The sequence below is a fragment of the Pteronotus mesoamericanus genome, unplaced genomic scaffold (assembly GCF_021234165.1).
Source record: "Pteronotus mesoamericanus isolate MK-2021 breed Mesoamerican mustached bat unplaced genomic scaffold, CSHL_Meso_final scaffold_99, whole genome shotgun sequence".
In the NCBI taxonomy this organism is placed as follows: Eukaryota; Metazoa; Chordata; class Mammalia; order Chiroptera; family Mormoopidae; genus Pteronotus; species Pteronotus mesoamericanus.
This window is the reverse complement of record NW_026555330.1, coordinates 4,974,705-5,095,181: the sequence shown is the minus strand read 5'-3', so window position 1 is coordinate 5,095,181 and position 120,477 is coordinate 4,974,705. Positions and strand designations below refer to the sequence as shown.

Genomic DNA, 120,477 nt, shown 5'->3' with positions numbered 1-120,477 from the left:
CTGCTTAGCTCTGAGACTGTTCCACTACAACACCTTTTTTTTTTTTTCTTTTTGCTTCCTAGTGAAAAGGTAGAATGACAGACCTCATGCAAGGATTCTGCCTCTCCCCGTGTCCCCAGAGAGCAAAGAGGCCCTGTTAACACCTGTTTCTTCACGTCTCAGATGAACCCCGGCCAAGTTCTGTTAGGCCCGGGTAGAGAGACCGACACTGTTTGGCATTAAGAAGTTTTTTAAAAGGTTTTTTTGTCACTGTGATCCATGGCAAACCTCTGTTCATCAAGAGAAGGTATTTTTATTGAGAATGCTGAGGTCTGCCGTGTAGACCCCAGGCTGTCTTTTGGATGAAGCAAAGTCAGCTGCTTCTGACAAGGCCTGTGCCTCTCTGTGGGCTGGGGAAGTGCCGGCCCCTTTAAGGGAAGTGTGGTGGGTTTCAGGACTCCACGACCCCCCAGTACTTTCTGAGCCTTGCTTGGGCTCTGGATGTGAAGGCTGAGAGAGTATTGGTCTATTTAGGGTCCAGGAGCACAGCAGTCCTTGCCCTCATCCCCACCCCCAAGGGAAACCCCATCAGGAAGTTGGCATACTATCCCCCGTATGTAATGAAGTAAACTATGAAGGAACAGAAAAAGCAAATCAATGACCTTGCTGGCAACAGGTTAACTTTCAGGGCAGGAAGCCTGAAGAGCCATTTCTAGAGAAGACATTTCTACTCTGCAGCTGAGGCCTTAGAAAAAAGGCCATTGTTTCAGGAAGCCACTCTGAGTGTGCGGCATTTTGACCCCACCTGACAGGCAAGCTGTTCTAGAAAAAGCTTCCACATCTCAGCTTGCATAAGTTGTCTCCTCAGTGGGTACAAACCTACCCAGCAGTGTCTCATTCAGTGTGAGAACAATAAAAAATCGCTTATCGTCAGTCTGAGGACAGATTTCAATGAATGCATGCACCAAATCAGTCTGAAATGTTCCTAAAGAAAATTTAAAAATGTGCTATTAGAACTTCCTCTAGTTATTGGCAATCCTCTCTGTTTTGCAACATTAACTCCTTTTAGGAGATCATGATTCTGAACACTAGAAGCTTCATCCATTTTTTTTTGAGCCTCATGACATGAAAGGAAAGGTCACTTAGTGGCATGTTGCTTAGTGGCCATGTGAGGCTAATCAAGAATTCCAATCCCAGTCCACATAATAAATCAAAATGAACGATAATTCTTCAACAATATTTGTTGAGAATAGGATAGTATTTCTCAAATTATCCCCTGGAGCATTAAAAGATAATTTCTTGTTGCTCTAAATAATGCAATGTTTAATTTGGCTATTTTAAAACATAAAATATGGGACAATTTTTAGAAGTTCAAAATTTCAAGTTCACAATAGCTAAAATCATGTAAAACTATGTACATGGGCTTTTTGTTTGTTTGTTTAAGATTTTATTTATTTTCATGACAGGGGAAGGAAGGGAGAAGAGAGGGAGAGAAACATAAATTGGTTGCCTCTCATACGCCCCCTACTGGGGATCTGGCCCGCAACCCAGACATGTGCTCTGACTGCGAATCGAACAGGCGACCCTTAAGTCCGCAGGCCGGCATTCAATCCACTGAGCCACACCAGCCAGGGCAAACTATGTACATGTTTAAATGAAGACTAAAAGATGTCAAAAAGGATCAATAGTGTAAGTGTCGGGATTAAGAATGCTTTTAAAAATTCTTCTTTTAAAAAATTGCTATACCATTTTTTCAATTAGAAAAGAAACACAAAAATGCATTAGTTTATTCAATAAATTTATTGAGTACCCACTAAATGCTGAGCTCTATGTGAGGGGTTGGATATATAACCGTAAACAAGACAGAATATGGTGAAAAACATGATTAACCAGTTTATAAAGCATCTCAGAAACTAAAGATATGGACTTAATTACTGATAAAAAACATCCCAAACTAACTTGCTTATCTGCAGAGCAGTAAGGCTTAATCTGAAAAGGAAAATTATTTTCTGCATTTGGACAAAAAAGAGATATACACAATTTCATCATCTGTCCTCTAAGAATGCTTTCTCTTCCATCAAAACCAGAACTTTACTAATTAATAAACAAGAAGTAACCTAACAAAATGAAATTTAAATCTATTTTCTTCAAGTCCATATTTCAGAACAATCTCATTCTTATTTTCTTGGGGAGAGATAAAATAGAGACAGGTATGTGAAAGAAAAACTTGCTTAGACTTTTACCCAAAATATAAGGACCTGAAAATAATATCTTAGCAGAACTACAGATCTTTTTTTTGAAGCAAACAGCAATTCATAAGGGCCTCTTCAAATCTATAGAAACATCATGAAATTACCAAACCTCAAAAACCCACTTAGCTGAAAGACCATTTCCTGAGCAGACCACTCAAGCAGCAAGGAAAAAAAAAAATACACAAACACAAAAAAATACCCAGAAGGAGAATACAAAGAATGTGTCTTGTTTTAAACAAATATAAGTTATTCCTAATTTTTCACACTTCCTTCTGCAGGTACATGATGCTTTTCCGTGGAGATTCTGTTGACTCACTTGCGTCTTGTGGGGAGATCGAGAACGGGGGAGGGGAAATGAGACCTGCAGCAAAGGCTGTCAGATACCTACAGATTTTTTCAGAATTTACAGTGAAACATTTAAACGGGCCTGGCACAAGCCCTAAGTGAACTCAACAATTCCATGCAGTAAAAGCCTCATCAACACCCCATCAGAACCGTCAAGGGTGAGTTCTCGTGGAAAATAAAATTGGGAACGAGCAGCTGACGGGTGAGGAAGGGACATCCCACTGCTCCCTCGTGTGGCTCTGGTGTTTGTTCAGAGGGGCGATGCCAGCGGAGAGCCCACGACACTGTCACCTGTTCCAACAAGAGGGCAGTGTGCCCATTTGAGCGGAAATAGTGTCACATAGGTCGGGAGTTAGATGACAAAAACCCTTGAACCAAAGAGACTGTCAGGGGAGATTATGAGGACAAGATAAACTCGTCAGTGGGCTCCTCAGAACATTCTTCTCTCTCTGTGAAGAGGCATGTTTACCCCGGGAAGCCACTTGCCCTGCGTCCCAGGGTCACTGGTCTGATAGGGGCTGCGTGCACTGTCTGTGAACACACTCAGTCCTTAGCCTGAGTGTCTCCTCATAGTCACCAAGGCCCGTTGGTCCCTTCCCCTCGATGTCTGATGTCTTTTAGATTCAACCTGCCTTTTCCATTCCCAAATTAACCACCATTCTCCTTTCTCATCCGGGTTCCCCCAGCAATAAGCTCTTAGTTACCTTCGTATCTGTGTATTTTCCACTCTAGTGTAGACTGGTAACCAAGCTGGGGGAAAGTTCTTAAAACTCCACTTTAGTGCCAAAGGACCAAAGTACTTACAATACATAGTCTATGGGAACAAGTCCAGATTGTCACCAAGCCAATTCCTTTCAAGCGTCCCCACCCAGCCCATCCCACCATATCACCCATAGACCTTCATTCTACTGCCCCTTCTTTTGCTGCTTCTCACCTTTCTCCCTATTTTTCGCCAAGATGAAAATAAAGCCATAAATCTGAGTTACTCTTTTCTTTCAAAATCCTGCCCCTAACTCCCTCTCACCACGACCTTCTCTTAGCCTGACCCTTTCAGTATAAATCTTTATATTTGGCTATCGAAGTTTTCTCAGTTCCTTCACATGTTGCTTGTCTCCCACTGGTTTATTTTAGAATTTATTCAACAGAAAACACAACAAATGCCCCATGTGGTTTTAAGTTTATCAATGGCAATGAGTTTCTTCTGTGCATTTGTGTAACTCATAGGGCTTAATGCAGTCTCAAGCGCACGTAAAAGACACCTACCATGACAGGGTGTGCTTAGAATGAGGCCAGGCGTTGGAGAGAGGTCCTCGCTGATTGGCCACTCACCGCATCAGTTATTCCAGGTCTCTTGCCGGGCACTGCCTATGCTTGTCTCTGGCTAGGTGCTTGGGCTATGCCAGGAGCAGATGGGCCTGCCCTGCAGGGAGGTCCAGGAACCTGGCAAAGGGGGTCTCGTGGCTGCTTGAGCAGCAGGGCGAGCCTTACGAAAGGAGTGGAGTTGCTAATGAGACACAAAGTCCAGCCCCAGAGGGCTGCAACGGCCAGAAAAAAAAATGACCTCCATTGTTTCCCCATAGACCTTCCTTTCTTCTTTTATAAATAGACACAGAAGAGGCTTATAAAGCTCCTCTAATGGAGCTTTTTGCTCATGTTTTCACATCATCCATAGCAGGGACATCCCCTACCCACCTTCCAACCTGCTTCTTGTCATTACAGCGTTCTGAGACTCTTCAAGCTCTTCCATTGAGACTCTTCAGGTCACCTGCTGTGAAATTCATAGCTTCCCACACACAGCACAGGGATGCAGGGAATCACACTCTGTCTTTGCTTTCAGAAACACAATCCTCAGGAGGTAAAGGTCAACTAATAACTTGCAATGGAAGCAATTTATCTCTTTTTTTAAATAGACTTTCAGGATTCTTGGTGAGGCTTGGTTGGCATCTAGTTCAAAATATGATCAAACCTGAAGCCTCACGTTTTGCGTAATGTCCATTTAGCATTCATTCATTCACTCATTCATTCATTCCGAGATCCATACACGTGCAAGAATATGAGGAAGAAGGGAGCTGCAGAAGCGTTGCACAAATTATTTTCATTTAAGGATCCTTTAGTCTACCAGGGAAGGTAAGTACACAAATAACTATGACTTAAGGCAGTTTGTGATAAGAAACGTGATTACAGACAAAAGTTACAGTGGTAAAGGTGACTTCTTGTTCAGGTTACTTGGATAGCCATTGTGGAGAAAGTGACATCTGAGCTGGGCCTTAAAAGACGTCTACAGAGCCCAGGGAAAGCAATGTGGGACACAGAGAACAGTAGGAGGAGGAGAGCTTGGTGACTGGCTCCGTTTGCCTGGAGCACTGGTTACGCAGAGGGGTCTTGGTGGATAAGAACAGAAAGGGCAGTTGGGGCCAGACCCCAAGGGAAGTTTGAGTACCAGGCCGAGAAAGCAGACTTTATTTGATAGGCAGTGGACATACCACTTAAAGATTTTTTTTTTTTACAGCTTCATTGACATATTTCTGACATACAATAAACCATACATTTCAAAGTATATGATTTAATAACTTTTGGCATGTGTAGGCACCCATGAAACCATTATCCCAATCAAGGTAGTGAACACATCCGATCACCTTCAAAAGTTCCAGTGAAAGATTTGGAGAGAATGATAATCAAAACAATGTTTTGGGAAAATGTTTCTTGATTTGAAGAACTGCTCCCTTCTGATAAAGTTCTGAAAGCCTCATAGTCTCCTTCATTGGTATGTCCCATTTTTTTGGCCACGCATAATGTGCACCCACGTTTTTGGTCCAAACTTTCAAGGAAAAAAATCTTTCATTTTAATTTTTTAATTCAATTTTTTAAAATTTATATTGAGAAAGAAAACTGATTATTATATTCCAGGGTATTATTTTGCATACAGATATCATTATTACTTTCTAGAGTTACACTCTTAATGTTTTAAAAGAATTAAAAACATTTATATAGACAAAGAATTAGTACTACCCATGTATAATGCACATCCTTATTTTTCCCTCAAAAATTTGAACAGAAAAGGTATGCGTTACACATGGCAAAATACAGAATAGGAGGTCTGTCCAGAAGGTATGCAGCCACATAGTATGAAAAATAGAGACATTCATTGAAGAAGATACAGGATACAAGAAACATTGTACATAGGACAATGACACCTCAGTTCGCTTCAAAGTAGGCACCTTCGGACCTCACACGGCTCTCCCAATTGTCATCAGCTGCCCAGTCATATTTTCCTGAATCTCATCTACAACTGTCTGAAATCTCATTAACAGTCTGAAATCTCTTCCCTTTCAAAGGAGATTTTAGTTTTGGGAACAGCCAGAAGTTGCAGGCTGCCAAATCTGGGCTATAGTGGGGCTGAGTCACCTGAGTGATTTGATGTTTCACCAAAAATCTCGAGATGTGATACACGAGCTGGCATGTTGTCATGATGAAGCTGCTAATCACCAGTTGCCCACAGCTGTGGTCTCCTAAATCATCTGAATAGTTTCTGCAGAGGACTGTTGAAGCTTTAAGCAAAATTTGATACAGATTTGTTGCTCTGTATCAAATCATTTTGTTACTCGCTCAATTTGAATGTGATGGCCACACAGTATACACGCTCACTTAACGGCATCTACCACCCCCACGGACTAGTACAGTGAAGTCATCATTGTTCACACATGTGCATTCTAGTCCTCTCTTTTTGGCTGCCAGGTTACATCGACATTGCGCAAACCATTCTCGTTATATTAACAATGGTTGGACTCTTTCCAGACAGACCTCAATAATTTCAAATGAGTTATACCCTATCTAAAAATGAATAAAACCAAAGACAAAGGAACATAGCCTTGGTCAATCTGGTGGCAGACTGTGTGGAGGACAGGCTGGAAGTGCGCAAGCGTGGAACAGGAAAATCCAGTGAAAGCTTAACTAGGAGGCTTTACCGATGGCTCAGGCAGGTGGTGGGAAACTCTTACAGGGAGAATCAGAACACGAAGGAAGGAATACGTGACAAAGTCTAGTTGGGTGAATAGGACTGGAGAGAGGGAGAAGGGAAAACGACGGAGGTTCTGAGCTAGTTGGATGGCAATCGGGGAAAGTATGGGGATACAAGAGATACATAGAAATAAAGAACTAGAGTTTGTGGATGTGGGTTTGGGAAAAATGGAAGTCAGGCTTAGAATCACCCACATCATGGTGAAAGGTAAAACTATAGATTGTTGGCTTGCCTTTGTGAAAAATTGAGTTCATGGAGGGAAAAAGTGGAGCTAGAACTTTAGGAACTCCAAATCACGAATTGTTTAAGCAGCGCTTAAAATGCTCCAGGCACTGGGCTAAACCTTTTACAAAATGCATTGTCTCATTTATCCCTCACAAGAATCCTATGAATCAGTTACCAAATCATCTCTATTTTAAGATGGAAACTAAGGCACACCAGAATTGGATTACTTAGTCAATGGCACATGATCGGTCTATAGTGAAACTCAACTGTTAAAATCAGACAACCTGAGTGCATTCTTAATCTCTGGGGAACAGTGGCTTCCTCCTGCAGCCCTATCACTTCAATTTTCCTAGGGCGGGGCAGGGGGGTGGGAGCACTGAGCCACAAACACAACAGCCAGGCCAGAGTTGCTGCTTTCCCCACCTGCCCAGCGTAACCCCCAGGGACACCATATTTGCTGTCTCAGGATACTGCAGTGTGCTTGGAGCGAGATTCACATTCGGATGTTTTATGAGCAAGACACGACAGAACAGGGAGCTGGTGTGGCTAAGGGGGAACAGAAAAGAGAAAAAGGAGGCTGCTGAATTCTCACCTGGATTGTTCAATTTAGTTTTTTCAGCTTTATTGAGATATAATTAACATTGTGTCAATCTCAGGTATACAATGTAATGATTTGATATATATTGAGAAATGAGTACCACAATAAGGTTAGTTAACACATCCATCACCTCACATAGTTACACTTTTTCGTGTGTGCAAGAGCTTTAAAATTCTCTTAGCAACTTTCAAATATGTAATATAGTATTGTTACCTGCTGCCCATTAGATCCCCAGAACTGTTTTATCTCATAACTAGGAGTTTGTACCTTTTGACCCCCTTCGCCTATTTCCTCCACTCCCCCACCCCCTATCCATCCCTGGCAACCGCAAATCTGTTCTGTTTCTATTGGGTTGGCCAAAAAGTTCATTTAATTTTTTCCATAGATGGTTCTAGTAGTGTTTAGTTATCTTTAACCTCATTCAAAACAACTTTGTTAGATTGTATTGTAACAGCTGTCATATCAGAGTGCATTTAAAAAGCACTTACAAAAAAAATGGTGAATTTGGGGGCAGCTATTTTAATATTGAAGATGGAAGAAGATATGTAACATTTTCAGTGTATTATGCTTTATTCTTTCAAGAAAGGTTAAAAACGCAACTGAAACATAAAAAAAAAAGATTTGTGCAGCGTAGGGAGAAGGTACTGTGACTGATCAAATGTGTAGAAAGTGGTTTGTGAAGTTTCTTGGTACTATTGGCATTTTGGCCAAATAGTTCTTTGCTGTCGGGCTGTCTTATGCATCGGAAAATTTTTAGCAGCACCCCTGGCCTCTACCCATTAGGAGCCAATAGCAGGAGACAGCAACATACTCAAAATACCCAAATCAATAAAGTTATTGGTGAAAATGAAAAATGTGTTGTTCATTTTACATAAAAAACTAAATGGACTTTTTGGCCAACCCAATATCATTCAATTAGGATTACACTTGCTGAGAACTAGTTCAAATGCATAGACAGAATTTTACTTCATTAACAGAAGAGCATTAATCAAGGTAATAACAGTGACTTCGCCTAAGAGGTCAAATACCACAAAACTAACCATTTTGAGTTTATAGTAATGTATGAAACAAAGGAATACTTTAAGTATCTTCAGTTGGTAGAAAGCCAGTTTCTACTAAAGAGAAACATGAAATCTCATTTCTGGCTTGCTAACCTATTGCAATTTGTCCTGTAATAGAGGAAAGAGCCTAACCTGAAAAAGTCAAAGATTCCAATCAAGATGGCAGCATAGGCAGACAGGGCTTACCTCTTCACACAACCACGTCAAAATTACAACTAAAATATAGAACAACCATTGCTCAGAAGCATCAGCAATCAAGGTGAATGGAAGTCTGAAAACTGAAATCAAGTTGAATGGAAGTCTGACAACTATGGAATTGAAGAAACCACATCCATTGAGACTGGTAGGAGGGGCGAGGATGCAGAACGGGCCAGCCCCACACCCACGGGGATAAAAATTCAGGAGGGATGTCTCGGGAGCAAGGAGTCACAGACCCATACCAGGCCCCCCAGCCCAGGGTTCCAATGCCAGGAAGATAAGTCCCCACAACTTCTGGCTGTGAAAACCAATGGGGATTGAATTGGCAGAGGAGGCTGCTAGAGCCCTAAGCAGTTCCTCTTGGGGAACCCACATACCTACTCAAACTTACTCCTTCTGAGCTCCAGCACCAGGGTGGCAACTTGAAGGGTACCAGTGATATGCAGGGAGAGACTTATGTGTCTGGCATCGGGACAAGCAGAGGCCACTTGTCCCTTTGCTGAGCCCACCCACCCCCCAGAACTGATAGGCTGGTGCCATATGCGAGACTCCATCAACCTGGCTAACACTGTGTAAGGAAAATGGAGTCGGTCAGGCTCCTTCACCTGGATGTCCAGGCAAACATAACTTAGCAGTGTTCACATAACCTTGAGTAGGGACCCGCAGGCATACAATGAAGCTGTTACATAACCTAAGGTCAGTATTGGCCCCAGGCCGGCTTTGTGCACATTTAATATATAAGGGAGTCGGCACTTCGGTGGCACGACTCGCAGCTTGCAGCAGGCGTGTATCACCCCACCCCAGAATAAAGGCATGTGAGACATCCTGAGGGCTCCACAAATTCTCTTCCACCTGCCTGAGTCCCGTGTGACCCTTTCTGGCCTCCAACGCTTGCAGGACACCCTGTGTGACCCACCTTGGAGATCCCCACGGGCTCTGCCCCACCCAACTTACAGGCCCACCCAAGCTGCTTTTCCATAAGAATGGCTGATCTTGGCTCCTAAATCCTATCAAACAAGTAACAGCTGGCTTCAGTGAGCCCTAGTAGCAGCCAGATTAGTCAAAGCTTGGCTTCACCTGAGAATCTTCAAGCCCAGCACAAGTAGCAGCCATCTCAGACTGCATTATAGCTCTGCAATGTGGCCCTGGGAAAAACACAGGTGAGGACTGTACTTGGCCTGCACCACCCGGGAAACCCAAGGACCAATGCACCCAGTGGGCAGCTACAGACCACGTCAGAGCACCACCACCCTGCCCCTGCACAGCTGATCCTCCATAGAGGGAGGAGGTTGGTGGTCAGTGGTCACAGCCAGTCCTTGGCAGCTGACAGGCCTGGGTAAATCCCTCCCATTGATCCCCCAACAGCAACCAAGGCTCAGCTACAAGAGGAGGGTGTACTCAGCCCACACATGGACAGCACACCTTGAGTACTCAGCTTGAGTGAGAGGGGAGGCTATGCCACCAGACCCTACAGGACACCTACTACATTAGGCCACACTACCAAGACACGGAGTCAAAGCAGCTCTACCTAATACAGAGAAACAAACACAGGGAGGCTGCCAAAATGAGGAGACAAAGAAACATGGCCCAAATGAAAGAACAGATCAAAACTCCAGAAAAAGAACTAAAATGGAGATAAGCAGTCCATGAGATGCAGAGTTCAAAACACTGGTTATAAGGATGTTCAAGGAACTTAGTGAGGAGGTCAGCAGCATAAAAAAGACCCTTTCAAAAACAAACTGTACACTAATTGAAATAAAGAACAATTTACAGGGAAACAACAGTAGAGTGGATGAAGCTGGGAATCAAACCAATGATTTGGAACATAAGGAATCAAAAAACCACCACACAGAGCAACAAGAAGAAAAAAGAATCCAAAAAAAGAGGATAGTATAAGCAGCCTCTATGACAACTTTAAGGGGTCCAGCATTTGCATCATAGGGGTGCCAGAAGGAGAAGAGAAAGAGCAAGAAATTGGAAATTTATCTGAAAAAATAGTGAAAGAAAACTTCCCTTATTTGGTGACGGAAATAGACATACAAATCCAGGAAGTGCCGAGAATCCCAATTATGATGAATGCAAAGAGGCCCAATGCAAGACACATTATGAAAAGGTTGAAGGTTAAAGATAGAGACTCTTAAAAGCAAGAGAAAAGAAGTTAGTTAGCAGAAGGTTGCCAGATGGGAGGGGGCAGGGAAAGAAAGGGTGAAGAGGTGAGGGGAGTACGAAGTACAAATAGGTAGTTAAAGAATAGCCATGGGCATGTAAAGTACAGTACAGGAAATGGAGAAACCAAAGAACCTATACACGTGACCCATGGACATGAACAATGATGGGGCAACTGCCTGAGGAAGTAGGGAGCACTGGGTGGAGGTGGGCAAAGGGGGACAAATCAAGACAACTGTAATAGCATAATCAATAAAATATAATTCAAAAAAGAAAAGTCAAAATATTTAGCAGCACTGTCTTTATTTTTACACATTTAGGGGAGCCAGGTAGCTGGCTGGCTGAAGGGAGGGGATGTGGTTAGGTCTGTAAATTTAGCCGAAGATATTAACACCTCTTTAAAAGAGAACAATGTTTTCCTTGCTGGGGGGAGATAGGTAATCTGATTTGGGGGCTTTTGGATGGAGCCTCTACTTGATTGTTGCTTACTAATCTATGAGACTAGTAAAAACTATTATGAGATACACAGGCCATAGAAGCAATATGCTTTGTTTCTAATTACCTCCAATCACTTGTGGTAGAGCCGGGGGAATGTATACCCTCTCTGGACAACTGAGGACAACATAGTCACAGAGTATGTACAAACCCTCTCAGACTAAATTCTGAGAAAAAGTGTTATCTTGTCTAAATTGTGTTTGCCAGGAATGATCAGGATTGCAAGAGTTTAATCAACTCAAGGCAGAATCTTCATTAAGCCTTAGAGGAGGGGTCTGCAAACTTAAATGGCCAGAAGGTAAGTATTTTAAGCTTTAAGGAGCCATAGGGTATCTGCCGTAACTACTCAACTCTGCATAGCAGTCCTAAAACGGTCAGATCACATGTAAACAAGTGAGTATAGCTGCATTCCAATAAAATTTTATTTACAAAAAAAAAAAGGCAGCAGGCTGATTGGCCTGTGGGGCTACAACTTGCCAACCCCTGCCCTAAAGTGATGATCTCAAACGCTATCTGGGCAGCAGAATCACCTGTGGAACTGGTTAAAAAGGTAGGATCCTGGGCCCCAGCCCACCCCTAGAGGATCAGAATCTCTAGGGATGGAACCTGGACATCAGCAGTTTACAAGGTCCACAAGTGACATGCAAGCCACACTTTGAAAATCACTGCGGTATGTGTGACAGCCCTTCTGTCCTAGATGTGGGCCAGCACTTCCTGCATCCTGTGGCAGTGGGAAGGCAGTTGTTTTGTCTTTCTTTGACCTTTCTAATAGAAGAGCACATGAACGAACTGCTATTTTTTACTTCCAACCTTGAAAATGCATATAATGATTCTGCTTAGGTGAAATTCACATGAAATTTAGGTTATGAATTTAAAAGAACATCTTCAACTTAACAAGTAACAAGATTTGCCAACTAAAAATCTCCCTGAAATCTTTTTGACTACAAAATTAGCAGACAAGATTCTTACCAAAGACAGGGCTAAATCCGAAGGAATAGTTTACTGTGTGCTCCCTTTTCCTCAGAAAAACTCCAGCAAAGGCCTGCCCTGTGTTGCCTGGGATTCCACTACTAACAAGTCATTGCTTTGTGTCTGGAGGTCTTTGCTTCAACAGAACCTCATTACAACTCACATGAAAACAGAAAGTATAAAATCTCTGTGGACCTCTGGAAGCTGCTCCCAACTTTATCAACAGAAAAATGAACTACACAGCCAAGTTCAGAAAGTGGTTTTTAATTTGCTTGTTTGCCTGTTTTAATGGCCAGAAATCTATCACCTGATCAAAGAGAAAGAGATGTTCAGGCTGGGAAGCAGTTCCGCCTCTTCTTCAGCAGTCCAGATTTTCCTAGGAAGGACAAGGAATATCCAACAGTCAAAGGGGCGGTCATCAGGAACTTCCTAAGGAAACCAGGGATCATCTGCAGGTACCTGCAGGGAATGCGGCTCTTACTAGGGCTTCCGCTAAACTGGCAATGAAGGGGCGCGCCCTATGAGAGCAGAGGTTCCGGTCATGACTAAGGCATGGGCGTAGAACGCCTGCTGTAGTTATCTCCACAGCAGATGACACTAATTGTTTTTTTTGTTAGATAACAAATACTGAGATGATTCTGAACTGCCTCAATACGCACCCAAAGGCATTAGGCAAAGAAGATCGAGAAATTTACCAGGCAAATTCACCTTTACAAGGTGAAGCCAGGCTGAGACTAGAACTCAACCACAAATACACTTTACAGATGTGTAGGGATTGGAGTTTGCTTTATATAATTAGCAGTCAATATGTTAGGCAGCATGACTCTGGAGTCCAATGTCCACAGGCTGAGCTTCTGAGTGCTCTCTCTTTTTAGCAAGCCATCCTGGCATTTTCAGCAAAAGAGGGAGGCCTGTTTTTCTGCTTGGTTTCCAACTTACATGAAGAATTGTAGGTTGGAGTCCCAGGTATTAGTCCTAGGCATTGGCAGCAAATGCCTAGCCAAGCCAGGGGTCCCAACATACTTACCCAACCTCCCTGGCCCTGGATGAACTCCCGGATGGCACCATTCCCATTGATCATATTTGTTACGGGCATCATCACCTGTCTTGCCATTGTAGGAGCCATGCGGACCACACATTCAAGGAGTTTCACTGACACTGCCAAAAAGGCTCTCTCATAAGCCAAGGTAGAATCCTGAGCACACCAGGCCTTGCTGAGAGAGTTTACTGTGTCCTGAAGGACAGCTCCTACCTGGGGAGAGAGACACAGGACAGAATCAGTGGAATGTCACTAAAGAGTGCAAGAGGCTGCAGGCACAGGAACCCAGGAAAGCAGGTGCTCCCCAGAGAGTGACCAACGTGCCACTGGTTGTAGCTAGGTCATCGTAGGGAGTAAATGGATAGGCTTTTCTCATTTTATATTGTATTTATTGTAATGGCCATTAGAACAACCGGAAGTAGACCCATGATTTCAGGTGGTATTGCTTAAGATGAATCAAATGATTGAAAGAGAAACAAAATGATTTGAAAGAAAATTATGAAGTACATGATGGTACAACTGATCAAACTGTGAAGGTATTGCTTGAATGACTGAAGTCCAGGAAACTCTAAAGTAAAAAAAAAAAAAAAAAAAAAAAAAGGTATGCTTTTTCTTTGTCCTTCCCAAAATATTTGGTCCAAAAGCCATTATGTAGGGCGAAGCAAGATCTTACTGCAGCATAGTGTAGGGGCGCCCACGGCAGTCAAAGCGGGGTGCCAGAGCCCAAACAAGCTGTGAAGGGCATCCACGTGAGGGTACCTAGATCTTGGTACCCAGATATGGTTTCCTATTGAAAGAAACCAGGCCTCCCTGGAGAATGGCTCATTCCCAAATAGGAATTGGAAATTCCTATTTAGACATTGATCCCTTAATAGAAATTAAGGAAGTACTCAGAGAATGACAGGGACATGCCAAAAAGGCACAGTCCATACTGAAAGGATTCCCACTGGCCAAAGCTGGGGCAATGTGAGCATCGAATACATAATGAGAGTAACAAATTATAACCTATTGAATAAAGTAGAAACTCCTGAGTCTGTGATGATAAAATAAATGAATAGATTGAAATTTTGATGAGATATGGGATATTTACAAGGTTTCAAAGTCCCTCCCTACTAAATACTTAATTACAAAGGTGAGAAGAGTAACTTTGGAGTGGAGACGGCTGCCACAGGTAACGGGACAAACCGAAACGGGTGCCGCTTGATGGAACGAGAATGACACAGCAGCACCTCTGATTTTCCTACCAAAGGTACATATCCCAAATCTACTTAAGAGAAAATATCAAACACACCCAAGTGAAGGGCCATTCTACAAAATAACTGAACCATATAATCTTCAAGCATCAAAGGCATGAAAGTCAATGAAAGACTAAAGAATTTTTCCAGATTAAAGGAGACGAAAAGGACAGAACTTACTGCAATATCTGACTCTGGCCTGCATCTTTTTGCTGTAAATGACATCATTGGAAAAATGATGGCAAAATGTGATGGGGTCTTAGGATGAGATGAAAATGTATCCTTGATCATTGATTTCCTGGTTTTGATGTTTAAATGGTGGTTATATAAGTGAACGTCCTTGCTTCAAGGAAATATAAAAATATTAAGGGGATGATGAAATATCACATTTGCTACTTACTATCAAATGATTCGAGTGGGAAAATCTTTGTACAACATATGCAACTTTTCTGTGAGTCTGAGGGTATTTCAAAAAAATATTTTTAATTAAAAAAGTGAAAAGTAGATTCAGCTCTCAGCTATCTATGAAAGTACCTGTGCACGCAATCAGGTGTAATAAAGCTAGTTCTGCCCGAGTATCCAGTAGGCACACCACCCAAGCTGTATTCGGCAGAAAGAATAAAGCATAATTGTTCTGGGATCAGTCTGGGTTCATATCCTAACTTCAATACTTATTATGTAGGGATGTAAAGCAGAGCATAGAAAATACAGTCAATAACATTATAATAACTATGTACAGTGCCAGATGGGTATTGGAAATACCGGGGGGTGGGGAGGTGAGAGGGAACATTTTGGAAAGTATATCATTGTCTAACCACTATGCTGTACACCCAAAACTATTACAAAATAATACTTTATATAAACTGTAACGGAAAAATACGTTTTTTAAAAAATAAAAGAAAAAATACTTACTATGTAACCTAATTACTTATTTCCTGAGTTCTCAGTTTCCTTTTCTGCTTAAATGTATATCAAGTCAGAAAATACTTATTGAGAGCCTATTCTGTATTAGGCACGGTTCTAGACTGTGTAACTACAGCAGTGAGCACAATGGGTTAGATGTTTGTTCTCACAGTGTTATATGTAGATGGGGAGAGGTTGTGCTATGGATAATAGTTTCTATAGTACTTCATAAAGTGGTGTAGGGATTAAATCAGATAGTAACTGTCAAGCATTTAGAGTATCCCCTGGCACATGGTAAGTGAAAAATTCATATTAACTACTTTTATTGATATTAATGAGTAACATCTTCTAGAACATTGTCTGTGGTCCTTATATCCAATACAAGTGCTGTTGCTAGTAACCAACATTCTGTTGAAGGCCCAGATGTGCCCTAGTGGGCTCCTGTACCTGGCTCCTCATTGCATCAAACTTGTCAACTGCCTATCCTTCCTGTATATAATGTCACTGCTGAACTCTGGGGTTGGGGGGGGGGGCGGGAAGATGCCCATGTTCAGAAGAATAAGTATTAAAACAAGTATTAAAAGAATGAAGTACAGTAGATATGCTCTGTGCCACCAAGCACAGTGTGGACAAAAAACAAATAGAAGCAATGTGAACATTGTCCAGCCCACGCCAAAAGCTTTCCACCTCAATACCACTTAGGTCTTGCTTAAATCCTAAAGAACTGGCAATTGGAGAATCCCTACTGTATCTCCTTAAATAAATATAAGTCCCCAAATCTTTCACAGAACATTTCTGGTCACACTCCTATAAGAGTAGTAAGAAAAGGGCATCTGAAATGTTTAGAAATAAAAAGCAGTAAATAGGAAGTAGCAGAAATCTGACCTGTCCCTGAGTGGTTTCTGCAATGATGTTCCTGGCAGAAGCTTCCAGTTCTCCATTGAACTGGTCACCCAACATCCGAAGACGACCAGCAATGATGGCCACATCAAAAGAGCAAGGCTCTCCTAAAACAGTGGGGACACAGTCACATTTGTCACAAAGTTTGAAGGGAAGACAGTCCCAGGAACCTAGGCATCGGAGAAAGTTCTCTAGACGCATAAACAATTTTGGTGCCACTCCCACCCGAGAACACCTTCAATGTTCGATAAACGCCAACAATCAGAAAGTCTCCCTTCACTGGGAATCTCTTTCCCTCCCATAAAGACTCCAGGTGTTGCTGAAAGCTTGGAGTTTTCCTTTCGAAACTTAAATGGAAATAAGAGAACATACTCAGACCCTCCTATCAACCTGCAGTCGCCACCTCGGCCAGGGGCCTTACCTGAGTCCACTTCATCTACACAACATAGGTTCCGGTCAGCAGTCTGCGAAGGCAAGCCTAAGAAGTCTGTGAGAAGAAAGTCCACAATGCATTCTGTTTGCTCCTCAAAAGTCTGGGGAATCTTTGTTTTAGGCATTTGCTGCCAAGCTTTGCTTGTCCACCAAACAAGCAACTTTTTGCTCAGCAGGAAGTCAGAAACACTATAAACCAGGAAATATGTCAATTCTCCTAACGGGACATAAAATCCTAGAGCCTTTCCAAGCACTCTTCTTAAAAAATAGCTGCTCAGATATGCAGGACTGCTCTGAAGAGCATACCAACACAGAAGTGAGAAATTTTCTGAAACCGTTTGGTTCTTTGTCTCAAAAACCACACCCGAGCCAGTATCTAAGATTAATGAATAACTTTTATAGCTAGGTTGTCTATTTAAAACTGAAATAGAGTTGAGGAAGAACCTCTTGGGTAATTTTATTATGAAATACTTCTTGTATGGGTCAACTTGTGGTATAATTTAAAGAAGGAAATGTTTGAGGTCTAATAACAGCATTCAATTCCTGATGATCACAATTATTTGCCATAATCATACAGTCAATATTTACTGAACAGCTATATGTAAGGAACTATACCTGTGTAAATGTGTAAGAAACTGCACCTGGCACTACAAATAACACAGAAAAATAATATAGACACAAGCCCCCATCCCCATAGAGCTAAAATGTACTTTGGCATGAATGACATATTAAATAACTGATCACATAATTGCTGTGCTTATTGAGATGGAGTGTGTGATTAGTGGGTAAAAGGGAAACAAACCTAGGGGCTAGGCAGGCTTCCCTGAAGCAATAACACCCTGAGATGAGCTGTGAAGGCCAAATGAGGATTCATTAGGCAAAGAGAGGGAGTCAGGCCATTCCAGATGGAAAGAATAAGATATATAAAAGCTGAGAAAGTTAAAGAAACAAACAAACAAACAAAATCTTGGGCATTTGAGGAATTGATATGGATAATACAAAGTATTTCCCAGGGATTAAAAAAAGATACTGTTACATGGAATGACCCAGCAGCATCTGATGTACAGTAAATGTTAAATGTCTTTCTTTCAGTCCAAGACCTAATGGCCAGGATGAAAAGGGACCTGGGATTCACTTGTTAACAGGATTGATTAGGACTTCCCTAAAAGGGCTGGGCTCCACCACTGTTTTACAAGGTATCAGGATTGGACACTCAACTACAATGGCTCCCTTCTTAATGTAACCACACCTAGATATTGGGTTTGGGTCCCAGAAGCAGCACACAAACATATCAGCTTTTCCAGAGTATTCTAGCCTGGTGAATTAATAAAAGCTTCAGGCATAAATGCTAAGTCAGTTGCTCAGAATGCAATTTCTGAGAGAAATCAAGATGGTGGAGGAGTGAATGGAAGTCACACTGACCTCCTCCCAGAGCCAATCTGGAATTACAACTAAATTGTGAAGAAATCATGTGGAACCAACAACTGAACAATAACGAGAAAGGAGCCCTATAACCTCAGACAGATAGAAGAATCAGCTTTAACACAACCTAACTGGTAAGGAGTGTGGTAGAGACTCGAGATGGCAGGCGGGGAGCCTATGAGCAGCAGTACCATAAGGATATTGAAACAGCCAGATGGATACCCCTGAGAAGAGTGGGGTCTAAACCATAAGCAGGGATCTCCAGCCTACAGCACCAGAGCCCAAAAAGTACACAGATAACAGCCAGCTGCAAAAAGCAGCAGGATTGCTCTCTGCCAGAGATGGGCCTCTGGAGATGCAAAGAGCCTTTTAAAGGGCCAATACATAAATTTTTATTTGTAGCCTCTTACTCTGGTCTCTGGCAAAGACAGGGGCAGAGTGGACTAGAGACACCTGAGGAGAGACTGGGGAAGGAGGCTTTGGGGAAAAAACTGAGAGAGTGGCTGGTGGGATCCCAGTTCTGACTCATCCCCCACATGACAGCAGACATCTTGCTCAGGCAGATCACTCCCGAGTGGCAACAGCATGAAAGGACACAATAGCCCCGCCCCCAAGAGGGACTCAGCCCTGGCCTGATGGTGCTAAAGCCTGACTGCTGAGTACAGACTGGCAGCCACAGATACTAGATCCCTGGCTAAAAGGGGTACAGAGTAGTCTAGAGACACTTGAGGAGAGACTGGAGACAGAGGCTTTGGGGAGAGAACTGAGAGAGTAGCCGGAGGGATCCCAGTGCTGACTTCTCCTCCATACAGCAGCAGCCATCTGGCTCAGTCAGACCACTCCTCTGAGCGGCAGCAGCGTGAGAGGACCCAATACCCCATCCCCAGGAGGGACTCTGCTCTGCCCTGTGGTGTCTAAACCTGTCTTCTGAGTGCAGAGTGACTAGATTCACAACTGAAGGAGACAGCCACAGACAGTAGATTCCTGGAAGTCTCGAACAGACTGTCTAAGGTCAGAGAGTGTCAACATCTGACATCATCAGAGGCAGATCCAGAAAGAAAAAACAACAGTCTCCTACCATAGAAGTTCACACCACAAAGTCATGAAATCAACCCAGATCAATTTAAGAAGCAGACGCAAAAAAGAAGAGCCTCACAAACAATGGAAAGACAAAGAAACACCCCCCAATTGAAAGGAAAGGAGCCAGCCCCAGAAAGAGAACTAAATGAAATAGAGGCAACTAAACTATCAGATATTGAGTTCAAAACAACGGTTCTAAGGAAGCTCAATGAGCTCAGTGAGCTCAGAGAGAATTACCAAAAACTAGAGGGGAACTACGAGGAACTTACTGCAAACTATATCACCATGAAAAAGAACATCAAAACTATCAATAAGAGGCGAGAGGAAATGAAGAATACAATTTCTGAATTGAAGAACACAGTAGAAGGAATCGAAAGCAGGCTAGATGAAGCAGAGCAGCGAATCAGCGAGCTGGAGGATAAGGTAGAAAAAAGCTCCCAGAAAGAGGAAGAAAATGAAAAAAGACTCAAAAAGAATGAAAAAGCATTGAGGGAAATGCCAGACAACCTGGAACATAATAATATCTGTATAATAGGGATACCAGAAAGAGAAGAAGAGGAGGAAGGGATAGAGAACTTGTTTGAAAAAGTAATGATGGAAAACTTCCCTAATTGGAGGAGAGAAAAAGTCACACAAGTCCAGGTAGCACAGAGGGTCCCATTCAGGAGGAACCCAAAGAGGCCCACTCCAAGACACATCATAATTAAATTGACAAATGTCAAAGACAAACAGAAAATCCTAAAGGCAGCAAGGGAGAAACAGGTAGTAACATATAAGGGAGCCCTGGTACAGCTAGCAGCTGACTTCTCAACAGACAAGCCAGAAGGCAATGGCAAAAAATATTCCAAGTCATTAAAAGCAAAGGCCTGCCACCAAGACTGTGCTACCCAGCAAGATTCTCAATTAAAATGGAAGGCGAAATAAGGAGTTTCCCAGACAAAAAAAAAAAAAGGCTAAAAGAATACACCTCCACCAAACCAGCATTGCAAGATATGCTAACAGGGCTGCTTTAAGAAGATGAAGAAAAAGAGTCTATGAATACCCAGTTCCTTTCACAGTCACCAATACTTGATATTACCAATATTTTTAATACTTACTAATCTGATTGTGACAATGATGTGTGAAGTGTCACTTTATTATTTGTTGAAACTAAACTTGTTTTTGAATATTTCTTGCCCAATCCTATTATTTTCAAAAAGCTTTAAATGACTTTTTGATATTCTTTATCCATTTTTTGACTAAATGTTTGTAGAATTTTTTCCCTAAAACAAACAAACAAAAAAACTATTAACCCTTTTTTAGATGTGTTGCAAATACTTTCCTATTCTATTACTTGTCCTTTAACTTTTTTTATATGTATATTACTGCTTAGTCTTAAATGTTTAAATAGCCATATTGTCAATATTTTCCTTTATAGCTTCTCGGTTTGAATATTTTAGTTCAGGGTAAGAAAAGTATTATTTTGTATTTTCTCCTAAAACTCCTTAGACTTTACATATTGATTTTTAACGCATCTGAATATTTTTTATATGATGTGTGAAATAGGGCTCTATATTTGTTTTATTTCAAGTAATAGTGGTCCATGCACCTTATTTGTTGAATAAGCCTTATTTTCCCCATGGATTTGAAATATCAATTTAATCATATAGTACACTGTTAGACAGATATATACACACACACACACACACACGCACACATTTGTTTCTAGAATGTTCATTTTATTTCATTGATCTACTTGATTATTTCTGTGCTGGTGTCATGTTGTTTTAATTGCTGAGACTTTATAATGGATTTAAATTTTTTAATATTTTATAATGGATTTTGACATTTTAAAAAATAAATAAATAAAATCAATCTGCATTTTAAAAAAAGGAAAGAAAGAAGGAACGCCTACCTTTTGCGACAACATGGATGGAACTGGAGAATATTATGCTAAGTGAAATAAGACAGTTGGTGAAAGACAAATACCATATGATCTCACCTCTAAGTGGAATCTATTCAACAAAATTCACTAATGAACAAAATAAACCACAGGCATGGAAACATAGAGCAGACTGAAAGTGGCCAGAGGGGATGGGGAAGGAAGACAATGGTGAAAAGAAGGAGAAGGGACTAGACAAAGAACATGTATGATTGACCCATGGACATGGACAACAGAGTGGGAATTGACTGTGGGAGCAGGGGGTGGGGTGGGATGGGTGGAGGAGGGCAAAGGGGGAAAAATTGAGACAACTATAATAGAATAAACATGATTTTAAAATAAAAAAAGAAAGAAAGAATGCAATTTCTATCGTGCAAAATAATCAGAGCCAATCTTTTGTTTTCTATTTCATTTTATAAAAACAAATGATTATAAACTGCTTTGGACTAGGAACAGGAATTAATAGCCAAAGAGCCATTTTCATTTGTCATTATCTGTCAGTAGGGTTGAAACATCGGTTACTACTAAGTAGGTTCAGACCTCTCAGGTCAGTAGGCCCCTCAGAGACAATTCTAGTCCAACGTCCTTTCACACTAGAGCTAATCATTGACAATCTAAGGGTTCCAACAAATACACTGACATAGTCCCAAAATAATACACAAAAACAAAAAACATGTATAAGAGACCATCCAACTGCTATAAAATAGCCTGCCCAACCTAAGTGGCAAAACAGAAATTTAAAACTAAGTTTGTCTTACCTCAAACAGTAAAGCTTTTCCCACAATAGTAAACCACTTTCCTCATTTCACCACTGATGTGCTTATGGACAAACGCCATCTGTGGTCTCTAATCTTGAATAATCAATATTGTAAGGCTACAGACGCAGAGTGTACACCCTCCTAGCAATTTTCTTTCTTTGTTTATTTTTTTTCTTTGGGCCTCTGAAACCACCCCCACTAGCCTACATACCCTTCACTCTTGTTTTTTTAATATTGCACTTCTAACTACTGCTGAAAAAATGAGGCCAGACTTTCTTCACTATTACTTGCTTCTTTTGCCACTCGGGCCACAACACTTTCTATCCCTCCCCAAAAGCCTCATCTCATTGTATCATTGGTTCAAAGTCCAGGAGCTTGGTATGTGTACCAGGTCCGCATGTGGATGAGAATCCTCAGGTACAATTCCTCTTAATGTGGGGATCTATAACTAAGAAAATATTGGGTCGGCCAAAAAGTTCGTATGGTTTTTTCCATAAACTAAAAGACACATTTTTCATTTTCACCAATAACTTGACTGATTTGGATGTTGTATGTTGTCTATCTCCCACATGGTATAACATTGATTGTTCTCAGTTGATGTCTTGATTTGCTCGCTATCAACTTCAACTGGTCTACCTGACTGTGGAATATTGTCCAGTAAGAAATATCCAGCATGAAACTTCACAAACCAATTGACACGTCACAGCACCTTCTCTAGACACTGTACAAATCTTTTTTTTGCATTTCAGTTGCATTTTTACCTTTCTTGAAACAATAAAGCATAATACACCAGAAATGTTGCAAATTTTCTTCCATCTCAATATTAAAATGGCTACACAAAAATTCACCCATTTTGATAAGTTTTTTTTTAAATGCACATTGATATGACAGCTGTCACAATACACTCTAACAAAATAGTTTTGATTGAATTAAAGACAGCTAAGCGCTACTAGAGCCATCTTACAGAAAAAAACAAACATTCTTTTTGGCCAACCCAGTAAGTCATTTGGGTGTTTTTCTCCCCAAACACCCAATATATGAGAAAGGGATAGAAGAAGAGTAATAGAACTCCCACTCAAAAGAAGTGGGAGGGGATGGAGGCATGTGGCAATAAAATGACACTCAGAAACTACGCAAATGTTTGCATCTGCTTGCGTCTGCCGTGTTCCAAAACTCCACTGTCACTAGATGTGTTACATTCTGTTTACCAACTAAGATAGATATTCGAAGGCCATTTTTCTCAAAAATACAGTATCACCTACCCTCATAGATTTTAAAAATAAATACCCAACACATCACATCATGAAACCACATGTCTGCAGAGGCTAAAAGGAGCTCCCAGGGGCAAGGAATATGAAATAACCACATGGTATATGTACATGGTTTAGTCATTTTGCTTATAAAGTATCAAAACTAGGCTACAGGTAGGAGAAATCAGTTCTACACTGAGATCATCTTAAAATTACATTTTCAAAAGCAACAATTTCATATTGTGCTATGCCCCTTACATGACAGAAAAGAGACTAAGTAGAGCAACTTAATCTTCTAAAAACTCCAAAAGCTGGAATTCCTTCAAGTAACATTTATTTGATTGCTGAGCCATACCTAATTTTCGTTAGGTCAAACTTTTAATTACAGTCTTTAATTAAAAAGAAAGTCAATCAGTTTACTTAATTTCTATCACCTATATCCTGTTCCCTTGTGATACTTCAAATGGGCAGCACTTTGAGCTTCAATTTTATTTCTTTTAGTACCTAACTAAACATTCCCAGTTTAACTAAACAAGTCGAAATATTGAAAAGCAGCCCTGGCTGGTGTGGCTCAGTGGATTGAGCGCCTGCCTGAGAACCACAGGGTCACTTACTGATTGAGTCCCAGGCAGGGCACATGCTTGGGTTGTGGGCCAGGGTCCCCAGTAGGGGGCGCTCAGAGGCCACCACACATTGATGTTTCCTTCCTTCCCTTCCCCTCTGTCTAAAAATAAATAAATAATATCTTTAAAAAAAAAAAGAAATATGGAAAAACAATTCTGAAGCTGTTCTGATCCCTCTATTTCCAGTCCCTGGGGATCCATGATCTAGAGATCGACTGTTCCCAATTGGGGGTCATTTTACTCCCCAGAGCAAGCACCTCTGGCAACATCTGGCGACATTTTTAGTTGTCACAACTGGGGGTACTATTGGAAACTAGTGGGTAGAGGCCAGAGATGTTGTTAATAGTCATCCAACAATAAAATCCCCCCACAACAAAGAATTATTTTGCCCTAAATATCAATCGTGCAAATTCTGAGAAACCCTAGTCTAGATGAAATTCCATTATTTTCTTCATAGGTGATACAATATAACAAAACATACTTCAAGCACCAATCCCAAAACACCATCAGAATCTGACTACTTAAGCCACTCATTCAATAAATATTAGAGTAATAACTAGGTGGCAGATATTGTGAAAATAGAAGGAAACAAAGACAATCATTGTCCTTTGAACAGTGGAGACAAACAGCTGGCACAACCCAGGCCCTTACCACAAAATTTGATGCTGCCTGTTATCTACTCCTATTAAGAACCTCGTTGAGAGAAGAAGTGGGTGAAAAATTTGTAGGATATGTGGTCCATCAGTCACGTGAAACCAATGACTAATTTGCCATGGGAACCTTGCACACGTCTCTCAGGACAAGGTTCTGAGTATTTGAAACTACCTGTCAATTTCTTTTAGAAGTTAGCATTGGAATGCTCCTTCCTCTCTGATGACAACTGTGTAATTATTTGTCTCCACTCTGACTGCCGAAATCATTTGCAGAGATAAGAAAGGCCACTATCTCCACTATGTCTGCGGCCCTTACCACTGTGTTGCCCTATCTCTAACCCAGCTGGTCTTAACGAGTATTTTTGTTTTCCCTGTTCTGGATTCTCTAGTTATTTATACTTTTCCATCCTTTTATTAAATCTGTTCTTGCCTTAAGTTGTCTCGATTAATGTATAAAACGTGGTCAGGTATGAATAAAATTAAGAGTAAGGGGAAGCCGGGAGATCAGCCAGAGACCCCTCTGGGTGCGCAGAAGCTATGCTGAGATCCCGGCACTGAAAAGCGCAGAGCTGCTGCAGGCAGGCGCGGGAGGGGACGCAGGGGGTGAGACCCCTCTGGGCACAACCACGGTCAGAGCACGAGACCCCAGAACCCCTCCCTGTCATCTTGTTCCCTGCACACCATCTCTTGTGCTATAAATGTGAACTTTTAACTACGCTGTGCCCACTGATATAAAAAAGCACATGCAGGCTTCTAGAACAGTTTTGGGCTAGTGCAACACCCCTGATGCCCTTAACCCCTTGGAAAGGGAGATGACAAACTTTGAACGAAGAAAGCATGGGTGCCTGACTAGCAGCTCTGCAGGGGTCACTGGGCAGGAGCGGGGGTGAGAACCCCCCACCCCCCACTCCCCACCTGTGGTCTGCACAGCTGCATCCCCTGCCCCGTGTCCCCAGGCATGCTGCCCCTGCCACCGCCCCACCTCTGGCCTCTTTACAGCCTCAGGTGACTTCTGCGACCCGCTTGTTGGGCCAGAATAACCTCCCCTTCCATTCCCTCTGCCCTGAAGGCTTCATGGCCTCATTTGCAAGGAGACTGAGAATAGTTCTTTCCCAAATGCTTGCCGCAGTGAGGATGGCCAGGTGATTGACAACTCACACCCTTGGGATGTCTTCACCCAGTGTATCTTCAAGTGTCCTCGAAGCTACACAGGCCTCCACCGTGAGGCCATCTGCACCGCGCCTCTGGGCCTGGAGACAGTGCCATCACGCACTGGCAGACCTCTGCCTCGTCTGTGCACTTGGGCTTCATGAGTATGCAGCGCTGGGCCCCGGGGCTGGCCTGCCTGCGTTGCACAGGCATTGTCAACGCCTGGACAGCCAGCAACTACGATAGGAACCCCTGGATCCATGTGAAACTGATGTGCAAGATGCAGGTGACGGATGTGGTGACAGGGCACCAGCCGTGCAGGCAGTGCTGAGCGGAGACATTCAAGGTGGCTTACATCCTCAATGGGGAAAAGTTCCGGCTCATCCAGGGAGAAGGGGACTCAGGAAATAAGGTATTTATGGGTAATTTTGACCATGGCCTGAAGGCCAACACCTTTGACTTCGCTCTAGAGGTGCAGTAGTATGTAAGGCTGGTGCCCAGCATCTGCCGCCGAGGCTGCACCACCCTGCACTTTGAGCTCCTTGGCTATGAGTTGAATGGATGTGCCGAACCCCTGGGCCCAAAGGGCAATGTCATCACCAACAAGCAGATCACAGCCTCCACAGCTACAGGCCCTGGGGCCTGAGTTCCTTCAGCTGGTATCCCCTCCAAGTGCACAAGTTCAACGCCTGGACTGCTGAGAAAACTGCCTCCAAGTGGCTGCAGTTTGACTTCGGCTCTGAGAAGTGAGTGAGCAGCATTATCATGCAGGAGGCCTGAGACTCGGGCCACATCCAGTATGTGGCAGCCTACAAGGTGGCCCACAGTGACGATGGCATGAACTGGGCACAGTACAGGGAGCCGTAGACAGCAAGGTCTTCCCAGGCAACACGGACAATGAGTCCCACAAGAACATGGTTGAGAAGCCCTTCCTGACTCACTTTGTGTGCATCCTGTCTGTAGCCTGGCACAACCGAATCACCCTGTGTGGGGACTGCTGGGCTGTTAGTAGGCCTGGCTAAAGTGACCGGGATGGCCAAGGAGCACCTGCCCCTTCTCCGGTCGGTCCTCCTGACATTCTGTGGACCTCTTGCCTCCTCCATCTGTCCTTGACTCCTGATGATAGTGACCTGGGCGGGGCTTCTGTCACTTCCACCTCCCTCCATCCTTCTCCGCCTCACCCCCCACATGCCCCCCTCCCACCGGCCCCTGGCGCCTGGCCCTCATGTCGTCCCATTTCCTTAGGTGCTGTGGGAGTTGAGTAAGTCTGAGATGGACAGGGAAGAGCGAAGTCAAGGGTGTGGGTTACCTGCACCTCTCCAGATCCCTAATTCCAGGCTGTGTCCTCCACAGGTGGCCTCCCACACCCCCGCCCCCCATGGCCCTGAGGCCCTGGGCTGGAGATAACAGTCTCCTGCCTCTCAGCCCTGAGGCTGCCGCTCCCAGCTCTGGGACCTAGACTCTGACACTCTCTCTGGTCTCCTCGGAGACCCTGCTTGACCCTGGTGCTGCAGCCTAGAAAGAGAGCAGAGGGGCTAGGCTGGGTCTGTGGAGAGACAGGAGGAGGCCGGTGGGCCCGGGGACGCTGAGTGGGGCTCTTCGCTGGAGGGTACACAGACAGCTTTCAGAATATATCGCTCAACAAAACAGTGACAAGAAAAAAATAACAGTAGTACTGCTAGACATATGTAGCAACTGCTTTCACAGTTTGCAGGAGACCCTTAATGCAGGCAGTGAGGGTCACAGAAAACTTCCTGAAAGGGCTCATGACTGAGCCGAACACTGAAAGGTAGACTAGGTGTTACTTTAAATAAAGATTTGAGGGCGAGGAAATGTTCTAGGCCAGAAATAAAAGCAGGTGACAAGGCACAGAGGTGAGAGAGAGCCTGGTATACACAAGGAACTGCAAGTGGCTTGCTTCTGCCAGAACAGAGGGAGCCTGGGGGACTGGTGAGCCGTGACTCGGAAGACGGAACTCTGGCCGAAGACGCATGGGAACCGTCAGGCGTTTGCAACAGTCTGGGGTAGGAAATGAGACGCCCATGAAGGATTGACTCCATCCGTGTCCGCACACATTGAGCGCCTTTAATTAGTAAAACACCCTTCAAGTGATTAGAAAGGAAAGCACACCCTATCCTGCATCCCGTTCCCCACTCCCGTCCCCTTACCGCCATCAACGTTCGCATCACCTGGGAAAACGGAGTCATTCGCCAGTAGGTCTGAGAGGAGTTAAGTCCATGGTCTTTGGACAAAAACCTCAGAATCCTGATTCCCAGATTTCCCAGCCTCCTTTGCATGTGATATTATCTGGACTTACAAGCAGGTCCAATAAGAAAAACTAAGAAACTCTGACAGCTATTCACCTCACTCCAGACAGGCAGCGTGCCGCGGCGACTATGACTTTATGTCTCCAATGGCTCCCAGCACAGTTTCTAACACGGAGGTAAAACTGCCCAGAGCCTCAGTTCTCGCCTCGCTTTGCTTCACCGAGATCTGCATGGCCGAGGTCTCGGGTTCCCACAGCAGCTCTGTCAGGAACAGACAGCCGGTGTCGTCCTGGGCGCTGAGGTAGGCCTTCCATGGCCGCGCCCCCGCCCTGCTCACCGCGATGGTCTGGATGTTCACGACTTGCAGGGCCATCTGGAGTGTGTCAGGACGGATGGCTCCCTGCCAAGGGAGCGCTTGCTGATGAGCAACCTCGAGGCCAAGCCAAGTTCTCTCAAAACTCTCAGCAGGGAGGTGGTGGTTGGGGACGAGCACGAGGGCTCCGGAATCGGGGAGTTCTTGTGCCTCCTCCTTGTCCTCTTCAGGGATCAGGGGCCCTAAATGAGCCACAGAGTTTGTGTGAGAGAAGTTCTTAATTTACAGAAACCACATTTTTTTATACCTAGGTTTCCAAATGTACATAACATGACTTTTATCTTTGCGTAAATGGCTCAGATGGCCAATGATGAACTTCCTTCTTGCTCACGAGCTCAGGCAGCAGTCTGAGATTTAGCTAGGGTATTCTACTTTCTACCAGTCACTGCAAAAGATAACAATTTTTTGTGACAAGATATAAAGTAAGGACTATGTTACCTGATGCAGCAAAGGATGCAGGGTTGGGGAGCCCGGGGCCACGGCGCTCTGCCCCCTGGCATTTAGAGATGGTGGCCCAGCGGGCTTTGCCATACACTGGCACTAGCGTGTTGAAGTCAGAGGCCCAGCTATTCACAGGTCTTTCTGCCTGATCCTCCAGAAGTCCAAGAGAAGGGTCGGACTTAGGGCTACACAGGATCCGCTTAACTTCATCAATGCCCGCTAAGAGGAGGCGGTAATAGAAGAGACCTCGGTCCCGTACTGCCATATCCTTTTCTTCCTCTGAGGCAAGACAACAGACTGAGGTCATGAAAAACAAAAACAGACTCCTCCTACCCCTGTGCCAACCAAAACAGAAGGAAAAAATGAAGGCTAGAGGAAACCCTAGAAAGCATTAACATTTTTGTCTTGGGTCCCAGCCATGATTTGCAGAACAAGGAAAGCCGTGGGAATTTTTATTACGGGTCACGGCAAGTCCTCTTTCCATTTGGAGGACCTACCTATGCAGTAAGACAACAAACGCCCCAGCATGTCCTGGCACTCAGCAGGCCGCGAGAGGAAAAGGCGCAGCAGCGCCGTGAGCAGCTCCATCTTAACAGCTGGAAACATCTCCGACTTCACGTTCTCTACGAAGTCTTCCAACACGTAAGGAGCATTGGGGATTCTCTCTCCGTGGACACCAAGTAGCCAAATGAGCGCTTGCTTCCCCTGGGGAATGAAGGAATAAAAACAAGTGCTCAACCTTTGGTTGTCTACATCACAGGAGATAGCACACAGTTACAGGTTTTGCTTTCTTCCTAGTGTCACCAAAAAAGTGTCATCTTTTATTTATTTCAACTTGCACTGTGTCGATCCCGCCTCCTGCACTTTCTACATCAAATAGAAATGAAATCCTACTGCACCAAAGGAGACTCAAGACTCTTAGGGTCTATGCTGATGTAGCAGTGAGGCTTCCTCAGCCTTGGGGCCTCTGCCCCAGTCTGGGTTTAGTGTTTCAGTGGAAACTACTGAAAAATTCCTCTAAATTACTTCATGATTATGAAGGAATCATGGCAATTAACCTAGAGTGCAAATCAGAGTCCTCTGTGAGGCTTCTTAAAAATATGTATCGAAGTCCCTCACTCCTGCATATTTAAGTCAGTAGAACTGGGGTGAAGCCTGGACACTTGTAAAAATTTGGCAAATGATTTTGACTTTCATTCCAGCTGCAAACTCCATGATCTACATTTGACTCAAAACTATTCAAGAGAACAATGGTATCCAAGTATTTGTAACAAAAACCATAGATAGATCCTAATGTTTTTATAATTTATATCCCATCTGCACCTAAAAGAGACTCTGAGGTGGCAATCAATTCTAAGAATCTCCACGTCAGGCACTGGGTAGAAAGAGCACATAGATTCCATTTCAGAGGGCCGGGTCCCATGCAGGGTCCCTTGGCCTCCAAGTCAAGGAGAGTTACTACCTCGCTGTCCTGAATGGTATCCTCGCAGCCGGGCAGGGCCTGACACACGGCGTCCGTACACTGAGGACACAGCCACACCAGGTCTCGGAAGGTCTGCACCACCACTACGGCACAGCTCAGGACACAAGAGCACAGGATTAGGGCCTCCACGCAGGAAGAAAGCTCAAGAGAAGTCCTCTGTCCAGACTAGAGTTTAGGTGGATTTCTTTAAATGGAGGTTGGAGGGGTGGTTGATGATTCTCTGAGAAATGTCTGACGTGGGCAATGATTTCTGAAGTGAATGTCACTCTTATCAGAGCGCCAGGGAGATAAATGACCTAACGGATGTGAAAGCCCTTGGTAAGAAGGTAAAGCTGTACTCAAATTGGGGTAGTGTTGTTGAATGACACTCCGGAGACAGCAGAAATGGAGCCACCAGGGCTGGGACTATGGTGAGCCCAGCAAGGAGCCAAGGGTGTATAATTTAGGAAGACACGCAGGGCTAGACTCGCGCGAACCCGAGGAGAGCCTCTCTAAATTTTTGCACCCTCAGCACTTTGCTTGCCTCACCCTAGTCCTAGCCCTGGAAGCCACTGCTTTCATTATGCTGTTATTGCAAAAAGAGATGTAAAGGTGGGAAAATAACAAGCCAGGTCGTCCTAAGTACCCTTCATCATCTACAGCACAGCCTGAGGCCTCCTGGCCTCCTGAAGACTCTCCCCTATTAGATACATAGATACTATGCTTCTTGGAGCACAACAGGTGATGATGCAAAAAAAAAAAAAAAAAAAAAAAAAAAAAGGTTTAAACATCTATGTCATTCAACGATAAGTATTTTTTGAGCAACTCCTTTAGGCCAGGCAAGTGACAAAAAAGTCCTAGAAAGGTAGCCATTACCTGTGGTAATGTGCTCTTGTCGAAGCCCCAGCAGCTCTGTTAGTATCTGCACACACTGATCTGTGTAGGTCCTGGCGATGCCCCCTACAGCGGGGGAAAAGCAGAGAAGATTGTTAAGTCAGATACTTGCCCCTCATTCTAAAATAATCTCCCACCAGCCAAAGACAAAGACAACCGGAGATACCTAAAAACATCACCCCTTGCTTGATGAAATATGAATCTAAGTTTGCTATAAAGAGAAATTTGGTAAAAATGTATCTGCTTTTTGTTTGTTTTTCATAGACCAGTTCAAAACTGAAAGTTCATGGAAAAGGAATTCCCCACAGACCAAGGTTGAAAACTCTCAGTCACAAAGGAATACCTCTGGCAGGCAGCGATGAGGCAGCTATGAGTTGGATGCAATACACCTGCACTGGGCGTTCCTGCTGGGAACCCTCACCTGCAGCCTCCGCACTGCAGGATTTCCACTCTCCTTCTTGTTCCCTTTTCTCTGTCTCCCAAACAGCCTTGCTTTATTCTACACAGGAGGGTTCCTTCTTCCCTTCCACGTGAAGCTCTCCAAAACTTCGCTCCCCAGCTGCTTTCGCTTTGTGGGTTACTCTAGCCTTTCAAACCCCCAAGAGAGTAGCATGAAAAAGCCTGTATGGTTGAGGATGTATTCTGTGTTGGTCCCTACTCAGCACAATACAGAGTCCACAGTAGCTGCTCAATCAACGACTGGTGACTTCACACAGGACTTTGAGTCAGGGAAGCTGGGTTCCAGCCCCAGTTCAGGAACCATATGACCTTTGGCAATTTAATAACCTTTCGATGCCTGAGTTTCTTCATCTTTAAAATGAAGCTAATAACACTTGTCCATTTTTCCTGACCGCCTCACAGGACAGTGGCAAGATGATGAACAGGAAAACACTTTGGATAGTAGACAACAAAAGGCAATATAAATTTTAAGTATTATAATTTGAGTGACCTGTATTCTCTATCCTGAAAGAGATGGCAACACCAGGGTTGACCCAAAAAACCTTCCTTCCCTCGTTCGTCATCACCGCCCCAAGTCTTTGGTGCGTGGTGCTCTGTCTCTGAAGTAAGATTCCTTCCCTATAGCTCTCTATGGTTCCACAGCTTTCTGGCGGGGTGGTATAGGCTGTCAAAAAGGAAAGGCAGCAGACGCCTACCTATGGCAGAGATGGCGGCCTGTGCAAAGTCAGCAGACACGTCGGTGCAGTACCCTCGAAGCTCCTCCAGCACCTGCTGCACGTTCTCATCGTTCACCAGCTCACACAGCACCTCCACCTTCTGTAGCTTGATGTAGTGTGGCTCCGAGTAGGAGCAAAAAAACTTTTTGTAGTGGCTGCTGAAGTGACCTGGCAAACTATGCAAGATCTGGCGCACGTGACAGAGGGCAACAAAACAGAGCTCGCGGCTCTCCGAAGAACAGGCTGCCAGCAGTGGTCCCTTGACTCGCACAAGCACATCCGTTTGTACGTGGGGGAATTTTTTTGCCAAGATCAGAAAGAGCTTGGCGGCTCCCATCACCACACTTGGGCTGCTGCTCTTGAGAAAGCTGTCCAATAGATTAAGAATGTCAAACAGTTCCTCTTCACTGCGGGGCTGGTAGCGTAGCAGGAAGTTCAATACTTCGGCCTGACCCCATTGGTCCAGCTTGGACATTCTAGCCAAAAAAGAAAACAAAAGTGCTATTTTAGCAACAAAATTAGGACCATCTCCATGCTACTGCCATGTCACCAGTCATCTGTTCTCGTAACAAAGGGAGACTTCCTAAAAATAGGCTGTACCGTAAACAAACTACTTTTTTTATGTACTATCTAAGGTTTACACAAAATAGACTTTAAATTCCAAGACGAGTTTACAGTACACTCAAATGCCCAAATGCACACTCACCTACGGCCAAAGACATGATTGTGATCACTTTACCCTAGGTCCCCTACATTTTAAGACAGCAGAAATAGCTTAGGGGTCATAGTGACTGCAGAGGGGGACAGAGCCTATCCCCACAGAATGTTTCTGCCATATCACCAAAAGGACCTAAGGTAAGTGAAAGAAATTCTCTCGGCACAATATGAGGAAGTTCACAGTTATGACTAACTTTCTTTACTACTCTGCGGAAGGTATCCAAGGCCTCGTCTTAACCCAACACACTGATAAGATCCCCCTAGGATGCAGATCTCATCATAATGAAAAGGGCACCGAGGTGAGGCATCCAAACCGATTTAAGAGATGGTGGGCGATGGGCTTATTGATGACAACACCTCCTTCCTGTTTCAGAATTTCCTCTAGAGACCTCAAGCAGTTCACCACCACAATTGGATCCTGGTCACGCAGCAAACTGTATAATTCATTTACCAGGGCACCATCTATAAAAGAGAACAGAGACCTCAGATAAAGAAGAAAAGTTTCAGCCCTGGCTGGTGTGGCTCAGTGGACTGAGCACTGGCCTGAGAACCAAAGGGTCACCAGTTGGATTCCCAGTGTAGGGCACATGCCTGGGTTGCGGGCCAGGTCCCCAGCAGGGGGCATGCGAAAAGCAACCACACATTGATGATTCTCTCCCTCTCTTTCTCCCTCTCTTCTCCTCTCTGAAAATATATAAATAAAATCTTTATAAGAAGAAAAGCTTCAGAGTCAGGGAAGAGAGCCACAGTAAAAGCAGAGCCAAAAAATTGCCATCTCCAATCTATTCTAAGTAGCTAAGGCAAAGGATCTCACTCGGGGCAAAGAAAGGACTCCTCTAATCTCAGAAAATATCAAGCCTTGCCTCCCACTTAAAGGGACACCACTTAAGGGACATACACAGAAACAGGGCCACATTATTGTTCTCTACCAAAGCTACATAATCTTTCACAATGTCATACATATAGAGCAGCACAAATAAATATTGATTAGGATGGATTACACTGAAACTTACCCACTTCAGAGTCTCCATGAAGATTATGCATCTTGGCACAGCCAAGGACCGCCACCCTCCTGACATACGAAGCCTTATCCCGCAGACCAAGGAGAACAGGCTGTTGGATGTACTCCTGCACACCAGGCATCCTAGGAAACACATCCTGGCATTAGCCAGATCCTGAAGTCTTAGATTTGACATAATTCACCCCCTAATAACTTAACAGAGGATTTAGTGGATGTCTGAATGCGCATCTATCAGCCTATGAATTGGAGAAAGCTGCTGCCAAACTTTAAAGGCATCCTTTTCACTTGGAATAAAGCTGCACAGGCAGCAAAATACACACACACACACACACACACATGCATGCAGCTGTTTAGAAATCTTTAAATCAAACTAAGAATTATTTCACGTAGAGTGAGGATGAAAAACTCTGCCTAATGAACCTGTATGACATAGGTTTGCAGGCTGAAGTAATGGCTGAAAGCCTGTGTTTTCAGGTTACAACATTGTTTTCCCCAGGATGAAGGAGCTCAAGTAAATTATCATTAAAAACCTGCCCCCGACCTCCTAAATTCATCAGCCCCTGAGAAATCCGGAGAGAAGAGAGTGCTCACCTGAGGCTACACATGCTCCGCAGCGCCAGCCCTCGCACCATCGGGTTGGGGTCCGAACAGTCTTTGCACAGTGTGTTGATGGCCAGGAGGGCCAGGTCTGGCTTCAGGGGGGCATATGTGCACATGTAGTGATAAACCAACTTCTTCTGAACTATATCTACAGTGGCACTGGCCTTTACCATTTCCATGAAAACACCAGACATGTCCACGCCTTGAGTCATGTGCCTGAAACCAAGACACAGAGCAGGAAGAAATAAAATACTCAATTCCCACCCTACCATGGGCGGTGCTTTATACTTGTCCTGGTTATCCAACTAGATTGCGATCTCTGAGAGGGAAGTAACCAGGTCCACCTTGTCTATTATGTCACACCAGGGGCCTGCAGTAAGTATTCTTCTAGTCATTCAACCAATACTTATTGAATTCCTAGTACATTCCAGTGAAATCCAGCTTTTACATTCCAGGGATACGCCCTGGGACATAATCTTGAAAAAGGTATGGATTCATGTCTTTAGGAATTCAAAGACTACTGAGGAGCCAGACAAGAACACCAATAACTACAGTACAATAGATAGAGGTCTAGTATTGCCAGGAAATTATAAAATGTCTCCACAGAGGGAATAATAGCTGAATCAGCAGGACTCACCAGGCAAGTGTGGTGGATAGGTAATGATACATGTCATGTGGCATGTAGACATGAACAAGAATGGTACCTTCTTTTGAGTCTACAGGTAGAGTTAGCCCAATGTTCCTTGGGTGCTATGATTAAAAAAAAAATTGGACTTTATTCTGTAGACCACCATTTCTCAATCTATGGTCTTCTACAGGAATTAGATGGGAATATTTGTCTAAAATGCAGATTCCGGGGTTCCATTCGACGCTACTGAAATAGCAACTACTGGACTGGATGAAAAATCTACACTTTTTTTAAAGCACCCCAAGGGAATTTTGTTCATACTAAAGTTTGTGATCCACAGCTGTAGGCAAGACTTCCATGTTCAAATTCATATGTTGGAAAAATCATTCTGCCTGAAATGAGGGGACAAGGTGGCCCGCTCCTGCAATTGCTTGGAAATGAAACCAGAACAGAAAAAAAACAATCGTTTTTTTTCAAAGGCTGGATATTTAGAAAGAACTCTGAATCCGTCTGACTTGAGAAGTGAAGATCGGGTGTCACCAAGATGGGCCTTTGGTCAGCTGGGCAGCGACATTCATCACCACACATATATGTGGAAGAGCAGGCTTGGGGCGGGAAAAGGACGTAGGTGCTATTTTGCATGTCTTTGAAGAAACATCCAGGCAGAAATGCCAAGTAGGCAGAGCATGTGGGCCTGAAGATAAAAACGGTCTGTACTAGGTATGTTACAGGTCTGGGAGTCGGTAGTTTAGGTTCAGACACGGATGAAGCCAGCCCGCTGAACAACCGAGGTGAAAACTAAGCCTCACGAGGGAGACCGAGGTGGCACTCCAGGGATTTGGAAGCAGGGAAGCGCTCCAGGGAAGCAGGAAGATTCGACTCCCAGCACTGCCTCGTGGGAAAGCGCATTTACCCCTTCGGAGGGCCACCGGCCCGGTGGGCCCTGCGGTGGGGGTGAGGGCGTTGGCTGATACCTAATCACTCGCTGGATGACATTCCGGTAGCGCAGCCTGTCGGCCTGAATGTGAGGGTTACACAGAGCCTTCTTCAGCTCCTTCACCACGTCCTCGGAGCCGAGGTACGGCATCTTCGCGGTCGCTCTCGGGGCAGGCCCACAGCCCCGACGTGGGAACCTGGGTGAAGCAAGTGCCAGTGAAGCGACTGGACGCGGGATCTCGCAGCGGCCGTGGGCCCGGCACACTCAAGCTTCGACCCCCTCTGCCCCCGGCGATCCCCAAGCCCACCTCCGCAGGCCCTCGGGTTCCTTCCCCAGGGCTTGCCGGCCGGTTCTCCGCCCACAGGTCTTCCCTCTACCTTTAAGCCCCCAGCGGGATTTCCAGTCCCGCAGGCCCCAGTCCGCAGACCCCACCCTGTCTCTCGGTTCCAGCCTTTCTGGCGCCTCCACGCGGTTGCTGTCACCGACCGGTCCTATCACGTTTTCTGCGGAAGTCCCGCCTCCCCCTCCAGAGACCAGGCAGAGCAGCTGCCACTCACGTTCTCCTAACGAGAACTGAGCGGAGCCTGGGCTTCGACCTTAGGGGTGCCCTTCCCCCAACCCCTCACCTCCGAGTGCGGCCGGCTGCTCCGTCTGGTGGAGCTGCGGCGGGGACTCGGAAATCGGCTACTTCGGCCTGTCTCCGCCCAGAGCGCGCGCTTCGAGTGGGGGACTCCGGCGTCGGCCTCGGGCCAGCTCCCGCGCGCGGGTGGGAATGACGCCCCACGCGCGGGTGGGAATGACGCCCCGCAGAGCGGTTTCCGCAGTGTGCGATTACATCTCTGGACTACCCGAGCACCGTCACTTCCTTCTGTTTTCTGCCCGCTCTAGTAACTTATTCCGCTTCTGGCCTGGCTGTTTCCCTCTCGGTCTCTGGCCCTGTCCTCGCCCCGGCGTGACTTTTTCCAGGGCCGCTGTAGGAGGCTCACGCCGGAGCTCTGTTCCCATGAGGATCCCACTGGGGACTCCATCCCCGCCACCATGAACGGGGTCCTGATCCCCCACACGCCCATCGCTGTGGACTTTTGGAGCCTACGCCGGGCTGGCTCCGCACGGCTCTTTTTCCTGTCCCACATGCACTCGGACCACACCGTGGGGCTGTCTAGCACCTGGGCGCGGCCCCTCTACTGCTCCCCAATCACGGCTTTCCTCCTGCACCGTCACCTGCAGGTACCGCGAGCTGGAGTCGGGTTCCGAGCGCTGGTCCAGGCGTCCGGGTGGGACTTGAGATCTATCCCAGCCTTAGAGTCACAGCATTAAGGGCCAGGAGGACTGGTTATTAGAAATGCGGGAGTTATTTGAACCCAGAACTGCATCCCTAGCCAGGACAGGAGTGCGGCTTCCACCAGGTGGACTTGGGAATGGATCAGCTCTAAGCTGGGGAGATCGTTTAGTCCAAGGAAATTGTTCCTCCCTTTTCACAAAAGCTAGGCTAGTGTTTCCCAAACTTGCCTCATCGTTTGTGCCAGGTAGATACACAGATTCTCCACCACTTCCCTTTTCCCCCCATCTGATTCAGTAGATTTAGCCGGTTCAGGTCCTGGAAATCTGGTGGGATTTTTTTTTTTTTTTTTTTTTTAAGCAGGTACAACCAAGGGATTATGATCAGGAAAATTTGAGCATCGCTGACCAGACTGTTTTCTGGTCCCTTAATTTAGAATTGTACAGAGGGGGTGGGGTGGCGAGTGGGAGAAGGAGGAGGAGGACTTCATTCAGGAATCCGCATTACAGCTTCTGCTGCAAGGAGGCTCAGCTTTTGGTCAGCTTTCCGTCAGCTTTCCCTGATCTGTGCAAGGAACCTGGTCCAGGGAGGTATCAGGGAGGGCAGTTTGTGTTCACTGGTATGACCAACTGTTTCCTCAGGTATCTAAGCGATGGATCCGAGCCCTGGAGGTTGGTGAGAGCCATGTCCTGCCTCTGGATGAAATTGGGAGGGAGACCATGACTGTAACCTTGATGGATGCCAATCACTGCCCTGGCTCTGTCATGTTTCTCTTTGAAGGATACTTTGGAACCATCCTCTACACAGGTGGGCCTCCTGAGGGGTCCCTCCTTCCTTCTCAGCCTAGACACCACTTTTTTGAGCAGACTTCAAACAGAAGTCTGGAGGCCTTCTAGCTTCATCTCATATGAGCACTCACCTTTTCTCAGCTGATTTCTCACGCTTTAAGAGTCCAGATCTTGAGAAGGAACAGGAGAGAGGCATTTCCACAAGGAAGTTCTACTGTGCCCATTAGTTCAGTGTCAGACTCCAGGATAGTTTTCCACAGGCCAGTAAGCAAATGTCCATTTGATGTTGCCGGTGGGAGACTCGGCTTTTATCTTTTGTCTTTGACTCTCTGCCCGTAGGTGATTTTCGGTATACACCGTCCATGCTAAGGGAGCCCGCCCTGAAAGTGGGGAAGCAGATCCATACCTTATACCTAGACAACACCAACTGTAACCCAGAGCTGGTTCTTCCTTCCCAGCAAGAAGCCGCCCACCAGATTGTCGAGCTCATTCGAAAGCACCCACAGCATGACGTAAAGATTGGTGAGCGGTTTCCTTTCCTTTTTCTCTCATCCATAGGTAGTGCAGCTAGGTTCTTTGTGGGTGTCTCACATCTTTCAAGTCTTTGTGCGGCAGACCTCCGCTCCTCCATGAAACCTACGCTGACCACCTTATTTAAAATTGCCATCTGCCCACCATCCCTATTCCCACATCCCCAGCTCTTGATCGCCTACCAAGTTTTTCATTTTTTCCTTCTTCTTCTTCTTCGTCTTTTTTAAAAAAGATTTTACATATTTATTTTTAGAGAAAGGGGAAGGGAGAAAGAGACAGAGAGAAACATCAGTATGTGGTTGCCCCTCTTGTGCCATCTACAGGGGACCTGGCCTGCAACCCAGGCGTGTGCCCTGACTGGGAGTTGAACCAGCGACCCTTTGGTTCACAGGCTGGCACTCAATCCCCTGAGCCACACACCAGCCAGGACACTTTTTCATTTTTTCATAGCACTCATTGGCTTCCACTATACTCTATGTATGTTTTAATATGCTATTGCCTTTCGTTTATTATCTGTCCTCCACTCCCCTTGCCCCCACCCTCACCTAAACTCCTTGAGGGTGTGGATGAAAGTGGAAAGAAGTCTTGTGTGTTTGTGGAACAGAGAAGCAGCAGCCAGTTTGACAGGAACACAGTGGTGAGGAGGCTGGAAAGGCAGGAGGGACTGAAGTGCTTGTAAGAGACATTTTGAACTTTATCCTAAATGAAACCATTGTCCTTAGGACAAAAAACTTTGTTTCAAGTAGAAGAAGAACAATATTGCAATCATTGCCTTAAGGTAGATTCCATAATTTACATACTTACTGTATTCAGTTTTTGTTATCTGTTTCCCCCTGCTAGACTAGGAGTTCCACAATGACAGGGCTCTCATTAATTATGGATATACCCCTAATACCTGATGAAGCATTTTATAAATATTTGTTGCATGAGTGAATAGAATTTATCAGTATGGATACTCAAGTGAGTGTTGTGCTTAAAATTAGATACACTGAGAAGCCACCGGTATGCTTGTTCTAGCGTTTTCCACGAGAACACAAAATAGTTTGGGGACTCTTTTGGAATTGCCTTTTGAGATAGTTAATGAAAACCAATTTGTGTTTTCAAAAAGGCAATAGATTTAGTTCTAAATGACTTTTTTATTTGTTTCCCGAATTGTAATAAATCCACAAAAGGAAAAAGATTTGCCACCCTGGCGAATGTTATAAAAGGGTGGGCCCCAGCTTTGAAAAGAGTTTCAAAGTAGGGTTGAACAAAGGCCCTGAGGAAATTACAGGCCTTCCAGGGTGACTACCAAATTTATTGAGAAATACCCCTTTGTCTCAGGAGGGCTTAATTCCCCTGAAGAGCTATTGGTCCTACTACTCTTAGAGTTCCCATGCAGAGTTTTCCCAGAGGAGCTTGCTGGGTGGGTCTGTAGTAGGGCTCGGTTAATTTTGCAAGTACATCATAAGCCCCTCCTATGTGCCAACCATTCTGATAGGCAGTGGGATGGAAAGATGAATAAAATTAGGGCTTACAGTCTAGTAGTAAAGGACCTAAAAGGGGTTTAAAAAAAAAAAAAGCTGGGCTCGGGGGGATAGGGAGAGAGAAAAGAAAATCAGCTACATTTGTGCCTAAAGAGTGAGGCTTTGAACCATGGGAATAATGTGTATATAAAAAATACAAGTCCTTGAAAGGAGTGCACAGTCTGGTTGTGAATCTGAAATATACCTCCAGGAAAGGTCTGAGAACAACCGCTGGGCACGGTTCCCCTGTCTGTCACCATGGCCGTCAAAGTGCAGGCCTCCCTTTCTTTCTGTGTTGAGTATTGTTTGGGCCTTCTCGTTGCGACTTCTGCTTTCAGTGTCCCCCCCAGGCTGCTGAGTCACACTCTGCCCTGTTTTCTTAGCCAAAGCCCTGCCTGCTCTGATCATATTATTCCTATGGTTAGAATGAGCCATTTTCCCTTTTCACACTCTTCAATGACTCCCCTTCACTTACATAATGAAGTCTAAGTTCCTTAGCAGAACCTACAGTGCCCTCTGTGGCTTATTTACCTCTTTAGGATCACCTTTTATTTATTTATTTATTTATTTTTATTTATTTAAATATTTGTTCATTTTTTAGAGAGAGGGGAAGGGAGGAGGGAAGAGGGAGAGAAACATCGATTGGTTGCCTCTCGCACATGCCCCCGTGTGGGGGTGAATCCACATCCTAGACATGTCCCCTGACTGAATCAAACCAGCCACCTTTCACTTTGTGGGACGACGCCCAACCAACTGAGCCACACTGATCAGGGTGTGTCACTTTTTAAAATTAAATTTATTGGGGTGACATTGGTTAGTTACATATAAATTTCAGGTGTACAGTTCTATCGTGCATCATCCATATGTTGTATTGTGTGCTCACCACCCAAAGTCTAGTCTCCCTCCATTCACCCAATTCGAGGGGGGGGGGGCAAAAGTAGGTTTACAGTTGTGAGTACGTGAAACAGACTTAATTCTTATATTATATGTTTATTAATTATTGGATTTATTTGTATTGCAGCTGTGAACCTACTTTTTTCCACCCCTGTATTTGACCCCTTCCCCCCATTCCCCCTACCCCTCTGGTAACCACCATTCTGTTGTCTACATCTATGAGTTCATTTGTTTTGTTTGTTCATTTGCTGTTTTCTATTTTATATCCCACATATGAGTGTTCTTTTTTCATCTGACTTCTTTCACTTACTATGTTACTCTCAAGATCTATCCATATTGTTGCAAATGGCCATATTTTGTCTTTTCTTATGGTCAAGTAGTATTCCATTGTATAAATGTACCACATCTTCTTTATATAGTCATCCATTGAAAGTCTAGTGTCACTTCTTACCAGTTCCTTCTTTGTACTTTAGGAACACCAGCCTCTCTTAAAATTTAGTTCTAAGCGAACTTTTTTAGAACGGTTCCCTCCCATTCCCTTTCCTTGCCAGGTTAACTTGGACCCATCCTTTAACACTTAGTTCAGTGGTCATTTTCAGCAGAATTTTTCTAACTCTATCAAATGATAGATTCTTTTCTGTGCCCTCATAACACTGTGTGCATGCCTCTCACATTGTCCTTAACCCCGTGGTGTACCCGTTCCCATGCAGATCACACTCCTAGAGGACTGAGACTTGTCGTCACAGTGCCTGTCGCTTGGTAGATGCTTTCCTTTGTTGAAATGAATGAATGAGTGAGTTCGGTGTTAACTTCTCTGTCTACCCCATTTTCCATACACGTCTGTCACATGCCGTCCCATCCCTTATGTCTTCTGATTGCCCCATTCGTTTTGTGTATTTTTGTTGAACGTTTGGTTGATTTGGTAGCATTCCCAGTAGCCTCATTCTCTTCCTTCCCCTTCTTTCCCCAATCCCATTACCATTATTCAGGACTCTATAACCTGGGAAAGGAGTCCCTGCTGGAGCAGCTGGCCCTGGAGTTTCAGACCTGGGTGGTACTGAGCCCCCGGCGCCTGGAGTTGGTGCAGCTGTTGGGCCTGGCGGATGTGTTCACAGTGGAGGAGAAGGCCGGCCGCATCCATGCCGTGGACCACATGGAGATCTGCCATTCTGCCATGCTGCGCTGGAACCAGGCCCACCCTACTATTGCTATCCTTCCCACAAGCCGGAAAATCCACTGCTCCCACCCCAATACCCACGTCATCCCTTACTCCGACCATTCCTCCTACTTGGAGCTCCGCGCCTTTGTTGCAGCCCTGAAGCCTTGCCAGGTGGTGCCCATTGTCCGTCGACAGCCCTTTAAGGACTACTTCCAGGACAGCCTGAGCTCCAGGCTCTCGGTGCCCCTGATTCCAGTCTCTGTACAGCAATACATGAGTTCCTCCTCCAGAAAACCAAGAGTTCTATGGCTGTTAGAAAGGAGGCTCAAGAGACCAAGACCCCAGGGTGTCATGTTTGAATCTCTTGAGGAAAAGGCTGATCAATTTCAAGGTGACCAGGACTCAAAGGAGGCCAAGAACCAGAACCTTTCTGTGAGCCTTGAGAAGCAGCCCTGCCACCATTCTCTGCAGATCAAGAAGCAGTTGATCCCAGACCTCTGCAGCAAAGAGTGGGATGGGGCAGTCCCATTCTCTGAGTCCCAGAAGATGGCGACCGTATTGACTGCCCCCTTGGGTTTTTCAGTTCATTTAAGGTCTACAGATGAGGAATTTAACTCTCCGGAAACTGGGGAGGAAATTGGTGTAGGGCCCCACTTGGTTCCCAGGGGAGACAATGATGGCTCAGCAGCCTCTGGGAAACAGCACGTGGCGGGGGGCCAGGACTCACCCCTGTCTCATAGCAGCAAGGCTCTCTCTCTTCTGGCTCCTGAGTTCAGTAGCCTGACTCTAAAATACCTCCTGACTCCAGTGAACTTTTTCCAGGCGAGGTTCTCTTCCAGGGGTTTCGACCGGCAAGTGGAAGAATACCATAAATCCTTGCTAAAGCCCACACAGAGGAGAGTGCAGCCTTGTTTGATCCAGCACGACAGTTTGGAAGAGAGTGGATGATGGCTGGTGGGAGTTTGTTTAGGGCCTTTCCTGTCTTCGCAGGATCCTTTTGGGCTCATCCTGGAGCAACACTTCTTCAAGTGTGTTCGTTGGAAACCTAATGCCTATGGAATCTTTAGTTTATGGTTGACTGTTTGAAAGCGGTTTTCATTAAAACCCCTCCACAGTATGAGTCCATGGAAGATTCTAAGAAGGCCTGCATAATCATCTGTTTACATTTGTCTAATACAGTATTGCTCCAGCTTTTTAGAACATGCAGTCCTCTTAGGTGGCTGCAGAAAGAGTTAAAGAGTCTGAATCAAAAAGGCCCAGGTTATTCCCGTTGTTATTCTGTGTGCATTGTGCTATTTTCCTTGTCCCCGCCTCCCTTTTCCTAGACAGAAGTCCCTAGGTAGTTCTTTTTTTGTAATTAGGAATTGTGGTGGAGGATAAAGTGGTGATCCAGGCAGCATTTCCAATCCTGAATGTCACTGACTTGCTATGACCCCATCCAAGCGACTTCCTGTCTCTGCCTCTGGGAGGGAACAGGAAGTGATGACGAGCCTTGGAACAGTGGAGAAAAATTCCGTCTTTGCCTCCATGAGAGTTGGTGTCACTGGGGACCTACCTGGAACAGAGCCAGCTGGGGGATGGGGCACCCTCACTAAGGCAGTACCTGGAACCAGGCTTAGGGTATGATGGGCCTCCCAACTGCCTGGAGGCCCAGACTTTGAAATAAAGTTGCAAAAGATCAAATGTGCTGCCAGATATTCCTGATTGTTCACATAGCTGGGATATTTACTGCCTGCCTTCCCCCTCCCCCACGCCCTTGGGTTGAGTAGGGAGCCAGAGCACACAGCCTGTTTGTTTTAGTATCCAGGGCAGAGACCAAGGAGCCAGCTGGTGGAAGGGGTGGGGGTGCGTGGTTCTGCCCTGTCCTTCTGCTCGCAGCCTGATGAAATGCCAAGCCAATAAGCAGGACAGCAGATATCACAGGCTCGGAGGGGACACAGGCATGCAGAGCTGGGCACAGGGATAAAAACTGCTTCAGAAAGGATCCTCAAGGCTTTGTGATGAAGCCTCTGTTTCTTATCCAGGAAAAAACTTTTTTACTTTGGGAGGAAGATAGGAAGGATTTAGAAATCAAAATAGGGCCTTGCTCATGGGCAAAGTGTCCACGGCTGTGTTTTGTCAGCGACCTTCACTGTAACCACCCCCCGCCCCGTGGGCCCACTGGGAGCCGCAGCAGGTGAGGCCTATGGGGCAGCAGGAAGTAGGCATTGTCCTGGGCTTCAGTCCAGAGCACCCTGGGCCCATAGACTGCGTTAAACAGCAGATCCTCTGTTCCCCGTCTGCAGCACAGGCTGAGATACCCACCACCTCTCCTGGTTGCTGTGGAGGTCAGAAGTGGGGAGATTCCTCGCTCACTGCCTACCACATGATGGGTATTTGAAGTACTGGGACTCTTTGCCTCCGGTTCTTTAAAAAATTTATATGTAAAATTAGAAACTTTGAGAATCATATGAAAATATAAAGAAAAAATTATAATTCCTTCATGTATAGCAATTGTTTTAGGCCTTTTTTTGTGCATGTAAATATTAAATATATTTTTTTATTCAAAATTGGGGTAATACTGAATATAATTTTATATTCTGCAGGTTACTTAGTATCTTAAGCATTTCCTTGTATCATTAAATATTCAAAATGTAATTTTTAATAAATATTTTAATATGATGCCTTATATGGGTGTATCTTAAGTTACTTCTATAATATTCAAAATTTTGTATGTCCTTGTCCACAATTAATACATATTACAGTGACCATCCTTGTGCATATATCATGGTACTTTTAAAAAGTTTTTAAAAATTTTATTGATTTTTAGAGCAAGAGGGAGGGTGAAAAAGAAACATCGGTTTGTTGTTCCACTTATTGATGCATTCATTGATTGATTCCTGTATGTGCCCTGACTGGGGATCAAACCCACAACCTTGGCATAGCAGGATGACGTTCTAACCACTGACATACCCAGCCAGGGCTCATAGTACTTTCATTTATTAAATTACTTTAAGTGGGATTAAGTTTTAAGTTCTTGATGTACATTGTGTCCAGTTGCCCTCCAGAAAGGTTTTCTTACCGTCCTTTCTACAGAAGAGGCTAGCATTAAAATACCTCAAAGGCTCATTAAGTTCAAATGATGTTACTAGAATTGGAAGGTCATCGTTTGTGTTAATAGAGATTTCCTAAACTGTGGGCAAGGCTTAGCCTGGCTTCCCCTAGGCGCTTCTAGCTGTCTCACTTCCATGCTACCGAAAGGTGTCTGGTAGAGATAAGGTAGTCTTCAGTACAAGGCCTCCCAGGGTGGCTCTATCTCCTAGCAACAAGGGGACATATCCACTCTCGTCACATGCTGTGTCACCCATTTACCTTGAAGTGGGATCTATATGAATTCAAGAGGAGTAGGAGCAAAGAACTTTTAAGAAACTTGGTGGCTGGTGGCAAGTTTATGTACTAGTAATGGGAAAATTCCATACTATTCTAAAGTAAATTTGTCTGGCTTCTAATAGGGATTGGCATTTGCCTTATTTGTTTTGGTTTCTCAGTACTCCCATAAAAATGCTGCATGGCATGTATCTAAGTAGCCACTTTATTTTCAGAATCTAAGGATGACCCTCGTAGATCTATGAAGATCTTGCATCAGGCTTGAAGGTACTAGGAGAAAGGAAGTTCCCTAGAGATGAATTAGTTATTTGTTTCAGGATCTGTGGAAAACCTTGTACTTTTCCACAAGGTCACTTACTGACAGTGACTTAAGTCCCTTTAAAGAAGGAAATCTGCTTAACTGGCTTTGCAGGACCATCTCACTCCTGACTCAGACTTCCCTTTGTGGGAGGAAATAGGAGATAAGTGAGTGTGCTTGTTCAAGAAAAGGGATTTCTGCCCTGGCTGGGTAGCTTAGTTGGTTAGAGTGTAGTCCATACACCAACACTGCTGTTTGATCCCAGGTTAGGGCACAGACAAGAGTCAACCAATGAATGCATAAATAAGTGGAACAACAAATCGATCAATTTAAGTCTCGCTTTCTCTCTTCCCTACCCCTTCTCCCCTTGCTCTTAAAATCAATAAATTGAAAAAAAAAAAAGAGAGATTTGGATCTAGGTTCTCTATCTCAAGTCCACTCTCAGGGAGACAGTTCACTTTGCATTCTTAAAGCGGTCCTTAGCCCTGGCTGGTGTGGCTCTGTGGATTGAGTGCCGGCCTGTGAACCAAAGTGTTGCGGTTTGATATCTGATCAGGGCACATTCCTGGGTCGAGCAGGCAAGGAGACAACCACACATTGATGTTTCTCTCCGTCCCTTTCTTCCTCCTTTCCTCGCTCTCTAAAAATAAATAAATGAAATCTTTTTTTTTTTTTTTGGAGTGTCCTTATAAGCAGGAGAAATTCTTTTTGGGGGTCCATGTGTGCATATTTTGATGCTACCACTGGTGAGTAGGGGTCAGTCTGTTACCTGCCTCCCACCCCTCACCCTCCCTAACCACCACCAGAACAAGCTATTTTGTCTTGGGTTCCTGGTGCTTCCTTTCTGTTCTCCTGGGACATCCCACTGACATCGGTACAGAATGATTCTGCTTGCCTTTATAATGTTAAAATAGCAAGACAGAAACTGTCCAACCACATGGAACTTACACCCTAAAGGAGACAGTATAAATAAATACCAGGTAGTGAGAAGTGCTAAAAAGAAAATAAAACTGGCCAATAGTGTTGGGGGAAGTCAGATACGGGTTGAGGAAGGTGTCCACGGGATTGACATTAAGTTGCAACCTGAGTGATGGAAAAGAGCCATCAGGTGAAGACCTGGAGGGATCGTCAGCGCAAAGATCGTGTGATGGGCATGAACTCTGTGCCTGAGGAACATCAGGAAGAGCATGTGGCCAAGGGGGAGAAGAAAAGGCGGTCAGAGAGCGAGGCAGAGGTTGGGGCAGAAATGACTGATCAGCTAAAGTAAGAAGTTTGGGTTTTCTTTTTTTTTTTTCATTTTTAAAATTTATATTTTATGGATTATGCTATTACAGTCGTCTTGATTTTTCTCCCTTTGTTCCCCTCCACCCAGCAACACCTATGCCCTCAGGCAATCCCTCCACCATTGTTCATGTCCGTGGATCATGCGTATCAGTTCTTTGGCTACTCCATTTCCTATACTGTACTTTACATCCCATGGCTATTCTGTAACTACCTATTTGTACTTCTTACTCTCCTCACCTCTTTACCCATTCACACCCCCTCCCATCTAGCAACCTTCTGCTAACTTCTTTTCTCTTGCTACTTTTAAGAGTCTCTATCTTTAAACTTTGGCCTTTTAATTATGAGGTGTTTTAGAGTAGGCCTCTTTGCATCCATCATAATTGGGATTCTCTGCAACTCTTGGACTTGCATGTCTACTTCCTTCACCAAATTAGGGAAGTTTTCTTTCACTCTTTTTTCAAATAATTTCCAATTTCTTGCTCTTTCTCTTCTCCTTCTAGCATCCCTATGATGCAAATGTTGGACCTCTTAAAGTTGTCATAGAGGCTGCTTATACTATTCTATTTTTTTGGATTCTTTTTTCTTCTTGTTGCTCTGTGTAGTGTTTTTTTTTTTGCTTCCTTATGTTCCATATTGTTGGTTTCATTCTTGGCTTCATCCACTCTACTGTTGTTTCTCTGTAAGTTGTTATTTCCATTAGTGTACTATTTGTTTCTGAAAGGGTCTTTTTTATGCTGCTGAGGTCCTCACTAAGTGCCTTGAGCTTCCTTATAACCAATATTTTGAACCCTGCATCTGATAGCTTGCTTATCTCCATTTTATTTGGTTCTTTTTCTGGAGTTTTCATTCTGGATCTGTTCTTTCCTTTGGGCCATGTTTCTTTGTCTCCTCATTTTGGCAGCCTCCCTGTGCTTCTTTCTCTGTATTAGGCAGAGGTGCTTTGACTCCGTGTCTTGGTAGTGTGGCCTAATGTAGTAGGTGTCCTGTAGTGTCCAGTGGCATAGCCTCCCCTGTCACTCAAGCTGAGTACTCAAGGTGTGCTGTCCATGTGTGGGCTGAGTACACCCTCCTCTTGTAGTTGAGCCTTGGTTGCTGTTGGGGGATCAATGGGAGGGATTTACCCAGGCCAGTCAGCTGCCAAGGACTGGCTGTGACCACTGACCACCAACCTCCACCCCCCCATGGCGGATCAGCTGTGCAGGGGCAGGGTGGCGGTGCTCCCACATGGTCTGTAGCTGTCCAATGGTGGTGCTGACCCTGGGGTTTCCTGGGTGGTGCAGACCAAGGTCAGCCCCTACCTGTGTTGTGCCAGGAGCACCCTTCCCGAGCTGTAAAGGAATCTGAGATGGCTGCTACTTTTGCTGGGCTTGGAGATTCCCAGGTGAAGCCAAGCTGTGACTCTAATCTGGCTGCTACTAGGGCTCACTGAAGCCAGCTGTTGCTTGTTTGATAGGATTTAGGAGCCAAGATCAACCATTCTTATGGAAAAGCAGCTTGGGTGGGCCTGTAAGTTGGGTGGGGCAGAGCCTCCGTGGATCTCCAAAGTGAGTCAAACAGTGTTAGCCAGGTTAATGGAGTCTCAGATATGGCACCAGCTTACCGACTCCCTGCGGGGAGGGTTTAGCAAAGGGACAATGGCCTGTGCTTGCCTTGATGCCAGACACTTCAGTTTCTCCCCCTATACCACTGGTGCCTTTCAAGCTGCTACCCCAGTGCTGGAACTCAGAGGGAGTGAGTCTGAGTAGGTGAGTCCGCGTGTGGGTTCCCCAAGAGAAACTGCTTGGGGCTCTAGAATTTTCTTCCACCAACTCAATCAGTGCTGGTTTTTGCAGCCAGAAGTTGTGGGGATTTATTGCCTGGCACTGGAATCCTGGGCTGGGAGGCCTGGTGTGGGTCTGGGACTCCTCGCTCCCAAGATGTCCCTCCCCAATTTTTATCTATGTATGTTTGGGACCAGCCCATTCTTCATCTGCACCCCTCCTACCAGTCTGGATGGATGTGGTTTCTTTAATTCTGTAGTTGTCAGATTTTATTCAGCTCGATTTCTGTTATTCCTGAGTGATGGTTCGATATTTTAGTTGTAATTTTGATGTGGTTGTGCGAAGAGGCGAGCCATGTCTGCCTGTGCCACCATGTTGACTGGAAGTCCAGAAGCTTGGGTTTTCATTTTAGTGGAATGGCACTCTAATAAGAATGCTGAAGGGGAGTGATACGATCTGATACTTTTTTGAAAGCAATAGGTGGAGAATGGGGCTGCAATGAAAGCAGAAATACCAGTTAGAAAGCTCTTGCGGCAGTGAGGGGTAGTGGTGAACTGGACTGGGATTTTTGAAAGAAAGGGGCTACGTGTGGCGCTCAGATCTGATAAAATGTATTAGCATTAGTTCTTTAGCACAAGCATGTACAGGGACAAAGATAAACCTTTTCCTCCGCCAAAGGAGACATGTAGGTATAACCACATATAGACCCACAGATATTATACAGATGCACATATTTGGAGGGAATTAAGAAGGAGAAATGAATGAGTTTATTTATGACATAACTATTTAGAATATTTTATGAATTAATACTATCTCCTATAATAGACATGTTTTATAACTATATACTTAGGAGCAAAAAAAACATGGTTTACTTGCTTTGGAGTCAACACAAGCCTTGCGGTTAGAGGTCACATTTCCTGAGAGACTCCTCACTAAAATATTTCACTTATTAGAGAATACTTTTTAAGTTATTTAAATTATTATATTTTAACCATAACCATTCAGAGATAATAACATTAGTCCTGATCTTTGAATATTTGTGTCTGTGAGGAGAGATCTGTATACGATATAATGGAGAACAGAGCATCCTTGAATTTGGTCTGAATTGCGCCTTTTTAAGTCATAAGTTGCAATATTCTAATCCTTACAGAAGAGCATGGAATTAAGCAATTTTTAGTTGATGAGAGTGCATTCCCTCTCTACCAGGCTTCAAGTAAATATAGACATAATTGAAACCTGCAGCTCCTTTTAGTTAAGATAGGAGTGCAGCCCAGACTGGTGTGGCCCGGTGGGTTGAGTGATGTCCCACAAACCGAAAGGTCTCCAGTTTGATTCCCGGTCATGTGCTTGGGTTGCTGGCCAGGCCCCCGTTTGGTGGCATGCGAGAGGCAATGGATTGATGTTTCACACACATCGATGTTTCTCTCCCACTTTCTCCTTCCCTTCTCATCTTTCTAAAAAATAAATAAAATCTAAAAAAGAAAAAAAAAAAAGGAGGGAGTGAAAAATCCATAGCTGTTATTCCATATTTCACTTCTCATAGACTTTCTGGTTGCACAGACAGTATTAATAGAGATGAATAATTGAATAGTAATGGATTCAGAATTATTTTGGAGTAACATTAAAGAAATTTTCTGATGGATACAATTAGAGGGGTGGAAAAGCTACTATATCCATTTTAAGGATGAGGAAATTTTAAGGATAAGGATGTGATAGTTACTAGGCCTATCACAGCCTAGTAACTAGAAGAGTCAGGATTCCTCCTGACACCAGGCTCCAAAGCCCATATGGGCTTCTTCTATATGGGACATCCTGGGAGATTGGAGGATGGTCAGGCAGAAGCCTATTTCACATTAGGGAATTTTGCCTCTAGGGTTTTGATAGGGTACCTCCTACCCCACCCCAGAGAACTATTTGCTAACCACTTGATGACAGTTCACAGATTTTATCTTTTTTTTTTTTTTTTAATTTTTACAAAGAGGGAAGGGAGGGAGAAAGAGGGAAACATCGATGTGTGAGAGAAACATAGGCTAGTTGCCTTTCACACACCCCCAACAGGGGGCCTGGGCCACAACCCATGCATGTGCCACGACCAGGGATTGAACCAGTGACCTTTCAGATTGCAGGACAATGCTTTGCACACTGTGAATAAACAGTAATTTATTCAACAAGATAGTTTTCAGTACCAATCTCATATCAGGAATTGTGTCAGGTAAGGGATACAGCATTGGGGCCTTCTGAGTTTACAGTAAGTGCAAAATGACTTAGTACAAATAATACTCAATTATGAACTTTCTAGTTCCTGTCCTGATTCATTGCCCTCTACCTTGTGGGTCCCTGTGTGTCTTCCCAGAGCATTTATTTTGGCTTTGGGTTTTGCTGAGAATTCATCAGAGGTTAAGACTTCATTATGAAGTGCAGGTGCCAAAAGCTTGTATAACAGTTGGTCAAAGAAAAAAAGTTACAGAATGGCAAGAGGCATGAGAAATAATCATAATCCAGGGAAAGCGAGAGAAAAGCACTATCACTTAGTTTTGTTCAGTCAAGGCTTGGTATACAAAGAACTTGAGAGTAAGGTGCTTATGTGTAGACCAGGGAGGAAGCAGACATGATGGGGGGAGGGTCTGAGGAGGGGCAAACATGGGTTGTATGAGTATTCAGGCATTTGCTCTTCCCCCAGAATAATCTCTGGGTTGACTCTTGAAAATTAGGAAAATTAGGGGTAAAGTCTCTTGCCCATTATCTTTATTTTCTCCAAGTCTCCATCTTTTTTTTTAATTGGGGTGAAATTCACATAACATACAATCGACCATTTTAAAGTGTGCAATTCAGTGGCATTTAGTGCCTTCATGATGTTGGCAACCACCATGTCTCTCTAGTTTCATCTTCTCTTTCTTTTAATTTACTGGTATTTGACTTTTGTCATTTCATCCAAATTCCTAGTCCACCAAAGCCATCATTTCTGCTGGCGCTCAGTCCCCAAAATGTCCTGTTCCGATGCAAAGAGAAAACAAAGCCTGACAGAATTTAGACTTGAAAGCAGACGAGTCAGATTCCTACCTGCAATCACACTATTCAGCCCAGCAACCAACCCAGCTGTAGTGGCTGATGCTGAGGAAGGCCGGAAGCGTGGAGATAAGGCCTTCTCCAGATACAGAGGAGGGACCTTTGTGATGCTGAGCGCTCACTCACTTGATTATCCTGGGTGGGTTCCTAACGCAGGTGGGTGCTTCACTTCTCAGCTTTGTCTGCACCACACTCACTTCTGCCCTGGGATTAGTTTCTAACCCCTTGGCTCTCTGACAGCCTCGGGCGGCAGACTGACACCCTCTTCCTTCCAAGAGAGTACTTGTCACACCTAAGACCGTGTGTCTCTTGTATATGATAATATAATTGCATATTTATTCTTCTGTTCACAATTGGCTTTAAGAACGTAAGATCGTTACTAAAAACAACACCTCACTGATGGCCCAGCAGTGGTACCATCTTTTTAAGTCCCTGCTCAGTCAACAGCAATATTTCTAGAAGCTTCTGCAGTGACCTGCAGACACAGTTAATTGTTATAGTCCTCAGCATTTTAAATACCACTTTGAAGACCAATATCACAGACTTGTGATAACTGTTCCTAATTGGTCACCTTAATTATATTGTAAGACCCTTGAGCGCAAGGCATATTTTTAATTCTAACTCAGTGCCTAGTACTTATTATACACAGTCAATAAATTCTGCAAGGAAAAAAAGTTTCTATTCTAACCTCCCTCACGCATGCTGGATTCACCCTCGATGGAACCAGTTAAGGGAACAGGACAACTTTTCCTAGCTTATTTTTGGGAACTGAAACAGAGCTGTCAGCATGATTCATTTGTGATCTCCGGGACGTAGTTGAAGTGGACAGTGCAGACCCAAGCGGCTTCCTTGGATACTGAGAGCAGAAGACAGGAATTGACCAGAATAGAGTCTATCACGCAGTTGGACCAAACCATCCTTCCCAGTTTGTGAGTCACCACTCATACTATGAAAAATCCCACATAGAAGCCGCATCACTTCTGTTCCCACTATGTTTCTAAAATTACTGCTACTAAGATCAACAGTGACTTTCTAATTGCTAAATCTGCTGGCCACTCTTCAGTCCTTATTTTCCTTTATTTTTTAGAACATTTGGACACTATAGATCATCCCCATTTTCTAGAAAAATCTCTGCTACATCAGTTAAGACTAATTCAGGTTGTAAATAATAGAAAACTTGTCTAACAGTGTCCTTAAACCACAAGAACATTTGTTTATTTAAAAAGAAGTCCAGAGGTGGGCAATTCCAGTTCACTTAGAAGCTCCATTATATGTTGTCTGCATCTTTGTTTGCCATCATATTTATGATTGCAGAATGGCAATGGTAGCTCCAGACATCGTGTCTCCATTCCTCTGGTGGCTCAAAGGATTTCTCCATGTTCTGCCTCCTATCCTTCACTTCAGACCATCATTCTCATCTGATGTTCCTAGTTGTACAGCTACTGGCTTCTACCTGAATTCTATTTTTCTTCCTGGCCTCTTGAATCCATGGCTTGTTTTGATAATTGTCCTCGCTTTCTGAATCAGTTTCTCTTAAGACACAGCCTTTGGCCAGCTTCTCCTCCTTGGCCTTAGGCACTGCAGCTCCTGAGCAAGTGACCTCTTGCCTGCAACGCTGAATCTAGGCCCTAGAGGGATATCAGACCCCAGATGAGACGTCAGTGCTTCCAGCTGGCAGTGACTACCTTTCCCTCTCTAGCTGCCCTGGCTTGTGGGAGGAAGCAGTTCACACCTCTGCCCGCTTCTCTTCATGTTCCCTGCTTGACCAAACCCTCATTGTAGTTTTCTTTCTTTTTCTTTCCCAATCCTCACCCTAGGATATATTCATTGACTTTTAGAGAGAGAAAGGGGGCAAGGGAGAAAGAAACATGGATATGAAAGCGAAACATTGATCCGTTGTCTCCGACACACACCCCAGCTGGGGATGTAACCCGCAACCTAGGTAGGTGTCTTGACTGGGAATCGAACCCATGGCCATTTTGGTGTACAGGATGATGCTCCAACCAACTGAGCCACCCAGCCAGGGCTAAACCCTCATCATAGTTTTCTAATCAGGTCCTCTCTAGACTTCACCCACTCCAGCCAGCCATCCTCCTCAGTGCCAGTTTTCCCTTTAACGCACAGCTTCCTTCACATCACCTGTCTTATTAAACCTCTAATAGCTCTTCATTGCCTTTCAAAATCTGATTCAACCTGCCTTGCTATCAATAATTCCAGATTCTGCTAATTTTATGCTGAACTATAAGCTCCTTCTGGGTATGGACCATGCCTTTTCTTCTTTGTATCTTTAATTTCTAATATAGTGCCTGGTACACAGAAGATACTCAATAGATATTTGCTGAATGGACCATTGAACTCCAGCTACATTAAACTTTGAAACTTCTTTGGCCATACCATGCTCAAATACCACCTACTCTGAAGGTGTTCCCTGACTCTGTCATTCAAGTGTTATATATGTCTCCATGCATTTTTTTTTCTACATTAGACTGGAAACTCTTTAAGGAAATGAGCTTGCCTTACTCGCCTTGCATCTGATCTAGTGTTGAGAAGAGTGCCTGGTGTAGAGCAGGCCTATAGGCAGTTTGTTGGATAGATGAATGGCAAAATGCTAGATGTGAAGATCTCCACGTAGTGCGGCAGACTGAGGAAATGACCTAAGAATAGTGAAAATAGAGATCAACAAGGATAAATAATTCGGTAGTCAGATGGTAATGCAGGGCTGAACAATTCGAAAAAAGTGTGAGTGTGTGTGTGGAGGGGGTGGAGGGGGGACAGGGTGTTCATCAATCAGGAAAGACTCCCTAGGAGTGAATTTTGAGATGCGTTTGTAAAAGAGGAAAGGGACAGAGCCTGGGCGAGTAGGAGCTGAGAAGCACATCGTGGAGCTGGGTTGAACTGAGGCGTGGTGAGCAACGAATGTGTTTGCTGCCTGCTTTTTGAGCAGGATCCGTTCTACCCCCGAACTCAAGTTCTGCCTTTTCCCTGGCTCACCACACAGGCATGCTCACCCACTATGTTTTGATGTTTCCTAGGTCAGCCCAGTGTAGGACTTTGTGTTCTCTCAGCTTCTGTGAGAATAAGCAAACAGAACTGTCCTGTTTTGCTAACCCTGGTTCTCTAGGGAAATAACTTCCCTGTTCCCAATAAAATAGAACTGCTCCCAGGGGTGCTAAGTCAGGGGAGAAAACCAAAGGTAGTATTAACCACTTTAGCACATCCTCACAAGGATTATCTTTTTGTGTGTGGGGGGAGATGGGAATCCCAAGAGGCCAAGGATGTATGAGTGAGATCTGAGGAAGCTGGCTTGACAGCATGACCTTGGCCATATCTGCGCCCTGTTCTCAAAGAGTCTGCGCAGGTTCTCAGGATGCTGGCCAGCTACTTTCTAGGGCTCAGGTCATTGCAGCCTCCAGCACTTGCGGAATGGAAAAGAGAAACAGGTTATTCTACTGTCTTCCTAAAAATGTCCCCCACTTTAGGAATCAGAACATTTTATACAGTACGAGGTAGACGTGAAGTCCTACAGAAGCTGTTGACCCTAGGAGATGGCATCTATCCTTCTGCTCGGGTAACCTAGTTCTCACGCAGGGTCCTATTTTTTTCTCTTTTTTTTTTCTCCCAGAATGTTGGGTGCCCAACACATTCCGTTTCCTGAATACCCGGCCTTACTATTTCCCGGTGGAGGCAAGAAAATTATAGTCGCTTTCGCTCACTGCATGTTTTGAGGGGCTGGTGCGGGGCACAGCTCTTCGTTCTCACCTCCTAATGCAAACACAGGTTGCCGGGGCGGCAGTGGGGGAGCCCCACGCGCGGCTCTCGGCGTACCCTTACACGGATGTCACTGTTAGAACGCAGATGGCAGCGAAACGTTAAAGCCCAAACGGAGGTCCTTCCCCACCAGCAGAGGGGCTTCCCGGGGAGGCACTGCCTGCTCGCATGCTGCTCAGTTTCTGAAGGTGTCACACTTAGGCCGTGGTGATGTCACACTGGCTGGGCTGACATTTTACCGCCGGACCCCTTGCCACCACCGAGCTCCTTTAGATCACCGCGGGGCGGGTGGGGAGGGGGGCGGGGACCCCCGCGCTCTATCCACGCTGGCTCCCACGGAGGCCCCCATGGAGGCCTACAGGCTCCCACCCGCGCCAGTGCTCTGAGGCTGACCCAACCCGCCGGCTCTCCGCACTTCCGCCTCAGTAGGTGTCATGGCGCGGGGCGGGTGAATAGCTCCTGCTGGGCGGGGCCGGCCTGAAGGGGCGGCCGCTCGGCGTTCATCTCGTCGGGTCTGGCGACAACGGCGGCTGCGGAGTGAGGGGCCCGGCGGTGGCCCGGGACGGCAGCGGGAGGCCGAGGCGGGAGCGCACGGGGCTGAGGCGGCGGCGGCCAGGGGCCGGGCGGCGGAGCGAGAGGGGGGCTGAAGGGGCTCCCCCCGCGGGACGGGCGCGGGGACGGCTCCGGGGGGCGGGGGCCGGGGCCCGGGCCGGCTCGCGCGGGGGGTATGATGACCCGGCGGCGGGGCCCCGGATCTCGTCTCCTCCGCCGCCTCCTCACGGCAGCCCCAGCTCGCGGCTGAGAACCAAACACACCGGCGGTGAGTCGAGGAGGGCGGGAAGGGTCCTGGGCCAGGAGCGACCTCCGATCCGCTCCCCGAGGGGGACCGGGCGGGCTGTGGGCTCCCCAGGACGCCGGCCTGCGGGGTGGGGAGGGGCGGGCGCCTCTCTCGGGAGCCCCCCACTTGGACTGGCCACTGTGTCCCGCGGCCCGGCCGCTTTCGATCGCGGAGGGAATTGTGTCCCCAAGAAAGCCGGCAGGCTTGGGCTCGTTTTCGGGGCAACTCCCCCTGCCTCCTGCTACTTCTTTACTGGGCGTGTTGTTGTCCTCAAATGACAGGGGGCCGCCTGGCGTCTCCTCACCCGCTGGTCTTGTCCCGGCTGTCGTGGCAGGTCCCAGTCGTAAGGCTTGTGTGTGTGTATTTCACAGCTCTGCCGATCGGCGCGGCTGTGGGTCATCTGCGCTGTTTGCGACCGGGAAGCGGAGCCGGAACGGCCGGCGGCGGGGTGGGTGTGGAAGCTTTCCTGTGCTCTCCGCTGATGGTGTTTAATCGTTAGGTTTGCCATTTGTAATGATGGGGAGGTGGCGTGAGGCCAGCCCACCGAATGTGTATCAGTGCGAGCCAGCTCTAGAGGTCTGGCTCAGAGGGAAAGTTTTGCTGTCTGTTGTCACTTTCCCAAAGCTTTCCTTTAAGGGAAAAAAAGGGCGGGGGGTGGGAAGGTGAGGAAACAACCCAAACTCGTGGGTAAGGCCCACGCTGTTCACAGGTCTGCGGGAAAAAGGCCCTTTTCGTGCCTAGCAACGAGACCCGGAGTTCGGTCGCCAGGAGCGCTGGTCTCACCCCCCGTTGGTTGTGACAGTGCGGGAGCCTGGCCTGTGTTTATGCTGGGCGCGCTTTCTTTCCTGTTTAGGTGGGGGAAGGGAGGGGGCTGGAGAAGGGAAAAAACCAGCCCTAAGTCCAGTACCTCTTGCCTCCCCTGAAACCACCGACTCAGCTGTAGATGGACCCCTTCTTTGAGGCAGTCCTAGGTGCTTGCTTTGGGAGTTTTCAGGGGTTGCATCAAAATATTCCTTTGAACTCTAGACTCCTCTGCCCAATCTGTCCTTTATCTTGTTTGTTTCCTAGTAACTCGGATGAAAACAGCAGTGTGGCTTCCTGCTCCTGATGAAGCGGGGTTAAATTAAGTGGCTGATGCCCTCAGCAAAACCTACAATTTTGCTCTTGTTTGTGTAAAGCTATTTTTGATCCTTGGTCTGCAGTTGTTTTTTCTTTTCTTTCTTTTCTTTTCTTTTTTTTTTTTAAAGATTGCAGAGGATGCAAATCATTACCAGCTTTTTTCCACATATAGGTTTGAAGCTTTCTGTAAAACATTAAAAAAATCTACTAGCGAGTCATTTAATCTAATAGTTGTTACTCAGATGGTGATTTTGGATCTTTACGTGTAATTATGTTGGGGTTCTGTGTTACATGGTATGATGCTATGATGAAGGCTATCATTGACTGGAAGATACTGTTCTTGGCTTGAAGGGTATTTTGGTAAAGTACTTGTGGTTGCAGCTGGAGGCAGCCAAGCCAGTAAAGCATCTGATGATTAAAATGGTGAATGAGATCTTGTAAATACATGGCTCTGGTTGGTAGGTAGGACTTTTGCTGATGATATTTTCATGAATAGTTTACCCTGACTTTGAACATTGTAGTTTTATGGATTGTAGAGCAAGTTGATTGATAACTTGGGATTTAAAACCAAACCAGAACTCCTTTCTAAAAGAAAAAAGATAACCTCAAAATTCACAATTCTCAGGAAAATAGAATTCTTTCATTCTGTGGTTTTGTTTTCATAAGCACAGCTCAGTGGTTGTGTTGGTAGAAATCAGTGAGCCAAACCTGCCTTGTAAACTTCTGACACTTGGAACTTTTGCAGCTTATTAGTTATACTATTATAACTGGTCCTTTTGTAATTTGAAGTAATTTATAAACATGAACTTCCTGATCTGCCCTTTTATTTTCATTTTCACAACTGTATAAAGCATCCATTAATTTTTTTTAAAGTTACAATTATTCCTCCCCAGTTTCTTCCCTTATATTTCATGCCATTCTGAATACAAGTCATCAAAATCATTTTTTTCCTTCAAGTAGCACTTCAGCCATCACTGATTTGCTTTTTGATTCCTTCTCTGTTTTGTGTTCCAAATCTCCCAGCTCCCTAAATGCCTTATGTATTTTTGTAGAGCATAATTTGGCACTTAAAGAAATTTACATCCTGTTTTTATATTTTTCTCTTTCTTGTGTGTCATATCACCAAAGCAACATTCTAAGCTCTTGGGGGATTTGGAAACGTAGGTGTGTTTCTCTTGGATTCTTTAAGAGCACCTGGTACCCTGCTTTCCCAGAGAGCTCAGTGAGAAAAACCAGAGGCCTGAATTCTTTGCTAGCCTCTCATTAACGCCATAAAACTTCTCTGGCTTTCTTGGGTCTCCTTTTTCTCATTTTGGAATTAGAGTTTTAAAAAGAGTATTGTATGATCTGTTTTAGCTTTAAAATCCCTGTACTTTTTAGCCAGTGTCTTCTGCAATAAAATGCATTTTTTATTCAGATTTTCGCTGTACTCAACAGTTTTCCATTTTTCTGCATCCCTTCACACACTGGCAGAAGTTGTCTCATTTATCTGAAAGAGTTCCTTCCACCTTCCACCTGCCAGATGGTTGTTACCTTGTTTTGGTCCTGTTTTTGTTAGAACTTTGCTGGATAGTCTGAGCAGGGTCCTCTTTTAGTGTCTGTTTCAGATTGAGCTTTGTTTTAATTTGACATTCTCCTTATTCTCTACAGATCTGTAGACTGTCCTGTGTACAAACTAAGATAGTACCTTTTTACCAAACAAAAAAAAAGCACCTACTTTCTTTTTTGTTCTGTTACTATGGTTCATCCTTCCAAATCTAAGAGAGCTATTGAAATTTAGGAAACAATATCCTGTCTGGAAGGAAGCACCCCTGAAACAGTTTACCAGGATATTACAAAATTGGTTCAAATGACTGGAAATTACATAGAATTGCAGCGTTACTCCTGTGTCAGCGACCACCACCTTTTTCACACTCTATTTTTGAATACCAGTTAGGGAACTTGCTCGTTTCACATGGTTCCATATGAAGGAAACGGTACAGGGAAGGGGGTGAAGCTTTGATTCAAATAGTGTCCTTAGGGTTTCAAGGTTATTTTTCCTTCTGTTTTACTATACCTAGAAAACCAATTACTATATCTATATCTAGATATCTATATCTATCTATCTATCTATAAATGTGTATATATATGAAATTTTTCTTGTAGACAAGAGACTATTATTTCTGTTGTATTGTGTGAATATTTCTCTAATTTAGCGAAAAACTCTGAGATCCCCTTAACGTTTACATACATAGGGAGGAGGAATGTGGTCTCTGTAGAGCCACTCATTCTAGCAGACATTTGACACTTACCATATGCCAACCATAGTGATAGATGCTGGTGATTAAAAAAAAAGGGAGGGGCGCTAAACAGCCTTCATGATACTAGCAGTTTAGAAGTCAACTTTTAAATCAATCATTACAAATAGTCCTACTTAGAATAAAATCCAGAGTGGCCCTGTCCACTAGCTCCTGTCCGCTTCTTTGGGTCCTGTTTCTGTTACTCTCTCCCTTGTTCCATTCCATCCATTTTGATTCCTTTTTCAAATAGGCTAGAACAGTGCCAGGCAGACAGACATGCTTGTTAAATGAAGAGGTGAAATACATAAGCCCGAGGATAGTATGAGGCAGTAGGGCGCGCTGTGGGAGCCTTCACTGGCAAGCCTAGCCTAGTATGAAGAGCTCCGGGGAAGGCTTTCCTGAGAATGTTTGTCAGCATAAGGCTGTCTGAACAAGATGCTAGCTGAAGGAAGTTTTTCTCTCGTGTAACCACCTGGATGTTCCAGGTTGAAGGGATCGTGCCTGGTGGGCAAGCGGCTCTGCTCTCCATGACTGCCCAGGGACCCATGTTCTTCCTGTCCTGTTGCTCCACCATCCCTTGGGCCCTGTTTCACCACGGAAGCCGCGTCTTCATGTGTTCTGCCGGTGGGGTGGAAAGGGAAAGGAGCACCAGCCGCACCCACACACTGCTTCCCATCGGAGAGAGGGACCGGGAACTGTGGTCTAGTCTGGGATGAAGAAGAGAGTAGATTTTGATGCCAACGAGCAGTCTGTGGTGCCACACTGAGAAGTCAGCTGCAGGCAGACACCGAAAGGATGAGCAGAAGTTAGCAAAAGAGGCGGCTGAGGGGACGGTGAAGTCCAGTGAGGGAAGAGGGTGGGAGAAGGCAAGACCTAGCCTACGCTCATAAGGAAACTGAATACTTCTGGGGGAGAGAGCGCCCCGGGGAAAGGCTGAATGAGAGGAGGCTACAGAGCCGATCAGGGGCCAGATCTTACAAGGCCTGCAGATGCAAACCAGAGGCTTTGGGCTTCATCGGATGGTGAAGTGGGGCAGAGAGGCATTTTGAAAAGTTTCAGTTATTAAGGTGAAGAGTGAGTTGGGAGAAGGGGAGCATAAAGAAGGGTCTTGAGAGTTTGTTGGGGGAGACAGTTTAGACTATTGATGTAAGTAGTCCAGAATCGCGCAGTGGGGGTAGGCAAAAGTGGATGGAGTGGAGAGGTAGTTGGTGTTCTGGTGAAAGAGCTTTCTTACCAAACTTGACTTGCTTAATTTTTACAGAACTTGTGTTCTTGTTTACATACTTTAATGATGTGCATGCTCTTTATATACTATGTCAGCTAAGGACAAGTGCTAGAGGAAGAAATCAATATACAGTACTGATTTTAGGTTATTTAGGTCACCACGTGTTCAATTATACCAAAGAGGCAAAGCAGACGCTAAGCAAAAGCAGTAGGAATATAGTATTGGTGTGTCAGGGAAAAGATGAAAGTTACTGCCTTGGCTGGTGTGCCTCAGTGGACTTAGCGCTGGCCTTCAAACCGAAAGGTCGTTGGTTCGATTCCCGGTCAGCGCACATATCTGGGTTGTGGGTTAGGTCCCTAGTTGGGGGTGTGTGAGAGGCAACCAGCCGATGTTTCTCTTGCACGTTCATTTTTCTCTCCCTTTCTTTCTCCCTCCCTTCCTCTCTTGCTGAAACTAAATAAATAAAATCTTAAAAAAAAAAAAAAAGTGGAAGTGACTGAAAACTAAGGGCAAAACACCATTACCTTGGTTTTATTTGAATTCCTTATTCATCTGTAGTGACTTTAGTGTGGAGCACCCAATAAAATGGTAAATAGATGTGACCATTGCAGGGAATGGGGAAGCTGTTAATTTTACCTTTTTTGAAAGCCTTGGATTCTAGCAAGACTCAGTTCTCTTTTTATTCGCGAGTACAAGTATCAGTGGCCTTTTTGTCTTTTGGTTTTAGTTCAGGATTAATGCAGTGGGCAAATCTGTCATTGTATTCAAATGGTTCAATCCTTGGAAAGTCAGGTTTGAAATGTAAAGACTAGTTTATTGCTGGAGTCGAGGTACAGCATTTCAGGAAGTCGGAAATGACTTCTAGTTTATTGGGAGCTGTTATGTGAATTGAAAATATTTGTAGTATAGTCAAGTTTTGGGAGATTTTCAACTGTGCAGGTAATCTCCCCTACCCCCCGCCAACATTGTTCAAGAGTCAACTGTGATTTCCTTAGCAGAGTGGTCTGATACACAGTAAGTTTCCCACAGATGTTAATTCTGTTTCTATTTTTCTTTGGTAGGTCTCAGCCTAGGAAGAAAATTGCCTGCCCATTTGCAAAGGCAAATTTTGTGGAACGTAGTATCTTCATCCTGTGTTTAGAAATGGCTGTTTTTAGCTGAATTTCAGAATGTTATATAAATAAGAGTGTTGATTTTTGTAGGCCATTTTGATTCTGTGTTTTCTTCTCTCCTTGCACTCACTGCGGTCCGCGTGGGTCGCAGCCACAGCAAGGGTCCTGGTGGCCGGGTGCTGATTTCAGTGCCGCGCGCCCTGGCTGCAGGGCAGGCCCGGGTGAAGGTCTGGGTTGTTCTTTTCCTGTGGGTGGACTTAACTTTTTCTCACTGAATAAGAATTATATTCATTTATATACTTAAACTTTCAGGAAAATTTTCAGCTACTTGTGCTTTTTGCAGTGCTGAATGTGAAGATTTGAAACCATCAGTACCTGTTACTTTGTTTACTGGGCGAAAAGTTGTCACTAACATTACTCTGGTAAATGCAGTGTTTTAAAAAAGTGTCTAGTTACAAACATACTTAAAAAAATTTGGCATTACATCTTATGAATTCTTTTCAATATTATTTTAAGCCCACATATTCCTAGACATAGCTACAAATTACAAGTTTTGTATTCCAGTTCTTTTACTAAATAATTTTAGGCCTATGTTTTTTAAATTAGTAGCTCAACAGATAGACAATAGAAAACAACTTTTGCAAATTTACTTTCTTGCTCAAAATTGGCTCAATTTTATGATCACAAGTATTTTTTGCATATATTTCAATAGGTAAACTTTGCAAAGATACTACTACATGGTTTCACAATTTTCTTTTATTATAATTTAAGGTTTTGGGTTTTTTTAGTTTTTTGTTTGTAGAGAATAACGTTTTTATTCACTCTCCAAGAAAGGGGAGGGACATGGTGTGAAGAGAAACACCAGCATTGAGGGGTGGGGGCTTTGAGCTTCTAGGAAGGTGTGATTGGATTAAAAAAGGGTGGAGGGGTTGCTGTTGTGCGGCCCCCGGGCTGTTGGGGGTTGTAACGTGAGGCCGCTGCTTGTTCCAGTGTTATCTTCTGCCTGTGGCTGGAGGGAGTGGTTAGATCTGTTCTTGCCTCCAGTCATTTCCAGTCCTGGAAAAACTGCCTTGAACCAGTGACAAAGCAAGGCGCCAGGCCGGTTTTCCCAGGGGCTCTAATTGGCTTGGAAAGTCAATCTTAATTCCTTAAATCTTTCTGGTGACATCCAGAGTCCAGGCAAGACTTGGAGTCGCCAAATTTTTGATACCGATCTCTGGCCCTGCGGACGGGTGAGGGGGAGGCTGTCTGCAGAGTCCGGAGAGTTGGAGAAGCACTAGAATCCTCTCTCGGAGCCTCAGAGAGACAGGGGTAGATAGGTTAGCCCGGGTCAGGCTTCCGCTGCCCACTGCTTCCCTAGTCGCAAGTCTCAGGAGGCTGGAGGAGAGGGAGAAAGAGAGAATGTCCCTGTATGGGCCACCAAACGGTTAGGGCGGTCGGTGATGCGGGCTCGGAAAGAATTCCCTAAGAGAGGAAAGTGTAGAGAATAAAGTTTTTATTCGCTCTCCAAGAAAGGAGAGGGGCCTGGTGTGGAGAGATACACCAGCCTATTATAATTTAGTATTGTGTCAGCGACGTAGGTAGAACGAGTTGATTTGTAAATTCATAGTCTTGGAGTTCAATTGCACTGACTTTGGCCTTTAATTTGCACTTTTTTTTTTTTCTTTTCAAGGTTCATTTAAATTATGGAAACTCTTGTTTGAAGTAAATCCAGACTGCCTTTTTAGAAATTGAAGGCTGAGGATTTGTTCGTTCCAGCTGTCTAGGCCAGTGCAGATGGTTTTTAGTTGTATTCAGGCCCAAAGAAACGTACACATTGCTTTTTCATGTTCTGTAACATCCTTTTCCACGCTTTCTTCCTTTCTAGTTGTGCGTTTATTCTCTTATGACTATAAAATTATACTATGTGTATTGGAATGGGGCTTCCCCAGTTTTTTTAGTACTGCACAGCTGAAAGACAGGGACATTAAAAACCAAAACAAACATTTGAAAATTCTGCAGTTTAATATGAATGGTAGGGAGTAGCTATGCCCTTGATAGACAGGGTCACATCACCCAACGAACACTGAATGTCTGTGTATTACCAGAGTCTGTGGTAGGTTCTGGTGGCATGAAGCATAACAAGACAGATACGGTACCTGCCCTTCCTCATGGAACTTACTCTGTAGCTGAAATGTAATAAATACTTTCAAGTTATAAGGGAGGAACAGGGCGCTATGGGAGTGCATGGTAGGGGGCGGGGCAGTGGTGGTAGTGATTATGTGGGGGAGTGTGTGTGTGTGTGTGTGTGTGTGTGTGTGAGAGAGAGAGAGAGAGAGAGAGAGAGAGAGAGAGAGAGAGAACAGTTTTCCCAGCAGAAAATCGATGCTGAATTCGAGGGCTTTCCAAAACACTTAAAGAAGGGCAGTATGCCTGGAATGGCGGAATTAAGGTGGGAAGATTTTGGAAGACAGCAGTCAAAGTTTGCTGAGTTTTGGAGAGGTTTTTGGTATTTTGGTTTTTTTTAATCCTCACCCAAGGATGTGCTTACTGATTTTAGAGAGAAGGAGGGCAAGAGAGCCAGAAACATCAATGTGAGAGAGAAACAGCAATTGGCTGCCTCCTGCAGGTGCAGTCGGGGGCTGAAACCCACAACCTAGACCTTGTCCCCTGATGGGGAATCAAATCCACAACCTTCTGGTGTACAGGGCGCTCCAACCAGCTGAGCCACCTGGCCAGGGCAGTTTGGGAGAGCTTTTTAAGGCAGGTGCAAGGAAACCTGGGAGACAGGAGGAGGGCGAAGGCTTTGCACCATCCTGATGACTTCTGTGCTTAAAAAAGAAAGGGCTGTCATCCAGTTTGCATAGGACTTCTCCCCATCCCCCCTTACAAGATTAGTTTAGAGGCTACTGGAAGTCTGAATGAATTAGAATGGTTCCAATAGGGGTAGAGAAAAATGGCTGATTTGAGATACTCTTCTGAGGTAAAATTGAAGATTTCGTTACAGATTAGATATGGATAAAGGAGATGAATAAGTCAGGATAATAATAGCGAATGAGTTTCAGGCACTATTACATGTATTGAATCTTTAGATTCTCATAATAACTCGAGGCAGACATTGCTATCAGTACGTAATAGGTAAAGAAACAGACTCGTTGCCTCCCTAATTTTTGCCTTGAGGTGTTGGATCTATGGTGGTGTCTCATAATTGACATAGAAACCTGGGGTGGGGTGGAGGCTCCTAAGTTTAATTTCAAATTTGAGGTGTCTGTAAGATATCCAAGCTGCAGTGTGAAGTGGTTATTTGGAAATAAAGGATTTGGGGTTCAAGAGAGAGAAATCTGGGTTAGAGACAGAGATCTGAGAATCTTTTGCAGATGATTAATCCTGGGAAGTAGTTATTGAAAGGGGGGGAAGGTATGGAGCAGAGAAGAGGAATTAGTGTAAAGCCCCAAGGCATGCGAGGGCTGTGTTGTTGAGAAGGGAGAAGATGAGTGTGAAATGGCTTGCATGCTATGTCCAAAGTTTGGACTTTATTCTGAAAGTATTAGCTTTGGGCTTAGTCTTTGGGTGTGCTGAGCCTGAGGTGACTGTGGGACAGGTGGGCTCCCTTTCCCCTTATTTTCCTAAGAATAACATCCCACGTTTCTTCAGAAGACCCTGCCCAGGCTTTGAGTCATCCTCATTGCTTTCTTCTGGCCAGTTTGCCAGTGTTCCTTTTACAGTGCAGTGGACAGAGCTAGACACTGTTTTATGCATGATCTGAGCAGAATGGATAGCCCTCACATTATCCGTCCTGTTCTGGCCACGGTTTCTGTGAGTATAGTTTAAGATTAAATGAGCCTTTGACATGAGGGGAACATTATAACAATGTTTCCTTACCCACCAAAGGTGTTTTTCATATATTTTAGTGCTAACCCTTGTGTCTCTCATCCTTGTCCTTTGTGCTGGTTGTATTTTGGATCTAAGTAAGAGTCAATATTTGTGTTCAATTTAATCTGCGGGACCTGCCTGTGGTTTCTATCCCATGGTGCTCTTTCTGGACCTGTTATTTAGCGGTATTGAGTATCCTGCCCAAATTCGGCTCCTCTGTGCATTTTATAAGTGTGCCATCTATGCCTAAATTTAAGTAATTGTTTAAACAGTTAATCAGGACAGGAATGAAGACAGAGCTGCGAACTGAGGCCTGCGGCCACGGGGCCCGGGTTTGAATGACAGTGCTGCCTGCCACTTAAGAGCCGTGTTATTTTGGGCAAATTACTTTAACCACTCTGTGCCTTAGTTTCCTCATCTATAAAATGGAAATAATAGTAACAGTTTCTGTTTCACAGCCTTGTGGTGAGGATTAAATGAGTAATGCATGTGAAGAGCTTAGCCTACTCTATAGTAAGCAATCAATCATCTAAACTACATGTTATTCTTTATAAACCATCATAGATGTTTATACTCCTTTAACAGTATGCACTATTATTGTTGAGTTTCAAAGAGCGATTAAGGATGTGTAATTAGGCCATAAAGTTTATCCTTCTGTAACAGGAAGCATACTTTGGAAAATGTATAACATAAAACCCCAGCCCGATGTGTTTACTTGTGGTTTTTCTAAGCTAGAAACGTTCTTGCCTGCGAAGCGAGGGCTTGTATGAAACGGAGCGCCTGACTCTCCCTCTTTCCCGGCAGGTATGGCATCACAGCTGCAGGTGTTTTCCCCCCCATCAGTGTCGTCGAGTGCCTTCTGCAGTGCGAAGAAACTGAAAATAGAGCCCTCTGGCTGGGATGTTTCTGGACAGAGCAGCAACGACAAATATTATACCCACAGCAAAACCCTCCCAGCCACCCAAGGGCAAGCCAACTCCTCTCACCAGGTAGCAAATTTCAACATCCCTGCTTATGACCAGGGCCTCCTCCTCCCAGCCCCTGCCGTGGAGCACATTGTGGTGACAGCTGCTGACAGCTCCGCCAGTGCTGCCCCATCGACCTTCCAGAGCAGCCAGACCCTGACTCACAGGAGCAACGTTTCTTTGCTTGAGCCATATCAAAAATGTGGACTGAAAAGAAAAAGTGAGGAAGTTGACAGCAACGGTAGCGTGCAAATCATAGAAGAACATCCCCCTCTCATGCTGCAAAACAGGACTGTGGTGGGTGCTGCTGCCACGACCACCACTGTGACCACAAAGAGTAGCAGTTCCAGCGGGGAAGGGGATTACCAGCTGGTCCAGCATGAGATCCTTTGCTCTATGACCAACAGCTATGAAGTCCTGGAGTTCCTGGGCCGGGGAACATTTGGGCAGGTGGCTAAGTGCTGGAAGCGGAGCACCAAGGAAATTGTGGCCATCAAGATCTTGAAGAACCACCCCTCCTATGCCAGACAAGGACAGATTGAAGTGAGCATCCTTTCCCGCCTAAGCAGTGAAAATGCCGATGAGTATAATTTCGTGCGTTCTTACGAGTGCTTTCAGCATAAGAATCACACCTGCCTCGTGTTTGAGATGCTGGAGCAGAACTTGTACGATTTTCTGAAGCAGAACAAGTTTAGCCCACTGCCCCTCAAGTACATCAGACCAATCTTGCAGCAGGTGGCCACAGCCCTGATGAAGCTCAAGAGCCTCGGTCTGATTCATGCCGACCTTAAGCCAGAAAACATCATGCTGGTCGACCCAGTGCGCCAACCCTACCGAGTGAAGGTCATTGACTTTGGTTCTGCTAGTCATGTTTCCAAGGCTGTGTGCTCAACCTACTTACAGTCACGTTACTACAGGCAAGTGGCAAATGCTAGAAAGCTCATCTTAGACTTAACATCTGTCTTTATATTTAACTTATATTACATAGGGCTACGTATAACAATGAATTTATTTACAGATTCCAAGATAGAAATTGGGTAATGTTTAGCTCAAGTGTGTGGCATTCTGATAAGTAGCATTATTTTATATCTGAAGTTTTATTTAGCACTGGGAAAATTAATTCAGTCTGATTCTTAAGGTCATTCCTAGTTGAATTATATAGCTGACCCTTGGACAACAGGGCAGTTAGGGGGAATCTGCATGTAACTTCTGACTCCCCCAGAACTTAAGTTGTTCTTCAGTATCTGCAGGAGATTAGTTCCAGGACCCCTGCTGATACCAAAATCCGCACATGCTCAAGGCCCTTTTATAAAATGGTAGAATATAGCTCAATTCATATAGTTGGCCCTCCATACTGTGGACTCTCCATCACAGCTTGAAAGCAGTACAGGTATTTATTGGAAAAAAAGCCTCCTCATAAATGGGCCGTTGCAGTTCAAACCCTTGTTCAGGTGTCAACTGTACTAGCATCTGGTTTTTCTTTACTATCATTATATCTAATTTTCCCATTTAAAAGACTCTGTAAATATATACAGATGTTTACTTATTTGTAATGAATTTGGGCATGTGCTGCAATTTTTTCTTTCTTTTTTATGCTGCTACTTTTTCTAAGTTCACATCCTGGTAGGTAAGATGCCTTGGGAATAATTCCAGGCTTAACTCTAGCAACACTGTATTCTTTTATACTTTCTGTCTTGCATAATAAAGGGAATTGGGTTAGATGATTACTAAGGTTTCCTCCTGCTTTAACATTCTCTATAATACTTTGATAACTTACTTGGTTACCCTACAGTGGTCTTCACCCAAGTGAAGTGCTGGAATACACAGGGGTGTGCACAAGTAGGCAATTGTATGAGAAACAGAGTTTATTCTGGTATATTATTTATTACTTTTTGCATTGGGTTGGTCAAAAAGTCTGTTATATTTTTTCTGTACAATAGTTGTAGTAGTGCTTAGTTGTCTTGAACTTCATTTGAAACAATTTTGTTAGATTATAATGTGACAGCTGTCGTATCAGCGTGCATTTTAAAAAATTATCAAAATTGGTGAATTTTTGGGCAGCTGTTTTAATAATTGAAGATAGAAGAAGATACACAGTATTTTCAGTGTGTTGTGCTTTATTTCCAGAAAAGCATATCATTTCCAAACCAATGTTATGAAGCTTTTCCCCTGTGTTTTCTTCTAAGAGTTTTATAGTTTTAGCTCTCATATTTAGGTCTTTGGTCTATTCTGAGTTAACTTTTGTGTATGGTGTAAGGTACGAGTCCCACTTTTATTCCTTTGCATGTGGATATTCAGTTCTCCTAGCACCATTTGCTGAAAAGACTACCCTTTCTCCACTGAATGGTCTTGACACCGTCATCACAACCCTTTAACCATGTATATGTGAGGGTTTAGTTCTGGGCTCTCTGTTCCGTTCCATTGGGTTTGTATGTCTGCCTTCATGCCAGTCCATGCTGTTTTGATTACTTGTAGCTGTGTAGCAGGTTTTAGAGTCAGTACATAGGAGACCTCCAGGTTTATTCTCCTTCAGGGCTGTTTTGGCCATCTCGAGGAGTCCCTCAAGATCCAGATGAATTTTAGGATGGGTTTTTTATTTCTGCAAAAAACCTCATTGATTTTTTGATAGGGATCGCACTGAATCTGTAAATCACTTCGGTTAATATTGACATTGCAAACAACATTGTCTTCCAGTCTACTCTCCTCTGTATTTTTTTTTTTTCCTGTTATCGTTTTGTAAAGCTGTGATATTTCTTCCTGGAGTGAGATAGAAGAAAGAAATTCCTAGAGCCTGTGGTTTCTGATTTCATGTTGCACTAGACAACTTGGCTAATTTTGAGAATCTCACCTCCATTTATTTATTTATGACTTGGGAGACTTAGGTCCCAGTTTGCTTCTAATATTCTCTTCTGAGCAATCCCACCACCGCCCACACATAGATACATACATAGATACATACATATATACATGCGCGCGCAAACACACACACACACACACACACACACACACACACACACACACACACACACACCCCCACCCCCCCCCCCCCTCATTTCCAGGTGCACTGAGGAAACAGTTCGGTGGTGCCTCTCGTGAGTGCTGGGGAGGAAGAGGCAGAGCCCAGCTGAGGGACAGGGCTCCTCAGCCCCTGCCTTCTTCAGCTCCTGTCTAGTGGGTGTCTGCAGGTGTTCGTAACTGTTTGCCCGCCCTCTCAAAAACAAAGTGCATTCTCTTGTGGTAACTGAAGCAATTTTAAGATTCAAAAAGAGTGGTAGAGGTAAGAGTTATTCATGAAGTAATTGTTGATGGAATTTTCTCTTAAAGGGAAAGGGAGATTTGAGGGATCAAACAGTTTTGGCTTTTTAGCTTTTGCTAGTATGAAATTTGAATAATTTTCAGTGGTAGGTTGCTGCTCTTTGCCCCTTATCTTTTAATTTAATTTAAGCTGTCATTTGAGTAATTTGGTTCAGTTTTGTTTTTATAGAAAATATGTTTTTCAAAATTAAAAAATATTTTAAAAATTTATTTATTTTTAGAGAGAGGGAAAGGGAAGGAGGAAAAGAGGGGGAGAAACATTGATGTGAGAGAGCAACATCTATTGGTTGCCTCTTGCACGGGCCCCAGCCAGGGACCGACCTCACAACCAAGGCATGTTCCCTGGCCAGGAACTGATCCGGCAACCTTTTGCTTTGCGGGACAGTGCCCAACCAACTGAGCCGCACAGTCAGAGCTAATTTTCAAAATTAAATCCGCTGGTGATAATCTTCAACAAAGTCCTGTAAACCCATTGCATTTAGTTGTTGACCTAATTTTAAATGGAGCACAGTTTACCCCTTAGAAACACTTCATTCTGTGCATTATCGAGTAGTGATGGTGCATTCTGAGGTTCAGCATCCAGGACTTGACTGTGTGTAGGATTTAACATGAATGTTCTGTAGTGTCATGGTCATGCTCGATATTGAGCCTGGGGCAAATGGACGAGCAGCTCAGGCACTCCTTCTCCATCATTAGTTTTTTGCAGTATCCTCATGTTGCTTTGTCGCCATGTTCGAGTCCAGTAAGTCCGCACCCTCTTGTCTTTTCAGAAAACCTCTGAAATCCTTTTGACCAGCGAAGCATTCTGGCTCCAAGGCTGCCTTCCTCTTACCCTCCCTTTTAGTTTACATCACCTTGCTGATAACATGCCAAAATATTATCATTTGACATAAACTTTGCCACCATGTTGTCTCTGTTGGCCATGGGCATGGCTAAATGACTCAGGCAGTGGAAATAATACACTTTGTTTCCAAGCCCGCGGTAAATGTGAATGTAGGCTAATTCCAAGGAAAGTTCCTGTCTTTGGGGTTTGTGTTTTAGGCACAAAGTGTTCCATGCTTACAAGCTCAATGCTTTAATATTCTGAACAAGCTGGCAGGCCTTCATTTAAAGCTGAGACCACTTTATTTGTTCTGTATGGGAAGACAAGGTCTTGAGGAGGAAAGCACATTTTCAGTTTATCCTAGAAAAACAATCCAGTTTCATCTGACAATGAAACTACAGTTTCATCTAAGCCGCAGATGTAGGAAGTGTGACTTTACATAACATCTCTGATCTAGTAAGTTTCATGCCTCTGCAACGGGCAGGACGAAGCAAGTGTGTTCACAAAAATCAGTGGGGAAGGATTGCTGTTACGTGATTCTGACCTCTGCCCGCCCTGGGTTCCAGTGAAATAAAGCTTTATGACCTTAGAGGAAGTCTTCAATTTAAAGAAGTTTGAAGTTGGGAAATCGAAAGGCAGGGATTGGTGTTCCTACCACCTGGTTATAGTAATTATAGCCTGTTTAGTATTTGTTCTTTAAGGATGGGCTGTATTTTCAAAGAGGAGACCACTATGTCCAAAGTAGAATTAATGACATTTTTCTATGAAAGTGAATCCTGCTAGTTTCCTCCCCTTCTTTCCTATGCTTTAATAAGTACTTTTTTTTTTTTTTTAATACTGCCTGGCTGTTAGAACATCAGAGCTGGAAAGGGACCTACAAGAGTAATTATCTAACTCAGACTCCGTATTTTACAGATGAAGTAGAACCAGAATTCAGTGTCTAGAGTTATATTAAGGGATTGAGAAATAATGGAGGGGAAGGATGATATAGTAATGAAAATATTACCAGAATTATATTCTGAGTTCAGAGTTTAAAACCGTCTAGAGATGAACATGATCTAGCTAAATGATTCCTTCCTGTTCAGTAAAAGAAAAATAACTCAGCCTTTTTGTTTCTAAGAGCTTAGGTAAGTCTTGCATTTTCTAGGCTGTAATGATAGTGAAAATCCTGAACAGACGAAACAGCCTTATTATTATTTTATTTTACTCGTATTGTTTTCATTTTTTTCCCTTTTGACACCTTTTTGCATGGTAGATGCTACTGTTGGAAGGGGGCTTTCGCTGGAACTCCTTAGCTGCTTTTCCGGCTGCAGAAGCAGGGTGAGACCAAATGGAAAAACTGATTCCAGGCCGACTTTGGGGCTTTTGTTCAGTAGGGCTTGGAGCTAGAATTAGTGTTTCTCTTAGTTTCTCTGACACTTTAGGTTTTATCACAGATTTCGGCTACTTTTTTTCAAGAAGAAAGTTACTGGGTTCCTGGCCCCTCCCTGTGACCTACCTTTTGGATTTTAAAATGTCTTCCTGGTATAGTGGGAACGGCAGAATCAATCTGCTCTCTTCAATTGATGCTTAGGAATGTTCTAAGCCCAGTTTTTCCTTTGGCACAAAGCCATTTGCATTTTCCCTGCCAGCTATTTTTGGCACTGTCATGAACTTGGAAATTAATGATTCTGCTCACTGAAAGTAAAAATTTTGTTCCTTTTAAATTTTAGAAAAGCTCTTATGTTTCTGCGCCCTTTTGGCCTCTAATTTACTAATGCTATCAAGCTTGCGCTGTCTCAAAAGCATGCTGTGGTGGCTGGGATTTAATAGAACTCTGGAACCCCATCGGGCATGTGGCTTCAGCCACCTGCAACAGGAATATCACTTTTGATGGTGGTTTCTTTGGCTAACAAAAACCACAGTTTACATCAAATAGTACAAACACTGTTAGTGGTTTCTCCCATAGCTGTCATATAGTGTGAGTTTTGCTATTTCTCTACAAGATCAAGAAAGCTTCCAGACCCTACAGAGTCCTCTCATTTACTCTATTTTCATAGAAATTTACTTGCGGGGGGCCATTCTTATTTAGGGAGCTATCTTTATAGCCTCCCCCACTCCACCTTTGCCCCAGCTCCTCCTGGGCCCTCCAGGAGGAGACACAGCCTGTGAGATGGCTCCTAACGGAGAGATCTGCTTTTCCACTCATCAAATGAGGCATCTGGATCTGGTGTCCTTACAGGTCCCAATTTGATGACTTGTAAGAAGGAAAGGAAGTTATTTGGAGAAGTTGCTAAAGTGTTTAAGAGCTCAGACCTGGGATCAAGACTGCCTGGGCTCCATCACTTAGTAGTTGTGTGGCCTTGGGCAACGCACTTAACCTCTCAGTGCCCAGTTTCTTCCTCTGTAAAATGCAAATGATACTTTATTGCATAGAAACCAAGCTACCATTGATTATAAGGGGCAACGTTATTTATGTGCCAATGAGAAAGTAAAAGCACTGCCATTAAACTAAGATACACTGTCATTTGCAAGAATCTTCTTAGTTTCAGACATGTTAAAATGTATAAAACCGTGCATCTTAGAATTAATGACTTAACAGTAATAATACCTACTTTCATGGGATTGTTGTAAGGATTAAATGACTCCATATTTAATAGTGCATGGCACAAAGTAAGCACTATGTGTCATCTATTGGTATTATTGATAATAGTATTACCTATTATCATTCCCTTTCTGAATCATTTGTCTTTAGTCACACTTTGAAAAATGCCATGTCTTATATACTACTGTGCCAAATAGATTTTTAGAGATGGGTATATACTTTTACTTATTTAGGGACAGTATTATATACTCCACTCCAGAGAGACTGCCAGGATTCAAATTCTAGCTCTGTCACTTATCTGATTTTGGGCAAATTACTTAGTGTGTTTGCCTCAGTGTCCTCCTCCATAAATGAGGATAACAATTTTGCCTTGGATGTGTTCATATATATAAAGCTTTAAGTTTATGACATTACCTTCGTCTTCTCTTTAAGCATCAATGGAAATGAGTATTTCTAAAAGCATACAAAAAACTCAAAGTTTTAAAATAATGCTAATATAATATAATAATAATAGTTATTGTTATACCCAACACTTATATAGTACTTTCCATGTGCCAGGTACAAGAGCTTACTGTACAAGAGCTTTAATACTTATTATTATTAATTGCTTATTTGTATAAGCCATATAACACCCTAGGCAGTAGGCACTCATCTTCGTTTTATAAATGAGGAACCTGAGGCACAGAGGCATTAAGTAATTGTCTGTAACCATTAAAAAATAGAACCCAGATCTGAACCCTGATAGGTTGGCCCAAGAGCCCTGCTGCTGACCACTGTGTCTCTATAGAGGTCATTTCTGTTACAAAGAGGTATTCATTGACCAAGCCATTTAATTGTTTTTTCCATAATTGAAGAGGTGCTAAGGGTAAAAATAATAGCTCTATGATTCCTCATTCGTGATTTCAAGGTTTAGAAAGCTCTAAAAACTAAAAATCTTTTTCTAAGTTTGGTGTAAACTCATTTATTGGCAAGACCTGACCTGAACCAGTGTTAGGCTGTTGAAAGTCTTTATTTAGCTGACTTAGTATGACTGCTTATATGCTTTGTTGCAGAAATATGAATGTATTGGATTATGAGTGCTTTTGTAAACTCCTTTGGAATTATTATGTAGTATGTAGTGTATACATGGTAGTATCTTTGTGAAATACGAACAATCCTGAATACCAAAATGTACCGGGCCCTAGGAGTTTCGATTGACGGATTGTACACCAAAGGACATTTTCAGTTCAGTTAAATCAGTGTATCCTTAACTGATACTGAAACAGGATTTAGCGAACTCTGTTCGTTTTCCCAAATAACGTGTATTTTTTTTATCTACTATTTTTGTTTTGCTAGAGCCCCTGAAATTATTCTTGGATTGCCATTTTGTGAAGCTATTGATATGTGGTCACTGGGCTGTGTGATAGCAGAGCTGTTCCTGGGATGGCCTCTTTATCCTGGTGCTTCAGAATATGATCAGGTAAGAGTGTTTATTAAACAGAAATAGAAAGGAAGTACGCACTAGTGAAATAGAGTCCAGAGGGAAAGAAGTACTGGTGAAGTCGATAGTAGGGAAAGAGTTGTCCATTTAGAAAGAATTTTTTAAAGAATAGAAATTCCTCTACCTGCTTTTTAGTCTGAAGTTATATTTGCAGTTCCACAATTAAAAAGGGCTTTTGTTTTACATTACTTTAGATTGGTGCTTTTCCAGATCCGTAATGATTTATTAGAGTGTTAACCTTGGTTAACTAAGGCATCTCGTGAGCTGATATGGAAGTAAAGTAAGGATGAGGAGCCGGGAGTTTATGAGTGAGCTGGCTCACTCGCACCTGTTATTTCTTTCGTACAGGACATGCACTGAAGTAAGTGCTCTCTGCGTACTGACACATGGGCCCAGCGCCGGGGATACATAGTGCACCGCTGTAAAATTGGACTTGGGAGGGAAATCATAGGACTTGAAAAGGATTGCAGTAAATGACCTATGTCACAAACAGACAAGCCTTAGATGATATGCTGCGTTTCCTGAGGAGTTGGTCCCAAGGGGAAAAGTTTTGCCAAGGAAATAAATTGTGAATTCTTATTTTTTGTTCTTTAAAAAACAGTGGTCTCACCATTTACACTTTAAGGTTTTTGAGGGCAGTGACTGTTTCATTCCATCAGTGTATCATCAGCTGTTGACATTGTGTCTGGCACATAGTAGGTACAATGAAGTTTGGGGGAGGGATTCTTTTTGTTTTCTACTCCCCCCCCCCCAGTTTGAAAGTCGCATACAGTGTATCTTTCTATAATTACACTAAGAGAAAAATGAAGAACTCACTTGTAGCAGGAAGAAGCAAGAGCCTTCTAGGTTCAGGCGTTTGATGAGATACTCAGTAACTGTGCACTTCGTTGTTTTTCGACGGCTGAACATGCGGTGCGGCAGAGGCTCGGGAACGCGCATGCCTGGGGCGAGGCTGCTCTTCTGTTCCGTAACTAGGCTGCTCGCACGACGTTTCTTGCCACAGCGGTTGGCTCTGTCCCCGACCAATGGGGTGCTGGTCTCTTCCCACAGACATTTGTCGCAGTCCTCACCGCAGGGAGGGCACTACCACGTCCTCTCAGCCGGAGTCTCTTGTCTGAGATTTCTGGTTTGGTTGACAACATCTTGCTCTACACAACTTTTGTCCTCACAGCCTGAGGTAGGATTTCGGTCCAAGGAACCTGATGACGAGCACTGAAGGGATAAGCAGCCAATTTGTTTGCGGCATCAGGATGATTCCGTTTGTGCTTGATAAGATCATAAGGAAATCTGCAGGCACCGATCTGATCTGGTGGTTTTTATTATGGAATAAATGGTTTTCTGGAATTACTGAAAGAAAACAAGAGCAAAACCATCCTTTTTCCCTCTTCAGCCTAAAATTTTGATTCCTCGTTCTATTTTAGAGTAGATGCAACATTTATCAACCTCTAAAAATTTGACTCTTTGGGCCTGTCTTTGAATGAAACATGAAAAAGTGAGTTGCTCATGTCCTAAGTAACCAGTTACATTGTGCTTTGTAATCTTCTGTCTTGTGAGGAGCAAATCACCTTCCTTATTTTATAACAACTGTGAAGAAGTATGAGGGAGATTAAATGATCCAAAACTATAGTTGGTTGGACCAAGCTATTGATTCTCCTTTTTGGGTCTTAGACCCTTTTGAGAATCTGATAAAGCTATGGATCGCCTCAGAAAAATACACACACAATGTTTCGTGTACAAATTTAGGGGATTTGTACACTCCTGGTTAAGAAACCTTGCTCTGAGCAATTACAGCTGCCAAAGTGCAGTTCCTAGCCCAAACGTTTTGTGGCATCTCTTCGACCTTAGTAAACAGGTTGGTATTATAAAATTTCCCAGGAAGTGGAACCAAATAAAATTAGATTTAGAAGCTACGGTACAGCTGGGGCTTTCCTTGTAAAGAAATGATTTGATAGTTTTGAGAATTTTTGTGCGGTGCATAAATGTGAAACGGGGGGCGGCAGAGGAAGTTGTCCCCGTGCTGAGTGGCTGGATGCTGCCGCTGTGGAGCAGGGCAGGGGATGGTTTGTCTTGCATCTCTGGTGGTACAAAAGGTTCCTATGATGGCATCCTTATTTTAAAAGCAACTTTATTGAGATGTAACTCACATACCATATAACTCAGCCATTTAAAGTGTATTGTACAAGTCAATGGTTTTAGTATGTTCACAGGGCTAGGAAACATTACAGCAGTTCTAGAACATTTTCATCACTTAGCAGTGAGTCCTCATTCTCCCCAAGTCCCTGCCCTGGGCAACTGTTGGGGGAGAACCCCCAACACTTAAGTTTGTCAATTTCAGATTTGGCAGTTAATCTGAAGAACTGACATGCAGCCTTGTCCAGATTCATGAGAGCTTTATTTAGCAGGGAGAAGTGGGCCGGGAAGAATCCCACACCACCTCCAGGGTCCCTTTTTAAAGGGGGTTAATAGCAAAACCACATGGTGGGCAGTCATATAGACCACCAGAGAGAACAAGGCATTCCTAAGTTAAAAGATAACATCAGGCATTTATTACACTCTATACATTCATTTATGTCCCTCCTGGGGCATGACAGTTTGTCTCTGGGTGGCATTCTGGCTTCCTGGGTAGCCAGCCAAATGTGAGGTTACAGAGAGTTGAACAGTCAGAGAGAGTTCAACATTCCCCAGATGCCTTTGCAGCTGGAGCCATATTGCATCTCTAAAGTGAGTTCATCTAGCAACCACTAATCTACTTTCTGTCTCTAGATTTGACTATTCTATTCTAGCATATCATATCCATCACCAAATGTGGCCTCTTGTGTGGACTTCTTTTACTTAGCATAATGTTTTTCACCCATGCTGTAGCATGTATCAGAACTTCATTCCTTGTTATGGCTGAATTTATTAGTGTGTGTGTGTATGTGTGTGTGTGTGTATTTCGACTATGTGAATAATGGTGCTGTGAAATTTGGTGTACAAGTGTTTATGTCCATTTTCAGTTTTTTTGAATACATATATAGCTAGATGTAGAATTGCTGGGACGTATGATAATGCTATGCCTAACTTTCTGAGGAACCACCCAACTGTTTCCCACAGTGGTCACGCCATTTTACATTTCCATCAGCATTTACAGGAGTTCTAATTTCCTTTTTTTATTAGAACAACATTTATTCCTTTTAGTTTCCAACTTATAAAAGTAACGCATGAAAAACGTGGAACACTTCATGAATTTATGTGTCACCCTCACTCAGGGGCCACGCTAACCTTCCCTACCACTCCAGCCTCGGTGTGTGTGCTGATGGAGTGAACACAAGAGTTCTGATTTCTGCGCCTTCTTGCCAACGCTGTTATTTTCTGGGGTTTTTTTTATTGTTTTTTAATAATAGTCATCCTTACGAAGTGTTATCTCATTGTGGCTTTGATTTGCATTTCCCTAGTGATTAGTGACATTGAACATCTTTTCATGTGTTTGTTGGACATCCGTATATCTTCTTTGGACAAATGTCTGTCCAAGTCCATTGTCCATTTTTGAATTGGGTTGTTTTATGTTGTTGTTGAGTTTCAGGGATTTTTTTTGTGTACTCTGGGTATTTACCGCTTACCATGATATATGATTTGCAGATATTTTATCCCATTCTGTGGGGTTGCCTTTTTCCTCTGTTGGTCATATCCTTTGATGCACAAAAGTTTTTAATTTTGGTGAAGTCCAGCTGGTGTTTTTTCCTTTGTTGTTTGTGCTTTGAGTGTCATCCAAGAAATTGTCACCAAATTTAATGTCATGAAGTTTTTCTCCTATGTTTTCATCTAAGAGGTTTAGAGTTTTATAGCTTGAGCGCTTACATTTAGGTCTTTGAACCATTTTAAGTTAATTTTTGGATATGGTGTAAGGTAAGGGTCCAATTTCATTCTTTTGCATGTAGATAGTCAGTTTTCCCAGTGCCATTTACTAAAAGACTATTCTTTTCCTGTTGAATTGTTTTGGCATCCTTGTCAAAAAATCAACTGACCATAAATATAATGGTTTATTTCTGGACTGTCAGTTCTATTCCATTGATCCATATCCTATACCCATATAGCGGCACCATGCTGTTTTGATTACTGTAGCTTCATAGTCAGTTTTGAAATTAGGAAATGTGAATTCTCTTTGTTCTTTTTCAAGATTGTTTTAGCTATTCAGGGTTCCTTGAGATTTTCCATTAATTTTAGAGTGCATTTTCTGTTTTTGCCAAAAAAGTCATTGCTTTTTTAAAAATAGGGATGGCATTGAATCTGTAGATTGTTTTGGAAAGTATCCCCATCTTAACAGTATTGTTTTCTGATCTGTAAACATTTATTTAGGTTTTCTTTAGCAATGATTTGTAATTTTCAGAGTACCAGTTTTATACTTTTGTTATGTTTATTTCTAAGTATTCTATTTTTTGATGCTATAATGAATGGAATTATTTTCTTAATTTCATTTTCCAGTTCATTGCTAGTATATAGAAATACTGTAAGTTTTGTAATTGATCTTATATTCTGTGACCTTGTTGAACTCTTTTTTCTAATAGTTTTCTAATACAACTCTAGTTCTAATAGTTGGGGTTGTTTTTTTTTTTTTTTGGTGTGAATTCCTTATGATTTTCTAACTACAAGATCATGTCATCTACAAATAGAGTTTTGCATCTTCTTTTCCAATCTGGATTCCTTTTTTCCCTTGTCTAATTGCCTTGTGTTAAATCACTGCTATAGTCTTGAACACCAGTAGCAAGAGTGGACATCCTTATGTTGTTCCTGATTCTAGGGGGAGGGCATTCACTCTTTCATCAGTAAGTGTGCTGTCAGCCCTGGGTTTTTCATAGATGTTTTAGCTGAGATTTCATAGCAGATGTTTGTGAATCTTGAGGTCAAATGTGTGTACTCTCTCTAGATATTGGGGGCTTCAAAATTTGGAGGAACATTAGGATTGTTTAAAATAACAAGTGACAATTCTTTGTGTAGCTGTGGAGCTTTTGTTGTTTCTTTATTTTAAGCTATATGAAAAGTAGTATCTGGATAATAGCTTCCCATTCTACCTCCACAGTGAAATTTTTTCATTCCATAACATTAAAATTTTAAGTGTTTTAATTCCGTAAGCGGAAAATTAAAGATGAGGTGAGCCTAGAGACAGAAATTTGAACCACAGTGGTTCTGCCCCTCAGAGGTAACCTGTGAGGTTTTGCATTTATTTTGCATTTATTTTGCATATATTTTGCATTTATTCATATATGTATATAATTTGTTAATTTTCATCATGTGTTTATAGAGGACGAACTTTGTGTGAGGTACCCCGGGCCCTGGGGATGCAGTGTTGAATAAAACATTGTCCTTGCCCGCAGGCTCGAGTTTGGTATTGGAAACAGGCATTACGTAAATGATCATACAAATAATGACATACTGCAATTAAGGGAAATTCTGTGGAGAAAGAAAAGTACTTTGCTGTGTGTGCACATGAATGTGTGTATCTCATGACCACTTATGTCTTCATGCCTCTTGAATACACTTATTTTTTTTTCCAGTGCCACGCCCTAGTCCAGGCTGTCTTCCTCCTGGCCTAGACCATCTCCCTGCTTCTGGTCTGGTCTCTAAGAGTGGTTTATTTTTTTCCCCAAAACATAACTTTGATCATGCCAGTCCCCTGCCCTTCGGTGGTCTCGCGTCACTTTTAGAACAAAAAGCTAAATCCCTAATATGACCTCTGAGCCCCCTACCTGGGTTGTCCTGCCCCTTCCTGTCTTTCTCTCTAGATGGATCTTACAGCATTCCTTCCTGTTTTACATACGTTCGCCCTATTGGCATCATTTCAGCACTGCTTCCTCCCAGGCCAAGCCCTTGCACATACTGTTCTCATAGTCAGAAGCTTCTCCACCAGCCATTCATTTCGTCCAGCCAATGTCTGCTCATTTATCAGCTCGAGTGTCACTTCCTCAAGGAGCTTTTCCTCATCAGTCCCCAGTCTAGGTCAGGTTTCTTTTTTATGTATTTTTTATGGAAGCCTATTTATTCTGATTTGAATTATGCATTCAGTGTCTTGTCTCCCTCACTAGACTTCAGGGTCTATGAGAGCAGGAACCACGTCTATTTTTAAAATCACTGCCTGGCTCAATAAATACTGAAAGAATGATTGAATATATGCTATATATAGTTATATTCCAAATATAAATTTATGGATTTAAAGGATCATATATACTCTATTTTATCAAATCCACGACACCTCTGATTGAAAGATGCACCACTTTTCTGTACCTCTAAGAAAAAATGTTGCCAATTAAACCACAGCAGCTCTTAGTTGTAAGACATCTCCTGATTTGAAAGCTGTGAATGTGAAAAAAAAGTGTCTCTTAGAAGTAATTTTTTAAAAATAGTAAGTGAAATTATATTTAATTTGTAATCTACCTTTTCTGTTGTATATTGCAGAAATACATCTTTACATGTTAATAAGTATACTTCTACCCTATCATTTTAAATGTTTGCATAGTATTTCATTGTACAGATTTTATTCTGGATTTTAAAAAACATTTTACTTTTTTTTTTTTTTGTATGCAAAAGAAGTTGCCTCTGATATTGCCCTCAGTAGTAGGGAGAGAAACAGATTGGCTCTTCTATTGCTTTCCTGTGTTGGGAGAAGCAGCCAGAAGTGTGAACAGTTAAATTGGGTAATTCATAAAACAAACCACATGCAAGTACACATTTCGTTAGCCATCAGAGCAGTGACATCATCACATAGCACCTCTGGAAGTTTCTACTGTACACTCATGAGAAGAGAATGCAAAGGCAAATAACCTCTTAGTATTATTATGAAAATAATTTTTACTTCACAGACCTCGTGAAAGGGTCTTGGGGTGGGACTCCAAAGGGTGCCTAGGCCACAGTCAAGAACTGTTGGCCTAGTTTGTAGTCAGGATTCAGTAAATGCTAAGTGGATGAACACAGTATTTGTCCTCTACTGATAGGGAAGCTAAATTAAGTGCTTGATTTTTTGGTATGAGAGACCATCTCTGTAGGGACAATTTAGAGTAGGGGCAGTTGACCAGGAGCTGGAGTAGCCGAGGAAGAAAGAGGTTTATAGAAATTGTTCCTGATCGTTTTAATTTGATAACATACCAAAAAAAAAAAAAAAAAAAAAAAAACAAAGAAAGAAAAAAAAAAAGTCCTTAGTAATCCATGAAATAGAGTTTGTTGAAAACCATTCTGTTCTGTCCTAGAAATGTCCTAAAGTTTTCTGAATTTTGTATCAGAAGTCTACAAAAAACAAAAAAGATTACACAAAATTTTCAAAACTAAAGTTTCCTTCTAAAACACAGATAGAGTAACAAGAAAACTACTGAATAAATATTTGGGAATTACTTGTGAGTGGGTTAGCGTGTATATCTCTCTCTCTCTCTATATATAGAGAGAGAGAGAGATACATATATATAGATAGATATAAATTTATATATGTATTTATAGATAAATTTCATTTGTATTCTTCAATGAGTTAATTCATTGTGGTAGCTTTATTTTTTGCCTAGAGCTAATAATGTTTTAGTGTCAAAGTTTTTAATAATTGCTCTTTTCACTCCAAATCAATGTTTTGATGTTTCAGATTCGTTATATTTCACAAACACAAGGTCTGCCAGCTGAATACCTCCTCAGTGCCGGGACAAAAACAACTAGGTTTTTCAACAGAGACCCTAATTTGGGGTACCCACTGTGGAGGCTTAAGGTCAGTCCCCCCGCTATACTGCCCATGCCTGTTCTTCTCATGCCCAACTTTGAATTCAAAGTTTATTCTTTTTAAGATGACATCACCTGTTTTTCCTGGTTGGTTATCCAAGTTTATTCCTGAGCTGGAGGAGGTAGAAGGACTGGGGCGGGGCGGGGGAGGGGGGAATGTAGGTTTGCAGGAGGGAACACTTTGAAAAATTACTTCAACGCACCCATTTGGCCTTATCCTTAATTAAAAAACAAAACTTGAAATGCCTGTTAGTTGGCCAAGGTTATTTTGACTATTTGAATCAGCATCTGAGAAAGGGATAGAGAGAGTAGTGCTCACCAGTAAGTCATATAAAAAACTAGAGTCATTTAGTAGTAATGACTATTTTTTAGAGCATTCTCAATAAATATGACTAAGCAACATAATTTTCTAACTGCCCACACATTAAGGCCTTTTATATTTTCTTTAAACAAATATCTTCTGCTTTTTGCTTCTGAACCTACCCCTTTAACCTGAGAGATCCCAGAGTAATTTGACTGACCCGGGGCTGTCTTCCGGAGTCTTTGAATAGTTAGCATTTGAAGCATCTCCTTTCCAAATAGCTTTAAGACAAAAATGTTAATGTCCCTTCTTATCTGACATTCTTCAGGGACTGAGGCATGTCATTGCTTGCTTATTTGCGTTGTCTCTGTTGAAAGGGTGGCTCCACATGGAGGTCACATCTCTCCACTGGAAGATTTTCTAGTTGTAAATAATTTTAATGTTTGTCCTCTCTGGCAAGGTGATGATACTTGTTTCTTTGTATTCTGGCTTTTACTAGAATAAAATGTGAAAATAATATATAGGTGAAATTTTTAAAAAATTCTGTATTTTATAGACACCTGAAGAACATGAACTGGAGACTGGAATCAAATCAAAAGAAGCTCGAAAGTACATTTTTAATTGTTTAGACGACATGGCTCAGGTGAGTATAGCAACTGCCAGAAAGCCAGACATTTGTGTGTGTCTATTCACAGGCACACTTATGTTGGTTATATTGAAGATAGTCAGTCTGTGTTGTTCTTGTATATATTTTAATTCTTTACGGAAAAAAAAAAATGCATTGATAGTCTGTCATGTAGTAAAAGAACCTTTGAATCGTAACAAAGGATACTTTTATATATTTCTTCCTTGCTTTTCTTAAACTGGTCTTGTTACATGTCAGTAGTTTGATATAATGCTTATGGAAATCTTGTCCATTCTTTCTACGAAATAAATAAATACTTATGTAAGACCTAACATTTATTAAGTGCTTAAAACTCTGTTTAAACCCTTTATACTTATGTTATTTAATCTTTTTAACAATAGAAACTTAAAGTAATAACAGTCATTTTTGCTTCATTTGTTTGATTCAGATTTTGAATGAACAGAAGTTTATTTAGCTTTATTCTACCAACATACTCTCCCAAAGTGAAGATTTTAATGGTCATAAGAGCTTCCATCTGTGAAAATGATTATAGACTGTAGTAAAAATAATTTCCTTGGTTTTTTCTCTTGAGTCCTATATACCTAGTTTGGAGAGAAAGCAGATAATTAGTGGCAGCATTAAAGTTTAAGTAACAAAGTGTAAGATTTCTAAATTTTCCTTGGAAGGTGAATATGTCCACAGACTTAGAAGGAACAGACATGTTGGCAGAGAAGGCGGATCGGAGAGAATACATTGACCTGTTAAAAAAAATGCTAACGATTGATGCAGATAAGAGAATTACTCCTCTGAAAACTCTTAACCACCAGTTTGTGACCATGACTCACCTCCTGGACTTCCCACACAGCAATCAGTGAGTGCGGCGTGGTGGGGGTTGCTGGGCCGGGGCTCTCTGCCATCACCGGGATCTCACCGGTAGTGGGAGAGACCCTGTGAGAGCGGTTTGGGGCTTGCGTATTTGGCTCATTGATGCTTTTGTTTCGTACTGAAAAATTATGAAATAGATACGAGTATTTTCCCTGTGGTTATAAAAACTCTTGATTCATTTGATCTGAAAATACTCAGGGTGGGGGGGACGTTGGTCCATATTCTTCTTGAGTTATTTTCTCTCTGTTGAAATCTCAGCATTCATTTCAATGGCTCTTTAATCTCTCTTTTCAGTGTTAAGTCTTGTTTTCAGAACATGGAGATCTGCAAGCGGAGGGTTCACATGTATGATACCGTGAGTCAGATCAAGAGTCCCTTCACTACGCATGTTGCCCCAAATACAAGCACAAATCTAACCATGAGCTTCAGCAACCAGCTTAACACAGTGCACAATCAGGTATTCCGGGAATGATTTTGGAAAGTCAAACTTGGGTGGGATAAAAACTAGTAAGAATACAGGGCGACGTAAAGAAACCAGCCTTGGCTTTGGAGGTCAGGTTGCTTCTTAAGAATTTTCTACTTGGCAAAAGTGATACTAAACAGGGTAGACTGATAATAATACCTATCAGTCATATGCTGACAGAAATTAAATATGAAGGCCTAATCCATGCCTTCAGTCTGGGCGTTGTCAATAAATGGAGCCTGGCTATTGTACTGCTTACTGCTGTTGGTTGTACTGCCTTTAGCCAAATGACTCTCTGTTCGGAGGATTTTATATGTCTCAGTACATGTATTGAAGGGTGTTTACAATATTTTTTTTTTATATGCTGTACGCGCGATTCCCAGAACTTACTATTTAGTAAGCGGAGGTTCGTACCCTTTGACCACCCATTCCTCCGCCCTGCTCTGCCCTCCCCCTAGCAACAGCCAATCTACTTTCTGTCTCTCTGAGTTCGCCTGGGTGTTTCCAATAATTAGGTTTAAGAGTGGTTTCGGATCTGTTTGCTAAACAGTGATGTTTAAGGTTGTTTCTGAAGATATAAGCTTCCTAGTTTCTTAGCTAGTTCTACTTTTGAAATGAGATTTCACGAAATCTCATATCCAGCAACTTTTTGCACAGAAAGAAAAGGTAGGGGATTTATATAGCCTTAACCAGTACAGGACCTTTTTTTTTTATTCTTTGTTTTCTTATTCAACCTTATAATATGCTTTAAATTTAGAGACTGGAAAAATTTCTTAAGCAGAGATTTCAGAGACAGCTTTACATTTTAAAAATACATTTTTTCTGGATAGATCCTGTGTGTATAAAAATACGGTTATCTTTATACCAGTGTACTATAATCTTTTTGTTTTCAGGCCAGCGTTTTAGCTTCCAGTTCTACTGCAGCAGCCGCTACTCTTTCTCTGGCTAACTCAGATGTCTCCCTGCTGAACTACCAGTCGGCTTTGTACCCGTCGTCCGCGGCGCCAGTTCCCGGAGTGGCCCAGCAGAGCGTGTCCTTGCAGCCTGGAACCACCCAGATCTGCACGCAGACAGATCCATTCCAGCAAACATTTATTGTTTGTCCGCCTGCTTTTCAGAGTAAGTACGGCAACTCCTGTATCATGTCTATTAGAACCTACCTGCTTTAGGCAGAGCCTTACTAGTTTTGATCTTTGACAAGTTTAAACTATCTCTGATTATGAAGATAGCTGAAATGAAGAAAGTACACTTACCCCTTTTTATTTTTATCTAATTATGTTACTCTCTCAACACTTTACAGGAGTTTAGTTAATGTTTCCTTATTTGAAATGCCTGGTTTTAGTTTTCTTGCCCATTGAGTGAGACCTTGTATCCATGTCATATATCTTGTGTTGGGTTGGCCAAAAGTTTAGTTTTTTCAGTGAAATGAAAGACACGTTTTTCATTTTCACCAGTAACTTTATTGATTTGGATACATTTGAGTATGTCGGCTCTCTCCTGCTATTGGCTCCTAGTGGGTAGAGGCCGACTCCATACACTGAACAGATCTTTTTTTGCTTTTCAGTTGCGTTTTTAACCTTTCTTGAAATAAAGTGTAATATGCCGAAAATATTATGTATCTCCTTCCATCTTCAATATTAAAATGGCTGCACAAAAATTCACCAATTTCGATAAGTTTTTTTTTAATGCACACTAATATGACAGCTGTCACAATACAATCCGAAAAAATTGTTTCAATTGAAGTTAAAACAAGTAAGTGCTGCTAGAGCCATCCGTACGGAACTCAATGAACTTTTTGGCCAACCCAATATAAGCCTGTCTCTTGAAATACAGAATATATAATCTTGAAAAAGTTTGTTGTAAATACAATTGCTACATGTTGAATCTTATTTCCAAATCATTTCATTATAGAATAAAAGTATAGTGTTCCATATAAATGGTAATTTCATTATGAAGTATAGAAGTCATGTTTAAGAATGTGGAAACCTCTTAAATTACCTTTAAAATAAAAATTATTATTTATTGTAATGGAAAATTCTACATGCTGAGGTACTTGTGAGAAAGGCATTGAGATTATCTACCTCAGTTTATGAATCCCATTGTTTTACTAACTCCTATCAGTAGAGGAACAGAATAGCTGAAGAAGGTGGCTCTGACGCTGTGTGTTGGATTGTAATTTTCACATTCCCATCCTTTCTCATTTTCCCATTGTTCTAGAATTCAGTCCGTTCAGCCCCCCACCCTTTTTTTTTTTGAATTATGGGAAATGTGTGCTTATTGATCTGCTGAGCCATTTGAAAGGTAAATTTTTTTTTTTTAAGGTTGTTTTTCTGACGATACACTTGTGACTTTCCCATTAGAGAGTCATGTCAGTACCTTGTGGGAATAAACCAGGATTCAGGTTTTTCATAGCACTTTCCATAGAAGCAGGTAGCATTTTTATCTTTCAATTTCCGTTACTTATTGACTGTGACTCTTTTGTTTGTTTGGTTTCTGACAGAGTCGGAGCAAGCAGGAGGAAAAGAGGGGCTGGGGGAGACTGAGAGATTACCGGGAGGACAGGAGAGCGCTAGTGATGTAAACCTGGGAGAAGCTCCAGGGAGAGCGGAGCACATTCAAAACCCGTAAATGCAAATTTAGCCTAATTTACAAAACTATTTTATGCGTGCTTTATAATAGTAAATTCTGCCCTTTGGGTTGTTCTGTGTTGAGTGATTTTTCTACTGAAGTTAGCAAATAGCCACCCCCCGCCCTGTCACCTTTTCCAAAATGAGTTTCATCGGGACACTTTTCAGATGTGGGGCTCCCAAGTTTTTTGCTGCTTCCCAGATGATATTTAAGAGATGAGGCATAAGACCTTTTTAGTTCCTTTAACAAAACAAAATGTAAACTGAAGAGGTATAGGACTAAAGTGGTATAATCCCTTTTGGTATAATAAGGTAAGTATAAGCTTTGGAGATTTTTTTCTTATGGAGGAAGTCTAAGTCACCTGAGGAGCTAGGTAGAACAAATTGTAAAATTTTGAAATGAAAGGGAGTTTTAAAATTAAGCTAAAGGTGATGATGAAAGCTGGTATACATTACTATTGGGCTGGCCAAAAAGTTTGTTTAGTATTTTCTGTAAAATAAAGGATACATTTTTCATTTTTACCAGTAACTTTATTGACTTGGATATTTTGCGTATGTCGGCTCTCTCCCATATGGTACAACGTTGATTGTTCTCAGTTAATGTCTCTTTGATCACTGTCAGCTTTAACTGGTCTACCCGACTGTGGAGCGTCGTCCAGCAAGAAATCTCTAGCATGAAACTTTGCAAACCATTTTTGACATGTTCAATCAATCACAGCACCTTCTCCATATACTGCACAAATACTTTTTGGTGTTTCAGTTGCATTTTTAATCTTCCCTGAAATAACAAAGCATAAGACACTGAAAATGTTGCATATTGTCTTCCATTTTAAATATTAAAATTACACAAAAATTCACCAATTTTGATAAGTTTTTAAAAATGCACACTGATATAACAACTGTTACAATACAATCTAAAAAGAATTTTTTGAATGAAGGTAAAAACACTTAAGCGCTACTAGAACCATTGTATGGAAAAAAACGAACTTTTTGGCCAACCCCATATGTGCCATTTAATGTTCTGAATGGTTTCACATGTCCTAATACATTCTGACAACCCTAGGAAGTGGGTAATGTTATTATGCCCAATTTATAGATGAAAGTTTGTCATAACTCCCTCATCTGCCCCATTCTTTGTGACTAGTTAGTGGTGGATGCACAGTGTGAACCCAGGTGGTAAGGTTCATAGCTTATGTATTTTGGAGTATTATTCTACATGACCTCTCAGTATTTAAACTCAAATAGCTGTAAAGACTTGTCAGTTGATTTGCCAGCCGCAGCCATATGCTGGTTTCTGCCCAACGGTTCTATTTCAGGTTCTTTACTTTTCTTTCACCATCTGCTCTTGTACAAAATGCCTAAACTTAGAGAAGGAGAAGACCCACAGAAATTAGTTGTACTCTTCTTTGCAAACTGCCATGTTTTTTGTTTTTGTTTTTTTTTAATTTAAAGGGTTGTGTTCAACAAAAACCAAACACAAAACAAAATTTTAATCCATTTTAGTTCAGAGAAGAACCTTTCAAAAGTGTTGCTTTTGTTAATTTCTTTGTTTCCACTTGGGGTTCCCTGTGACTGAAACACTTAGAGTCACACTTGTAGGTCAGCACTATAAATACTACTTTCGACACTATTCTGGTTGACCAAAAAAGGTACATATTTTGTTCAGTAGAAACTATTCTGTAATTTTGTCCTCTTACTTCATAATCCTGAGACACATAGATGAGCTTGTACAGTGAACATTTCTTCCTAAATTTTGCCTCCTTACTTTCTACTAATTTGTAGGAGGCTATTACAATAACATAGTTTTGTATACAGTTAGCCATGTGTCCTGGGGATATAGACAAGAATTTTAATATTACTTAGCTTTCTTATTAGATAGCATTGCCTTAGGAAGAATGACCGGTATATTTTTTTTTAAATGTCTATTTGTTATTTCTTATTTTTACCTAAGTAACAGTTTTTTAAAAATTAGAATGTTTTAATTATGATTTTGCTAGTCTCTTATGCATTGTACTTATGTTTTCCTCTATGATAGTTGGTTACTAAATTACTGAAACAAAAAATTGTAAGACAACTTGCTGTAAACAGTATTAGTGTGTATGAGTTATGCTCATTTGCTACCTCTTTGGTAATAGTGAGAGAAATTAGTTGGTGATAGCTTAAAAAATATCACTGATGGAGTATCTAGTTAAAATGTTTGTATTCTTAACAAAATGGAAGGCATTAATGAACTAGAAACCGAAGACAAACTTAAATTCTCTACACTGAAAGTTTTGATGGAGTAGGTTTAAAAGCAAGCTGTGAAGACTCTCTTCTTGGTTCTTGGCAAAGGGAGGACTCTCTTGAGAGCCCCTCTTTTCCCCAGAATGAAATATTCCTATTTGTAGGAAACATTTATTCAGCATTTCTGCCCAGAACATAATGAATAAAAGGATAAAAGAGACATGGTCACTGTTTTAAAGGCAGCACCAAGTTCTCAATTTTCTCAGCTGTGCAAGTTACAAAAGAGGCTTATTAGAAATTTGTCAATGACAGGAGCAGATTTCTGAAGCTAAGTAGAAAAAAGTGTTTCTGTAAAGCAACATGTCTACTTTTTAAATATTTTTATCCTAGGCATAAAGTAGTTCACATATGGTTTAAAGAAAAAATATTTGACTAATTTGCAAACTAGGTGATACTTTTTGAAGAGTGGGATAAAACATCCCCTTAAAACATTCTGAACAAAAGGATAATTTACTTAATAACTTTTTTAAAAAAGATTCATTTTATTTTTAGAGATGGGGCAAGGGAGGGAGAGAAACATTGATGTGTGGGAGATACATCAGTCGGTTTCCTCTTGCATATTCCCAACTGGGGACCTGGTTGGCAACCTAGGCATGTTCCCTGACTGGGAATCAAACCGGCGACCCTTCAGTTCGCAGGCCTGCGCTCAATCCACTGAGGTGCACCAGCCAGTGCTACTTGATAAATTACTGAGCATTTCATAATATTTTCTTACCTAATTTAACCCAATGTTATAACTATATTTTAGCCTTTGCTTTTTAATAGATTAAATTTAAGAAACATTTAATGTCCCCTTTCCAATGGATTAAAAGTTGGATGTAATTTACTAAGTGAAGGGTTTTTTTTAATTGTTTTTGCCCATACTGTTTGTTTATAGGAATGGGATGGGTGTTGTGTTTTAAGTTTTGCAGGATTAAAAAAAAATTCAGAATTCCCTTAAACTTACCCTCCCTGCATCAGACATCCTTTTATTAATCCCACCCGGGGGAACCATGTCTCCTTTTCCTTTACTCTCAGACGTCTATGAAACCACTTAGTCTGAAGTATCTAGAACTAAAACCTAAATGGTGGATTATTTGAACAGAAAGCCAACAACCACCCCCACCAAACAAACAATACCCCCAGACCTAGCAAAGCAATTTAACTGTGATGCTGTTTTCCGCAGCTGGACTGCAAGCCACAACAAAGCATTCTGGGTTCCCTGTGAGGATGGATAACGCTGTGCCCATCGTCCCCCAGGCACCCGCCGCTCAGCCGCTGCAGATCCAGTCGGGAGTTCTCACGCAGGTAAAAGCCAGAGCGGCCTGGACGCTCCATGTAGCTGAAGCACTATTGAGAATCAGATATTTTGTCCTAGGAAAGGGTATTTGCTTTGAGTGTAAGATCTTTCTTGGTCATGATTCAATGGCGTTAAAGTGAAATGGAATCTATAATGGAACGATGTACTCATCCCAGCTCTGCCAATGTCTTCCTTAGGTTTGCAGGGATAAATAGCCAGACTTTGGGAAATTGTCTTTTGAGAAAGCATACTCCTAATTTTGTGAGATGAAGTTAATTTTTTATGTTGGCCCTTTCAGAGGTGTAGTGTACCTGTAACAGCCTTTTGATTCTGAAAAGGAAAGGTACCCCTTTAGTCCCTCTTCCAGATTGTCATCACAGTTGAGAGGCTGGACCACAGCGGGGTGCTTCTTCAAGCATCGCATTCCATTATTCCTGTGTTTCCCTGGCCCGTAGAAAGCGTTGAGTCATTATACCCGCCATGGAACATATGACTAAGGAGGTCAAGAAAATCATGAAGTGTTCATACAAGCAACAAATATGATATTTTCTCATTCTATGTGTAAACGTTTATGGCCCATGACACATGGGAAATTCTGGAATCTCAAACCCTTAATTTATGAGTAGGAATTCTTGATACATGCCTTTGTGAACTGAGTTTTCTAGAATTGACCCTTTGAATCTGGCCCAAGAAGGATTCCTATACTTTTTTGCTTCGGGCCATTGACAGATGACCGAGTGGGCTAATGCTGGCCGAGCTGAAGGGGAAAGTCGTGTTTGGTACGCGCATTTGAGGTGATAGGAAATTGCGGCTTATTGCTGGTGATAACTTGGGGGGAATGAGAACCCTTCTGTATCCAGATAACCTGCCTCCGTGTTTGTTTCACTCACCTGCCTAATCTACGTTTCAGGGAAGCTGTACACCATTAATGGTAGCAACTCTCCACCCTCAAGTAGCCACCATCACACCGCAGTATGCGGTGCCCTTTACTCTGAGCTGCGCAGCCGGCCGCCCGGCGCTGGTTGAACAGACTGCTGCTGTACTGGTAATTCCCCTCACTTGATTGTGTTACTAACGGAGTTTCTTTGGTTTCTTTCTTTGTTTATTTTTTCCTGTTCGTTTTTGTTCTGTTTTCTTCTGGTTTTCTCATTTTCCAAAAAATTTCAACTAAGTCTTTGCAGAGGGCATGGAAGCATGTGCCATCTTGTGGCTGTGTTCTTGCTGCGTCTTTAATGTCTCATTGTTTTCCTCCCGACACTTGCTGAAGCACCGTTTGACTCCGGTGCTCAGTGGGGCTCTGGAGGAGCCAGGGCCCTGGACTCCTCTTTGCCAGCCTAGTGCGGTCAAAGCTCTGGGTGCAGACTCAGAAGAGCTTCAATGCTGTGTCTGTTTTCTGCCTCGCGTTTACCCTCTCTGATCCTTGAGAATGAGAGAAATGGCCTTAGTCTGGCCCTGCTGCAGGTGCCCAGGGGCCAAAATTTGAACTCCTGACCAAGTTAGCGTCCTTCTTAATTTGGTGTTTTAAGCTTCTAAACCTTTTATGATGTAGACATGTTTAAGATCCTCTAAATTTACTGCTTCATCAGTTGCTGTTAGCTTTCCTCCTGTGAACACATGAAGCAAACTCTTTTTGCCGCTCCTGATCAGAGGCAGCTTATGTCTTCCATTCAAAGACATTCCCTGTAGACAGTATTTACTGATTGAAATTAAAGGTGAACTCATTTTTAGGGGTTTATGGAGAAGTTATTTTACAAATAGGTCTTTATACAAGGTGAAAGAAAACATGGATGAAAAACTTTATACAAATACAATCTTTGTTACTAAAAGTTTTGGGGAAAAGTTATTAAATACAGCAGCAAATGTAGTGTGGGGCTTAGAGCTAGGAAAAACAAACAGGACTTTGAGGTGTATTTCAGGATTTGTAACTTTAAGAATGATTTTTAGGTGCATTTTGGACAATCCAGCATTTTATTATTTGAGATTTAAAATGAGGCAAGCACTTAAAAACCCAACTGATATGATTGAATCCTGATATTTCCCCATTCTTCAAAGAGGCTTTCAGTTTCTTTTGTTGTTTCTCAAGGACTCATGTGAGTGAAAACACTTCTAGAAACATACTTTGGTTGTTGAAGTTTGTTTGGTTTTCAGTTTAAGTCTTTGGCACCTTCAGATTAATTATAAGCATAAAGCCTGAACTCAAGGCAGTCAGATACAGTTCTGACTCGATCGATCCATGCCCCTGGCCTTAATTGCCCCCCTAGAGTGTTGAGGTTGGGACTGTGAGTTGACGCTGCTCCTTTGCTGCTTCTCTTAAGTTTGCACTGGCCATTTGCTAAGCCTTGCATATTTTTGTTCTTCCTCTGTCAAAACAGTTTCGTCGCTTGGAACGCCAGATTTCTGCCTCACGTTGGAATGTCATTTCTTGCTCTGTATTAAACTACATGCTTTGTCTTGTGCAGGTGTTGGCTTATGGAAAGACGCATGGTGTGACTTAACATACTTCTCTTATTTTTTGTTTTGTTTTATATTCTGCTTATGATAGCAGACATATTTGCAGTTTCTCTGCTTGAAAGGCTTCTTGTTTGGAACCAGTATTGGTAACAAGTGGATTTGTTACTTGCAGAAATATTTTTAAAACAGTGTCTGCTGGCCTTGCAGTTTGAAATTCAAGAAACAGAACCATATGTACCCAAGCACTGTAGGTGATTGTGTTGTAGACTTCAAGTTTAAAGAGGAAACTTTCAAATCTGTTCATATTTTTTTAGAAAATGCCAGAATTTCTGTAAGAAGTTCAGAAAACATTTGTTGCTGTCTATTCCAAGGGACATGGCTTGTGAAAAACTAGAAATGATGTGTCTTCTTGTAGTGATTAGTTTTATGTTGAAATATGTTTCTACAAACGATACCTACAACAAAATGCTTTAGGTAACTATTAAAAACAAAATATGGTGCTCTCTGCATCTATTTCCTAAGTATTCCACTTAATACCTAATTTTAAAATTCTATTAAGTGGCCATAAAAGATGAAGTTAGCTTTCTCTTGCTGGCACAAGCCTGTCTGCCAAAGGATTTTGGCCTTCAGTCATCAACATCTGGCTCCATTTTCCAAGTACTACTCTTTAAAAAGGAACAATTCTCCCCTTTGTTTTATGGGTGGAATTGACCTGATATCTTATCTGATTGGTGCTTAAAATTTAAGTTCCTATTTATAATCTCTAGGGAGCTATCTTAACTCTTTCTAGAGATATTCCTTAAATCTTTGCAAAAATGATACTCCAGCACTTAACCAGAGCTTACCTCTGAATTTCCAGACGCCTTCCCTCTGTGGTATAACAGACTCTCTTAAAGAGCCGCAGGGCCCTTCTTTGCTTGAGTGCCCTGGTGGCCAGGGTGCAGGAATGGCCCCGAGAAAGCGGCGCGCGCTCTGTCCCTAATCATAAGGCCTGGAACCTCGAAGCCCCCTACCTTTCTTTTTTAATCTCTGCAAGTTAACAATCTACAAGCAACTTCTTTTAAGATATGAGTTTTTCTTTCATCTAAAATACAAAAGCCAAAGCCAAGAACGAGTCAAGTCTGGATCTTTCTGTGTGTGTTTCCTTGCAGCAGGCGTGGCCTGGAGGAACGCAGCAAATCCTCCTGCCGTCCACTTGGCAGCAGCTGCCGGGGGTGGCGCTGCACAGCTCTGTCCAGCCCGCGGCAGTGATCCCGGAGGCCATGGGCAGCGGCCAGCAGCTCGCGGACTGGAGGCAAGTGCCTTGTGTTCCTCTCTGGGAGGTGGCGAGGGCAGATCCCGCAGGTCAGGGGCAGCTTGGAAATTTGGTGAGATTGGAAAGAAGATAAAGGAAAGGAGACATCTGTCTCTGTTGGAAATTCTTTAAGAAGAGGACCCATATCAGGCTAGGAGATAGAGTTATAAGCAAAATTTGAATACAGGAAAATAGTAGGTTCTGAGCTCAGGGATCATTTCCTTCAGATTTAAAGAAAGTCTTACACAATTAGAAACCATACAGTGAAAACCTGAAGCCTCGTCAGCCATGTGTTATGTGACAAGCAAGACGCGGCTCTTTGGGCTGTTGGCACTGCCGTCCCGCCACCTCGCCCCGAGGGGCCGCCCGGCAGGCTCTCACCTCTCTTCGCTCCTGTTGCCGCAGGAACGCGCACTCCCACGGCAGCCAGTACAGCACAGTCATGCAGCCGCCGTCCTTGCTCACCAGCCACGTGACCCTGGCCACCGCCCAGCCCCTGAACGTTGGCGTCGCCCACGTTGTCAGACAGCAGCAATCCAGTTCCTTGCCTTCGAAGAAGAATAAGCAGTCTGCGCCAGGCTCTTCCAAGTGAGTCTCGTTAGGGCCGAGAGCTAACCCGGGGCCCGTTGGGGAGAGACGGTGCCGGCGTTTAGAGCGCTGCGGCCTGATCCCTTTGCTGTGAGGCAGCAAGGGGCTGCCAGGCCGAGGAGGAGCTAGCCTTCCCTCCGGGCGCGCGCCCGCGTGTGTCCCGGTGAGCCGGTCCCGTCTCTCCGCTGGCCTTCCTTATGCTTGAGTTTTAATTTTTCTGCCCACTTTACAGAGTGAAAGTTAACCGTGGGGTAAAGGGCATACAAAAATAAGGTTTCTCTTGTATTTTGGTGTTCTTGTCCCTGGAAACCCTTCCTAGGGTGGTTAGTTTATTTTTTATTGGAACTTTTATAGCTAAGTGTATTGGTTTAATGATTGGGTAAAACAGAATCAAAGAGCGAGTTGAGGGGAAAGGATATATGGTTTTGCAGTCCAAGAGCTAAATGGTCTTTCTTACGACCTTTTCCTTCAGGTCTTCTCTGGATGTTCTGCCTTCTCAAGTCTATTCTCTGGTTGGGAGCAGTCCCCTCCGTTCCACATCTTCCTATAATTCCCTAGTCCCTGTCCAAGATCAGCATCAGCCAATCATCATTCCAGACACTCCCAGCCCCCCTGTGAGTGTCATCACTATCCGCAGTGACACCGATGAGGAAGAGGACAACAAGTACAAGCCCAGTAGGTAAGATGGGCGAACAGTTCACTGGCTTGGTGGCTGCTGCCCTTGGCCTTAGACTGTTGGCCTCAGGTGAGTGGCCGGCTTGGGCTATAAAAGGAAGAACTAAAAAGCGGTATTTTGGAAGCGCGGCTTTGGGCAAGTGAGCCAAAGCCCTCACGTTCCCCTAACTGGGCACCGTCAGGTTTTCTGTAATATTTTACATGTTCATCAGTCACATCGGTCTTTCGGACACACCAGATAGAAGGTGTACATTAAGTTGTGGGGCTACACTGGCTTGGAGTTGCACATGGTACTACACACACAATCCCCTGCCTTAAGGAACTGTAGAGTCTGAGAACAGATTTGTAACAGAAGCGTATGAACAGCAGTTAATTGGAATGAATTAGTAAGTCTGAGAGTATTTGAGACTCATGTAGTGTCTTACTCTGAAAAGGCTTCCTTGGAAGAGGTAGAAATTTAAATAGCACTACCTTTTTTCTTCTCTGCTATAGGGTCTGAAAGGTAAAAAATGTAAATATCAGATTATTTCCTCTTATTCCAGCACCTTAATCCAAGTCCTTAACCAAGCAGTTAACTAAGAGTGGATACGTTTAAGAACTGATACACATCTCTCTCTTAGTGTGAAAATACTGTAGTCAGTTGCCTTTATTGTCCTGAGTTGGATCCTTCATTGGGCTTCTAATGCTAGGCATACAGAAGAGGGAATAACCCACTTTTACTTGAGGATTCACACATGAAAGTAACTTAGGAGACTTAACAGAGTCATCTGTCTGTATACAAGTGAAGTGTAAATGAACTTGAAAGAGTAATTTTAGAATGAGCTACTTCAAAAGGGCTATTTACAAAATGGTATCTGCAATTACAAAATGGTATTTACAAATGGTAAGTGGACTTGACATTAAGTGTGGAAAGTGGTCATTGAACTGCTTTGAGGAAGAGAGAGTAAACTTTTCAGTGAGGGTAGGTATCCAAGTAGTGGCAAAAAGTTACGTAACCAGCAGGATTGCTTTGACTGGACCTGAGTCTATTAAAAAAAAAATAATAATAAATAAGGAAAAACTAAAGTTACTAAGGTGTGATCAGTTTGTGAAGGAACTTAAAAAAATGAGTATGGTGAGAAGTTTGTTTAGATCTAATAAGGAGCCTTTAACTAAATTAGTCTATTCAAGTAATAAGGAAAACAAGTTTGAGGAATTCTGTTGAAAAAACTGGGAACGGGAATGGCTAAGAAGCAACACGGAGTAGCTGTTAGAGGCGTGTGCTCTTGGAGGCGTCGTCTCCTGGGTCTGAACCCTGTCTTACCATTTGTGTGCTCTTGGCCAAGGTTCTTAGTTTTCCTGAGCCTCAGTTTCCTCATCTGCAAAAGAGAGATAATAGTACCTACTTCACAGAAGTGTTCTGAGGATTCAGGGAGATGTGTGTGGAGTGTAAGGACAGTGCCTGGTGCGTAACGAGCATCCAGAAGTTCACTGCGGCTGGTAGCATTATTATGGTGGTCACTGTCGTTGTCATCACTGTTACCATGGGAGGGCAAGACGCCATCAAAGAAACGCTGCTGAAGGGCGGTTGAATTTTCCCGTATTTCTCCTCAGCTCCGGCCTGAAGGCGAGGTCGAATGTCATCAGCTACGTCACTGTCAATGACTCTCCAGACTCTGACTCTTCCTTGAGCAGCCCCTACTCCACGGACCCCCTGAGTGCGCTCCGGGGCAATAGTGGACCCCTCCTGGAGGGGTCCGGCAGAGGCGGGGGGGACGGCACTGGCACCCGCACCATCATCGTGCCTCCGCTGAAGACTCAGCCTGGTGACTGCACTGTAGCAACGCAGGCCTCTGGTGAGTGTCCTGCCGCCACGCTGGGCACCGGCGGCACAGATGTCCTTACTTAGTTCAGGAATTAGTTCCTTGTCTTAGGAAGTGACTTTTGGCCATCACTGTATCTTTTCTATGTTTATTTTGTTTGGATTAATAAAAAGATGAATTTGTAGTCACAGAAATACACACACTGTTAATGGGAGAAGACGTATGTTATGTGGCAGGGAGAATTAGCAAGGTTTTTGTTTTGTTTTCTTTTGACCACAGGTAATTAGTTTTAACAATCCAGAAGTAGACAGGAACCAGTAATACTAAAAATGACAACAGTGTCTTTGGAAAACAATATGTGCTTTGGATTTTTTCTCTGCCCCTGTCAGAGCGGAGATGCTCGTTTAGGTTTTATTATCAAACTGATTGCCTCCATCTTTCTGCTCTGTTGGGTGCTGGGCAAGGCTCACCGCAGAACCAGGCCGCAGATCTCCTCACTTCTTACGCATGTAGCTTCCCCGTACAAGCGTTCCTGGTTGGAAGGCCTGCAGTGTGTCCAGGATCACGGCCTCGGCCTCCTCAGCCTCCAGCCAGGAGGAGAAAGAAAGTTTGGAGGAGGCACATACATTTGTTAACCTCTTTAGCCCTAGAACTAGTGAAAACCAATCTTGTGGTCCGAGCCCAGGGCAAGGGGCCCAGGAGACGTAGTCCCTGGCTGGGCAGCTATTTTCCGGTGGAAGCTCACACACCGAAGGAGGGGAGTGTGCACTTTTGGTGTCAGGATAGCTGTCTCTGCCGTATCTGTGTGAGCTGGCGTTTTGCTCTGAATGATGTTACTACAAGACGTAAACTGGGCTCTAGATGGAGGGTACTGTGCTAAGCGCAGACCAGGGCCCACTGCAGACAAGGCAGAGCTTCCCTCTGTCGGGCTGCTGGGCCTGTCAGCAGCAGCGCTGTCCGCCGCGGGCCCGGAGGCAGGCGTGCTCTGCAGGCTCTGCCGTGAGTGCTCCCGCTCTCCTCGGGGGAGCAGGAAGGAGGCAAGATTTTGAAGATTGATCTTGCTTATTCAGCTGCCCTACAGTTTCTTAGAATTTGAAGACAGTGACTGCCCAACCAGATAAAATCTTCTCTTTCTGTAAACCCCTTTGGTACTTCCATGTCCTAAGTATTACCAGTACCTAACTCAGCTTCACAGTGTCCTTTCTACACTTGTTTAATGCCTGCCTGCATAAAACTAGGCTCTGTGGGGGCAGGAACTGTGCCTCACTTGTGTTTGTATTTCATTAATACTGTGCAAATTACAGAAAATTAGATAATATTTACCAAATTGAACATGCTGAAGATCCTTTATGAGCTTTGTAGCACTACAGAAAAGAAATGGATCGTACAGTTTGTGCTCTGGTATGAATGTAATTCAGGAAATAAGATAGACCTGAAAGCTTTCCGCCTGCAAACCACGTACAGACATGGACTGATTATTCTCTGATGCCGTCTGAGGTGTAGCCCAGGGATTCTGAGGAGGTGGCTACTCACAACTAACGAAGGCCTGACCGACTCCTAGGTCTCCTGAGCAGTAAGACCAAGCCAGTGGCCTCGGTGAGCGGGCAGTCATCAGGATGCTGCATCACCCCCACGGGGTACCGAGCACAGCGCGGCGGGGCCAGCGCAGCACAGCCACTCAACCTTAGCCAGGTAAGCGGCAGGGGCTGCTGGCCTCTGTGCGGGGCCCTTCCTGTTGTTACCCTCGTGAGAACCCGGCTTCTGGCGGGGCTGCTGAATAAAGCCAAATGAAGCTCCTTCTGTGTCAGACAGTTTGGTGGTGTGTGGCCTGCCTCAGAGCCGCATGTGCCGTGTCTCTTCATCCCTGTGTAAGTTTGTGTGGGATGTACAGCCCAGGTTTTCCGTCAGGCCTTCTGGTCTGTCCTGGGAGATCAGAGAAATGTCTGGAATGTAGAAAGAGCCTAAGATGCTTTAGTCCAGTTCTGCACCACCCCATTCTTTGAGACCAGATTCTCTTCCTTTATCTCCCAGATCATAAATAACTTGAGCCTCCCACTGTTTACTTGAGGCAAGAGACAGGGAAAAGCTTTCTGGCCACCTAACCAGCCAGTTCTAGTCCTACCTGTTGTGTGAGTCTGGGATTTGGGGCTTTTCCTCCCATCTGATCCTCTGATGGCGTGGTGGGGGGAGGGGAGCAGTCACTATTCTATTTGTGTTCACTCTTTCCTCAGCTCAAATTCTGGCGTTTGTGTGATGTCTGCTGGTAGTGAGAAAGTGTACATGTGAGGCTGTAACTGTGTGTGCGAGAGAGAGCGAGCGCGTGTGAGTGCAAATGTAAGTTCGAGTTAGTGCATGTGTTTTAGGCTCCACAGTTCAAGAGGGATATGAAGAACTTAGAGGAGAACAAAAGAAAACATTGCCAAGAAAGAAAGGTTAGGAAAAATTCAGATTCCCTGACGTCAGAATAGGGTGAGTTGAGTCAACAGTTACTAACTTGCAGGAGTGGGTAACCCTCTGAATTCTTGATCCCCCCTTTCCTCTGTCATGCTTAAGAGCAAATTGCTGCTCTCTGGGCTGGGTTAGGATCTGTGCTGCCAAGAGGCAGAGGGATGGACGGCTGACCCCCGACAGCACCGCCCGTCTGGGAGATTCTGTGCTGTGGCAGCCCAGAAGCAGTGTAAGTTAGCCCCTTGGCTCTCAGCGTGGCCTTTGATGCCCTGAGCCAGGGTGCCCGCAAGGCTCCTCACGCCCTCCTTCCTCCGTCCTCCTTCCAGAACCAGCAGTCGTCATCAGCTCCGGCCTCGCAGGAGAGGAGCAGCAACCCGGCGCCCCGCAGGCAGCAGGCGTTCGTGGCCCCGCTCTCCCAAGCGCCCTACGCCTTCCCGCACGGCAGCCCGCTGCACTCGACAGGGCACCCGCACCTGGCCCCGGCGCCTGCTCACCTGCCAAGCCAGGCTCACCTGTATACCTACGCCGCCCCCACCTCCGCTGCTGCACTGGGCTCCACCAGCTCCATCGCTCATCTCTTCTCCCCCCAGGGCTCCTCAAGGCACGCGGCAGCCTACACTGCCCACCCCGGCGCTCTCGTGCACCAGGTCCCTGTCAGTGTGGGGCCCAGCCTCCTCACCTCTGCCAGTGTGGCCCCTGCTCAGTACCAACACCAGTTTGCCACCCAGTCCTACATTGGGTCGTCCCGAGGCTCAGCAATCTACACTGGATACCCACTGAGCCCCACCAAGATCAGCCAGTATTCATACTTGTAGTCGGGGAGCCCGAGGGCAGGCCCGCGGCGGCCCTCTCCTGGGCCCCAGGCCCCAAGCCCTTCGCCACGGGCTCCGACGGCCCCTCCCTCCCTCTCTGGAAACTCCTTAGCCAGCAACTCGCTCTGCAGGGGCCACTGAAGCAGAAGGTTTTTCTCCGGGAACCTGTCTCAGTGTTGACTGCATTGTTGTAGTCTCCCAAAGTCCACCCTATTTTTAATTCTTTATTTTTGTGGCAGCGGTTTTGGTGTCGGGAAGAGTTCAGATGCCCATCTTCTGCAGTTACCAAGGAAGAAATCGTTCTGAAGTTAGCCTCTGAAAAATATTTGCCCTCTCTGACTTTATTTCTAGAAATGCTTTTAAAAACAAGTGAAGCCCCTTTTTATTTAACTTTGTTTTGTTGTAGTTGCTGTTCAGAGGGAAAATGCTGATAGGAGAACTTGAAATCTGGCAATAAGTGAGGAAAGAGGAATCATTACTTTTTGCTGTTTAAAAACCAGGACTTAATCGCCTACTTTAAGAGTAGCTCTCACGAGTCCTTGTTTTACTATCAGGCATTTCTCCTCAAGATTTTACTATTGTTTGTGAGATATTTAAACTTACAGTGTTTTAGTTTTGTTGTCATGTCACATTACACTTAAAGGTTAGTTGTTATTTTTGCAAAATGCGTACCGCTCTGCGTTACTGTGGGGATTCTCTCCGTTGCTCCTGTGTCTATTACAAAGTAGTGCTAAAAAGGCAGCTCACCATTTGCTGGTTACCTTAGTGCGAGAATCCATACCTGCCGTGAAAACACAAAACTCTAGGTATTCTTTTAAAATGAAGCACTGCGCATTCTTTTAAAATTATTTTTTAAAAAGTCCTCTGATTCAGCTTAAATTTTATTATGGAAAAGCCATTAAGGTGGTTGTTATTGTATGGTGGTAGTGGTTTTATTATATGCAAAAATCTCTTTGTATTATGTGATACTGGCATTAATGAGCTTTGCCTAAAGATTAGTAAAGTATGAATTTTCAATAATACACCTCTCTTTCTCCTCGCCTCATCTCTCCCTTCTGTTCTCTGTGATTTATCTGGGGAGAAAGCTAAAGAATCTGAAACCAGATCATAACATTGTGTATAGCTTTTATACTTTAAAGTAGCTTCCTTTGTATGCCAGCAGCAAATTGAATGCTCTCTTATTAAGACTTACACAATAAGTGCATGTAGGAATTGCAAAAAATATTTTAAAATTTTATTACTGAATTTAAAAATATTTTAGAAGTTTTGTAATGGTGGTGTTTTAATATTTTGCATAATTAAATATGTACATATTGATTAGAAAACTATAACAAGCAATTTTTCCTGCTAACCCAAGATGTTATTTGTAATCAAATGTGTAGTGATTACACTTGAACTGTGTATTTAGTGTGTATCTGATCCTCCAGTGTTACCCCGGAGATGGCATTGGTGTCTCCATTGTATTTAAACCAAAATGAACTGATAACTTGTTGGAATGTATGTGAACTAATTGCAATTATATCAGAGCATATTACTGTAGTGCTGAATGAGCAGGGGCTTTGCCTGCGAGGAGAGGAGACCCTTGGAATTGTTTTGCACAGGTGTGTCTGGTGAGGAGTTGTTCAGTGTGTGTCCTTCCTTCCCTCTCTCCTCCTTTCCTTATTGTAGTGCCTTATACGATAATGTAGTGGTTATAGAGTTTACAGTGAGCTTGCCTTAGGATGGACCAGCAAGCCCCCGTGGACCCTAAACTGTTCACTGGGATTTATCAGAACAGGATTAGTAGCTGTGTTGTGTAAATGCATTGTTCTCAGTTTCCCTGCCGACATTGAAAAATAAAAATAGCAGCTTTTCTCCTTTTCTGCCACTCTGCCCCCTTTCCATTTTGGCATCTCAGCCGAGTTCTCAGAGAGCCGTTCTCCCCGCGTGGCGCTCTCACGGTGCATTGCTGCCCTGCTTCTGTGAGCATTCGGGAAGCAGGTGAGAGGAGGCAAGCCAGTATGGAATACGCATTTTTTTCTTTTTCAAAAAAGTATGTGCAATCACTTTGAGAATGAGGGTCCCCCCCCTTTTCCCACGTGGCAGTCTTTCCTGCAAATAGCTGACATTCCTAGTAAAATATTTGCTAGTCGAAAAAAAAAAAAAACCCATAACAGATGTGTTTATACCAAAGAGCCTGTTGTATTGCTTACCATGTCCCCATACTACGAGGAGTAGTTTCGTGACGCCGCTGGTGGCAGGGAACTCACAGAAGGTTTCTTAGCCGGTGAAGAATATTAAGAAGGAACCAAAGCCAGTTGAGTCATTGGGCTTTTGAGGTTTCTTTTTAACAACTAGTCTGTTCTTGGGGCCCTTCAAACTGTGAAATTGTCCTTGTACTCTCAGCTCCTGCATGGATCTGGGTCAAGTAGAGGGCACTGGGGATGGGGATGTTCCTGCCCATAAAAGATTTGGGAGAAGAAGGTTAACCCTAAGATACAGTGTACCATCTGAATTGCAAATGACGAATTCGAGGGATAAGTCGGACTGGTTCTTTGTAGAGATGGTGTCAAGGAGGTGCAGGAGGGAGACGGGAGATTTCATGGAGCCTGGTCAGCGAGCTCTGCACCGGGTTGAACACCGAGGAGCTGTCAGGGTATTTGGAATTTCTTCATTGGAAGGAGTAGGGGCTTCCAGGATGGCGCAGACAGCCAGTACAGCCTCCCAGGAACGCGTCGGTATTTTCTGTATATTCTTAAATTATACTGAGTTGTGTTTTTTAGCACTATGTTGGTCAGGGTACCCAAGCAGTTAGTATAGTTTCTGTCACTAGTGTTAAGCAGTGTTCTGGTCAGCGTGTGTGATCTCTGTGTCTCCTTTTTGCCAAGCACATTCTGGTTTTCTTGCTCAAGGGCAGATCTAGTTTCTAATGGAAACATCTTTTTGTTCCTTATCTTTCCTCTACAAGGGATAGGAATTACTGTTTTTGTAAGAAACTTGAGATGCAGGGAAAAAAAAAGACACAAAACACTCCACTCCTGTCCCCAGTCCAGTATACACCATTTAAGATGGGGGAGGGCGGGGGACGACAATACCAAGATCTTGTATTGTTACCATAATCACCCTACTAGCATTGTGCGGCTTTAAGGATTTTAGAGATTTTCAGTCTTGGTTTATAAATTGGCGTTTCAGATTTACCAAGATAAAAATCCGCCTGTGTCTGCTGAATGTGTATGTGCTCAGCGTGGCTTTCGAGTCTGTGCCTGGGGCCCGCCGTCTCTGGCCCTGACAGGATGGGGGAGGCCCCGCGGATGTCGTGAGCTGCTGGCCTGCGCCCCAGTGGCCTGGCCTCAGACCACATTAAGGCTTCAAGGCCTCTCAGGAGTTGCCTTTCCAGCCTCTGCCCTTCAGGGTGAGAGAGAAAGTGGGTGAATGTGAAGAACAGCCACTCCAGGCTCGCCAGGACACTTGATCACTCCAGAGTTTTTAATAGCTCCCAAGAGGTGACCCACCGGTCAGTGCTCAGCTAAATGCCAGCCCCAGGAAGAAGGGCTCCGTCTCAGACAGGGCTGGGCGCCCATCGTCCTCTCCGAGAGGGGCTACGCTCGGCTGCCCTTAGCCAGGAAAGCACAGTAATGGGTGTTCTATTCAGCATTATTATGCAAAAACCCACTGGTTTTGATGGTCTGTTTTAAGTTAGGAAATGAAATTGCCTCTCAGTGGCAGATATGGCCCAAGCCTGCTTCCTATTTTGGTTTTGTTTTTAACTGATGGATGGTGCAGCATGTCTACATGGTTGTCTGTTGCTAAACTTATATAATGTGTGGTTTTGATTCAGCTTGAAAAATAATCTCACTACATGTAGCAGTACATTATATGTAATGTTAGTATTTCTGCTTTGAATCCTTGATATTGCAATGGAATTCCAACTTTATTAAATGTATTTGATATGCTAGTTATTGTGTGCGATTTAAACTTCTTTTGCTTTTTCCCTTTTCTGGTTGTGCGCTTTCTTTTACAACAAGCCTCTAGAAACAGTTTCTGAGAATTACTGAGTTATGTTTGTAATGCAGATGTACTTAGGGAGTATGTAAAATAATCATTTTAACAAAGTAAATAGATATTTAAAATTTAATACTAACTACGGGAAAAGGGTCCATTGTGTAAAACATAGTTTATCTTTGGATTCAATGTTTGTCTTTGGTTTTACAAAGTAGCTTGTATTTTCAGTATTTTCTATATAATATGGTAAAATGTAGAGCAATTGCGATGCATCAATAAAATGGGTAAATTTTCTGATTCATGTGGCTGCTTTTGACTTTTGTTGTACGGGTACAAGGGAGACCAATAAATGGCATCTTTGGAGTACCTAAATATGCTTGAACACTGATAGGCAAATCACGTGTTAGAGACAAAGTTGTTTTTCATACAAACCTCACAGCAGAACAGAGTAGGCATTGGTAGGAAACGTATCTCCGAGAATGGAGTTCCAGGGCCCTAACTTGCAATCATTGGGGTCTGGCCCTTTCAAAGAGGCAGCAACATGTGACACAGGCTAATTAAACTTGGTTCCCTAGCATGTCCCACCTGACATCTAAAGTAGCAGAATAAAAATAAGACTCGCCACAAGAAAATGTTCTTTTCCCCCTCCGTTTGTTAGAAGCAAAGTCCTTTTTAGAGAAGCAGCACTTCTGTTCAGATTTTTCTTGATTCTAAAGTGAATACAGTTGCTCAGGATAAAGAATTAGAGATTTCTCTGGATCAATCAATGCAGGTCTCAGACTAAACGCTGCATTCATTTGACTCCTTTTGACACATGTTTCAGGCCAAGTTAAACCCCTCAGTGGCCATCAGTTCATCTCGGGCTCCCGAAGTCCTAGTTGGGATATAGAAATGAGAAACATTTAGAAACACTTTTGAACCATATCCAAGAGAAATTATCAATAGTCCTTTCCCATTAGTAGGGAAGTCAGAATACATTTATTTCGATTTAGATTGCACATACGTATTTTTCAGATATTTTTCCCTGAATAAATACATGCAAAATAAGTGTGAACTTGCTGAACACTCCCCAGTTAGGACTATATAATACCGAGAACCTTTCAGGCACAGGAAAGCCATATCGAAAGGCTCTGCTGTCAGTCATGTTTCTAGTTAACCAAGAATTTACTTCTCAATGACCTGGTTTGGTTTTGTTTTCCCAATTATTTATCTGGTACATTTTCTTAGGCTAAATCAGAGGGAGATTGGGATAGCCCCGTAAGCAACTGGGTAGTCTGTGGGGGAAATCCGCGTCTTAATGATGAAAACCCCTATAAATTCGGTCTGCTTGGCTGGCTTTGGAAAATTCCACATGAAGTTCAAGTCTAAGCCTTGGTTTCCCTTTTAATCCTGAGGTGATACCCGGGGTTTGGCACTAGATGGCGCCAATGAGCTATGGAAGGTCATGCAGCCGGCCACTGTGGCCTTTATTTCCCCCATTTCTCTCCCTCCAGCTTCCACTGAACAGCGCAGAAAACAACCCACGCTGTTATTGCTGGGAAAGGGAAGGATTAACGAAGGATCTTTCTTGTGTCAGCTCTGGAAGCCTTCTAAACATGGGAATGGTTTGCTGTTTTCTCTGGGGCCTGCTCCAGCTAGCTCCTTTTCCTGGGTGGCCGCCCAGGAGGCTCTGCCCGAGGGTTTCCAACTCCATCTCCTCTCCTGGGGAGCCTACAGCCTAGGCGGGAGGCGGTTAAGGCTTCTGGCCGCTCTGCAGTGGGGCCATCTGTCTTTGATCAATCCAGGCAGGAAGGAGGGGGTCGGGGCCGTAAAGGGCCTGAAAGCATTCCAGAGTAGTGAGAGAGACCCAGAGGTCCAGAAAGACGAGGCCCCGCCCCCACCCCGCCTCCCGCGCGCACCCGCGGGCTCCGGTGAAGAGGCACACGAGTGCACACTCCTCCCCTGGCCCGCTCTCCCGCTGCCATGGGGCCCTGTACTCCTCTCCTCACCTTGCTCCTTCTGTCGTGGTCGGGACCCCTTCAAGGACAGCAGCACCACCTGGTGGAGTACATGGAGCGCCGACTAGTTGCCTTAGAGGTGAGACACTGGTTTCTCTTCTCGCCAGCTGGGCAAGCATCTAGGGAGAAGACTGGGCTCTGTAAGAACCGACAGCAAACTCCGCCTTGTAATAAGAAGATCCTCAAAATTCTAAGTCCTCTTCTTCCCCCACGCTCGCAGAGCAACTCAGACCTTTGCGTTTCCCCCGTGGCATTCGGTAGACAAGAAGGACAGGGTGGAAGCGGGAGCTAGGATGTGGGGCAAATGGACCGGAGGAGGGGCTGATGATTTTGTTTGAGTTGCAAACTCCCAAAGAACTTCCTGCCTTTTTAACACTTTGAAGTCTGTAGCATCCTAAGAGAATTGTATAACAGAGCAGAGACCCCTCCCCACCCCAGAGGCTCAATGACTCAGTGGCCCAGCTCACAGAGAAGGCAGCCTGGAGAACACATAGCAGGGGCAGGGGACTGGGTGAATCTGAGCCAGGCTTTCTGCACACTTAGCATCTCTGAACATCTGGTTTCCTTTCTACGGGGTAGAAGGGGATGTTGCTGCCTGGCTGCGTGAGCTTTTCCCCTTTCCTGACTCCCTGGCCGGGCCTCTCTCTGCCTGGGAGTTGTGAGCCCGCAGCCCTCCATCCTCCCCCTCCCGGCAGGAACGGCTGGCCCAGTGCCAGGACCAGAGCAGTCGGCATGCTGCTGAGCTGCGGGACTTCAAGAACAAGATGCTGCCGCTGCTGGAGGTGGCAGAGAAGGAGCGGGAGGCCCTCAGAACAGAGGCCGACACCATCGCGGGGAGAGTGGACCGTCTGGAGCGGGAGGTTGACTATCTGGAGACACAGAACCCAGCTCTACCCTGTGAAGAAGTTGACGAGAAAGTGGCTGGAGGTTCCGGGACCAAAGGCAAGGGCAGGAGAAATGAGAAGTATGATATGGTGACAGGTAAGCCATCTGAAAGCAGGCCCCTAACCCTGAGGCCTGTGTTCTTCCTTGTCCTCCAGCCCCTATGGAGGGATCAAAGCCTTTACTGGGGACACTGAACTGTCTGTCCTCCACTGTTCCCTTTCTCCTCCATGCCCCAGGCCACTTTGGCCACATCTTCTGGAACCTGTCTTAGGGCCACTCTGTAAGGACAGGTCCGTGAAGGAGAGCTGCTGTGGTGCCCTTCCCCCCACATCCTCCACAGGAGTGGACACGTCCACTGGGCAAATGCCCACTCTCCTCCAAATGTCCCACCCTGGGGGCGGAGGCTTCCTGCATTGGGTGTCTAACCCTTGCCTGTGTTTCCTTGTCCTGTGCTTTTCTCCTTCCCCCTAGACTGTGGCTACACAATCTCTCAAGTGAGATCAATGAAGATCCTGAAGCGGTTTGGGGGTCCCGCTGGTCTATGGACCAAGGATCCACTGGGGCCAATAGAGAAGATCTACGTGTTAGATGGGACACAGAATGACACAGCCTTCGTCTTCCCAAGGCTGCGTGACTTCACCCTCACCATGGCTGCCCGGAAGGCTTCCCGAATCCGGGTCCCCTTCCCCTGGGTGGGCACAGGGCAGCTGGTATACGGTGGCTTTCTTTATTATGCCCGGAGGCCTCCCGGAGGACCTGGAGGGGGCGGTGGGTCGGAGAACACTTTGCAGCTCATCAAGTTCCACCTGGCCAACCGAACCGTGGCGGACAGCTCGGTGTTCCCAGCAGAGGGGCTGATCCCCCCGTACGGGCTGACATCGCACACGTACATCGACCTGGCAGCTGATGAGGAGGGCCTTTGGGCTGTCTATGCCACCCAGGAGGATGACAGGCACCTGTGTTTGGCCAAGTTAGACCCACAGACCCTGGACACAGAGCAGCAGTGGGACACGCCATGTCCCAGAGAGAATGCCGAGGCTGCCTTTGTCATCTGTGGGACTCTGTATGTCGTCTATAACACCCGCCCTGCCAGTCGGGCCCGCATCCAGTGCTCCTTTGATGCCAGCGGCACCCTGACCCCAGAAAGGGCATCACTCCCTTACTTCCCCCGCCGGTACGGTGCCCACGCCAGCCTCCGCTATAACCCCCGAGAGCGCCAGCTCTATGCCTGGGATGATGGCTACCAGCTTGTCTATAAGCTGGAGATGAGGAACAAAGAGGAAGAAGTTTGAGGAGCTAACCTTGTGTTACGCGTCTCTCTCATCTCCACACATTTATATCCCCACTAAATTTCCTGTTCCTCATTATCCCAATGTGGGCAAGTTGTCGTTAAAATCTCTTATTTTTAGCCAATGGAAGCCAAGTTCTCATGGCCCCTTCATTTCATATGGGATCTTGACTAATCCTTTTGGAGCTGAAAGAGAGAAAACCCTAAGGGTTCACTCCTCTCCCCCGCCCCATGTCAACAAATTTCAGGCCAAAGGCGACCCAGGACCAGAGCCCTGACCCTCCGCTGGGGGCAACCCCAGTCAGAGGCAAGAGTGTTTCTTGCCCTGGCGTGAGCTGGAGGAGAGAGGACTGGGAGACTTTCAACTCTGCCCTCTCTCCCTGTGGTGCCCTCAAGAATGGGACTTTCTCCACCTCATTTTGTACTGAAACGTCTTGCATTAAAAGGAAAATCCACTGCTCCTCGCCTGTGTTTGTTTGGGGCAACCCTCAGATCATATTTCACCCCATGACCCTCTCTTTTCCTCCTCCACCCCATTCCGCTTCTTCAGCCACATTAGGGACTTGGCTGGGTTCTCTGGCTGAGGGAGAAGGGACTTCTCTAGTTACAGATTTTACTGTGAGGCGCCCGGGGAAGGAGCCGAGTCCCGCCACTTTAGGAGGCTGGGCAAACTTCTCCACACCCACCTCCTCCTCAGCAGCCCTCCCAGAACCACCAGTGGCACCACGCCTGCCTCTGGCCACGAGACAACCCAGGGGCAGAGTTTCCACTTCCAGTTCTCAGAGGTTTTGAACCAGAAAATGGAGTTCAGTGGCAATGAAGTCTAGGGTGGAAGCCAGAGGAACGCATGTGTTTTCACTAAGAACTTGAAGTCTTACCTCTGGAGGAGACTCTGCCCCCAAGCCCGAGCCCCGCTCCCATCTCGAGCGTGGGGCTGGCCCCCAGGGTTGCACAATCGGATTTGGTCTGAACTCCCTGATTTTCCTGCTGCCACAGCGTCTGCGGTTTGGGTGGAGGGGCAGTGACCATGTCTCAGATGTTAGTCCTACCAGTTTCCCAACACGTTCCCCCTCTCCACACTCATCACCCCCACTTCCCCATCCCAGGCCTGGAACCTGGCAGAAGTCTGTTCAGGAGTCCCGGAAACTTAACCCTTTCCGGACGGTGCCCTGGGCTCTGGTTTGCATCTGAGGAAGGAGGGGGATGGGAGGAAGAAAACCCGGGGTTTTGGACTCCAGTCTCCAGGAGTCTGCTGAGCTCTGCACCAGGCCCACGCCAACTCCTTGCCGGTATCCAGCACTGGGGAGCACGGCTGTCTGATGGGCCTGACCCCCTCCCTGCTTTTATGGGAAACGTGACTTCGGGGGTCTTCATGGTGACCCACCTCGAGGGGGCAGGGAGAAGGAACATGGTCTTCTGCCCACACAGCACCTGTCCTCCCCCCCAGGCTGGGGTGGGTCGGCCAGGGCCCCTGTGAGCCTCCTTTGTCTTCTCCCCTCAGGCAGAGCTGCTCCCATGGTGAGGAGGGGGAAGGAAAGGCAGTGGGAGCCCGAGGCAGTGGGGCTCTCCCCCATTCAGTTCTTTCCTAATGTGGGGCTGGCAAACGGTAATCACCGCCTGCCAGCCCACGGAGGGGTCTGCCCACCGAACATCTGCCCGGCGCACCGCTGGGAGGGGCGTGAAGGAGGGAGGGAAGGCGTTCCGAGGGGAGCCTGGAGACAAAGGTGCTCACCAGGAGCCGAGCAGCCACGCGCCGACGTGGCTGTGCGCGTGCGCGTGTGTGGGCGTGCGCGTGCGTGTGCGCATGTGTCCACGCACCTGGCGGGAGTGTCTCCCCCTCCTGGTGTGGCTCTATGTCAGTGTCTGATTGGAAGCTGCTAGAGGGTGGAGTTATCTCGGCCAGCAGCAAACAGGACCAATGGCTTTTTGATGACACTGAGGCAAGAACAGCTCCTGTGTGTCGGTGACATCAGTGTGAGTGTAAGAACCGGGTCCCTCTGCCGCACGCGCTTGTGCCTGGCTTTGTGGGGTCGGTCTTTGCCTGATTCCTCAAGGAAAAAGGGGAAGGCAGGCTTTTTTTCCTTTTTTTTTCTTCCCCTTCTGGGCTTATAATTTCTTTGGAAAATTTCACTGAGACTTTTCTGAAAGGGCAGAAATCTCTGGGGCCTTGTCATTTATTTCTTTTTGGGTTTTTTTCCCCCTTCCCTTTTTGGCTCCTGGACAAAAGCTAGTGCTATTTTGGAAGCGTTTTGGAAGGTGAGTGGAACTGTGTGGACAGATCCAGTGAACTGTCCAAATTCCTTAAATTAAATTATCTGCTGCTCAAGAGGAGAGCCTCGGTCGCTGAATCCTATCCTTCAAAACCAGCCTCTCTGCCGCCCCTTCGCCGGCCTCCATCACCCGTCACTGGGCAGAAACACCGCAGGCCCTCTGGTTTGGGTTGAACAAATGGCAGTGAAAGCACAAGCTCTGATGGGGGGAGGAGGGGCTAAAAGCCCAATGAGAAGTCCCTCATCTGCCCCCAGCACCTGGCCCCAGGAGGTCACAGGCAGGGAGGGGGAAGTGGGACCCGCAGCCAGAGGCAGGAGGTGCTGCCGCTGTGGGACAGCCTCCCCCCACCCCTGGTCCACATGTTGCCTCTCCATCACAGGCAGGCTTGGGGGGTGGGGCTCCCTCGCCCCTCCTCTGGCCCCAGTTTCCTGCCCCAACTTCCAGGCTCCCTTCTTTATTCTCAAGATCCCCTCCTCCCTGGCGCTGGTCTTAGTGTCTCCCTGCCAAGAAACGGAAGTGTCCATCTTGTCATTTTTATCACGAACCAGAGCCCAGGCTGTCTGACCCCTGAACGGTGGGAGGGAGGGAGCAGGGAGGCGAGGGGTGAGGTTGTTGATTCAGCTGTCAGTGCTTCCTCTGGGATTGGGCTCTGAGCCACACAGGAACCGGCGCCCCTTTCCTCTTCCTCCTCCCCAGTCTGAGCTTTTCTGGATCCCTTCTTAATCCCTTTCTTTATCTGTGAGGCTCCTGGAAGCACCCCCTTCCTCTGCTCCCCACTTCTCTACCCCGTTTAGGTCAAAACATGCTCAGTCTGAGAACTGTTGAGACTCTCTGGAATGTCTGTCTCCCAGCTTTCGGGATAGTTCTCTCCCGGACCTGCCGCCCAGGCTCTCCGTGACCCTCTCAACTGCGTGGTCTCTGGTCCCTCAGCCAGGGGGCACGGCCGTCCCTCTGCCCTGGGCCCCTAGCAGCAGCCACAGCCTCTCTTGGCTGCTCTGCCCCCGCAGCCTGGGCGCTTCCCCCTCCGCCACCCCGGCCACCAAGGCTGGTAAGCTGTCCTCTGCCTGCTCTTTTAACTTCTGCTCTCATGATGCAGAGCTTAAAAGATTAAATCTTTATTTATGGATTTAATAACTCCACAGAAGAATTATCAATGTGAAAGCCAATGTATTAAAGGACAGAGTGAGAAAGTAAAAACGAAGACCTCTCAGGACCCTCTGTCCGGGGCCTCGGTTCTGACAGCACCTAGAGCTGGACATCTCTCTGGGGGACTGCAGCCCAGGTGCTGGCTTCTCTGAGAATAGCCACCCTCACCCCCGGGCACGGCTGCGTGGCCCAAGGGGAACAAATCAGATTCTCTGTCCTGGGATTTAGAATGGTGGGATCAGAGCCGTTAGATCCGAGAAAGTGCTTGGAAGCGTTTTTGCCCTGCCTCTGAGAGGCAGAGAGAGCCAGACTGCAGAGGGGAGGGGTGAGGCGGCCGGGACAGGAGCAGAGGCAGGAGTGGGAGGGCAGCTTGTCCTGGCCGCTGGACATGTCCTGTCTCTAGCCGTGCCTCCTGTGGCCACAGCGCATTCCTGGCCTTTGTGTTCTGCTAAACGCCTGATTGCTTAAAATAATACAGTTGACCCTTGAACAACTCGGGGATTAGTGGTGCCAAACCCTGCCCCCCCCCGCCCGGCCCGCCTTGTGCAACCAAAGATCCACATCTAACTTTTGCCCCCTCCCAAGACTTAAATTGTGCCTCAGTATCCATGGGGGAGGGGGGTTGGTTCCAGGACCCCTGTGGATACCAAAATCCGCAGGGGCGCAAGCTCCCTGTGTAAAAGGTGTAGGTCGATGCATGCAGTCGGTCCTTCCCAAGTGCAGATTGAAGACAGTGCAGGCATTGGTTGGAGAAAACCTGTGTATAGGGGACCAGCACAGTTGGAAGCAGTGCTGTTCAGAGGCCAACTGTGCCCGTCTTCCTGTGTGACTTTTTCCCTTTCCTCACATTAGCATGAGTGGGTTTCTGTTTCCCACGACCCAAAGGTATCTCCTCATCTCCACCAAAATCATCACCCATCCCCTGTACTCGTGGGCAAGTTGCCCCGACTCCGTAGAGTGTTCCTTCCTGCTTAACGCCCAGAGAATGCTCTAGAACAATGAAAGAGCCTGTGCCGGCCTGTCCTGAATCGTTCTACCACGGCTCATTGAAGTCTTACCTCCTCCGTGACACCCGCTCGATGGCCTGGTCCCTTGCCCTTTCCTGTTCTCTTCCTTCCTGATGTGTTGTGTCTTAGCACAGTGTTCCCGGAGGCAACCTGACGTGTTTGGAAGCACCAGCTTCAGAGTCTGGCTCTGCCACGTACTGCTCTGATCGCTTATTACTTAATATCTTATCTATAAAATAGTAATAATAATAATACCTGCCCGATAGGATTATTGTGTAAGAATTAGAAATGATCTGAACAAATTCTTTAGTAGTGCAGACAGTAGTATGTCGCTCTGAAACCCACGTCCTTTGGGAGTCTTTTCTGACCATTTCCACTTCCACCCAACAGGATCAGGAGTCCTTCCGGTGGGCCCGGTTCACCCTCTGCACATCCCGGGTGGAGCCTGTATCCCGGTGTGTTGTACCCGGCTCATCTTTGTGTCCCTGGGCCTAACACAGGGCCTGGCTCATACGTGGGGCCCCACAAGTACTCACATTTGTGCCCCCCACCCCCTGTTAGGCAGTGAACCCTGGGACCTGTGGGCATATTTGTCATCTAACTCAGGACCTCACTCAGGAGTGGCACGTCGCCAGCAAGCAGTAAATGTTCTTGGTGGCATTTTTCAATTTAGTTGGACAAAGACAAGCTACAGACAAAAACTGAAAGCAGTCTCCTTTCAACAGCAGAATGTGCTGGCGTTCTTCCCATGGTGACAATTTCTAGCTCTGACATCTAAGAGGAATGTTTCAAACCAGGCCAGCACCTCTAAGCCCTGTCGCCGCAGGGGAGGAAGGCAATAAAACTGCAGAAGGGACTGGGAGGACCTTTGGTGCTCAGGTTCACAGCAAGGGTTCTGGAGTAGTTGAACTCATTCCCACCCCCACCCTGCCGCTTACTAGCAGGTTATTTCACCTCGGCGAGTGAGCCTCAGTGTCTTCATCTATAAAATGTGGGTAATAATACCAATTTCACGGACTGTTGTGCAAATGAAATGGAGTAAACCATAAACTGTAAAGCAGTAAGGTCAGTACCGGGCACATAGTAGGTGCTTCATAAATACCATCGTCATTGTTATTAATATTATCATGCTTGCACGAGCCTTTTCAGATAGCAAAGTGCTCGTGCATTTAATCTCCTTTGACCTTTACAACAATTCCATGATGTAGGCAGGTCTTAGGCACCTGAGGGTTAGAGAGAGAGATTAAGATGGTCTGCCCTGCCCGGTGGCTCTGTTGGTTGGGCGGCGTCCTGTGCACCAAAAAGTTACGGGTTCGATCCCTGGTTGGGATGTAAACAGGAAGTAACTGATCAATGTCTCTCTCTCTCTCTCCTTCTCCCCCCCCCCCACCCTTTTTCTTTCTTTAAAATCAATAAGCACATCCTCAGGTGAGGATTTTTTAAAAAATGACTTGTCTAAAGCCACACAACTCATGAGTACTGGGGCCAGTTGTGTGGAAGAGTGGAAGGAGCTGAAACTTTGAACTCAGGCTGAGTTCAAATCCTTGCTCCACTACTTGCTAGCTGTGCAATCCTGGGCAGACCAATCCTCCGAGCGTCGGCGAGTATCACCTACCCTAGTGACCGGTGAGTGGGGGAGTGTTTTTAAACTACGTAGGTGCTCAATAAATGCTCGTTCCCAGGCCCGTGATTAATGCTGTCTTTTATTGGACACTCCACCAGTGGCCATCTCTGGTGTTATAACCCCCCCCCCATCTTGATCCAGTAGCTTCTCAGCTGCCTTTCCTCTCCATTTGCATGTTGCCTGCAGGAAAACATGGCACCTGCTTCCCCTGTAGGTTTCTCCAGTAGCAGATACAGCCGTCAGGGAAGAAAGCATGTTGTGTGGGTGCCTCCGCCCTTTCTCTGTGCCTGAGCCAGCTCTGCCAGCAATGTGCGTGTGTGTTTGGATTTTGGCTTGCTTTCTTTATTTATTTTTTTTTAAACATAGTGCTCCCAAACTTCCTTTTTCCTTAACCACATTTTTCTCGAAGGCATTTTAGCTGTTCAGCACGTGTCCCTGGTAGCCCTCACTGGTGACTTTTTGGACTTGCCTCCCTGCTGATTTTGACAGATCCTTCAATGCTGTTTTGGTTGCATTTGGTCTTAGAGAGATTTATTATGTCCAATTGCATATGATTTTTGTTTTGTGGCTGCTGGATGCTGTGTTTCAGACCTGTAAATCCTTGCAGTTGTCAAATGCCTGAGCTGTACTCCATCTATTCTTGTGGCCCTTTTGGAGGAAGGAAAACAGTGTTGAAACTCGAGCCTAGGGAGGGAGAAAGAAAACCTTTCTGATTCAGTGGCTCAGTGTCCTGGCTCTGCTTCTCATGACCCGTGTGACCTTGAGCTAGCCCCTCTGAGCCTCAGTTTGCTTTTTTGCAAAACAAGATCACGTTACCTGAATTACCACTCACAGGGTTGTCGGGGTTCAAGCTCTAATGCATAAAGCTCTCAGTGTCCTCCAAGAAGGAATCTCAGGAGTCGTTAAGTTTGGCTCCTCATTTTACAATTGCAGTCAGAGCGTTTTGAGGGCAAGGACCCTGTCTTCTGGCTTTCTATCCCCAGATCCAGACAGTCAGGTGCGTACTGAGTGTCCGATAGACACTTTGCAAATGAGTCAAGTCACCAGTTTATAGTGACACGCCATGATTTAACCTGTCATGATGACTCAGAATTATCACCACCAAGTGCTCCGCTGTGCCGCTCTGCCCTGACGCCCTCAGAGCCGGGGAGGCTGTGTACAGCGGGGCCGCGGTGCTTTTCCACGTAGGTTTCTTCTCTCTCTCAGCGTCACCGGTCAGTTCTCCTGGAGCCATTTGCTCTGTTCTGAGACACCGTCATCACTATTTCTAATGAACTGTCTGCTCTAGGCTGGGACAGAACAAGGGTGAAAGGGCTTTGAAAAGCCCTTTCAAAAGTTGACACACATGCCACGTCCCTTTACTGGCGTCCCAAGGCGTGTGGCAGAGCCGCAGCCCGGAAGCATAGCCTGTTTTAAGCAGGAAGAGGCCTAACGCCGTCTGGTCTGGCCCCCTCGGTCATGCAAATGTTTTCTACCTCACTGTGCCCTGCCCAGCGACTTGGTGTGTTCTCAGTGCTGGTGGTGGCCGAGGACACCCTAGTGTCTACCCCCCTGGCATCTCTCCCCAGTGACCCGGCTTCTGGAGCATTTCCCCTTCCCAGCCCAGGGGGAGTCAACACACAAAGACGTGATTTTCTCCTCCCATTCCTGATGACGGCCTAGCAAATCCCTTTCTCTCCCTCTCTGTGTCCGTTCCAGCCCTCCTTAGTCCTGACAGAGATGGAATATTTTTTTACTGTCGTATATTGTTGAGATATGTAAGGGGCACTTTAAAGCTGTAAACCAAAAGCACTAGTTTATTAATTAAGTAGGTAAGGGGAGATGGGAAATGCTAGTTGTTTCACTGGGTTTTAAATTTGAGATAGGCGTAATGTCATTTAAACCAAACTTGAGCAAATTTGAAAACCTGTAAGTTGCAGACGCATGATCAGCCATAAATTGTGATTTATGTCCTGTGGGTTTTTTATGAGGGTCAGTGAGGTAGTCCAGCACTCTTACGGGGTGGGGCAAAAATAGGTTTACAGTGGTGAGTACACAAAACATGGTTTATTCTTGTATTATTATTTATTAATTATTGTATTGTTTCCCCTACTCACAACCGTAGACCTACGTTTGCCCTGCCCCGTATTGATTTGTGGTCTGGAAAGGATCACCTGGGCTGACACACTCACTGAGGACGGCGTGGTGGAAGGGCATGGAGCAGAGGGCTGAGGTTCGAGCTGTAGTTCGGGTCATTTCTGCCCATGTGACCTGTTTCTGCATCTGTGAGACAGTGACAATGTTAACATCCCCGCGCCCCCTCTCCTCGGGGCGGTGTGATGACTAAATGAGATAATGTAGGTGAAAATATTTTGTAAATCACAAAACCACACAAATGCCAGCTGCCCACCCGCATCACTCATTGAATACGTAACCTAGAATGTCTTGTGTCTGTGCTCATGTGTGGCAGTCGGGGTCAGGGACAGGTCAGGAACGTTTCTGGCAAGCAGGACCGAAAGGATGCTGTATGAATGAAGAGTCATAATTAGAGAGGTTGATGTTACAACCAAAGGGAGCCTGTCGCTCCCCCAGGCTCCGCAGCGGATATGAAGTCTATCTTACCTGAGCCCATTTGGGGATGCAACCGCTGTGAGTAGCCATCAGTGGGCAGGAGGGATAAAGCCAAAGACAGTGTTCGGGCGGCAAAGTCAGAACACCGTGGCAGGGTAGAGCCAGGGGAGGCCTCTGAGAGATGTCGACGTCTGAATGGAGTCCGTGGGAGAGGCAGAGGGGACACTTGGATGTCCAAGCCAACTGGGACAATTGATTAATTAAAAAGTTGATGAATATTGTGAAGTATTAATTACGTGCTAGGTGCTTAATGACTAACACAGACACAGACATGACTTCCCAGCTCGCGATCTGGGGGCAATAAGGAGGTGAACGGACAGGCAAGGCCGTCACAGCGTGGTTGGGGTCACGTGGTGGGGCAAGGGAAGGGCCACCTTCTGGAGGCCCCTCAGCCTCAGTGGGGGGACACCCCTGGGGGCTCCCCTGCGCACCGCCGCCACTACTGTCACCGTCACGCGAGTGCGCCTTTGCAAGAGGCCCCCAGCTGACCTTGCCCCAGAGCCTCTCCTGACTCCAGCACTTGTCACCATGTCTCACTGAATGTCATTCTTTCTTAACGGACCCACCTCCCCACACTAGACTGTGGAACTTTCCTTTTCAGAGGGGAACAAAGCGAGACAGGCAGGCCCTTGCTGTCCAGGGGTTGTCTTCTCCCTCCAAGGATGATCTCCATGAGTTTGGGAGGCCGGCGCCCCAGTCACCATGTTGTTTTCACAGGTCTAGGCTCTCTCGGAAGCACGGCTCCTCTCCTGAGTGTAGAACCAGGCCCAGGCAGGGTTCTCTGCAGGTCTCGCGGGAGCAGGGCCCTGTGGCCAGCCTTGCGTCACCGGGAGCTGGCCTCACTGGATTCGTGCATGAATGCCCCTTTGCCTCGGGCTGGAGCTTCTGCAGGGCGCTGACCCCTGGGTCCTGCCACTGCACAGAAATGACAAACGGCAGCAGTATCTACTGAGCCCTGCCCACCTGCTGGACACGGCATGGATGCCATGGTCTCACTTAACCCTCAGAACAACTGATCCCACCGGCCAACACGTAATGAGAGCCAGGCTCTGCGTCGGGGCTGAGGAGAACGCAGGGAGCTGACCATTCAGTGGGGGTCAGGGAGCGGGGAGGTCGGGGGGATGATAAAACAGGCATGCACCTCCCTCTACTGCCTGAGCAGTGGGACAAGTGGGAATCCCGAGGGGGAAGTGGTCATTCTCCGATGAGGGAGACTGAAGGCATTCGATGGGGGTGGGGTGGGGGGGTAGCGCTGTCTTCAAATATCAGAAAGGTCAGCATAAGGCAAAGGGATGATACTTGTTTTCCCTGGCCCCAGAGTATAGACCGACTCTCAGTAGACGTGAGTTTCACAAAGAAAGAGTTGCACTTAAAAGGAACAACAGTCAGCCCTGTGCCAAAATGTTCTGTTATGTTACCTTTGGTGATAGTGAGCTCCCCGTTTTTGGAGGTGTTTAAGAAAAGGCTGGGTGAATGTGGCGGGGGGAACTTTACAGAGGATGCAAGTGTTAGAGTAGAACTAGATCCCCTCTCACGATAATTTCCATTGTTGAGACTTGGTTTCATTTTTCAGTAAGAGAAAAAAGTCAAGAGGGAAGATGTTCAAAGGCTTTGGAGGGGCTGGCCCTGTGGCAAAGCCCCACAAGCTGCCTTTTAGGAAACGAGAGCCGTGTTGGAGGGAGGAGGGTTAGAAGTGGGGCCCTGGCCCCAGCCCTGGCTGGTCTCCGGTGAAGTCTTCCGGAGAAGTTAGGGGAAGAAGTGTAGTGTGTTCATTTCTCCCTAAGCAACTCTGCCTCCATTTCTCACAAGCCCGGGATCAGGCAGGTGTCTGGCTGTGGTTTGAATCTGATTTGTTTGCATTTCTGTGGCAGGCAGCTGCTGTGACTGGTTGCAAAGTGAGAGGTTTACTTTGCACATAATTTAATCCAAGG

General features: G+C 44.6%; 5 protein-coding genes and 1 pseudogene across 9 annotated transcripts; 4 read left to right on the top strand and 2 right to left on the bottom strand.

Annotated features, from left to right (window-relative positions):
* Positions 1 to 12,590: 12,590 nt before the first annotated feature.
* Positions 12,591 to 17,111, bottom strand: BCL2L15 (BCL2 like 15). Its single transcript, XM_054564780.1, has 4 exons — positions 16,805 to 17,111; positions 16,369 to 16,490; positions 13,334 to 13,558; positions 12,591 to 12,682 (listed from the first exon to the last, which is right to left on the bottom strand). Exons 1-4 carry the CDS (start codon positions 16,938 to 16,940, stop codon positions 12,665 to 12,667), a joined length of 501 nt encoding a protein of 166 aa, XP_054420755.1. The 5' UTR covers positions 16,941 to 17,111; the 3' UTR covers positions 12,591 to 12,664.
* Positions 17,112 to 22,393: 5,282 nt separating this feature from the next.
* LOC129063724 (lactadherin-like) lies at positions 22,394 to 26,693 on the top strand (annotated as a pseudogene).
* A 1,048-nt stretch (positions 26,694 to 27,741) lies between these two features.
* AP4B1 (adaptor related protein complex 4 subunit beta 1) lies at positions 27,742 to 36,628 on the bottom strand. Of its 2 annotated transcripts, none has more exons than XM_054564759.1 (11): positions 36,564 to 36,628; positions 36,224 to 36,382; positions 34,613 to 34,837; positions 34,014 to 34,144; positions 33,315 to 33,462; positions 32,263 to 32,759; positions 31,091 to 31,174; positions 30,215 to 30,318; positions 29,250 to 29,457; positions 28,750 to 29,031; positions 27,742 to 28,493 (listed from the first exon to the last, which is right to left on the bottom strand). In XM_054564759.1, exons 2-11 carry the CDS (start codon positions 36,334 to 36,336, stop codon positions 28,066 to 28,068), a joined length of 2,220 nt encoding a protein of 739 aa, XP_054420734.1. In that variant the 5' UTR covers positions 36,337 to 36,382; positions 36,564 to 36,628; the 3' UTR covers positions 27,742 to 28,065. The 2 variants fall into 2 exon arrangements, with proteins under 2 accessions (XP_054420734.1, XP_054420736.1); XM_054564761.1 differs by lacking the exon at positions 36,564 to 36,628 and adding an exon at positions 36,494 to 36,545.
* A 298-nt stretch (positions 36,629 to 36,926) lies between these two features.
* On the top strand, positions 36,927 to 44,829 carry DCLRE1B (DNA cross-link repair 1B). Its single transcript, XM_054564755.1, has 4 exons — positions 36,927 to 37,413; positions 38,107 to 38,272; positions 38,593 to 38,775; positions 42,173 to 44,829. Exons 1-4 carry the CDS (start codon positions 37,225 to 37,227, stop codon positions 43,288 to 43,290), a joined length of 1,656 nt encoding a protein of 551 aa, XP_054420730.1. The 5' UTR covers positions 36,927 to 37,224; the 3' UTR covers positions 43,291 to 44,829.
* An 11,636-nt stretch (positions 44,830 to 56,465) lies between these two features.
* On the top strand, positions 56,466 to 106,137 carry HIPK1 (homeodomain interacting protein kinase 1). 4 transcript variants are annotated; one of them, XM_054564895.1, is made up of 17 exons: positions 56,467 to 56,704; positions 67,114 to 68,191; positions 75,332 to 75,455; positions 83,074 to 83,193; positions 84,062 to 84,148; positions 84,817 to 85,001; positions 85,310 to 85,472; positions 86,372 to 86,597; positions 91,554 to 91,675; positions 92,578 to 92,712; positions 95,270 to 95,412; positions 95,818 to 96,000; positions 96,473 to 96,679; positions 98,269 to 98,510; positions 100,039 to 100,169; positions 101,061 to 101,154; positions 101,252 to 101,385. In XM_054564895.1, coding segments are annotated over exons 2-17 (3,240 nt in total). In that variant the 5' UTR covers positions 56,467 to 56,704; positions 67,114 to 67,115; the 3' UTR covers positions 101,254 to 101,385. The 4 variants fall into 4 exon arrangements, with proteins under 4 accessions (XP_054420869.1, XP_054420868.1, XP_054420870.1 ...); XM_054564894.1 differs by lacking the exon at positions 101,061 to 101,154 and having other exon boundaries at positions 56,466 to 56,704; positions 95,273 to 95,412; positions 101,252 to 106,137; XM_054564893.1 differs by lacking the exon at positions 101,061 to 101,154 and having other exon boundaries at positions 56,466 to 56,704; positions 101,252 to 106,137.
* Positions 106,138 to 107,644: 1,507 nt separating this feature from the next.
* OLFML3 (olfactomedin like 3) lies at positions 107,645 to 110,338 on the top strand. The gene is made up of 3 exons (XM_054565063.1): positions 107,645 to 107,794; positions 108,411 to 108,696; positions 109,072 to 110,338. Exons 1-3 carry the CDS (start codon positions 107,681 to 107,683, stop codon positions 109,890 to 109,892), a joined length of 1,221 nt encoding a protein of 406 aa, XP_054421038.1. The 5' UTR covers positions 107,645 to 107,680; the 3' UTR covers positions 109,893 to 110,338.
* Positions 110,339 to 120,477: the final 10,139 nt, after the last annotated feature.

Excerpts from the sequence above, each read along its gene's own strand:
- AP4B1 (XM_054564759.1), bottom strand. The coding sequence starts at position 36,336 with ATGCCGTACCTCGGCTCCGAGGACGTGGTGAAGGAGCTGAAGAAGGCT. Across the intron at positions 34,145-34,612 it reads CGGAGCATGTGTAGCCTCAG|GATGCCTGGTGTGCAGGAGT; the intron begins GTGAGCACTCTC and ends TGTGTTTCCTAG. Across the intron at positions 33,463-34,013 it reads TCATGGAGACTCTGAAGTGG|ATGGTGCCCTGGTAAATGAA; the intron begins GTAAGTTTCAGT and ends TCTCTTTTATAG.
- DCLRE1B (XM_054564755.1), top strand. The coding sequence starts at position 37,225 with ATGAACGGGGTCCTGATCCCCCACACGCCCATCGCTGTGGACTTTTGG. Across the intron at positions 37,414-38,106 it reads TCCTGCACCGTCACCTGCAG|GTATCTAAGCGATGGATCCG; the intron begins GTACCGCGAGCT and ends CTGTTTCCTCAG. Across the intron at positions 38,776-42,172 it reads ACAGCATGACGTAAAGATTG|GACTCTATAACCTGGGAAAG; the intron begins GTGAGCGGTTTC and ends ACCATTATTCAG.
- BCL2L15 (XM_054564780.1), bottom strand. The coding sequence starts at position 16,940 with ATGCCTAAAACAAAGATTCCCCAGACTTTTGAGGAGCAAACAGAATGC. Across the intron at positions 16,491-16,804 it reads TGTAGATGAAGTGGACTCAG|GAGAGCCTTGCTCTTTTGAT; the intron begins GTAAGGCCCCTG and ends CCACTGTTTTAG. Across the intron at positions 13,559-16,368 it reads CAGAAACCACTCAGGGACAG|GTAGGAGCTGTCCTTCAGGA; the intron begins GTCAGATTTCTG and ends CTCTCTCCCCAG.
- HIPK1 (XM_054564893.1), top strand. The coding sequence starts at position 67,116 with ATGGCATCACAGCTGCAGGTGTTTTCCCCCCCATCAGTGTCGTCGAGT. Across the intron at positions 68,192-75,331 it reads TTACAGTCACGTTACTACAG|AGCCCCTGAAATTATTCTTG; the intron begins GCAAGTGGCAAA and ends TTGTTTTGCTAG. Across the intron at positions 92,713-95,269 it reads AACAGACTGCTGCTGTACTG|CAGGCGTGGCCTGGAGGAAC; the intron begins GTAATTCCCCTC and ends GTTTCCTTGCAG.
- OLFML3 (XM_054565063.1), top strand. The coding sequence starts at position 107,681 with ATGGGGCCCTGTACTCCTCTCCTCACCTTGCTCCTTCTGTCGTGGTCG. Across the intron at positions 107,795-108,410 it reads GCCGACTAGTTGCCTTAGAG|GAACGGCTGGCCCAGTGCCA; the intron begins GTGAGACACTGG and ends CCCTCCCGGCAG. Across the intron at positions 108,697-109,071 it reads GAAGTATGATATGGTGACAG|ACTGTGGCTACACAATCTCT; the intron begins GTAAGCCATCTG and ends CCTTCCCCCTAG.